Genomic DNA, 144,179 nt, shown 5'->3' on the forward strand with positions numbered 1-144,179 from the left:
GGATAGAGTTGAAGAGTTTGGCTAGGAAGGGGGAGAGGGAGTCGCAATTTGACTTGTAGAAGGCTGGCGTGTAGCCGTCTTCTCCTGGTGCGGAGCCCGCCTTAAGATTGGAAATAGCGCTCTTTACTTCTAGGTTGGTAATGGGGGCATTCAGCATGTCAAAATGCTCATTGCTAATGGGTGGCCATGGAAGTGCAGGCAGGTATTTCTCAATGTCTAAGGAGGTGCATTCAACCTCCGCTTAGTATAGTTCCGAGTAAAATCTCGAGAAGCGGTTTACAATATCTTGTGGGGAGGTAATGGGGGTGTCATGTTCATTATTAATTTTGCATACCGCTCTGTCTGCTCTTTGCTTGCGCAGTCGGTTTGCCAGCATTGTGTGAGCCTTATCCCCTCTCTTGAAAAATTTCTGCTTAAGGTACTTTAATTGCATTAAAGCTTTGCCATTCCATATATCTGTTAACTCCACCCTTAATCCCTTAATTTGACTCATTGTGTCTTCCTTGTGATCGGGGTGGTACCTAAGGTTGCATTCAAGGCAGGAGATGTCTGCCCTTAGCTCCCTTTCTCTAAGCTGCCTAAGCTTTTTTTGGCTGCTCCCTTTGCTATCAAGATACCTCTCATGTTGGCCTTTCCAGCTTCCCACATTGTGTTCAAGGGCATCCCTTCTACATCATTTGTCTCAAAGTAATTTGCGATGGCTTCGGAGAGCGTGTCCTTGAACACTGGTTCTCGGCACAAAAAGTAATTGCAAACCCATCTTCGATCTGTCTTATGTAAGGGCCCCCAGTCTGGTTCCAATGTAAAAAGGCCGTTATCTGTCAAGGCCACAACTTCTATCTCAGAGCCGCACACCTCACATTCGCTTTCAGCCAGCAGTAGGAGGTAGTCTATCCGTGAGAAGGTTTGGTGGGGAAGAGATAAGAAAGTGAAGGCTTTCCCTTCCTGGTCTGTTGTGCGCTAAGTACCTATTAAGTGATGTTCTCTTAATTGGCTTAGGAATCTGTTCCCTTGCAGAGTGTTTGGTGGGTGGGTATCCCGCCTTACCAGATGCCAGTCCAGGTCTCGGTCAGCCACTACGTTAAAATCACCCCACAAATTAGCGTGCCCTCCTTCCAGTCCTCTAAGAGGTCGAACAATGGCTCGAAGAAAGTGGACTGGCCTTGGTTGGGAGCGTACGTGGAGCATAGTGTGATGGTACGTGTTCTGAACCGTCCTGTTAGCATTACATATCTACCTTGGGCATCCCTGTGTATTTGAGTGATCTGGATCTTCAGGGACTTTCTGAGCAGTAGTCCAACACTCCTTTTTTTGGGAACCAGAGGCCCACACTGTGTCGCCTATGACTCTCCCAATAATCTTGTGTTCCCCTCCCTGGTTGTATTTTGTCTCTTGTACGAACAATATGTCTAGCTTGGATTGTGTGAACTGCCGTGCTAACATAGATCTCTTTTGTGGAGAGTTGAGGCCCTTTACATTGAGGGACCCGAGGACTATACTATCGGACCTGGCCATATTTGCAGTAGCTTTCCATTAATGAGTCCCTTTCTCCCTTTAAGGCTCGCCCAGGGTTCTCTCTCTCCATGTCTAGTATCCCTTTAATGTGTTGAATTAAGGCTGCGCATACATGTGGCTTAGAGCAGTGAGTAGATTCTGTCGGATTGTGAGGCTGAGTGTCCCTTCCCTCCCCCCATTCTCCCCTTCCCCCTCCCCTGAGATGCATTTGGGCGCAATCTCCTCCGGGTGAAGTGAGGCGCCCTAGACATAGAAGGGCCACACTAGTGGAGCCCCTCTCCGGGCATTAATAAAATCTGTTAGTGCTTATGCAAGGAAAGAGTTACCTGCACTAGATGTGGTAAGTTGCTACTGCTTATAACTCGGTGTGGTATCAAATTTATCTTAATTTGCTCCCATTGCTGTGTGCACTCCTCGAACAAAAATCGGGAGCTTGAGAGTGTTCTGCTTGGTCGTTTCGGAGTAGGAAACTTTGAAACTATTGCCTCATAGTGTGTTCAGGTGCTTATACTTCCATTTCAATTACGCCCTTCCTCTTCTTGGGGGCTTTGGATCCTGGTGGCGATTTGGTCCTAAGGGTTCCCTGCGTGCGTCTGAGACTGAGCCCGCAGCGGGGCCTTGGAGGTGTCAAAGGGCTCGCTCCGCTTCTTCCACCGAGGTGATTCGAAACTCATTGCCTCTGTGCTCGAATGATAGGGAAAAAGGATGACCCCCAACGATACCGGATACCCTTTTCCTGCAGCCAGGTTGTCAAGGGGTGACATCCCCTCCTTTTAGCAAGGGTCATCACGGACAAGTCCTGGTACAATTTCATTCTTAATCCTCTGAATTCTATGGTGTCCTTTTGTCTCGCCTTTTGTAGGACATCCTGCCTCTGTGCGTATTAGTGAAATTTTATTAGAAGTGACCGAGGCCCCCTTGGTGGACCGCCTGCTCTATGCACCCTGTCGAACTCCAGCTTGGGGAGGTCGGATTTGTCATAGGGGGATAGAATCAGGTCCTTGACCTTACTTTCGAGACCCACTGCAGTTTCCCCTTGCTCTTCCTCCAAGCCAATGATTCAAATGTTGGATCGTCGCTCACGGTTTTCTAAGTCGTCAAGCTTAGCCTCAATGTCTTGCTCTTTTTGTTCCAAGTCCGTGTGTCGGGCCTCGTATCTCATCGTTGTGATATTGCTCGACTGTTGATTACTTTCAACTGCTTCGAGGTGGTCTTCGACTTTGGCCATCTTCATTTGCAGGTCTGAGACAGTTTCTGTGAGACTGGATTTGATTTATCTGATTTCGCCGAGTGGGAGCCTAATGTCCGATTTCGTGATGCTGTCAAGATCATTTCCTGGTATGTCGGAAGAGCTGTGGACTTTATCCGGATCCATGGTGACCCCTGTCTGTGAGAACTTGCGCAGTGTTGCAAGTGTGCGTGGATCCAGGCTTCCTCTTCTGTTGGGCTGGGCGTGCGTTGTCACTGCGAAGACAGACAAGGGTGCCTGGCTCGGGGGGCCCTCCAAATGTATGGCCGGTGGGCCTTCCCTTCGAGGAGAATGTTTGAGGACTCATCTGGCTTTCACAGGTATGTTCTCGTTGGGGCAAGGCTTCGTCTTATTTCCTGGTGCGGCCTTCCACTTCATCGCTTTATTAGTGTGAGGGTGACACTTGGAGTCTTCATCTCCTCTTCAACTCACTGCCCCTGGGGGGGCCCCCGGTGGGTCTCATCGGGCCGTGTTTGCTCTCTGGGGAGGGCACCCTGAGTGCCAATGTAGTGAGGCTTAATCAGGCCCTCCCTGCCTGCGTGCTGGAATTCCCAGAGGCTTCAAGAAAGGTGCCGAGGTAGCAGCTAGGACGTGGCGAGATACGGGCCCTTTCCAGAATGTGTTGACTCTGTGAGGTGCTTTGTGCCTGCTTCTGACGCTGAAAGGAAGGAGGAGCAGTCGGGGTCCCTGTGTGCAATACCCTCTGTTCTTAGGCTATTACTCCCTTGGTTGATGCCGGTGCTGTGGGTAGGGCTGCACATGTGAAGGGGCCCGCACAGATGTCAGGCTCCTGACTTTACGATAAAGCTGCAAGCTGGGTTGAATGTCCCCCTCTTTTCAGCGCCTCCTGCGCACCACGGCTTTATTTCCCACCCAGGCTGTCTTTATTTTGCTTAATTGCTTGCTCATGCGTGGGTTCCGTTGACCCGCCGCAGTGTTCTACAGCAGGATGACTCCCTGAGGTCTCTCCCTGCACCTCGGGAGCCTGAGGGGGTCAACGGAGCCAAGCTACGGCTGCGGCGACACCGACAATGCTGGTCTCCCACAGTCAGAGTTGCTGGGTTGGATGAGGCGCCCCCTCCACCGGGGCCTTAGAGGGTCCGGGGCCCAATCCGACACAGGCTCCGCTGGGCTCCCCGGGGAGCTGGGGAATTACGAAATACTCCCCGCCCGCTTACCTCTGCTTTAGGATGGTGGCCACGGTCCTCGTTTCTTGCTGGAGGGGGATGGCGGCGTGCGGGGGGGGCACCAGGTTGCCTTTTACAGTGGGTCGCGGCCAGTGCTTTCCTCTGCATTTTACCCCCACGATATGGTGAGGGGCTGCTCCGCTCGTCGGTCCTGCTGGGCCTCTGCTGGTGATCTGATTCCGGTGAAGCCCGCCAACCTCACTTGCTCTGGGCTTCACTCGCAGCTGCCATTTCCTTTGTCCCAGTGGCCCGGCCGGGGGGGAGCGTCGTTGTGACGAGGATTTTGTTGACCCCGCTCTGCAGTTGTGGGCGAAAACTACGTCCTCAGGAGCGGCAAAGGTTCCCACTGCTCCGTAGTAGCTTAATCTTGAGAAAGGTGCAGTTTTCCCGCATAATATTGGGCCTGTTTCGTGCCCTGAAAGGGAGACAATGGTCTAAACTGCCATCTCATCTGCGCCCCCTAGTGGTCTCCCTTTGTTGTCAGTTTTAGCGCTTTTTACTTCAGGGCCTTTGTCCCAAGCACATTGGAAATAAATTAAACAAAGAGCTCTGGTTCTCTCTAGGCTGGACTGTGGCAACAGCCTCTTCCTCAATCCTCCTAACTCCTCCCTTCACCCGATTCAACTAATCCAGAATATGGCTGCAAGACTTATCCAGGGGCAGTCAAAAGACAAAACAATGTGATAAATAATAGGTTGTCCAAGTTATACACAGAGTGGTCTTAAGGGGCCAGGCACCTTCTTGCTGATACTTTTGAGCATTCTAAGTATAATGCATATGAGAACTGGGCTAAGCACACAAGTTCTTGATGGGCCCGTTCAATGAATATTACCTCATCACCCCCACTGACTGCATCACAACTATACACATGGTATGATGTTGGAATACTGCAAGGCGCTCAAATGTATTAAGTCTGTCCATTCACATGTTAAAGGAAATTGCCAAAAGAACATGAATGCCACTGACTGAAGCCAGTGATTATGTGAATGAGCACCAGTGGTAGACATAATTGGCCCGTCTTAATGATCAACACAGATCTAGTTAAAGGAAATATCTTTTTGGGTGCACACCGCTCACTGCTGAAAAAATGAAGCACCAAAGAATTAAATACTGCCTGGTAATAGTGCAATATTAGTGTTGCTGTGCCCAATGCATTTTGGGAATTCTGGTTAAGAAGTATAGTCATCATTATAACTTTATTCGGCCATCAGGCCATCAAAGTGCATCCTATGACAATCCTACAAAACCAAGATACAATACAACAACAAAAAAAGTCACACAGGGGGTAAGGTAGAACTGGAATCAAAGACCCTGCCCCGTTCAGGGTTTCCCCCCACCCCAAAGGCCGAGCCGCATTGGCCCCCACTATCCCATGTCCTAGGGGTGTGAAGTTCACATCTGTAAAGGGTTAGGGGGTGTTCCTTGGCAATATCCTGGATATGCCATCAAGACCAGGGTAGGGATGTGCACTGATCACAATCCGGCTCCCGGACCTCATGCCAAACCCCATGCATTTTCCCAGGAACCCTTTGGCCACTCTCCAGTTCCAGAATGCCAGTTCAACAGTATTTTGAGGATTTGTTCCCTTGTTTGGAACTCTACGACATCCCACCATAGCTTTCCTGGAGACAAAGGGGTAGCACCCAGTGATCCACAGCCAAAGAAGGCTTTTGTTTAGGAGGGCATCCCCTGGTTCTAATTTGTCTGTTAGTTTGGGTCTCGGGAGGATAGCTCAGGGGCAACATGCTCACCTTCGAAGCAAGACGACACAGAGTCCCCGGGACCGTGCTTAGAACCCTCTGGGTATTAAGCATGTTATAAATAACCAATCATATCACACCCCATGGAGATAAACGGTGGCACTGCTGGGCCCTCCTTGGTCTTGGGGCTTGAAGCCACTCCTTTTGCACCATGTGCCTTGTGGTCTAGATTCCACTGGGCCAGAATAATTAGTGCCCACTGGGCTTGGAGCGTGATCCACCAGGGGAATGGGCTTGGAACCGGGTTTGTGCACCCCTTTAGTCTCTCTAGTCATAGCGTTGTTTCCACAGGGGGTGTTGAGAATGGCAGAGCATGGGATCCCAGAAGCCTGGATTACGGACCGCATTCACTTCAATGTTAGTTAGGCCCACGGGAACATGGACAATAGAGTATTCCAGGGGTGGGTTGTTGGACCCCTTACAGGCGATTGAAACAGTGCAGGGCTTGCCCCTCCCATGCAATCTCTCTCCTCCATTCCCCTGTTATGTCTCACTACCAGCGCTGGTCTTTCTGGCACCATAGTAGGTCCTGCTATGCTGTATTCCTTGCCAGTCCTAAGATGGCCCCCAAAGGAGTCCATTCTAGTGATACTGAACTGTCAAGCTTTGCCGGCTCTGTACTTCCGCATTCATGCAGTCACATGACAGTATTTACAAGCCAGAACTGTGCATTTGACACAGCCCTCTCCATGCTCCACTCTCCTATATCTGATACTCTTGATATCCTTGCCCCTGTTATGAGAATCCACATGAAGCCCAAAGCCAAGTGTAACTCCTGGTATGACTCAGATCGCGTCACCCTAAAACACAAGTGCAGGGGGGCCGAGAGGAAATGGTGTGCTTCATGTTCATCCTCTGACAAACTGGCCTGCTGCCTGCTGCAAAGGCAATACCTGCTCTCCGTCCTCACCAAGAAGACAGCTCATATCTAAGCCCGAATCTCTGCGGCATCTAACAACTCGGCTGAACTCTTTAAAATCTGCAAGGAACTGCCCAATCCTGCCACAGTCTCTACCTCTCCTCTCCCTTCCCAGGTCCTCTGCACGGCACTGGCCTCTCACTTAATTTCTAAAACTCAGGACATCCTGTCCTCACTCTCCTCCTATCCACTCCCTCCCCCATTCCCTGCTCCTCCTCTGGTCCTTCTGCAGCCACCCCCCTCCCCCTTCTCTGCCTTTCCCCTTTTCTCTGCAGACGAGGTCTCTAGACAAGTCCGATCTATGAAAGTCTCATAGAAACAGGTTCACCCCTGTTCTTCCAAAACTATCAAGGACCTCATCAGCTCCCTGGCTCCTGCCCTGGCTGATTTCTGCAATCACTCTTTCGCCACTGGAGTCTTCCCATCCCCCATGACGCACTCCCTTGTGCACCCTATTCTTAAGAAACCCTCTGCTGACCCCTTCTGCCCAGCTAACTATCACCCAATCTCCATCACTCCCTTCCTGGGCAAGCTCCTGGAGAAACTGGCCATCTCCCAGCTTATTCTCCACACCGAATCTGGTGGTTGTCACCATCAGTCTGGCTTCAGAGCTGCCAGAAGCACGGAAACTGCTCTCCTGAACATCTGTTAAGGCCTGCTCTCCAACCTCGACTCCAACATCCTGTGTGTCCTCATCTTGCTTGAGCTCTCTTCTGCCTTTGACACTGTCAACCATGCCATCCTGCTCAACCGTCTCAGTGATAACCTGGGTATCACTGGTCAGGCTCTGGCGTGGCTGACCTCTTTCCTATCCGACTGCCCTCCCAGGTCCAACTTGGGTCCTTCCTCTCCGATATCTTTTTCTCTACCTGTGGTGTCCCCCAGGGATATAACCTCTCTCCCTGGCTGTTCAACCAATACTTGGCACTCCTTGCCCACCGCATCGCCGCTCTTTGCCCCAACTTTCAGTGCTATACGGATGATACCCAGCTCATTTTCAGGCTACCCTCGGCCTCCTCTTCTCCTTCCTTCATCTCTGACTGTCTGCCTGCTATCCAGGAGTGGTGTGCCGCTAATGACCTCTGCCTCAATGCCAGTAAAACTGAGATTTTACTCATTGGCACACCCTCTCCCTCCTTCCCTGCAGCTCTCTGGCCGGCCTCTCGTGGCCCTCTTCCTGCTCCCACCTGCAAGCCTAAAAACCTCAGGGTCATCTTCGACTCCACGCTCTCCTTCTCTCCTCACATCTCTGATGTCTCTAAGAAGTCACACTATCAGCTGCATCTCCTCAGAGGTATTCTTCCTTTCCTCTCCTTCCCCCAGAAGCTCACGATCTCCAGAGCCCTGGTTCTCTCTAAGCTGGACTATTGCAACAACCTCTATCTAAATCTGCCTGCCTCTACTCTCCGCCCTCTGTAACTTATCCAGAGCAGGACTGCAAGACTTGTCCTTGGCCTCGGCCCAGGGATCGTATCTCTCCAGGACTGAAATCTCTGCACTGGCTCCCAGTGGCTGCAAGAATTCATTTCAAAACCCTCTGCATTGTCCACAAGGCCTTCTGGGGCCTGAGGACGCAATATCTTCAACTCTCTCTTCCCAAATATCTTCCTTCTCGAGCTCTTCGCTCATCCGCCTCCAACTCCCTCAGTGTCAGTCGCTTCCCCAAGCAACGAGTTGGTGGTAAATCTCTCTCCTCGGCAGTGGCCTCTCTCTGGAACAGCCTTCCTGCCTCCCTGAAACTTGAGGAGAACCATCTCCGGTTCCGGAAGCCCCTCAAAACCTTTCTCTTTGCTTCTGCGTTCTCTCCCCCTCTCCCCTGCTGAATTCCTGGCTGAATCTGCACTGGCTACCTGGCCACTCTTTCTGACCTCAGGCCCAAGCCCCGCCACTTGCACACCTGCACTGCCTCACTGGCAACCCGCGCACCTGGGGACTGTATTCTGCATCCCTACAGTCCCCCTAGCAGCACTTATGTCTGCTCTTACTTTGCACTTGCCACCATCCGGCCGTTGTATTTATCTTCTTATTCTACTATCCCATGTACTGCACTTTCCCCTCTCCCTTCCCCCACGCACTTTTCCCTTTCCCCCTTCCAATGCACTTGCACGATCTGAATGACACCTGGCCTAGTAAGATCATAGTCTGTCCTCCCTCTGTTCCCCCTCCCTTGCCTCGTCGCGCCTCAAAACACTTGTGTATAGGCACGTTATAAATGCCATATCATATCATATCTTATACTTTTCTCGCTACAGAGCGCTGCAAGAAATCCAAGAACACTCACCTGAGCCAATAGCTCTTCCTGCTTTAAGTGAGATATGCTTCTTGCTCCAGTGTATAGATAAGATTCTGTTTTCTGTCCACTTACCACTCTGCTTGTTTTTCTCTCAGTTCTTCCATGAAGGAATCTCCATTTCCAAGCTTACATTTCAAGACCAGCACTACAGGATCCAAAGGGATAAGAGTCATAAAGGAGCATCGCACCCCATTCCTGAACCAGGGCTTTCTTCCCCAGAGGGTTTCCCTGGGAGTTGTGCCTTTCTCCGTCCTGGGATTCTTCAGGCAGAGGGCTGCAGGACTTTCAGGGGGAGTTTCATTGCCACTAAGCTCCTGCCATCTGCCCAGGTTAGTGGTTTACTGTTTCATTTTATTCCGTGGCATGACAGATAGCACCACCCGGACAGCAGAAACCATGGAACAACAGATGCAGCAGTTTATGACAACCATGCAGTCCTTATCCCATGAGGTTCAGAACCTCAAAAAAGAAAATGCTCATTTTAGGCAACAAGTCGCCTGAAGTAACCCAGAACTTCCACACATGTCCTTGCCTACTGGCAAGTACGATGGTAGTCCCCATAAACTCAAGGAATTCTTAGATAGCTGCACAGTACAATTCACCTTCAAACCACACTATTTCCCTTCCGATAAGGACAAAGTTGGGTTTTTGGTTTCTCATCTAGCGGGGGCTGCTCTGGCTTGGGCAACACTGTTAGTAACTACTGGAAACCCCATCTTTTCTTACCCTGCATTTGTGAACAGCTTAAAGTCAATGTTTAGTTGACAGGACATTTCTATCGCATCTCAGAAAAGGCTTCTTGACCTTAGATTAGGAACACAAGACTGGCCCGATGACGCATTGCTGACATTGTTTTGACGTGGCCTGACTGAAGAAATACGAGGTATCCAGAGTCCCTCAACCTGATAATTTGGTGGACATGATTACTATTACTATGCAGATGGATTACTGTCTGCAAGAGCGTCTCTTTGAACGCAAAAAGGGTCGGGCCAACTGGCTCAGAACCGAAGGACACTATCCTCCCCCTCGTTCTATTCCAAGAGAAGAACTGATGCATCTGGGAACTGCAAGGGGTCCATTGACGGTCGAAGAGAGAGATCGTAGGCGTACACACGGGCTGTGCATGTATTGCGGTTCGTCCAGTCATCTGCTTCGGGATTGCCCAGTAGCTCCATCCATACGTACCAAACCCAGGAAGTCGGGAAACACCAAAACCCAGCCGTAAGGGGAACCGCGGTTGGTGTGTCAAGATGGTTCCCCCAAAATTCCAGACAAGGTACAGACCGCTAATCTCAAGGAAAATCCAATGGTAGTTATTTCACTCAGTCTAATCATCCAGGATCGAGAAATCCATAGCATTCCCGCATTGGTAGACTGTGGAGCTGCGGGGAATTTTATTGATGACCATTGGGCAGGAGAAAAAGGTATCCAACGCATCCCAAAGACAGTCATCATTCCCATTCAAGGAGTGGATAGTAGCCCCCTAAGCTCCGGACCCATACATGAACAAACCTCTCCCATTTCCTGTCGCATCTTGACTCATGAGGAGATTATATGTTTTGATCTTATTAAGGCCGCTCATTTTCCCATAATTCTTGGACTCCCGTGGCTATGTCTCCACAACCCTTACATAAATTTGGCAGCAGCAGGTACTCTGTTTCTCAGTTCGGAGCATTGTGTCTCTCATTGCCACTCTCATAATTCCGTAGGAATTCATGTATCCCCTTCTAACCATCTCACCAAAACTACCTCCATTGTCAATCATGTAGGTCTCCTGGAATGTTATTTTCGCTTTTCTTCTGTGTTATCCTCTCCCCAATTTTCCAAACTCCCTCCTCATCGACGGGATGATTGCCATATTGAGCTCCTTCCCGATCAGCCCATTCCCTTTGGACGAATGTATACCCCCTCCCAAAAATAAAAATCTGTATTGAAGGAATACTTACAGACTAATATACAGAATGGACTCATCTCTGAGTCGACCTCTCCTGCTGGAGCCTCATTATTCTTTATCCCGAAAAAAGACACAGGTGAGTTACGTCCGTGCATTAATTATCCGGGACTCAACAAGATCACAGTGGCAGACAAATACCCAATGCCATTAATTCCTGATATCCTCGAGGCAGCATGAGGGGCAAACATGTTATTACAAACTCGATCTCAAAGGAGCTTACCATCTTATTCGAATTGCCAAGGGAGATGAATGGAAGACAGCCTTTCGAACACCCTTTGGGCACTATGAATACCACATGATGCCATTTGGTCTTTCCAACGCACCCGCAATTTTTCAGCATTTCATGGACCATTTGCTTGCAGATGTATTGTTACACTTCGTGGTCATTTATCTAGATGACATCCTTGTCTTCTCCACAAATGAATCCAACCACATCCATCACGTCTCTCTGGTTTTGGATCGTCTACAGTCTAATCAATTATATTGTAAGGCCGAGAAGTGTGAGTTGCATCAATCTGGCGTTACTTGCTTAGGATTTATCTTGTCAGCCAAAGGAGTGTCCATGGACCCTCGGAAAATATCTGCGGTAGTAGAATGCCCACCTCCCTTCAACGTAAAAGAGATCCAACGGTTTGTGGGATTCGCAAATTTTTATCGGAAATTCATTCCCTGTTTTTCCAAGATTATCCTTCCCTTGACACGACTTCTTAAGAAGGGAGTACTGTTTGCCTGGGATTCCTTGGCCCAATCCTCCTTTGAAAGATTAAAAGAGCTATTCACTTCCGCTCCTATTCTAGTCACACCTGACCAAAATAGGCGCTTCATCCTCGAAACTGACACCTCTCATTATGCTCTTGGCTCTGTCTTACTTCAGGAGAATTCCGAGGGTATTGAATCACCTGTAGCTTATCTGTCCAATACCTTTAATCCATCAGAGGTGAATTACTCCATTCTGGAGAAGGAACTTCTACAATCAAGAGAAGTTTCGAGGAATGGAGACACCTTTTATTGGGATCCTCTCACACAATCGAGGTCAGAACAGATCACCAAAATCTAAAAGTGCTCCATTATGCCCAAACAACTAATAGCCAGCAGGCCAGGTGTGGCCATTTCTTTTCACCATATAAGATCATGTTCACCTTTCTACCAGGATGACAGAATCTTAGAGCTGAAGCTCGGTCTTGCAAAGATCACCCTACTGTCAAATTTCGGAAGGAAAAAATATTTCCCAATGTGACTTTCATCTCTGTCATAACATATTTTGTGCCACATATCTGACAGTCCACAAAGGATTGCTTGAACTACAGTTTAGGATTATCTCAATCCCATAATCTCCTTCAGGACAAGGAGCTGTTCTTTCACGATCAACAAGTCTTTGTTCTCTCTGAGAGATTGCAGAAGGAGGTTCTCCAGATGTGCCGTGATTCCCTTGCGGCTGGCGGTACACCCCGTTTTTTGGCACCGTCAGTTCGGCGCAGGCCGATTTGCTGCGGCCAGTTCGGCGACGGGATGTTTTGGTGCTGGGCTGTTTTGGTGCGCCGTGGGATTCTCTGTTTTTTTCCATTCGGATGGTGTGCTACGTGTGTTCTTGGTGGTGTGCAAACTTGGTTGCAAACTGGAGCTTATGCCAGGAAGTGGGTGTTCGGCTCACACTGGCTCCCGGAGTCTATAAACGGGGTGTACCATATGCAGAAATGCACACCCTCCACCATTTTCAGACTGATGTGCCCCCCCCCACTTCCCCGTTTGGCGATGTTTATTTAAAACACTTCGCTCTTTTCTCTGGAACAGAGAAGAGTTAGTGCTGCCGGAGTCTGGCACGGCTCCCGGGAGACTGGAAAGCGATGCCGCGTTTAAGCCCTTGACTGGAGAAGAGGTCCCGGGAGCTGGGGCTGCAGAGCCTTAATGCATCCCCCACGGACCCCGACATTCCAGCACATTGCTGGGCAGCTGTGCCCTGGCAATGAACAGAGCAGCAGCACCCGGCCAGCAGCTGCTTCTGCATGCGAGCCCCGGCCCTCCATTTCGGAGCAGGACATTTCTGTGCGCCCAGTTCAGCAGGACATTTCTGTGCGGCCAGTTCGCCGCGGGCAGCTGCGCCGAACCAGCTCCTGCGCCAAACCGGCCGCGCCAAAATGCCCTCTGTGGCGGCCGGACACGTGGGATACTCACCACTCTCGAGTTGCTCAAGAGACATTTTTGGTGGCCTTCCTTGCAAACAGATGTCAGAGACTAATGTCTGAAATCTAAAACTCTTCGCCAGTTTCCTCTGGGGTTACTGACTCAGATGCCTATTCCGGATAAACCATGGCAGGTTATATCCACAGATTTTATAGTCGACCTGCCTCCTTCAGCTCATCAGACCGCCATAATGGTTACTATTGATTATTTCTCAAAAATGGCGCACTTTACCCCGCTACCTAGAATCCCGTCAGCTGATCAAATGTCACGCATTTTCATTTACAAGATTTTTGCTCGTCATGGTCGGCCAGACAAAATCGTATCTGACAGGGGCTCGCAATACACCTCTATTTTCTGAAAAAAACTGTGTTCACTCCTTAACATCCGGCGTGCTTTAAGCTCCGGGTTTCTCCCCCAAACCAATGGCCAGACTGAGTGCCTGAATCAGACTCTAGAGGGTTACCTACGTTGCTTTGTTTCTGCAGCCCAAGATGATAAGGTGGAACTGTTACCTCTCACTGAATTTGCCTATAACAATGATCCTCATGCTGCTCTGAAAACCAGCCCTTTCTTCTGTACCTACGGATTTCACCCCTCCTTTCTGTCTTCTGCAGTCCCCTCTTCGACAAGGTATCCTGTGGTGATCAGTTTGATCTCTGATATCCACAAGGGACATCAGTCGGCCCATCTGGCCTCGCAAGAGGCCCAAGATCGTGCCAAGCATTATGCAGAAATGAGGCAAAGACCAGTTCTGGCTATTGCGGTGGCGAATTCGGTCTGGTTGGCTTCATGCTTTCTTCCTCACCATCACATGCCTTCCAAGCTGTCTCTGCATTTCGTTGGGCCTTTTCGGGGGGTTCAATTGATAGGTGAAGCGGCTGTTCATCTTCAAATCCCTCCTTCATGGTCCAGGATTCATCCCGTTTTCCACGTGTCTCAGATAAGTTGGGTGTTCCCGATCATTTCCAATGGAACCCTTCCGTCCATCCTCCTCCTGTCGCCACTCCTTTGGGGGCACCGAATACGAACTGGCTGGCATTCGTATACCCTTTCCAGTCCACCAAGAACTGCAAATGAAGTTCTTGGTGGACTGGAAAGGGTATACGCCAGCTGACAGGTCCTGGGAGCCGGCTTCTGGCGTACACGCACCCAGGTTGGTTAGTCGCTTTTATCGGCTTCACCCAGGTAAACCGGGGTGCCTGCCTCTGAGAGGGGGGCATACTGTTATGTCTCACTACCAGCGCTGGTCTTTGTGGCACAGTAGTAGGTCCTGCTATCCTGTAATCCTTGCCAGTCCTAAAATGGCAGCCAAAGTAGTCCATTCTAGTGATGCTGAACTGTCAAGCTTTACTGGCTCTGTACTTCCGCGTTCATGCGGTCACGTGACAGTATTTAGAAGCCAGAACTGTGCATCTCCTCGCATCGCTGCTCCTTAGAAAGACGCTACGCAAGTTTGCTCCAAGGATCTTACTTTCCCTTCTCCATGTCTTTTCTAAAACTAACTTTCTGTGTCTTGTTAGGACTTTTTCTCTCGCGAAGCCCCCCGCACTGCCGTCTCCGGATCGGAGCCAGCACAGTACCGCTAGACACCTCCCTCTGCCTTCTGGGAAACTTCAGAGCATAGCCGTTCGCTCGATCTTCACTCTCTCTACTCCTTTCAGATCATCCAGCGTCGTATGATTGGTATCCAATCCCTCTGCTCATTTCAGGTAGGAAATTTCAACCGCGGACGCCGTTTCAACCTCATACGCACCTGAGCATTACTAATCAACCCTGATCCCGGATCTCTTTCCTCCCGAACCCTGCTCATTTCAAATCCTCCAGCATTTGGTTCCGATACACTGCTCGTTGTATTCTCTGGACTTCGCGTTTCAGCTAAATGTGGGTTCTTTAGGAAACGTACTGTTTCTGCTTCTTAGCGACTCCACTTTCATTCTGACTTCTCATATTTTATCCTTTTCTCACTACAGAGCACTGCAAGAAATCCAAGAACACTCACCTGAACCTGCTTTAAGTGAAATATGCTTCTTGCTCCAGTGTATAGATAAGACCCTGTTTTCGGTCCACTTACCACTCTGTTTGTTTTTCTCTCAGTTCTTCCGTGAAGGAATCTCCATTTCCAAGCTTACATTTCATTTTCAAGACCAACACTACAGGATCCAAAGGGATATCGCACCCCATTCCTGAACCAGGGTTTTCTTCCCCAGAGGGTTTCTCTGGGAGTTGTGCCTTCCTCCGTCCTAGGATTCTTCAGGCAGAGGGCTGCAGGACTTTCAGGGGGATTTTCATTGCCACTAAGATCCTGCCATCTGCCCAGGTTAGTGGTTTACTGTTTCATTTTTTTCCGTGGCATGACATCCCCTGGGATTCCATCAGGGCTGAAATAATTTTCCTAATTACAGCCAACTCTGCAAGCACTTGATTGGACTTGCACCCCCCCCCCATGTGTGCAATCATCCCCAGTTGGTGGATCCATGACCATCCCAGCAGCAAGGTTAGCTAGGTATCGTGGGAGCTTGGGGGTCCAGAGCGGAGTTAGACGGAGAAAGGTGCTGGGACTTGTGCACAGGGTGATGGAGACTCCACAGGTGAGTATTGCCTTAGCAGAGTATAGTCCAGACAGTCCAGGTGGCCCAAACATCTCTCTACCTCCTCCTCCCACAATAGGTTCCCAGTTTAGGGCTCAAGGCCTGACTTACTTCACTTCCTTCTTTGCAGCTTCCCACTTGCAGGAGATCCCCTCAGGAGCTTGGCCCAGGTTAGACCTATGCCTCCACCTACAGGTGGCAAACACCACGCGCTTGCCCTACCGCGGGCTTCACCGCTGCAGGGACTGGTGCTGGTGGATATGTCCAAGGGGGCATGACCAGGAGAGCAGAATGCAACAGGAACGACCCCCGGGCTGCTAAACAATGCACCCTTGGCCCGCTGCGGCGACTGGTGCCAGTGGATATGTCCAAGGGAGGCATGGCCTGTAGAGCAGGAAGCAGCAGGAAGGACTCCCGGCCCGCCAAACACTGTGCCCTTGCCCCGCCGATGTACAGTAACAAACTAGCTAGTTGAAACAAGGGACCCATCTGAACAAGTTGGCTCACTCTGCTCCTAGGTCCAAAGTCTCCCTTCTTCCATGCTTGTGGCCAGTGTCCCAGACAAGATGGGAGTACAATTATTTTTGAGAGAGTAAAAAAAAAAAGTAAGTCCCATTCACGATGGGAGTATTTTATGAGCAGGTAAGCATTTTTTAACTGTAAAACAGAAATGTTTTCGTAATAAATATTTCTTTGCACCTAGTTATTCACACACTAAATCATACACTAAACCATACATTTGTAACTCTTCGGGTCAGGCAGTAAGAACAGTAGCTTCTTCCTGTGGCACTGTGGCACTATGTTTACTACCTGTCTGAACATATCAATCTGAATTAAAGCAGGGGGACAAGCTAATGTGCGTCAATTTCCTATTTTTTGTTGGGAATATTTGAATATTTGTACTCCCTAGTGTTCATTTTTCTGAGGATTAGCTTATTTTTAGGAGCAAAAGTGGCTGGTACAACTCTTACTTGTAGGGCTCCTTGGGGGAGCGCCCGCTCGCGGCAGCAGCACCGGAGCAATTTGATGTATATCAAAAAGGCCCTTCATTTGGTTGGGCACGAATATGCGTGCATACATGGACACGTTCCTCCAAGCACAGCACCCAGCGCAAGCACAGCACCCAGCCTCACCATGGAAGTCCTTTTTCCTTGTTCAGGCCGTTCCTAACTTAAAGGAGTAGCAGCCAAGATGGGAGGGCATATGGAAGAAGGGAAACTATATGGACTAGAGGAAGAGGAGTCACTACTGGGAGTAATGTTTTCCTAACTCCTACGACCTGTCCCCCTTCTTCCATACGTGTGGGAGAATAACCTGCACACACACACTGAAAGGGCGGAGGACCTGACACCCACTTACCCAATAGGTTCTGCAGGACAGCTTTACCAGAGAGAGCACCCGTTCTGTAGCTGGGATCAACGAAGTAATGCCAGCAGAAGGCTGAAGGCAAGCTCAAGTAGCAGCACTATCTATGAAGACAAGCCTCTAAAGGCCACAGCAATTCAGATTGTCGCAACAGGCTCATGGTCTGTCATATGTCGATACCTTCAGGACGCTCAGAACGCCACAGCTGAACCACTGTCAAATTAACACCTGCTAAGGGAACCTCTGGACCCCAGTGACTGGATTAGCCTTTTTTGAAGTCACTTCAGGAAATGTCTGTATTTTTAGCCCCACAAGTGGGACCTCAGCGCTGCCAGTGATTATTTTAGCCCTCCCTCAGGGAGCCCTGGCACAAGCTCTGGTGCCATTAGCCTACAATGGGTATTCTCAGCATTGCCGTTTTACAAATTAGCCCTTAAGGGGCAAGCTTAGACCCCAAGTGGGGAACTCAGGGACAAGTGCTGATGACACCGGAACAGCCCCTCCTAAGTCTAGGCATCTCGAAAATGGTATGCTCTGAAAGAAATGTCCCATACCGGTAACTGTCATTTTTCCATGATGAACATTTCAGAGGTGATTCAAAGCCAGGTGGTGAAAAACCTTTTCCCACTGCTAAAGTCAACAATCTAGAGCACGAACTAAAAGCACAATGCAATTTTTTAATGTTTTTATTTTATTACACGGTATCATTACTTTTCATTTAGAACGTTTTATACCTTCCCTATGCACCACTTCAACACAATTTCATGAAAACAACTCCATTCCATGTTAAATAAGTTGAATTGAATAAAACGCACTACAAAGGCAGAGCAAAAGCCTTCTCAGTCCATCATTCCCCCAAGGTCACTGTCTCATAGGCTTACTCCCACCTTTTGTCCCGCGTTGTCTATTCCTTTAAAAGCCCCATCCAGGAAGATAGTCAATGCGATGGTTAATGTGGTTCACGCTCCTGAGAGGAGAGTGGACCACCATTTATCTGCAGTGTACGACTTCCGTTCTTAAAAAAAAAACAATACTCAGATTCTTCTATTTTAATTATTTTATTGTTTAGTATAATAATAATAATAATACATACGCTATCAAATTACAGACTTTGAGACACATTTATGACAATAAAAGAAGAATGAACAGTAATTAAGAAAAACCACAAACTTGCAAACGATCAATGCTAAAAACAATCGATAAACTAATTGGATTATAATACCTTTTTCAACGAGCATAATAGATGAAAGCAGTATAAATTGGACATGAATTATTGTAGTAAGTCTGCAGGATATTGCATTAAAGGATAGTTCCGGGACTTTTTTTTTATTGTCCCTACGGTTCGGCCATGTGTTTTTAAGCATAAATCGGTAGATCGTAGAAAACTTTCCTATGGACCTTACCCGACTTTTCGTCCATTAACGCACTCGAAATCAGCCGCCATTTTCTGATAATCCTATCATTTCCCCCCATCGCCCTGGCTCACCTGCTTTTGCGGCACTAAATCAAATCCCCCGCCCCTGAAACAGACTTTATCAAAACATTCATATTCCCCGCCTCTATCCGTGACGTGACTGTGCTGCGTAGGCAAACGCGCCCAGGCGTCTTCTACGCGACTCCACACAGAACCCGGAAACCAACACAGATTAGCTCACAACACAGCACGCCACAATTCGGAATATGAAACTGTACTTTTAAATCAAACCGCAAGATTGTAAATTTGGTAAAGTACATTTATTTTACATCAAATGTTTAGAGAATATTCAGCGATTTGCATTTTTATTTGCTCACGTTCCAAAAAAATTGTTTTGAGGCACGCGATGTTCCTTTGCTGTACACAGGGTCTTAGATCATCTCACAATGCAGCGCCACAATTCGGAATATGAAACTGTGGTTTAAAAGCAAACGGCAAGATTGTACATTTGGCAAAGTACATTTATTGGACATCAAATGTTTCGAGAATATTCAGCGATTTGCATTTTTCTTTGCTCTCGATCCAAAATAGTTCGTCTTGAGGCAAGCGATGTTCGTGTGCAGTACACAGGGTGTTGGTTTACGATAAAATAAGCTCTTCAGTCGCACTGATAATCGCATGGCTGTTCCAACAACAAGGCACTAGGCCACTACAACGGTCTGTATGTTGCATCTAGCCGTTAGTACCGCGTAAGGGCATACTTGTACTTGGCGATCGTCCCATAAAATGGTCAGGGTGGTAACGTTGTTCACGCGGAGAAGCAACTGGCGGTTATAAAAGCCATCCGCCGGTGTCTGGTACTCGTGACACATACAATAATGAAGGATGTACCTGTTTTAAAAACATAAAAAATGAAATTAGTCTCACCATCAGATCTTTATTAAAATTATTCATTTTATATATTAGGTCGGGAAATTATTTCATAGCTAGGACAGTGCAACTGGGTATTATACGTCAATGGGGGGGCTGTAGGATACTGAGACAGTCCCCCAGTGCAGGGGTTGACAGGGAGGCAGTGCAGGTGGAGAGTGGAAGGGCCCAGGACCGAGGTCGCAGACAGTGGACCAGTTGTAGCAGGGGAGAGGGAGAGAGAAAGCAGAAGCAAAGAGGAAGGTTTTGAGGTGCTTCCGTAAAAGGAGATGGTTCTCCTCAAGATAGTGCGCGGTACAAAACAATATGCCACATAGAACGAACAAGTACAACTTAACCCGTCTTTAAAGCTACTGTATAGTAATTAAATTGCGGTATAAACTCATCTAAAGAGTTACTTACATTATATTTGCATTTTCCATTGTGTCTGTGCGTAGGGCAGCCCCGAAATACCACTCCTTCTATGCCGACATTATTTCTTCTAATGAACGAACATTAAATGGCTTTCGTTTCTGAAATTATATTCATTATCGTTTCTTACGTTATTGCCCCACACCCCCAAAAAGAAGTCTTTCGGGATGGTCCCGGCCTGTCAAGGTCAAATAACAATAGAACCTTATACTGAGTCGTGGGCCATTCCGGCACCCGAGAAAAAAATCAAAGCAGCTGACCTTCACTTTGAACGAGCACACATTCCTAGTTAGCTACATTCAGTGTAAGGCCATCTCACAGGACTCACAGAGCAATCACTTTTATTTACACAATACATAGCTACACATATTCAATGGGCCTGCGACATGAGGAGACTCGAGAGAACAGACAATCAAATTACAATCATTTAAACCGTGATGTGTATTTCTCAATGAGCTCTTCTTTAGGTGGACATGGAACAGAGGCAACGTTGGGTGGCAATGCAGTTGTCCCCTGCACAGGTTCGTTCACAACTCCATGTATGTGCCTATCTAGGACATCAACAATAAGTCTCTCAATAAAGTCATATTGCATGTCCTCAAACACTGGTTTGATAACCCATTGTTTACTTCTTTTAGTGAAGGCCTTATTGTAGCGAAGCGTCCCTAAAGTTCCGGTCGTCCTACTTTGTTGACGGCCAACATTATGGTTATGTGCCAAGACCGCTAGAAGAGTCCGATTTATCATGCCCTCCATGCCAAAATGCAATCGGTTTGGCCTGTACTTTAGGCACATATTGTGGAACACCTCCAAATCTCCTGTGTGGCAGAATTCCGTGAGTCCCCTCAAATCTCTTGTTATAGTTTTATCAAATACAATCTTTTCAATGGCTTTGTGAGTGGGTGATGAAGGAATCAACCACTTCTTCTTCCGTGCCTCCTCTGTGGACAAATGGCCATGTTCACAATTGTGGAAATGTTGGTTTGTGGTCCAGCGGTGAACGTTGCTACAGTGTAGCATTACTGACCGCCATTTTTCCAGTAGAATTTCCAACGACCCTCCACATGTTTTTGAGCTCCACCAAAGATGGTTGCTGATTGACTTGGACCACTGTGAAATACCTTGCATATCTTTTTTTTTACCTGCAGCCGACATTTTTTTATTGATTGTTTTTGCAAGATGCCAAACGTCAAATTGGTGATTTATATTTTTGTACTCTTCTCTCATTGTCTTGGCAATTGAAACGTGTCTGTCCGTGGCTATCAGGTCGATCACCATTCCCCGCGATTGTAGTTCTTGCAATGATGCTACAAAGCCAACTTTCTCCATGGCCACTGAGGATGTGCTTTGTGACACCTGCACGACCACCGAACTCACAATTTTCTTACTTTCCATGTCCTGAAAGTGGTAGGTGTAGTACTTGGCTGAAAATCCTGGGCTGTCGCACTGTCCATCACCGGCTAGCCTGAACCGTTTGCCCGCGAATGTACTATCAATAGACATTTTTTCCATTCTCCAAGCTTCGCTAATGGCTGGAAATAGATAATCGGTTTGGTATTTGTAGAACTGAGTTTTCGCAATGAAATGGATTCCCACAAACTGAAAGAAAGACTCTAACTTTTTAAAACTTGAACCACTAAAAAGTGCAGCCGCTGCACAAAGTAGATTGCCTGCTGCCAGTTGCCCCAGCATGGGTTGTGCAGACCATGAGAAAGGATGATATTTTGTACAGGTGGCATGTATTTTAAGGTTAGTGCCTGGAATTGCACGAGTCACATTAATCAATGGCTCCCCACATACTTCCCCACCAACCGAATGCCCACATTTCATCCGAATAATAATATCAATCAAACAACTATCGAATACAATGAATTTGGCCTCTTTCCTTATACTGTCACTCTGCATCCCAGCTGGTTCGGCCTGTAACGTTGAGGACATGTCACTCACATGAAAGGTAGAATCTCTGATATCGTCTTCCGCTATGTTCAGTGATATTGATGGTGTTTCATTGTCGTCCACTTCATTCTCTTCCATTGCAACATCTGTTCCTTCTCCGGCGATGGGTGAATAAAACAATTTCTTCAACTTTCTCGCGGTCTTAGTTTTTGCGGGTGTGGATTCTGTGAATTGATCTCCGACTGCATCCGAACTACCAGGAGGACATTCACTATCAATGGCTGGATGTGGTATAGCTCCGTTGTCAATCACTTCATATTCTTCCCATTGGCACGATGCATCTCCAGTCTCAAGTCCCTGCCAAAAGGTTTGACAAGCAACATCTCTTGTTCGCTTCACTGTCTGTGTAGATCTAGTTCGTACACCCACTCGCAACTAGAGGACAGATTGGAAAAGGGATGTTCAGTTTAAACACAACTTACAGTATTGAACTATTAACAGTGAAAAACAACATAATATAGTGACCAGGACACTAACCTTCTTTTGCTTTCTTTTCTTTGAAACTTTCTTGCCTCGAACTTCAACATCGGGACGCTGTTGCTCCGACTCGTGTGTGCATGTCTCCACTTCCTCTTGCGCTGCAACGACTATATTTTCATGATAAGCACATCCATCACGCACTGACGCTCCATCGACTCCCTGAAACATAGAACTTTCATTAGTATGTATAATTATATTGAAAACACAAAATGTACTTGGGGACCAATACCCACGTACATCTCAATAGCAAAACACGAATGAACGCTTTGTGTAGAACATTCAAACGACAATTATTCACGCATTGTTGATCTAGTTAGATGGAACTGTCAAGATCCATACCTCCGGCTCCTCATAGACTTCCATTGATGATATTATTGAAGATGATGCTTCAGTAACTCCCTGAAACACAGTAATTGCATTAGTATGGTTTTCTATTTTGTTAAAAAGAACATACACTTTGTGCAGGCGTCAACGGCTCATCTAAATAGACCTGCACAAATGATCAGTTAAATAATGGATATCTAAATATGATTCGATTTGCTCGATCGTTGGAAGTGTCACCACCCAGAGATCTGCATCAACTACTAGGGGTGATGTTCTTGTAGAAGAAGCTCCGTCATCTCCCTGAAACATAGTACTTGCGTTAATAAAGAAGGAAGTATAGCGGATGTAATCACGTCATATGATTTCGCTTGATCGAACTGTCAGTATCCATACCTCGAAATGCATAAGAACATCAAGGGACGATGTAACTGCGGTGCACACTTCTGCAAGCTGTTGCGCCGACCCGTAACTGCATGCTCCCCCTTCTTCTTGGACTAATGCTCCATCGACTCCCTGAAACATAGGACTTTCATTAGTAATGAACACAATATTGAAAAAAGAAGACACATAGGAGGGCGACGACAGAAGGACATATCAATGGCTAAAAACAAAAGAAACATTGTGTGTAACAATCACGCTACAAGAATGCAAGATCTGATGATCTCCATCGATGGAACTGTCCGGAAACGTACCTCGAGCATCTGAGTGACATCAACGGTTGTTGTCAATGCGTTGGACTCCTCAGCATCTCCCTGAAAGACAGTACTTGCATTATTTTGGATAACAATAATTATAACTGAAAACAAAGACTAGAGGACGAGTACAAGGGTGTACCATTAGGTAAAATAATCACACGATAAATTAAAACTATTGATTTACATGCCTAAAACAAGTCAGTGGCAGAATAGCTAAGTAAGATTACCCGATAGGCGCTTGAAGTGGCTGATGACTGCAATAACGACACGGATGGAGAATCTTCCGCCTTCATATTGAGTGGATACATAAATGGGGAAATTATTGTTAGCTAATGCTACACACTACCGCAAGGCCGAGAGCTAAATCCGTAAACTTGACTCACCAGTGGAGGGATGTGGACGAATAGAGTGGGAATAGCGGTTGAGAGCAATTTTCGCTTCGCTCGCGGTGTGTTCTTCTTTATTAGCAATGATGTGGAGTACATGTCAGAGGTAAAGTGCCTGCTGCAGATGCGGTATCGATCACCCCTCTTGTCCGCAAAGACTTCTAGGACTCTACTTTCAAGCTCAGACGGTGGATATCCGCAATATCGGACCCATTCTCTTATCTGATCTATTGTCTTAGGGAAAACATGCATTATAGTACCTTCAGATTTACTATGAGTCTTCGAAGAGCAACCACCAATGGAACAGGCAGGCATTGTGGAAAGTTCTGAAAAGTAAAGATCAACAATTCTCTATGAATACCAATGTGTTAAAAAATTAAATGACACATAAAAGGTTCAATGCAAGGTTCTTTTTGGTTCTTGGAACTATACACGTTATTCACATGCGGATAAGTATTTGAATAACTTTAAAAAAATAGAAAAATAATTTCACTAAACTCAGAACATGTGACTAGTTCCTTGCATGTACTGTCTTGAACGAAAAGAAATTGGACGCAAAATGATTATGGTACATGGCCTTACCTTGACGAACAAACAGTTAGATGCAGGGATCAGAGTAGTTTCTTGTCGTAGAACAGGGAGCAGTTCACAGGTTGCAAACTGACGAGTTTACTCGAAGTGGTCACGGAAGTTCACAGAGACGAAGAGCAGATAACCAGCACCTTCACGGGTTGACTAGCAAAGCGCAAAGAAGTTCTCATTAGAAATATGAAGTGGGTTATAAAGAATTCGAAACAGGGGTGTGTTTGTGAATGAATGACGTGTATATGTCGTGGCATTATGCGGTTTGCAGGGGGCCGTCCAGCGTGAGGGGGGATGCTTGGCAGGAGACACGGGGTCTGGAGGTAGACATGGGAACAACAACCCATGCTATATAGACCACTTTGAAGTGTACATGGTCTTTGGCACCTCTTGGCCTTTATCGCTCCCTGACAGCTACACTTGCCAGCGCAAGTACCCCGGTGCGAACTGCCTTTGATAGGGCGGGGGGGTGGATTGGGGCGGTGGTCGTGCAGACTAGACTCGTTTGCCGCAGGGCCTCACCAAGGAGAGGCCATCTAACTGCATGTAAGAGGCAGGCTGCAGGATCTAGTACATGGAAGGCAGGGGGGTGAGTTTATAAATACCTCACCCTCCCAGGAGAATATATGGGTGCAGTTCACCCTGGAGACCCTGGATGCCTAGGCAGTTAGTCAGCAGCAGGCTGGCCTGTGGTGGCAAGGCGGAACGGGCCAGAGGGGGTCATCTCTGTACCCGGTGCCCAAAAGGATGATTTATTATCATCAACCATATTGATTATTTACCTATAACCATGTTTTGTATCAATAAAATCCAACGGCCTTTTATTGCCAACGCTTGAACAAAGTGGTGTGGTAAGTATTTTTGGGGGAGGAGGCAAGGCCGGGAGGCTTGATGCCAACCCGCAAAATAACATATGTATGTCTGCTGCATATGGGTTCAACGGTTATGTGGATTGAAGGTGGGCGGCCAGCGTGAGGGAGGATGCTGGCCGGAGACATGTGGTGTAACAAGACAAGGCACAGGAAGACTATTCAATGGAGACACACTAGATTCATTTAAAAAATCCAAACAACCATTGTTAAAATATATGTTGGGTTTTATTTTAGATCTTAATTTCAATTGAACATAAATAATAAACATTACACATTGTAAAGTTCCGGTTGCAGCACATCCAGGGAAAATCCGCGGTATTGTCCACTGTCGCTGGGGAAATGTTGTCTAATGGCAAGTACCGCACAGGCAGGTATTACTCTCCGAACGCGGTGTCCGAGCCTCCCGTGAAGCCACCAAGTGAAGCAACGATAGGCCACCAGCCTGTACCACCTGTGAAAATGAAAGATGCAAACTGTATTAAAATGACAAAAATTTCTAATCACTGTCGATTCAGGTAAAAAATGTCATTCTGCTTTGAAAAAAATTCTATCTAGAAAATGCACAATATGGAACCAATTTACATGCGTTCGAATGATATGTAGATGTAATTTTATATGTGGGAGACGACCATGAAATAGTAGTGGCATCACTGACATCACAACTAGAGTATACTTACTCGTTACTCGGATTACGCGGACGAACAGTGCCGCGAAGTTCGTGCATAAGCACCATCATCATCCTCAACACGGTCCGTGAGAGGCAGGCTTCCCTGAACTCTGGCAGCTCGTGATGCATTGCGGACTTGGCTCGCCTTCCGAAATGTAGGCCAAGCATCCGGAATTTTCACGGCAGCAGCAGTTCTCCTCCTCAGTTGGCATTAGCTCGCACCGATTGCACGTGCACCAGGTGGAGACGCCGTCCATGCGACATGGTCCAGGCTCTTCATCCGTTGACTGGTCCTCCCAACTGCCGTCCGAATCCCCATCGTTTTCGCGTGCTTGCCTTTCCAGTAGTTCTTCCTCAGTGTACTCGGGCTCGTACATATACGGCATTATTGTAGCCATTGTGTGGTAAAGAAAGTAAAATAATTTACAGAAATGGTACAGGTGTTCACAAGGCCTAGAAGCGGCGAAGGTAGCTGACCAGAGCACAGAAACGAGTCAAAGAATACTCAAAGTAACACAGATAGAGTAATGGAATTGAAAATCTGCTGCTGTGTGTTGTGAAACGGTGTGTTTATACTTATTGAGGAAAGAGGCGTCCTGCCATTTCCATGGCGACACTTTATTAGCTGAGGCGCAGCGATTGTTGACACGAAACGTGCTTTGGCGTTGGGAAATGGGCGGTACGTGTCTGCTGATGTCAGGCTCAGGGGCGGGGGATTTGATTTAGTGCCGCAAAAGCAGGTGAGCCAGGGCGATGGGGGGAAATGATAGGATTATCAGAAAATGGCGGCTGATTTCGAGTGCGTTAATGGACGAAAAGGCGGGTAAGGTCCATAGGAAAGTTTTCTACGATCTACCGATTTATGCTTAAAAACACATGGCCGAACCGTAGGGACAATAAAAAAAAAGTCTCGGAACTATCCTTTAAGGGGGATAGAATGGGAGATTTGGGGAGACAAACTGGTAGACTAACAGAGGACGAACAAGAGACCGATGGGAAGTGGGTAAGGGGGAAGGATGGGTATATGTAAATGGATAAATCAGTTATAGCCACCACAATCATAATATAAGACAGGCATTTGAATGAAGATATAATCGTCTTGCAAATAAATACAAAATGTGTAAAGACTTATGAGCCATGAGCAGTAGCATTGAAGCAGTTAAGATAGCGCATAAAGAAATACCATTTAGCATTGTATTTAGCAATTGTATTATGAGTATTAGCCATGCACAGTTCCATTTTGTGAATATTACAAATAGAGTTCAACCATCCTCTGGTAGAGATCGGAAGTCTTTCCAGTTAGCTGTGATACATTTCAGGGTTATACAAATGAATAGATCGTATAATCTAGTTGAGTCAGGAGAGATGTATGTTGTTATGGCCAGACTTCCTAAAAAAACATTCATAGAGGTAAAAGGAATGTCAATGGGGAAAATAAGCTTCATAAACTTCCAAACGTCATGCCAAAATTTAAATACATGCGAACATTCAAAAAACATGGAAATATGTGGCGGGAGACTTACCACATGACCAACATTTAGCATCATGCGTAGGGTTGGCTTTTGCTAGTTTAGCTGGAGTAATAAATGCTCTGTGAATGAAGAAATAATAATTTTGCGTAATATTTGCGGAAACTGATAAGTGTTTAATCCTGGAAAACAAGCAAAGCCATATAAGGTCTTCAAATGTACATCCTAAATCATATTCCCAATTCAGACGAATAGAACACATGTCAAATGATAAAGTAAGCAAGTTATAGACTTTAGAGGCGCTTAAAACAGAAGGCAAGGTACATTGTAATAATCTAAAGGCGTCTGGAAAAAGAATCTCGTTGGAGAAGTGATTAAGTGAATCGAAAACGGAGTTTATTAAATTGTTATAGTACTGAAGATCAGTTTTGGGAATGGTGAATTTGGATGAGACTTGCGGGAATGAGATAATAGAAGGATCATCTATAATGTGTTGAATGAATCTAATACCTTTTTTAATCCAAGATTTACGATTAAGGACCTTGCTATTAATAACTATATTCTTATTGTACCATAGTAACAGGGAAAGGTGCTTATGGGGAGTTTTGGTATGGGGGAAGAGAAAGCTTTGTGGGGCTGCGACAGAAGCTTTAATAGAGTCCAGGGTGTTCTTAAATGTGTGTTTAAATATATATATATATATATATAATCAGTGATGCAAAAAGGATAAACTATGTGTTTTTCTAATGTGCACCATGTAGGAGTGTCAGAAATATGGGGATCGGTGAACCAGTGATGAGATTGCTTAATAAGAAATGCAGAGTGATCAAGTTTAAGGTCTGGGAATCTTACACCACCTCATAAGGTGCTTTGAGTTTGGTTAGCTCAATTCTTTTACTCTTTTTCATTCCCCAAAGAAAGTTTAGTAGTATTGAGTATATCGATTTGAAAAAGGAGAGGGGCAGTGGAACTGAGAGAAGCTGAAGGTAGTATATCACAATAGGGGACAACATCATTTTAATTGTGTCTAAACGCCCCACCAAGAGAGGTAAAGGGGGGACCATTTGGAAGTTAGGTCTCTTAGAGTGTCAAGTAATGTCTTAGCATTTTTTCGTCTCCCTCTGCGGGCAGTGTAAACCACATGCGTTTTCGCAATCAGATTGCAATGAGTATGCAACGTTACATTTAGATGAAGATTGAGATTAATTCCCTCCGCGTTTCTACACAGCTCCCAATTGCTGAACAATTGGACCCGCGCTAAGGCGGAATTTTCTTTGGATTTACATATCCACGCCCGACGCTGAAACGAATTTCTCTCTCGGATTGAGCGTCTCTTCCAGTCTAAACACTCTTGGTAGGTGTACTTTCTACCTTGTTCTACTTAAATTTAACTCAAATCTACCGCAGTGATGACGTATAGCCCTAAATGCAGTATGCTTATGTCTGCGAGCCTGTAACATTATTGAAAATGGACTAAAACGATCCATACTAAATAAATGAAATACAATTCACAATCTATTCCTCCCACAGAATCCTAGCTTCTATGTTGTAAACACAGCATCTGCATGCCCATCCCTCTCCGCCTTAGGCTCGCCTGGTGCCTTCTGGCAGCTTAGATGTGAGGCCACCGAGCTGGCGCAGATCAGCACTACAGTTTTCAGTCACACATTTTTGGAAACTGTTCGACCCAACCCCTCTGGGTGAGGAATAGATACGTTTATTTGTTCCTTCCTATGGGGTTTTTGTTACATTTATGTGTTCTTGGCAGAACCTTCCATGCTCTAAATTGTACCGCAAGCTTGTTTTATAATAGTATTTGTGTGTTCAAGCCTGCACCATTACCACAGCTACCTTACATTTCCAGTTTTATACTTAATTCCCTTTTTTTCTTGTGTTCTCTCTCCCAATAGGGTATCATGAAACTGCCCCGATGAAGGTGGCAACACACAACCACCGAAACGCAATAAAAGGATAAGAGGGCCTGGCTTCCATATTTTACTTCTTTGAAAATTTGGCCATTTGTCCACTCGTTTGGGACACAGGAGTGAACCTGGAAGCTGATTAAATCCAATGCCTTTGTCTCCCCCTACATGCGTAGGCAAACCCAGTGGGGGTTCCCCATAAGAAGTCCTGCAAAAAAGATTTCCAGAATAACTAAAAAACTTCAGGACTCTTTCTAAAAGCAATGTATACAAATATACAGCAGTAGATATCAAAGACGTGAGGGGGTTGATAAACCCTCCTTCTTTTTGTAATTTCCAGACTTTTCCACAATTTGAATACATGGAACTGTCACCATGAAAGTGTTTCATGTATCACTCTTCTTCAACTCGAGGATATTTCCCTCTGTTCTTCCCCCTTCTTTAAGCCCTTCTTTAAGCACTGGTTTGTGGTTCACTCACGCCCTACTCTTTATTACTTTTTCTAGTTACTGTCCTTTTACTTTGCTCATGTGAAAATATATGATTGAAAAATGTGAAGAAAAAACATTTTTTTGTATTTTTGTCTATATCTGTTGACGATTTAATTTATTCTTTGAAGTTATAATTCGATACTGAATATATTGTATCCTTTGTTGATATTTTTGTTTTACCATTCAGAGCACTAAAATATTACAATTTACACACTGAAAATGTTGTGGTATATGTGGTTATTTTCTATATGAACCATGCATGAATATGGTTTTAACTAGGGGTTGGATTTGATACAAGGAAACCCCAGCTAATTTAAGCACTCCACTAATTGAGCATATTAGGCTAGGTGCTCAGTGCTCTCTTTTTTGCAGCAATGTTTCTTTATGTCAGTTAGTATTGAACTTAACGGTGTCTTGGATAGTCAGGGAAAAACGGAGACCTAAGTAATTAATGGAGCTGTCACACCATTTAAGACCGAAAGTGTCAATATCGTGTTTGAAGCAGTAGAGATTTAAGGGCATGATTTCTGATTTTTGTCTGTTTAATTTATATCCTGAAACTTGACCAAACTGAGATAAGGCATTAAGGTACTGATCACCTACGTGTAGCTCGGGAGCAACATGTTGCTCGCGGCACTGTAAATTGTTGCTCGCCAGTTGCTCTGGGCCATGGTGTTGTTGGGTATTTTTGTGGAGATTTGGGGCCTGACGGTATTTTCTTACCGTCGAAAAATAATTTAGCAACAATCACTCCTTGTATTCAGATTGGGCCATGTACAACAATAATACAGTGGACATGCATTATTTCAGCACACAGACATGCGTGGTTGGTATGCGTGGTTGGTATGCTTGATTGGTGGTATTTTGGTGAGCATAATTCCTTTGTTTTATTTGTGGCCCCAATATCCAGAACCCCTTATTTTTGTTTAGATTTTTCGTGTAATCACTAGAGAGACCTCAGGCTTGCATTTCAGGAACACCACATTTTCATTTTTAGTGTGCCACCATGGGCAATTTCTCTCTGTCTTATCTACGGCAGCGAGCTATCATGTGGTATTTTTCACTATCTTATATACGGTAGTGAACTATGTCCCGGGCCTCCCTTTCTGCCGACTCATAGACCTCCGGCAGACTACAACACACACAGTTAGTTATAATTGCTCATACTGAATTACATTGTGCACACAGCTGCAGCCAAATCTTATGTTTAGCTACCTTGAAAATGACAATTGCACTGTCTAAACATCTCCCCACATCATCAGCACTGTATTGGTAAATATAAAACACACCACCCGTCTGCTTTCAGATATTTTTGTGTATTATAAAAGTTGCATTTAAACACGATCTCACTCTTTACAGAAATAAATGAAATAGCACAGTAACAGCATTATCTGTGATACACTGAAAAGAGAGTGGCGGAGACAAGAACTCAATTTGCAACATTAAACTTGTGAGTAAAGCACAGGAATCTCCTTTCCTACACTGACTGAATATTCTCGTACACACTCAGCCCCCACACCTCAGCGAGATAATTACCAGGCTTATTCAGCATGTAACTTCTTTGGCTGTTCGCCTTCTGGAGGGGTTCACCCAGCAAGGACAAGCATCTGCTGTCACTTGAACTGGGACTTGTTGACTGGAAAAGCCAGTCTCTGCAACCAAGTTGAATCTGCTTTAGGAATCAGGCATCCCCAGCTGTCAACCCCATCCTTCTTCCAGCTGTGTCAAGATGTCTCTGCCTTTCTTCCCCCAGATTCTGCAGCAAAACACTAGTCACAGCCTCTAACATGATGCTTGATGTGACATGCTCCAATCAGAATCAATCATGTTCTATCCTCCTACTTTTAACAATGGCTCTTCTTGTACAGTTGCAACTGTAACAATCTGATTTCCTGCTTATTCGAAGTCTTTGCTTCCTGCAGTTACTGTGGACAGAGCACAGAAAGGCAAAGAAAAAAAAAAACTTGAATGTGTGTTTAAAACTGATTTTCAGAGTCTGCCTCTTTTTGCAGTGAAGACACATTCTTTTATTAATGAGTTATAATTATTAGTCTTGTTAGTGAGATTAGTTTGTTAATTACCAAATGTGTCTCTTGCAACATAGGCATTTCAGGTGAGAAATGGTGTGCATTTTGAAGGTACAGATGTGTGCTTTTAACTGTGAAAAATGTATTTGCATTTTATATGTAAAAATCGTTTTTGACTGAATAACCTGCCCTTACTTATATGTCCACGTTACACTGGCAACACATAGCTTGAAACAACTGCATCATAGCAATGCACCAAACCCATGCAGTGGCGCCGCATAACAATGCTCAATAACACATGTCTTGCTGTACCACATTATATCAATGCACCAAAGCCATGCAGTGGCGCTGCACTTAAAAAAAAAAACATGCTATACATTGATCCTGTGCAGTGGTGCTGTACTCTGTGCTCCCAAAACACGCTAAACACTCCTACATATACCCTCCTTTTTTTTTTAATTTGGCTAATCCGAGCCACAATTAGAAAAAATCCAACTTGTTCCTTTCCTTCTTTCAAAAATGTAACAATCCAATACAATTAACATCCTTGTCATGAAGATGAAAATTGAAAGTCGCTGTTCAATCAATATAATATTAAAATTCAACTGAATTTATCAATTCTTATAAAATGTTCTACATTTGCCTTCCCAATGGAAGTGTCCAGTCCAGTATTTCAATTGTATACTTGAAGTCAATTGAAAATAATAAAATAAAACAACTAACTAAAACAAATAATTAACATAACAGATTAAAACAATTAATTAAAATAATAAATACGTGGAACTCCATATGCCAGGACTCTTGTCTGCCTTTTTTAGAAAGAGATTAAGTATATAGCACAATACTAACCACCCTTTTGTCAAAAATAAAACATGCTTGGTAAAAACATTTCACTTTTTTTTTTCCTGCTGAAATTAAACACAAGTTAAAAAAAAAACAAGCATACATAAAACAACATTTAACATTCAATCCATTTCCATTCTGCATACTAATCCCATAAACCCCGTTTTTTATTTATTTATTTTTTAATATAATATGTGTTTGCATTATCTATATTTTATATATATACATATATTACAGTGTTTATGTGCCATTATAACAATCAACTTTTTGGGGCCGATTCATGGAACAAACGTGCGCTGCAAATCCATGCGCAAGCAGGCGCAAGGGAGCGCAAGCGTGAGAAACGCAGCGCACGCGCACGCGTGCGATTCAAGGAAGACGCTGCGCGTGTTTCCCGCTGTCCGTGCGCCCAATCCAGCCATGGCGCACGCAGGCATACACGGCGTGCGCTACGCGCACAGCAAAAGCGCACATAGCGCGGCGCACACAACCAAAGTGGGCGGAACAGTGGGCGTAACACGCGGAATGGGGAACAACGCGTGAAAAAGAAGGCGTAACTGGGGAAGTACTGCAGGGAACTACACTGAACGCCCACACGCACGCGAACAACCCGTATTCATGGATCCGAATACGGGAAACCCGCGCACGGCAAAAGACGCGCACAGCCGTCAACGCGTCTGCCACACGAAGGCAGGCGGAACCGTCCCCGCGCACATCATAAAAGTGCGCGCAAACAACGCGTATATACAGCTACGATGAATGCCCCATTTGTCGCAGCACTGATCGTGGGACACCGCAGGAGGAGGAGAATAGCCAGGGCACGCATTTTCGCACCACGGACAAGCCTTTTTGGGATGCCTGACGACCAGGTCTATGGCAGGTATAGGTTTCCACCCCATATCATCCTAGACCTGGTCAGGGAGTGGGAAGATGACCTTACATCCCCCACCCTTTGCTCCCAAGCATTGAGCCCCTTGGAGAAGCTGCTCAATGTCCTGCATTTTTTGGCCACTGGGTCATTTCAGCGGACCACTGCCATAGTGGGGGGGGGGTCTCACAGGCCACGCAGTCACGCTGCCTACACCAGGTACTGGCAATCATGACAGCGCGCACCTCAGTCCGCAGGCACATATACATGCCCAGAACACCCGCAGAAAGGCAGGCCGTTGTCCTGGATTTTTCAGGGTGGCACACTTCCCCAAAGTGCTCGGTGCCATAGATTGCACCCATGTGGCCCTATGTCCACCTAGGGCCACTGAGCACATCTACCGAAACCGCAAGCACTGGCATTCCATCAATGTACAGGTGGTATGCGATGCAAAGGGAATCATCACCTCTGTCTATGCAAACTACCCTGGCTCCACCCATGACAGTTTCATATACAGAATGTCCGCCCTGAGCTGGGCCCTGGAAGCTCGGCAGCATGGCGACACATGGCTCCTAGGTCAGTACAAATGCCCTTGCACATGCATGCAAGTCACACACAGACAAATATCCAAACCCTAATAATCTCAACTATTATCACCTCCCCAGGGGACAGTGCCTACCCTCTGAGCAACCACATGATGACGCCAATCCGGAACCCCACCACACCACCCCAGGTAAGATACAACGCCGCCCATATTGCAGCCAGGGGCATAGTGTAGCGCACATTCGGAGTGCTCAAGTCACGTTTCCGCTCCCTTGACCGCTCTGGTGGGCAACTACTCTATGCGCCACCAGTAGTATGCAGGATCATTGTGGCAGCATGTGTCCTGCACAATGTTGCAACACGGCAGGGCGTCCCGGTGGACATGGTGGTGCCCCCACATCCCCAACCACAGGCACAGGCGCTGCCCATGGGAGGGGACAGGGCACGTGGCGAGGAAGCCCGGACCCAGCTTGTGGCCACATTTCTCACCTAAACTCCCACCCCTGCGGAGTGCACACAGGCCTGGCACATACCAGGTGACAATCGATGATGACAAAGAAACAGTCAACTGTCACAACCCTACCACCCTGAGATAGTTGCCATGGAAGTGCCACATCGTCTGCATCCCTAGCTACTTAAACACAAGCTATCCCGTGTGACCAAAAGGCACACATATGACATATGACATGACATGGCCTATACACAAGTATTTCAAGGTGCAATGAGGCAGAGAGGGTGGAGCAAGGGAAGACAGACAACGGTACTACTAGGCCAGGTGTCATTGAGATTGTGCAAGTGCAGGGGTAGGGGGAAGGGAAAAGTGCAAGGGGAAGGGGGGGGTGCAGTACAGGGGAAGTAGACCAAAAAAAAAACATAGGTCGGCTGGTGGCAACTGCAAAGGTAAGTGCAGACAAGTGCTGGGAAGGGTGGGCTGTAGGGTTAGAGAGACAGTACCGCAGTGCAGGGGTTGCCAGGGAGGCAGTGCAAGTGGAGAGTGGCTGGGCCAGGGACCGAGGTCGGTGAGAGTGGCCCAGTTGCAGCTCCAGTGCAGTTCCAGTGAAGAATTCTGCAAGGGAGAGGCAGAGAGAAAGCAGAAGCAAAGAGGAAGGTCTTGAGGTGCTTCCAGAACTGGAGATGGTTCCCCTCAAGTTCAAGTGAGGCAGGAAGGCTGTCCCAGAGGGAGGGGCCTGCCGCGGAGAGAGATCTACCCCCAGCTAGTTGCTCTGAGAAGCGGATGACCCTGACTTGCAAGGTGTGCATCACACACACCTGCAAAACAGGCCATGGCCATCACTGTCATGTCACTCAAACCCTCCCAAACCACAACATGACATGGCAAGCAATACCCATACACCAACACAGTAACAATAAGGTACACATTGCCATGTCCTAAATGTACAGTGGCATCAGACAATGATGCCTGACCCGGAATCAGATGAAATGACAGACCAACAAAATCTCCCACCCAAAATAAGTCATTTCCAAATGCATTACAAGAGTCGTAGACGTAACATAACAATGAATGCTTGTCTACATGCACATTCTGCATTGCAAAATCAACACTGCAGCTCATGTGTGCTGTGTCCTACTCCTGCAACACACTGCTCAGCGCACAGCACAGTGAACAGCCATTGTGTGTGATGCACACCCTGAGCATCACATCTAAGTGACAAACCACATCAAACAGCAAATCAGGCATGTACAGGATCCATAATCGGTCACAGAACATGTGCTGCAGGGACACAGTGGGCACCAGAAGGCAAACAGTGTACACGTGGATATGCAAGGGTGGGAGTACATGTAGTGCATCAGAGTGCAAGTGTGTGGTTCTGCAAGGACATGCACTCCACATATGCATGTGCACTCAAGTGACCATTAGTGTTCTCTTCACATCACATGTGAACATTCACCATGTGTACACCCCAGCATGTCAAACCACAACTACCCCCTCGCACCTGAAAGGAAAACACAACACATGAACAGGCATTGATCAGCAGAACACAACATGTACATAGGATACCACCATTATAATGTCAGAGTTCCCATCACACTGCAGGGCAAGGCAACTATCAACAACAACCCCCCCCTCCCTCACAAATGACCATGACCCACTGAACAACTGCACCTGGGTCATGGAGCCTTCAAACCTCAATTCCACCTGGCCACAGGATCACCTTTACCCTTCGTCACCATCTCCCACCTTGTGTGTAAAAAGGTGCCTGCACCCTCATAATCCACACTCATGTCCAAAATCACAAACTCCAAGCCAGAAAAACGGACCAGAACACCCTCCAGTAGATGACTTGACGTAGCAGTACCTCACAAAGGCCAAGTACTACCACAATGATGCAACAACCAAGGTAGCACAGTAAAACAATGTCACGACAGGATGTGAAACATGTGTGGTACATGACATAGGATGATGCACCATGAACGGATGTGTACTGTCACAGGTCCCCTGTGCAGGCGCGGGAGTGTCACGAAACAACCACCCCCACCATGTCACGGGTGCCTGCAAGGTCAAACTCACACAGGCCCCTGAGACCCTGGTGGGGAAGGAGGTTCAGGGATATGCAGTCGGGACAGGTGTTGACACACTGGATGACTGGAATGAGTGGCAGTCGAGGGGAGAAGGAATGACACATGAAACTAGGGAATGCACGAAAATGTACTATCTGCATGAACACATACACAATCCAAACAAACTTGGACATCATTGTCATGGCCTTCTGTAGTCCAGGCTCAGGAGTGGTACGAACCAACCACCCCTCTAGGGTTTTGGCGCCTGCAAGTTCGGGGCTTACACAGGCATCCGCAACCCCAGCGGGGAAAGAGGGTCAGGGAACGTTGCTTGGATAGGTACGGGAAGCAGGAACACCGGGTAGAGGGTACAGGGTTCAAAATTGCATAGGAGTACGGGTGATTATGGAGAAAAAACATACCAAATTGAACCACACATACATCCATGCATTAGTACACTCCCCAGCAAGCCTATGCAGAGCAGTTCGAAAGAAAAACAACAAGATACTTAGCTCTGGTTTTGAGTGCTGGCCTCCTGCCTGCGCACTCTCAGGTCTGGTTACAGGAGCACTGCAATGCTGCAAAGAGAGCCACAGTCAACAACCTGTATGTGCCAATTACACAAAAACACAACACCAAACATGCCCCATAGCAACAAACTACTCTACAAACAGACAATCTGGTGTAGATGCTTCGTACCCATATATAACATCACACCTGTGACGGGTCATACACAGTCAATGCAGTAAGTCAGCCACCGGTGGGTGCGTGGCAAATGGAACACCAATGTGTCACAATTCACACAACATGCAATGTTCCCTGGGTAAGCAGACAGACCCATATAGCAAGCCTTGACTTCTGAGCAACTTGCATACCACCATGGCCGAAACAAAGTTGGCAGTGCATTTATCATAAAGTACATGGAAAAGACATGCACTGCACCCGAGTATGTCCCTTGCTGTATGTCCCTGTGAGCTGCCCCTTTCCATGTCTCGGAAGGCTACATGTTTGATACAAGTGCCTCAATGGACCTTGGTGTACCGGAGGGTATGTGCCACTGCCCCTGTATGTGTCCCAGACAACCCTACTATCAACAGCCATCAGCCCACCAACACATCTGAGCTGCATTGTGTGCTTCAACACCAATATTCGTCTAAGCTCACCCTCAGTGCTGTGACTAAGCCTGCTTGTGCAACTCGCCTGGTGCAAGCTTTGCTGTGTCGTGGCCCCCCTGTGCTGCTCACCTTGCCTGGAGTTCCTTTGAACATGTCAGCAGTTCTAGGATGTGGGTCTGCAATCCCTGTGCCTATGCTTGTGCACACATGTGCATGTGGGCACCAACAAACGTGTCCAGAATTCCGTCGTCCAATGGGCCATGTCTGCTGGCAAAGGTGCTCTGGAGGCTCATCCCCCTGCAGAAAGGGCATGAAACACATGATTAATGCTTCAAAGTCATCTGTGTGTGTCTCATCAGGCATCTCATTACTTGACCATGTCAGAGAGTCACATCACAAATCACACCATCAGTCCGTCTTTCACATCCAAAGTGTGGAACACTATCTACAGCATGAATTGCAACAAGCACGTGTACAGTAAAGATATGAAACATACTACACAATGCATAGCAATTCATGTACACATTAATCATGACACACCCCATCTAGCAAAAGCTGAACAGTGGACAATAACACCAAAATCATCCCCACTAGGGGTGTCAACACAAGTCACACAGCACCAGACATGCCACAGATATGACAGTCCAAAGCCCTTGTGTAAAATTCTGTAACACCGAACCATCCTTGCGAGCCCATGGATAAGGGAGGCAGGAGTGGCATATGTGAGTCAAGGACCCCAAGCAGCAAACACATACACAAGACAAGCCTGAAGGGCCCAGCTGGAACAGACAGTGGATGCCTTCAAAAGCCACAAAGCACTGCACCGTCACATGAAAGCACAATAGACTAGCAATTCTAAACTAAATCAACTATTAACTAATTACACTAACAATGGAAAACCTACATTACCTAATTAAACTAACTATCAAACAGAAACTTAACTAACTAAACTAAAAGAAAAATCAAAAATGGCCACATACGACCCGGGGGGGAGGGGAGGCACCCAGGAGGGGGAGGTACAGGGTGCTGCTCAACATCCACATGCGATGATGCTGAGCCAAAAAAAAACCTCCATGGGCTCAACTCCTGCACAGCCCGACCTATGTGGGAGATAGATGGTCGTCCGAGTCTGGCTCATCCTGTAAAGGAGGACGTGGCACAGTAGCCTGGCCACGCCTAGCCGCAGCTTGCCCCTCGTCAGCAGCAAGTCTGCCGGACGGGTGAGCCTGGTTCTGTGTGGCGATGTGACGTAGGTCTGCATGCAGAACCTCACGTGATACACGTGCTTCCTCTTGCAAGGTAGCACGTGTAACACGGAGTTCCTCCTGCAAGGCCTGGCTGGACAACCGCTGCAGCTCCCGGCAAGCATGTAGCTCAGCCAAGATGGTACGCTCAAGCTGTGCAAACCTCTCCTCTGCCTGCTGCCTCTGGGACATCATAAGGACACCCAGAGTGGATCTGAGGGAAGCATACTCCTCCCTCAGGGCATCCATGTGCGCCTCTGCGTGAGCATCAATTGCTTGACGCAAAGACGACATTTCAGCCTGGCGTGCCCTGTCTGAGGCCGCCATGCCCAGCCTGAGCGAGCCGGCCATGGACCGTGCCGCCTGCTGCTGGAGAAGCACCTGTCTAGCAGGGGGGAGCACAGATCGGGCCACACGCTCCATGCTCTCAGCGATGTTCTCCATTGCTGCCCCCTGCGTTCGGAATTGGCAGTCATGTCTTGCTCCCACTCAGTATACAGCGGTTGCGCGCGGCGACCGCGTTGCCGGGCTTGACCCCTGTGGGACCCAAGGACCAGGGGTCCTCGCTGTGTTGGCACCGCCCGCAGCTGCACGACTACATGCCCCCGTCGATGTTATGTCCCAGGCACATCAGTGACTGGTGTGGAGGGTGACCCTGCATCCCGATCCACTACGGGCGGAGGAACCAAGACTGTCTGATCCCTCAGTGCAGGGGTCGCAGACAGAGGAGTGTCCACATCAGAATCACTCATCCCTGACACATGGACTTGATGCTCATCCAACTCAACATGGACGTCAGGGTCGTCATCAAGGCTGGACTCATAGGCAGCCAGAGACAAGATGGACTGCAGCACTTGGGGGTTTTCATGGCCTACCACCCCACGACCCCCACTAGTGCCGGGTTGATGTGGTGTTACCAACCCTGTGTCTGGCATGACAACACCATCCTCCGCCTCCATTGCGTCATCACCTGAAAAATAGAGAGAAAAAAGGTCACTACACATGTCAGAAGCACACAACACACACACACCGACAGCAAACGCATCCGGCAGACATGTGACACACAACATATAACCTGGCATGCATGCTGGGTCAACTTTGAATAGCTTCTGTGATCAGACCTGTTGAAAGGTGGCAGTTTCCATGGAAGTGGGTCTATGCAGTCCAGAAAATGTGTACGCCACTCACTACCTACATGTACAAGGACTCCATGGTGTGTGCCAGGAAATGTGAAGGCAGTGCAATGTCAAATTCAGACATCACGTGCATTGTGCATTCAATGTGTACCATATCCAGAAGCCAAGCACCCCTCCACCCCAGTACCAAAGCAGGGATGCCTAGCATGGTATCAAAAGGCTGACCATACACCTGTGTATTGACAGGCAGTGTTGACTGGCATCAACAGCTTAATTTGATTCAAATGACAACACTGCAAATGATGCTGGGACAGTAGGCAGGACACATGATGAAAACTCTGGAGGCCGCCCACGTGTGAAGAAGACACAACAAGAGTTGGACAGAGTCATTGGCCATTGAACAGGCTGAGCCCTGTGAGCCACACAGATTGTCAGAGCCTAAATATGTGTGCAACGCAGGACTGAGCCACAGTTGACATGGGAAGGCTGATGAGATGGCAGGCAATGTATGTAACCAAGGACTTGTATTACAGTGATCATCCAGTCAAGGACACATAGGGGCATGCGTGCAATGCACATGGAGCATGAATGGGCACTCATGTCCCTGCGGGACATCTGACCCATGCACAGTACAAGTGAGATACCCTGCATCGAGTACTAAGGCTGTACCACACGGCATATGTCTGGCAGATTCTACGCTGGAAGTTAGCATCTACACAGGACACATGAACAAGAAAGTACACATTGGCAAGATTGAAGCAGACCAGTGCAAAGGTGGAACTGGGGTGCAGAGTGGCGGAGGAGGGGCAAGGGAGCATGCCTACATAGAGTCCCGCATGCAGGCAGAGGAGACGTGCATGACGGAAGCATTGCATTACTTACACATCAGAACCATGTACACGTCACATGTAGCAGCAATCATGCACAACACATCCCACAAGTGAAACACACACGTCCTCAACAAACACGCATCAACACTCACTGGACTGCGCATCAAAGTCCAGCATCTCTCCCACTCCTTCGACCAATTCAGGTGGTATGAACTCCACAACGAGAGCCTCATGCGGAGTGAGCTCTTCCTCCTCTGGTGCAGGCCCACCGCCAGTCACCAGTCAAGTTGTAATTAGAGGCACGCTTAGCCTTAGTGCTGCGCTTGATGTCATTCCAACGCTTTTTGCACTCTTGCACCGTGCGCACCTCATGGCCGAATGAACTGACATGTTCCGCAACATGCTTCCAGTGGGTGTCACGTTGGGCAGCCGTAGTCTGACTATTGGCACCCACTAGCATGTCACGACTATGGCCCCGCACGTAGTCCACGAGGAAGTCCAGTTCCTGCTTACAGAAAGGCTTCTTCCTCGACGTGCAGGAGGTCGTGGCTGTGTGTGGGGTCCCAGCCTGTTCTGCAGGTGCAACCTTCCTCCTCTTGGACTGTGGCGCAGACCCTGGCTGGCTAATGCCGCCCTGACCAGTATGGCCAGTGGGTTCGGTGGATTGAGCCAAGGGAGTGGCAGGTGGAGGGATGACCAAAGGCCTGACTTGTGTCAGTGGCAGCTGGGTGCCCACTAATGGACCCTGCGCAGCAACATCAGCTGTGGCAGGGTCATTGACCGCAACGGTCCTGGTTGGCAGACTCACAACCGGGGTGCTGTTGGGTGCATCTGCCCCTGTACTTGCCAACACTCGGCTGTTCGGGGCAGCAGATGACATGACTGCCCCAGGGACACGTGTCTTGGTCTGAGCAGCCCGGCGTGCCCCTATGGTTTCCCCCCTGGCCTGTTGGAGATCTACCAAGGGCTCTTCAAGTGCCAACGCAGCCTGCGCTGGCAGACCCTGAGCCTGGGTGGCGGTGTCCACAGCTGCACCTGCAGCTACCACTACCCTTGGGCCTGTGGCAGTCGATGGAACGGACTGCCGGGTCGAACGGGTGCCAGTGCCAGATGCAGGAGCTGCATCCCCCGGAACCACAGGGGGTGGTGGCATGACTGCACCGACACATGGCACAACATTGTGCTCAAGTGGCTCACCCCTCCCTCTTCCCCCTGTGTGGCCGCCCTGGACACCCTGGAGTCCCCCTACTCCCTGGTCACCACGGCCACGTCCCCTACCACGCCCGCCACGAGGAGGACGCCCAGCTGAGGCCCCCCTCACCTTTGGTGGCCTCCCAACCATGGCACTGATGTAGTAGTGCTGGAACAGATGGAGTGGTGCCAATGGGAGGTGTACACCACAATTGACCTGGGCAATTGGGGTGAAGGGGGTGGGAAGCAAGATGTTAACAGCCCCCCTGCACCTGCAAGGCTGTATGTGACCCCGGTGATGTGGTGACGGGTCACGCAACGCTCAGGCACCCCAAAACTGCAGTAAAACCGTGCACGCAACCCTGCAGCCTACGTGCATGGATTCAACCTCCCGCAGTACGCGGTGGCACCCAGTAACACGAATAACGCGTACGCGTGGGACACGCAGGCTACTATGACATCGAAAATGGGTGCGATACACAGGGGCACCCGCAGTGGGAAAAAGAGCATGTGCGACTCACCGTCTGACTAGCGCGATGCAGAAAAACACGCGTAGCCAATACCCCCGCCAAAAGAAGAGATACGTCCTTGATAGCTGTGAAGTTGTGATGGCGCGCGAAACAACAGGAAGCAGCAACACACGTCGGTCTCCACGAAAGGCACATACAGCAAACTGCTGGGCCCGCTTACCTTTAACCCGTGCTGAGGGAAACGCACGCGCGCGTCACGTCACTTACGCGCATGGGCCCTTTCCTCGTATTACACGCGGACGTGCAATTTTTCACGCGCGCTGAAATGCCCATGCATGCCTGTACGCGTCACGTCACAGGGGCGCTTGCGCTTGAGGGACCTTTTGTCCGTTGAAATTGCATATGCGTGCAGACGCGCTTACGCGCTAAGGGCCTTTCCTCGAATTACACGCTGACGTGCTGGATTTTCATGTGCCAAATCACTCCGTATCAAGCTGGCCACACGTAAGCACACGGAAGACCACACTCCTGCCCAGAAGGCCGAACTACTGCCCCCCAGAGCCCCGAGCATGCTCCCACCTGCCACCTGCTGCTGCCTGACTGCCTGCTGCCCACGTGCCCTGCCATTTGCTGCCTGCACATCAGCCATGGGTGCTGTTGCTGTGACCACCCCTGCTGGAACCGAAGACTCCCGACTGGGATTCCATCGCTCCACAGCCCAGCCCCAGGACCCAGTTGCCCACTCACTCCTGCCTCTGGGGTTGTCATGTCGGGGCAAACACCATCTGAGACCACTGACAACCCCCAGCCAGAGAGGCAGAGGGGCACCAGCTTCAGTGCCACCGAAGTTGGTGTCCTGGTGGAGCAAGTCCTGGGGCAGTATGATGCCCTCTTCGGAAGTTCCCGCGCCGACAAGGAAGGACGGACTCGGATCTGGACTGACATCGTGACTGCCATCAACGCGGAGGGGGTGGCAGTCCGCGACTTCCAACATGTCAAGAAGCGCTGGGAGGACTTCAGGTCCAGGACCCTGAACAAGGCCCAGCGCCTCTTGAAGGCAGCAGATGCCAAGGGGTGCCGGGGCCACTTGTCGGAAGAACAGATGAGGGTCCTGGAATGCATATCCCCAGCGCTCCACGTCCAGGTCCTTGAAAGGCAGACCCGTCTGGAGTCGAGCGGTAAGTGTACATGCATCCTGATTGTGAGCTGTGCGTGTGGTGATTTTTCAGTAGTGTGCAGGTTGCACATCTGTTTGTATGGGGTCGAGTATGGGTGCGGGTGTACAGGGCCGTGGGGCTAACACATGCAAGGGCTGGAATGTGTGAGAATGTGTGAAACATGGATGGTGCTTGTGTGTGTAGGCTTGCATGCCAAATGCAGTTGTGTGGGCACACATGTTTGGATGACTGTGTATGTAAGTAGACATGTCCGTGATGTCACACATGTATGTTGTTTTCAGCTGCATGTATCAGAACTGTGTACATGTGCATCTGTGTGTATTTGACAAGGGTGCAACAGTGATGCAACATGGATGCATGTGACAGCGGTATGTGGAAGCCTGATCGGCAGATGTGACATGGATGCCCATCTGAACACTGCGACACTTGGCAGAGGTGTACACATGCATGCAAGTGTGGTGGTGTGTGTATATGTGTGGTGCACTTCCTGTGTTGCATGTGATGTCTGGCTCACCTTTGCCTGCTCATGCTGTTGTATGTGTATGGATGGTGCTGGCAGTTGCGATATGGCTGTGGTATGGCTCATGTGTGCGAGTTGAAATGACATGTGTGTTGGGGATTGTAATGACATGTCTGAGGTTTGCCAATGCCAAGAGAACTATGGGGTGGGAATGCACAGCTCATGTAAATCTGGATAATTGATGTGGAGTAGAAGCACACCAAAGGTGTTAGTTCACACTATTAAATAAAGAAATAATGTCAATGAATTTTATGGTGAAATTTCAGGTGCAGGTGGGCTAACGTCACAAGACCACTTGGGACAAAATATCTAAACAACCTAAACTACCTATTGCTAGGCAGTAAGCCCAAATGCACTCCTACCGAATCTTCGTTCGGGAGTTAAATGTTGACTCTTAGTTGATAAATTGATACTCTCATGTGGAAAGAGTGTTAATTGAGTCTTGACTTTAACAAATTACAAAATAGAAAATAAATAACATCAATAAAGGATAAATCGGGCATGTAAGATCACTTATGTAACCAATTATACAGATCTGGTACTGACCAATACTTTTTGATACTTTTTAATAGACCTCTCAAGGTCTGTTTTTTCAAACAAATAAACAATGTACAAAAGAATTATTCAGACAATGGTGAAGCATCTAGGAATTCTCATTCCAATTAACAAACAGAGTATAACCTGGTTTGTAAAGGTATATAAATGTAACAAAAGCAGAAAGCAAGTAGCTCAAAGCTTAGCCTTATTATTCACATCCTGTAAATGTTCAAAGGGACATGTATACATTTCATTAACCAATTGTAAACCAGCGATATAAATTTAACAAACAGCAATAAGTTCACTCTTAGGGTTTTTGTATTGTGAAGTAACACCATTCAGGGAAGCCCCTTTTAATAGGTGACATAGGTAACCAACGCGTTTCGGATCGAATGATCCATCTTCAGGGTGGGGACTTCACTGTTCCTGTATGTAGTAGAGTAGTGATTGTTAAATGCGTTCTAAAAGCCTTTCCTGCGGGGAATTCAAAAGAATAAACATTACCATTTAAGCTAATCAGTGAGGTTAACTGATATAATTTTAAACCGAAATAAGTAGAGAGGTAATGGGTACTAACCTCAATCTGAGGCTGATAAAGTTCCAATTCAGACCCAATCAACAGCTGAAATGCGCCGGAGGCCGGGAAGTGACAGAATGCGGCCAGGACACCCTATAAGGAATAGTGACAGAGCAATGATCAGACCAAACAGTCGTGAGTCATCTGGATGGTCATAATCGAGCTATGTCTAAACTATCCACCGAGGGGATAGAAACAGATATTAAATGTATGTTGGAGCGCCAGCCTGGTATCTCGCTACGAGATACATGAAGTTCAAAGCATCACGCCAAGTGTAAAAAGGCGGGTGCAAAAAAGAGCAGACGCAGGTGTGCCGTCCAAACGGAGTCTAAAGACTTACCTAGGTTGCAGATAAACACCGAGTGAGCCGACCGCTGTAAGCGTAGCGGCTCCACTACGGTAGGCATTAGTTGGTGTCCCGGTAACCCCGCGCATGCGCATTGGGCCAGCCGGGAAATCCGCCATATTGGTGTGGGCCACTTATCGCAGAGAGAGGAGCTCCATAGAGTAATAGGTAAGAGCACCTTGGAATCAATATAACCCATGTAGCGGGGTCTCTATATTAAATATGTAGAGGAAAGCACTCAAACAGAAATTGATTACTCTGGGATGCGAGTGGGGGCACCACCGCGAAACCAATAGGATTCGCGGGGTGCCCCCATCTCGCATCAATATAAATGACAATTCCATGGGGGGGTATCTCAGGTGGCCGCATCTCTGTACTAAAAAGAGGTATTGAACTGGCGAGTCAAGCCAATATAGCTATGTGCATTCCTAATCTACTAATCACCAAGTGACAAAGTCATAGAGTAAATGTATCGACAAGTCCATGGTGACGAATCGAGTGGACAAAGAGGGGAATCTGTGATATCACACAATCTAGTTGTTAAGGACACAGGCTCTAGGTATTTGAAAACGAAAACCTAATAAGGAATAAAGAGAGTGGAAATATAAGCTCAGAGTCACAATGGCGTGGGGACAACCCTATTTACCGCTTGGGGTGAGGCATTGTAGTCCATGAAACAATCATATGTCAGTTACCCTTGCAGCTGGGCGGACATTGTGGCGATTCAGGCTAATTTATACAAAGCACATTAAATCAAATTCAACATTCATCCCCCGAGGGTGCAGTGAGTCTAGAAGATCAATCCATAGTATTTCACGTTGTGCTAATTTCCGTTGTATATCTCCCCCCCTGGTACCTGATGTCACTTGTTCTAAAATAACACATTTTAACTGCGCCACCGTGTGGCGTGCCTCTGTAAAGTGCAATGATACAGGTGATTTGGGACTCTTGTTCCGAATATTGGACTTATGCTCAGTCCATCTTATTTTTGCTTTCCGAGTAGTCATTCCTACATAATAGAGTCCACATGGACATTTCAGTGCATATATCACATTTTGAGCATCACAGGTACAGGAGTGTTTTAATTGTAAAGGTTTGCCAGAATGGGGGTGTGTAATGTGATTGCCCTTTAAGATGTTGCCACAGTGTTGACAATTGTGGCATGGAATAGTGCCTTTGTGTTGGGTGGACGGACCCCCAACTGGGATCTCAGCTTTCACTAGAGTCTTTCGTATAGATCTGCTATTTCTATAGGCAAACGTTGGAGGATCAGGGAAAAGATGTTGTAATTGTGGGTCCAATTGTAGCATGGGCCAGTTTTTTTTTATGGCTTTCTTAATTCTTGTGCTCTGGACCGAGTAGGTGGTAACATATGTCAGTGCTTCTCGAGATTTTGTTGGCTTCGGTACTAGTAGTGAGTCCCTGTTTATCTCACGGACCTTTCCTGATACATCTGAGATCAATGTAGAGTCGTATCCTCTTGCTGTGAATTTATTTCCCAGTGTAATCACCTGACGTTCATATTCAGTGGGTTCTGAGATGTTCCTCCTATAACGTAGAAATTGACTCAGTGGCACACTGTCAATGGTTCGTTTAGGATGGAAACTTGTGGCGAGTAATAGACTATTCCTGTCAGTTGGTTTGGTGTAAATCCTGGTCTCCAATTTAGCTCCAGCCACGTAAATTTACACATCCAGGAAATGTATGGTTGTTGTACTTGTCTCTGTAGTAAACCTAATGCGTGGATTCATCCGATTCATCATGTCAAAGAAATTGACCAATTCGTCTTGAGGGCCAGTCCATACCCCAAAGACGTCATCAATGTATCTCACGTACAGGGATAGGTGTCTCATCCATCTTGGTGATGTGAGAACATGTTCGTATTCCAGATAGTACATAAATGCATTGGCATAGCACGGTGCCATAGCTGCACCCATGCTTGTGCCTGAAATTTGGATAAAGTATCTATCCTGAAACTTAAAAAAGTTATTGTTAAGTACCAATTTCAAGAGGGAGAGAATGAACAGCCGGTCTCCTTGACATTTGTCCGATCTCAAAATAAGCCATTCTATAGCTTCTAGGCCAGCTTCATGGGCAATATTTGTGTATAAGGACGTAACGTCCATAGTAAATAATATATCTCTCCCTTCCACAAACTGCGTGTTCTTCAACAGTTGCAGGAAGTGCATGGTGTCCTTCACATAAGTCGGCGTCTCTTGGACCAAGGGTTGAAGTATTTTGTCCAAATATTGTGCCAAAGGTTCAAGGATGCTGTTAGTAGCTGCTATAATGGGGCGGCCTGGAGGTTTTAACAGTCTCTTATGGATTTTAGGTAAGATATACATCACCGGCATGATGGGATGTTTATTGTCGAGAAACCGGCGTGTTTTCTCAGAGATTACGTCATTCTCTTCAGCCTCATCCAGGACTTTTTCAATCAGAGCTCGCACTGTTTCTGTTGGGTTCATAGGGACCTCAAGGTAAGTTTCCTCGTCTCTTAATTGGCCTTCAATTTCATCGAGGTAATCCTGTTTGTCCATCAGGACTAGGGCTCCTCCCTTATCTGCTGGTTTGAAGATGATAGTTTGATTGTCTAATAGATTTTTCAATGTCTGGCGTTCGATTTTAGTGAAGTTTCCTTGAGCCTTAGTATTGAATCGTATCTTCTTGAAGTCTTCAAGTATGGTCTTCTCAAAAGTGGATAGTATATGGTTATGTATTGGGGGATTAAAAGTACTTTTAGGAGTAAGCTCTAGGAATTCATGTGGTTCCTTTTCGATGTTGTCTTCTTCCAGAGAGTTGAAAAATACTTTAAGCTTCAATTTGCGCATAAGTTTAAAGAAATCAATCTTTTCCCTCAATAAGGTACTGCTATTCATTGGAACAAAGGATAAACCTTTCCTCAGAACTTGTGTCTCCATCTTCGAGAGATGGTATGACGAAATATTGACTATCAGGGTTTCTTCGTCCCCTTCTTTCTCTGTGGATTTTTTCTTTTGTCCTCTTCGAGTCGGCTTTTTTCTAAAAAAGGGGAAGTCGTAGCTTCATGGTTCGTGGACTCGCTGGTTAAGGGACCTTGTGTTGTTTCCGCGGTCTGACCTGATGTGGCGTCTAGTTCTGTGCTGGAAGCGTCAGAAGAGGTGTTCCCAGTCGAGGGGTGTCCGGTCTTCCGTGGATTGCTACTATTCTGTTTATTCGGGTTATATCCGTAATAGGCTTGCCAGCTATAGACTATGTCCAACTTATAGTCTAGCGTGTCCCTTCTGAACTTCCTGATCTTTTTAGCTTCAAGTTCCTGTGAATAGTTTGCTAGTTTCTGATTAGTTTCTTCAAGAATTTGTTTAAGTTGATCTGCCGTGTAGGTTTTGCTTAATGAAGTTTTAAGACCTTCTATATCTTCATTCAAGGTAGTCAAAGAACGAGCCAGTTCTTCAATCGTTAAAATGATCAAATCCAGTGAGCATTTATTGAGGATTAAATGCCAACGTTTCACAAAGGCAGGATTTTCTTTGCATAAGGTGGGTTCGAGGTTTACCCTCAGGCCTCTTGGTATCCTCTTTGTGGTGAAATACTGAGCTAAAGTTGATGCATGTAACTTGAGATTGATTTCCCTTCGAATCTTCCACTCTAATTGTCGAATCAGGGCTTCTGGTTTGTCAGTGGTTGTCAGTTCAGTTCCTGCTATCTTAATCAGCCCCAGGATTCTCGTGGCTTCTTCTTCGCTGAAAGCTAAGGTTTCAGCTCTGTTATTTGTGGTCTGGTCTATTTTAGAGAAAGACATGTTATACTGTTCACTAGAGAACAGATATAGGTATTATATAATACCGAATATCTAGAAGGTGCGTGCAATTCCCTTTGTGTGGTCAGAGAAGGAAAACACAAGAGAACTATGGGGTGGGAATGCACAGCTCATGTAAATCTGGATAATTGATGTGGAGTAGAGGCACACCAAAGGTGTTAGTTCACACTATTAAATAAAGAAATAATGTCAATGAATTTTATGGTGAAATTTCAGGTGCAGGCGGGCTAACGTCACAAGACCACTTGGGACAAAATATCTAAACAACCTAAACTACCTATTGCTAGGCAGTAAGCCCAAATGCACTCCTACCGAATCTTCGTTCGGGAGTTAAATGTTGACTCTTAGTTGATCAATTGATACTCTCATGTGGAAAGAGTGTTAATTGAGTCTTGACTTTAACAAATTACAAAATAGAAAATAAATAACATCAATAAAGGATAAATCGGGCATGTAAGATCACTTATGTAACCAATTATACAGATCTGGTACTGACCAATACTTTTTGATACTTTTTAATAGACCTCTCAAGGTCTGTTTTTTCAAACAAATAAACAATGTACAAAAGAATTATTCAGACAATGGTGAAGTATCTAGGAATTCTCATTCCAATTAACAAACAGAGTATAACCTGGTTTGTAAAGGTATACAAATGTAACAAAAGCAGAAAGCAAGTAGCTCAAAGCTTAGCCTTATTATTCACATCCTGTAAATGTTCAAAGGGACATGTATACATTTCATTAACCAATTGTAAACCAGCGATATAAATTTAACAAACAGCAATAAGTTCACTCTTAGGGTTTTTGTATTGTGAAGTAACACCATTCAGGGAAGCCCCTTTTAATAGGTGACATAGGTAACCAACGCGTTTCGGATCGAATGATCCATCTTCAGGGTGGGGACTTCACTGTTCCTGTATGTAGTAGAGTAGTGATTGTTAAATGCGTTCTAAAAGCCTTTCCTGCGGGGAATTCAAAAGAATAAACATTACCATTTAAGCTAATCAGTGAGGTTAACTGATATAATTTTAAACCGAAATAAGTAGAGAGGTAATGGGTACTAACCTCAATCTGAGGCTGATAAAGTTCCAATTCAGACCCAGTCAACAGCTGAAATGCGCCGGAGGCCGGGAAGTGACAGAATGCGGCCAGGACACCCTATAAGGAATAGTGACAGAGCAATGATCAGACCAAACAGTCGTGAGTCATCTGGATGGTCATAATCGAGCTATGTCTAAACTATCCACCGAGGGGATAGAAACAGATATTAAATGTATGTTGGAGCGCCAGCCTGGTATCTCGCTACGAGATACATGAAGTTCAAAGCATCACGCCAAGTGTAAAAAGGCGGGTGCAAAAAAGTGCAGACGCAGGTGTGCCGTCCAAACGGAGTCTAAAGACTTACCTAGGTTGCAGATAAACACCGAGTGAGCCGACCGCTGTAAGCGTAGCGGCTCCACTACGGTAGGCATTAGTTGGTGTCCCGGTAACCCCGCGCATGCGCATTGGGCCAGCCGGGAAATCCGCCATATTGGTGTGGGCCACTTATCGCAGAGAGAGGAGCTCCATAGAGTAATAGGTAAGAGCACCTTGGAATCAATATAATCCATGTAGCGGGGTCTCTATATTAAATATGTAGAGGAAAGCACTCAAACAGAAATTGATTACTCTGGGATGCGAGTGGGGGCACCACCGCGAAACCAATAGGATTCGCGGGGTGCCCCCATCTCGCATCAATATAAATGACAATTCCATGGGGGGGTATCTCAGGTGGCCGCATCTCTGTACTAAAAAGAGGTATTGAACTGGCGAGTCAAGCCAATATAGCTATGTGCATTCCTAATCTACTAATCACCAAGTGACAAAGTCATAGAGTAAATGTATCGACAAGTCCATGGTGACGAATCGAGTGGACAAAGAGGGGAATCTGTGATATCACACAATCTAGTTGTTAAGGACACAGGCTCTAGGTATTTGAAAACGAAAACCTAATAAGGAATAAAGAGAGTGGAAATATAAGCTCAGAGTCACAATGGCGTGGGGACAACCCTATTTACCGCTTGGGGTGAGGCATTGTAGTCCATGAAACAATCATATGTCAGTTACCCTTGCAGCTGGGCGGACATTGTGGCGATTCAGGCTAATTTATACAAAGCACATTAAATCAAATTCAACATTCATCCCCCGAGGGTGCAGTGAGTCTAGAAGATCAATCCATAGTATTTCACGTTGTGCTAATTTCCGTTGTATATCTCCCCCCCTGGTACCTGATGTCACTTGTTCTAAAATAACACATTTTAACTGCGCCACCGTGTGGCGTGCCTCTGTAAAGTGCAATGATACAGGTGATTTGGGACTCTTGTTCCGAATATTGGACTTATGCTCAGTCCATCTTATTTTTGCTTTCCGAGTAGTCATTCCTACATAATAGAGTCCACATGGACATTTCAGTGCATATATCACATTTTGAGCATCACAGGTACAGGAGTGTTTTAATTGTAAAGGTTTGCCAGAATGGGGGTGTGTAATGTGATTGCCCTTTAAGATGTTGCCACAGTGTTGACAATTGTGGCATGGAATAGTGCCTTTGTGTTGGGTGGACGGACCCCCAACTGGGATCTCAGCTTTCACTAGAGTCTTTCGTATAGATCTGCTATTTCTATAGGCAAACGTTGGAGGATCAGGGAAAAGATGTTGTAATTGTGGGTCCAATTGTAGCATGGGCCAGTTTTTTTTTATGGCTTTCTTAATTCTTGTGCTCTGGACCGAGTAGGTGGTAACATATGTCAGTGCTTCTCGAGATTTTGTTGGCTTCGGTACTAGTAGTGAGTCCCTGTTTATCTCACGGACCTTTCCTGATACATCTGAGATCAATGTAGAGTCGTATCCTCTTGCTGTGAATTTATTTCCCAGTGTAATCACCTGACGTTCATATTCAGTGGGTTCTGAGATGTTCCTCCTATAACGTAGAAATTGACTCAGTGGCACACTGTCAATGGTTCGTTTAGGATGGAAACTTGTGGCGAGTAATAGACTATTCCTGTCAGTTGGTTTGGTGTAAATCCTGGTCTCCAATTTAGCTCCAGCCACGTAAATTTACACATCCAGGAAATGTATGGTTGTTGTACTTGTCTCTGTAGTAAACCTAATGCGTGGATTCATCCGATTCATCATGTCAAAGAAATTGACCAATTCGTCTTGAGGGCCAGTCCATACCCCAAAGACGTCATCAATGTATCTCACGTACAGGGATAGGTGTCTCATCCATCTTGGTGATGTGAGAACATGTTCGTATTCCAGATAGTACATAAATGCATTGGCATAGCACGGTGCCATAGCTGCACCCATGCTTGTGCCTGAAATTTGGATAAAGTATCTATCCTGAAACTTAAAAAAGTTATTGTTAAGTACCAATTTCAAGAGGGAGAGAATGAACAGCCGGTCTCCTTGACATTTGTCCGATCTCAAAATAAGCCATTCTATAGCTTCTAGGCCAGCTTCATGGGCAATATTTGTGTATAAGGACGTAACGTCCATAGTAAATAATATATCTCTCCCTTCCACAAACTGCGTGTTCTTCAACAGTTGCAGGAAGTGCATGGTGTCCTTCACATAAGTCGGCGTCTCTTGGACCAAGGGTTGAAGTATTTTGTCCAAATATTGTGCCAAAGGTTCAAGGATGCTGTTAGTAGCTGCTATAATGGGGCGGCCTGGAGGTTTTAACAGTCTCTTATGGATTTTAGGTAAGATATACATCACCGGCATGATGGGATGTTTATTGTCGAGAAACCGGCGTGTTTTCTCAGAGATTACGTCATTCTCTTCAGCCTCATCCAGGACTTTTTCAATCAGAGCTCGCACTGTTTCTGTTGGGTTCATAGGGACCTCAAGGTAAGTTTCCTCGTCTCTTAATTGGCCTTCAATTTCATCGAGGTAATCCTGTTTGTCCATCAGGACTAGGGCTCCTCCCTTATCTGCTGGTTTGAAGATGATAGTTTGATTGTCTAATAGATTTTTCAATGTCTGGCGTTCGATTTTAGTGAAGTTTCCTTGAGCCTTAGTATTGAATCGTATCTTCTTGAAGTCTTCAAGTATGGTCTTCTCAAAAGTGGATAGTATATGGTTATGTATTGGGGGATTAAAAGTACTTTTAGGAGTAAGCTCTAGGAATTCATGTGGTTCCTTTTCGATGTTGTCTTCTTCCAGAGAGTTGAAAAATACTTTAAGCTTCAATTTGCGCATAAGTTTAAAGAAATCAATCTTTTCCCTCAATAAGGTACTGCTATTCATTGGAACAAAGGATAAACCTTTCCTCAGAACTTGTGTCTCCATCTTCGAGAGATGGTATGACGAAATATTGACTATCAGGGTTTCTTCGTCCCCTTCTTTCTCTGTGGATTTTTTCTTTTGTCCTCTTCGAGTCGGCTTTTTTCTAAAAAAGGGGAAGTCGTAGCTTCATGGTTCGTGGACTCGCTGGTTAAGGGACCTTGTGTTGTTTCCGCGGTCTGACCTGATGTGGCGTCTAGTTCTGTGCTGGAAGCGTCAGAAGAGGTGTTCCCAGTCGAGGGGTGTCCGGTCTTCCGTGGATTGCTACTATTCTGTTTATTCGGGTTATATCCGTAATAGGCTTGCCAGCTATAGACTATGTCCAACTTATAGTCTAGCGTGTCCCTTCTGAACTTCCTGATCTTTTTAGCTTCAAGTTCCTGTGAATAGTTTGCTAGTTTCTGATTAGTTTCTTCAAGAATTTGTTTAAGTTGATCTGCCGTGTAGGTTTTGCTTAATGAAGTTTTAAGACCTTCTATATCTTCATTCAAGGTAGTCAAAGAACGAGCCAGTTCTTCAATCGTTAAAATGATCAAATCCAGTGAGCATTTATTGAGGATTAAATGCCAACGTTTCACAAAGGCAGGATTTTCTTTGCATAAGGTGGGTTCGAGGTTTACCCTCAGGCCTCTTGGTATCCTCTTTGTGGTGAAATACTGAGCTAAAGTTGATGCATGTAACTTGAGATTGATTTCCCTTCGAATCTTCCACTCTAATTGTCGAATCAGGGCTTCTGGTTTGTCAGTGGTTGTCAGTTCAGTTCCTGCTATCTTAATCAGCCCCAGGATTCTCGTGGCTTCTTCTTCGCTGAAAGCTAAGGTTTCAGCTCTGTTATTTGTGGTCTGGTCTATTTTAGAGAAAGACATGTTATACTGTTCACTAGAGAACAGATATAGGTATTATATAATACCGAATATCTAGAAGGTGCGTGCAATTCCCTTTGTGTGGTCAGAGAAGGAAAACACAAGAGAACTATGGGGTGGGAATGCACAGCTCATGTAAATCTGGATAATTGATGTGGAGTAGAGGCACACCAAAGGTGTTAGTTCACACTATTAAATAAAGAAATAATGTCAATGAATTTTATGGTGAAATTTCAGGTGCAGGCGGGCTAACGTCACAAGACCACTTGGGACAAAATATCTAAACAACCTAAACTACCTATTGCTAGGCAGTAAGCCCAAATGCACTCCTACCGAATCTTCGTTCGGGAGTTAAATGTTGACTCTTAGTTGATCAATTGATACTCTCATGTGGAAAGAGTGTTAATTGAGTCTTGACTTTAACAAATTACAAAATAGAAAATAAATAACATCAATAAAGGATAAATCGGGCATGTAAGATCACTTATGTAACCAATTATACAGATCTGGTACTGACCAATACTTTTTGATACTTTTTAATAGACCTCTCAAGGTCTGTTTTTTCAAACAAATAAACAATGTACAAAAGAATTATTCAGACAATGGTGAAGTATCTAGGAATTCTCATTCCAATTAACAAACAGAGTATAACCTGGTTTGTAAAGGTATACAAATGTAACAAAAGCAGAAAGCAAGTAGCTCAAAGCTTAGCCTTATTATTCACATCCTGTAAATGTTCAAAGGGACATGTATACATTTCATTAACCAATTGTAAACCAGCGATATAAATTTAACAAACAGCAATAAGTTCACTCTTAGGGTTTTTGTATTGTGAAGTAACACCATTCAGGGAAGCCCCTTTTAATAGGTGACATAGGTAACCAACGCGTTTCGGATCGAATGATCCATCTTCAGGGTGGGGACTTCACTGTTCCTGTATGTAGTAGAGTAGTGATTGTTAAATGCGTTCTAAAAGCCTTTCCTGCGGGGAATTCAAAAGAATAAACATTACCATTTAAGCTAATCAGTGAGGTTAACTGATATAATTTTAAACCGAAATAAGTAGAGAGGTAATGGGTACTAACCTCAATCTGAGGCTGATAAAGTTCCAATTCAGACCCAGTCAACAGCTGAAATGCGCCAGAGGCCGGGAAGTGACAGAATGCGGCCAGGACACCCTATAAGGAATAGTGACAGAGCAATGATCAGACCAAACAGTCGTGAGTCATCTGGATGGTCATAATCGAGCTATGTCTAAACTATCCACCGAGGGGATAGAAACAGATATTAAATGTATGTTGGAGCGCCAGCCTGGTATCTCGCTACGAGATACATGAAGTTCAAAGCATCACGCCAAGTGTAAAAAGGCGGGTGCAAAAAAGTGCAGACGCAGGTGCGCCGTCCAAACGGAGTCTAAAGACTTACCTAGGTTGCAGATAAACACCGAGTGAGCCGACCGCTGTAAGCGTAGCGGCTCCACTACGGTAGGCATTAGTTGGTGTCCCGGTAACCCCGCGCATGCGCGTTGGGCCAGCCGGGAAATCCGCCATATTGGTGTGGGCCACTTATCGCAGAGAGAGGAGCTCCATAGAGTAATAGGTAAGAGCACCTTGGAATCAATATAACCCATCTCATGTACAACTGTCATGTGTGTATGTGTCCATTGTACAGTGCCCTGATGCCTGTGTTTTATTTCTCCCTGTCTGCAGCGTCAACTGATGAAGAGGGCGGAGAAGGTGCTGTGGAGCACAGCGGCGGGGATCCCACCGCCAGCCGGAGACGCAAGGCCCGGCTCCCCTCCCATGTTGTCATCTCGCCGGGGAGTGAGGAGTCCAGTGCCGCGTCCCAGGCCGCAGCTGCCGGGTGGAGGTCCAAGAGGCGGAGGTTGGAGTTGGACTCCTCGGCAGCAGAAGGGGCAGCTGGGACCCCACAGGGCCCAACGGGGGAAGATGGCACGGAGTCATCCAGGTTGGTGGGGGGGTTTGGTGGAGGAGGAGGCCGTGCAAGCAACAGAGACGGGGTCTGGAGGTGGGGATCCCACTGGTGCTAGTGGTGCAGTGCAGGACCAGGGACAGGAGGCAGCACAGGCCGCCGCGGAGGTGCCTGTGTGCAATCCTGTCCCTGATCCTGTCCCTGCATCATCTTGCACCAGCAGGGATGCCTATGTCCAGACCCATTTTCAGGCAGGGGATGAGCTCGCGACAACTGGCCTTCCTCTGCCTGCGGACGTGGCTATCCGGATCTGGGTTGAGCCTGTTCTGAGTGGTGTGGCGTTGCGTCAACGGGCCATGCGAGGTTACCTGCAGTCTTTTCATGAGGAGACTGCACGTCATCTCGAATGGCTCGTTGACCACGTCAGCCTGCTGGGACAGGTCACCCAGGCCGGATTCCTCTGTATGATGGGGCTTGCTACGACCCCCTCCTCAACTGAACCCCCTACGCGCCAGTCGTCCTCCGTGCCATCTTCCCACCCATCAGTCACCTGGGTGCCCTGTGGAGCTGCCTCTGACGGTGTGGCCAGGCTGGTGGAGGAGGCATCCCTTCCACAGTCGGGAGTCGGACGTCCAGCAGGGGTGGCCACATCAACGACTGCACCCCAGCCGGCGGAGGATGTGCAGGCAGCAGGAGGCAGTGCACGGGCAGAGGCACAGCAGCAGCAGCAACGTGGTGGGAGCCATGAAGGCTCGGGGCCTTCAACATCGGAGGGGCAGGCATCGGCCGGAGGGCAGGAGGACCCAGGACAGAGAGTGTCTTCCGTGTGGCAGCGGTTGGGCCACGCCATAGATGCGGAGCGGCAGCGGGCGGAAGAGGCACGGCTCACAATGGTCAGGGCGGAGAACTCCATGAGGAGGGCCCTGAGGCGGGCCGAGTGCCTTGAGGCAATCCGCAGGGGTTTGGAGGTGGACACGTCGATGGCCCTGCAGACCCTCGGGGTCATGGAGGAGGACCGCCACCGGGACATTGAGCATGAGTTCGATGATGCCCTGGCCCGGGACATCCAAAAGTGAGCCGTCAAACTAGCCCGCTGCCCTTGTACATAGTTATGTAGGTAGTGTTAGGTTTCCTTTTTTTTTGGATTTATTTTGGACCTTTAGGACATTGGCCACATTTTTGTATATAGTTTATTTTATTAGTTAGTGTAGTTAGATAGGTTTCATTTCTTTTGTTGGGATAATTGGCACTGGCTTGTTCGTATGTACATAGTTCACTGTTGGATTGTATTTTTCTTTCACATTTTAACCATGGAGCAATGGCTTTGACAATTTTATTTCCCATTGGATTTTGTTTTGTGGACAGTGACTTTGGACACCATTACTTTGGATAATGATTTTTAGTTTTGCTTTTTTTCACAGACATGTTTCTTTTCATTTTTGTACATTCCCATTTCTGTTTCTTTATTTTTGATTCTATTTATGTTTCCTTTAATACATATTTTTTTAGTGAACTTCAATGTGTAGTATCTCATTGGTTTCATGCATATCATGATATGGGTTTTGAGATTCACTGACACCCATTGGGTGTATGTGAGGGAAATGTGTTTGTTTCGGAACTTGCAATTGGTGTCCTGTCATGTAATTGCCAATTATGAGTGGGTGGATGCAATACTCGGGTGGGTGTTTTGCATTTGGAGGCTGACCATAGGGACCAGGGATCTAGATTGTGATGACAAGTTGGCTGGGGAACATGAGTTGGACATGGGTGGGGGCCTGCTGGTAGGTGCCCCATAAACTGGGGGTTTATAGACATGGGTGGGGGCCTGCTGGCAGGTGCCCCATAGTGCGAGGGAGACATGGGTGGGGGCCTGGTGGAGGGTGACCCTGCACTGCTGGGGAGTGGGGGTGGTGGGGAACATGAGTTGGACATGGGTGGGGGCCTGGTGGAGGGTGAACCTGCACTGCTGTGGGGTGGGGGTGGTGGGAGACATGGGTGGGGGCCTGGTGGAGGGTGACCCTGAACTACTGGGGGGTGGGGGTGGTGGGAGACATGGGTGGGGGCCTGCTGGCAGGTGCCCCACAGTGCTGGGGGGTGGGGGGGTGGAAGACATGGGTGGGGGCCTGCTGGCAGGTGCCCCACAGTGCTGGGGGGTGGGTGGGGTGGGAGACATGGGTGGGGGCCTGCTGGCAGGTGCCCCACAGTGCTGGGGGGTGGGGGTGGTGGGAGACATGGGTGGGGGCCTGCTGGCAGGTGCCCCTGCACTGCTGGGGGGTGGGGGGGTGGGAGACATGGGTGTGGGCCTGCTGGCAGGTGCCCCACAGTGCTGGGGGGTGGGGGGCTGGGTAGACATGGGTGGGGGCCTGCTGGCAGGTGCCCCACAGTGCTGGGGGGTGGGGGGGTGGGAGACGGGTGGGGGCCTGCTGGCAGGTGCCCCACAGTGCTGGGGGGTGGGGGTGGTGGGAGACATGGGTGGGGGCCTGGTGGAGGGTGACCCTGCACTGCTGGGGGGTGGGGGTGGTGGGAGACATGGGTGGGGGCCTGCTGGCAGGTGCCCCACAGTGCTGGTGGGTGGGGGGGTGGGAGACATGGGTGGGGGCCTGGTGGAGGGTGACCCTGCACTGCTGGGGGGTGGGGGTGGTGGGAGACATGGGTGGGGGCCTGGTGGAGGGTGACCCTGCACTGCTGGGGGGTGGGGGTGGTGGGAGACATGGGTGGGGGCCTGGTGGAGGGTGCCCCTGGTGGCTGGGGGTGCAGGGGGACATGCGTTGGTGGGCAGTAGTGCAAGTTGACATGTGGGTTGGCTGGGGGGCGTGGCCATGGTGGATGGGGTGCCTGCAGGACATGTGCAGGGTAGGCCCCTGTGGTGTGAGCCACCTGCAGGGGCCGTGGAGGGTGTAGAGGGAACACCTGGGAGGACCCACACGTGCAATTCACATGTGGTGCTCCCCGCGCACCCCTGTAATACACGTACCCTGATGGAATCGCGTGTGGAACTTCCCACGCACCCCTGGAATACACGTACCCTGCTGATGTTGCGTGTGATACTTCCCCCGCACCCCGAAATACACGTACCCTGATGAGATCGCGTGTGGAACTTCCCGCGCACCCCTGTAATACACGTACCCTGATGGAATCGCGTGTGGAACTTCCCGCGCACCCCTGGAATACTGGAATACACGTACCCTGCTGATGTCGCGTGTGACACTTCCCCCGCACCCTGAAATACATGTACCCTGATGAAATTGCGTGTGGTACTTCCCGCGCATCCCTGTAATACACGTACCCTGTTGGAATCGCGTGTGGAACTTCCCGCTCACCCCTGGAATACACGTACCCTGCTGATGTCGCGTGTGACACTTCCCCCGCACCCCGAAATACACATACCCTGATGAAATGGCATGTGGTACTTCCTGCGCACCCCTGTAATACACGTACCCTGATGGAATTGCGTGTGGAACTTCCCGCGCACCCCTGAAATACACGTACCCTGCTGAAATCGCGTGTGGAACTTCCCGCGCACCCCTGAAATACACGTACCCTGCGGAAATCGCGTGTGGAACTTCCCGCGCACCCCTGAAATACACGTACCCTGCGGAAATCGCGTATGGAATTTCCCGCGCACCCCTGAAATACGCGTACCCTGCTCGCACAGGGCCAATCGCGTGTGGAACTTCCTGCGCACCCTTGAAATACACGTACCCTGCTGAAATCGCATGTGGAACTTCCCGCGCACCCCTGAAATACACATACCCTGCAGAAATCGTGTGTGGAACTTCCTGCGTACCCCTGAAATACGCGTACCCTGCTCGCACGGGGCCAATCGTGTGAGGAACTTCCCACGCACCCCAGTGATACACGTAGCCCGCTTACCGTGCTGGTACAGGGTTAGCGCAGCCCTTTGCGCTGGATTGGGGATTTTGATGTCTTTTCCCTGCGCGAGAGGTGTTCTTGGGGGCGTAACTGGCGCTGCTGCAGGGTCGCTGCGCCACTGTGCGCCACGGCTGGTTTTGGTGGCTGGAATCCATGAATACGCTGTGCGCGGAAATGGATTTTAGCGCACGCGGCTGGCGCAGGGATTCGCACGCGCACACTGTGCGCCAGCCGCATGCGCCACTTGTGCGCTTTATTCTATGAATTACCCCCTTTAACTTCTCTGTCACTGCCTCCTGACTGTACCCATTTATTTTATCTTTTTGTGTTTAAGGGACTTTATCTGTTTCTACATGCTCAAGCTGCCTGATCTCATGTCTGCGATGGCATGGCTTGATCTGATTTATGTGGACAAACTGCTCTATCGCCGTTTCACCTTCATTTTTCAAAATTTTATAAACCACAGGAGAGACCTTATCTATAATTCGAAATGGCCCCTGCCAGGCTGCTAGAAATTTAGAAGTTTTCTGTTTACTTTTTCCAAAATGAAACTTGTACACCTGATCCCCAACACTGTATTCTCTCACTGATGTTCTTTTATCATAGTGGGCCTCATTACGACCCAGGCGGACTTCGCGGTGCTAAATGCACCGCGAAGCATGGCGGAAAGCCGCCGATAGCGCCATGGGGGTTGGCGGATTTACCGCCCCATTCCGACCTCGGCGGAGCGGTAAATCCCCAATCCCCATTCTGCCCTTCCCCATTCCCATTTTCGCCCCATAGGGTATAATGGGAGTGGGGAAGGAGTTAATTACGCCACCGTAAAATACGGTGGCGTAATTAACAACGAGGTCCCGTAGCGCCATGGTTTTCTCCGGCTGGTAAAACCAGGCGGAGAAAACCTCCATGGCGCTACGGGAACTCGTAGTATGGCGGAGAGGTACGCCATGCACTACGCTGGCGTAATACCCTCTCCGCCAGGGTCCTAATGAGGCCCAGTATGTTTTAGCACTGTCAGCAGCCCTTTCCAGATTTCTCTGCACAAAAGCAAATGCATGTTGCAAATGCTTCCTCAGTTCATCAATGTACTCATGAACTGTGGATGCACTCACAAGTGTCTGCTCATGTGTTCTGTATAGTAGGTGTTGTGGTAACACCATTTTCCTACCCGTCAAGACCTCATGGGGGCTAACACCTGTTGCTTTGGCAGGAGTTGATCTGATTGCCATCAAAACCGACGGTAAACGTAAATCCCAGCTGGAACCTGCTTCTGCCATGAATTTCTTTCAAATATCCAAAACAGACCTATTGCTCCGTTCAACTCCACCTGAAGAGGCTGCCCGATATGCGATATGTAGTTTCCTTTTCACACCCAGTATTTGCCATACCTTACTCATTAGGGTACTTGTGAAATGACTTCCTCTGTCTGACTCAATTCTTTGTGGAAACCCAAACCTTGAGAACACATGGTTCACCAGCAATGTGGCTGCTGTTTGCGCACTACAATCTGGTGCAGGAATACATTCAATCCACTTCGACATCAAACATATCACACTTAAAATGTAACAGTGGCCCTCATTACGACCCTTGCGGAAATCGGAAAACGATGGCGGAAATGCAATACCGCCATCGAATAGCGCTCGGTGCGACTATGACCCGTCACCGCAAAGTACGAAGCCATTAGCGACACCGTAGTGAACGCCAACGATAACTGCACCAAGCACGCGCGCGCGCGCCATGCGAAACCGCAAACACCACCATGGCGCAAGGGTACGCCAATTCCGACCCTAGCGGACATGTACCTAACGCCATCAGGCATGGCGTAATGTACCATTCCGCCATGGTGAGAAGTACGGCATCGCGAATCAACCGTAAACGGCCCCACTGAGTGCCTGTACACCGCTCCCTGCCCACAAAGTACAACTCCCCGTAGGTGCAATGAAGTCACAATGCAACCAGTGAAATGTACAAGTCACCCATGCATGGCAACGAACAAAAGAAACACAAGAGGGGCCAATGGGAGCTGCAGGGCACAGATGGCACGAATACAGAAGCCATCCCAATGGACATGACCACAGTCCCCCACCAAGAAACGCACGCAAACACAGGCACCTGTGACCAGCAATATTCCGAGAATCACATCATTCCACCAGTCCACCTGGCTGACCGGCATCTGTTACACAAAACCCAATCCCCCGCCCCTGAGCATGACAACATTCAAACTGTCATATTGGCAGCCCCCATCCCTGACCTCACGGGCTTAGTAGGCAAACGCGCCCAGTACAGTACCACGCAACTAAACTCCGAAGCTGGAACCCAATGCAGATCTCCTCACAATACATCGCCCCCCAAATAGGCATATGCCACATCACTTGCAAAGAAAAACGCTACACGGGCCAAATCAGAATAGAAATTTAATGCACATCAAAGTCACCAAGCCCATACAGCCATCAGGCCATGAACTCCAAAACACTAAGCACCATTGTGGGCTGCATCCGCAAGAAATGACCAGCCACTACTTGTGTGTCGCCCTGTTCCCTCATGGTACACAGAGCCACATTCACGTACGAAAAGGCAACATGGAAGCGCACAGAACCGCAGGGCCGTCCCAATGGGGAGGCACTAGTCCAGCTGAAAGGCCGAAATGTTGCTCCGAGCCACCAGTACTGCGTAAGGGCATGTGGGCCATTGGCGATCGTCCCATAAGATCGTAATGCTGCTCCACTGATTAACACGAAGCAGCAGGTGTCGGGAGTAAAAGCCATCTGCAGGAGTGGCATACAGATGGCAGTGGCAAAAGGGGAGGAGATACCTGTCAACCAAAAGAAAAGAAAAAGAACAGAATGGCCATCAGAACCACATTCCAACAACTCACTTCAATGATCACACGAAATCCACAGCCATATGCATGCTAGCCCACTCCAAAGGATCATCACCACCCCAAAACCACTTGCGACTCATAACCATCTATATCGAGGTGCAAACACCATCACAAACGAGTGTACCTGTGCATGCGTCTGTCAAAACAGAATCCATCAGATGGGAATGTTAACGTGCATGGACACAAGTGTCTGAGGGCGCGTCGAGACAGGGAGGGCTCAACAAGGCCAGATAGACGATGGTCCCACTATGGCAGCCCTGCATCACATAGCGTAGGGGAGGCGGATAGATCCCAAGAAGCCCTGTACATGGCAAACTCTGTATCAAATCACCTGCCCATGCATCCATTCATCATTCCCTCATCCCGGGATCAAAACGCCTGAATAATTACTCACATAACATTAGAAACATCCATTGAGTCTGTGCGTTATGCAGCCTGCAAAATCCACAGTGCCCCAGCCCGTAATTCCAGTGTAGTGAAGTAACATGTATTTGGGAACGTCCGGCCTCATCGCCCACGTAGCAATTGCGCATCCCAAACTATTCATATCAATCATTGCTTCCTCGCCATGGGCCCTGTCTCAAGGACATTGAACAATAGAACGTTATATTTGCAGTCAGACCTGTGGGCATCTCCTCGCCGCTAGCTGGAAACCGAAAGCGCCGCCCTTCGAATTCCTCATTTGCAACATCACGCCGAAAAGGCATCTGTGGCCGTTTGAAATCACTAATTATTCCATCGAGTGCGGCTGTGTGTGAAAATGGCAACTGCCTTCACCCACAAATGGGACGCCCCGCCCGTCGTTGCAACTCGGTACAGTGATGCATGAGGGCCCACCGTTACTCGAGTACTACGTTCCACTGACCCTTCACAAGTCTGTTCGCGACTGCACAGATAGTATGTGCAACAATGGGACCACAGCAGAATGAACATGTCAACCAATGTTACACGGCCATCGGGTACAAATACATGATTGCAATAGCAAGATGCCATTCCCCGATTTGCAGCGTTGTGCGCGGGACGTGCTCGGCCAAAGGGGAGAGCAGTTTGCACAGGTGGAATGAATCACCACAGGTGGAGGCCATACAGCCTGAAAACACATAAATTGCACAGCCAGTCTCCTCCCACAACCACACCGAAATGCTACCGGCAGGACTCGCGATGTTGGCCCTGGGGGACCTGATAGCACTGCAACTACTCCAACTCCAAGAAGAAGACGAACACCAACTACAACCGGCCGCACGGAGGAGACGCAGGAGGAGGAGGAGGCCAAGGCAGGGCCAGCAAGGGCCGCCAGCACAGCCACTACCACCACGCAGGCAGCCCGCAATCCCACGCCTCCGAGCACATCCGTTCGACCTCACTGCTGAGCAGATCCACACCCTCTACCGTTTGGACCGGGACACCATAGCCGCCATTGTGGACATGACACAGGCTGACCTTGTCAGCATGATAGATAGCCCAACCGCCATCCCACCCCTACTGAAGGTGGTGTCTGTACTCCACTTCCTGGCCACAGGCACCTACCAGCACACAGTCGGACAGTTGCATGGCATTTCTCAGCCACTGTTCTCACAGACACTATTTCAAGTGCTCGATGCCCTCCTGCAGCACGCAGACGACTACATCTCTCTACCACGCTCGGAGCAGGAAATTACCAACACAAAAGTCGGATTCCATGCACTTGCCGGCATACCGGGTTGCATTGGTGCCATCGACTGCACCCATGTGGAATTGGTCGTCCCACATGCCATGGAGGCCCAGTACCGCAACCGAAAACAATTTCATTCCCTGAATGTACAGATGGTGTGTGACTCCAACAGGATCATTACACATTGTTGTGCCTGATTCCCTGGATCAACCCATGATTCTATGGTCTTGAGGAACTCTACAATACCACGCTACATGGAGCGACACGCAGGGAACAGATCCTGGCTACTCGGTGAGTCTCATTACATGCATGATTATGTGGGGTATGTGATTTGGCAATGACCTGGCAGGAAGGGGCGGGGGGGTGCGTACGTAGCAATGGCATTCCACATCATACGTTTCTCGTCCACATACAGGTGATGCTGGATATCCACTGAAGAGATGGCTCCTCACACCAGTCCGGAACCCACGGGACCAGCATGAGGAGGACTACAACCATGCCCACTCACGTACCCGTGTAGTCATTGAACAGGCATTCGGCCTACTGAAGACTCGTTTCCGCTGCCTCAGCAGGTCTGGCGGGGCACTCCTGTACCGCCATGAGAAGGTTGCAAAGATGGTGATGGCATGTGTCATGCTCCACAACATGTGCGTACGTAGAAATGTGCCCATGCCCCCTGACGCAGAACTGCAAGCACCTGATGATGGTCATGATGAGGGTGGGGATGTGGCAGCACCTCATGGAGTCTGCGAGGCACCGGAGGCCCGTGACATTCGTCAGCATCTCATTGATGTATGCTTCTAGCACTCACGCCTGGTGGCTGATACATGGACACGGGACTCGTGGCACTGTGTGTGTCTGGGACATGCACAATATGGACTGTACGCCTATGATGGCCTAGTACACAAAGATCAATGTCCACACATCTCATTGGTTGATCGTGCACTTTTTATGGCATATGTGATGTCATGTTGAACACCCTATCGACCCGCCACCCAAGTGAGCCCAACACACCCCCTCCACCCTCCTACCTCCCCCCCGAACACCAGTGTCCAAAGATGCTCATTGTCAGTGGGCTGTCGCTATTGCAAGCCCCCTCTGCGGGTATCAGGGGCACCCCTGCCTGTGGAGCGCAGGTTCCTTCCAGATCTACGTTGGGGGCTGCCCTGGACGGAACTTGCAACGGATGATGTGTCTGCCTGCTCACGTCCATGCATGTCCCTAAGGGTTTGCGAGAGCTCAGTGAGCACACGGCGCACTGCGGCAAGTTCGGCACATACGTCTTTGGACGTCGCATGCAGTTCCCCCCTCAGGCTCTCGGTGCTTCTCTCCATTTGGACTCTCAGGCTCTCGGTGCTACTCTCCATTTGGACTCTCAGGCTCTCGGTGCTACTCTCCATTTGGACTCTCAGGCTCTCGGTGCTACTCTCCATTTGTGCCCTTAGCGTCTCTGTACCTCTCTCCATTTCTGCCCTAAGTGTCTCAGTTGATGTTTCTATGTCTGCCTTAGTGCCCCCACATTCATCGGCATGGTCCTTGAGGAGTGTGGCCAGTTGCTGATGTTGTACGATTACCTGGTCGAGGGACTGTTGCCTCTGCTGGGCCATGGCCATTTGCGGGGGTGTCACAGAGGGGCTGTTGTCCTCATGTTGCCTTGCCACAGGGCTTGTGGGGGATGGCCAGTCGTCGTCTTGTGGGTGCCCCTGCGTGGTATCCTCATGTTGTACGGGATGGGACAGACAGGGGGATTGGGACAGGTCATGGATGGATCTGACTTCGACATCCCCGTTTTCTGTGTCCGAGCATGCTGCCATCAATGGGGTGTCACCTATGGTGCTGCTGCCACCAGAGGCAGTGCCTTCTGTGGCATCCATTGGGGGGACCTGTGGTGGTGGTGTTGTGGGCATGCTGGCTGCTGGGGTGCCTGTTGATGTTCCCTCCTCTGTGCTGCAACCTGATTTGTGCTGCTGCCGTGTCTTGATGCGTGCAGCTGAGGTGGAGGGTCTCTGGCCGTTGGTCTTGGCCCTCTTTGCAGGTGTGCTGGTAGGGGTGTCCTGTAGCTCGTCGTTTGGATCGGACCCTGTGGTGGAGTAAAGGAGGGCGAGGGTTATTGATGGGTCTGTGGGAATTGGAATGGCATTGTATCACATGCATTGGGGTGGTACCTGAGGGTGATTTGGGTCGGGTCCTTGGAGGTGCTTTGATTTGTGTGTGGAGTGAGGGTGCACTAGTTTGGCAGCCTGCAGTTTGCGTGTGCCTGCTGCACGTGTAGTGCGTGTATTAGGGGTTTTTAATTATTTATGTATTTATTGTGGGTTTTAACGTGCGCTATCAGGCCGATGTGTGTGGACGTTCTCCTGGACATGTGTTTCTGTTGCACTATGTGGACGCATGGTACTTCACATGGATGGACTGTGTGGATTTGGCATTGTTTTATCTGGCCCACCTACCTGAATCTTCGGATGTCTGCACTCCTTTCTCCATCCCTCCGACTCCCTCTATGCTCTCCATTCCGATGGTGGAGGCACAGATTTCTTCCCAGGGGGTCAACTTGATGGGTGATTCAGGACCTCCCCCGGTGGCTGTGGCAATGTTGCGGTTGGCAGAGAGTATGCTGCGGACGCGTATCCGCAGGTCGTCCCATCGCTTGCGGCATTGCTGTGGGGTGCGGGGTGCGGTCCCCACCGCACTTACCCGCTGTGCCACCAGAGCCCATATGGTCTTCTTGTTTGCGAGTGCCGTTCTGGTCATTTGCGTGGAGAAGACGACGGCAGCATTCTCCTGGAGGGTCTCTGTTAGCACGGTGAGTTCCTCACGGGAGAAGTGGACCTGCCGCTTGCGGTCGCACGCTTTCTTCGCTACTTTTCCCATTTGTCTTGGTTTCGCTAGGGTGGGTGACGGGTTGGGGTGTGTTTCAGGGTAGTGATTTTAGTGGTTGTGTGGTTTTAGTGGTTTTATAGGTGTACGCCGGGATGTTTCCCGTTCCGGGCCCATGTTTTAACTTCCGTTTCCGTATATTTCCGGTCACCGTACTTTCCGGTAGGCGCACACTGCGGTGACCGCTAAGAGGGGTGGCGGTATTGCACCTAGGGCGCCGTACGGCGGCGGTGTGGGCCGTTTTGGGGTCATTTCCGCCATCGCGGACTTTGCACTTCCGCCGTGGCGTGGTGCTCGTGCCCGATGGGTCGGAATGGGCCGCACTTTGCTCCTTCGTGCAATGGCGGAAACGCTATTTACGCTGTGGCGCTCCGGTCAGTCACTTTCCGCAAGGGTCGTAATGAGGGCCAGTGTCCTCTGCTCGACCTTTTTAAAGGGCCTACATAGTCTATTTGCAAATCTGACCATGGGAGAGTTAGGCCTCTTTTCATCAATGGGGCTCTATGCATTGGTGAAGCAGGTTTAAATTGGGCGCATAATAGACACCCTCTAGTATATAATTCAACATCATGGGACATATGTGGCCAGTAAGCATAATCTTTCAGTACTTCCAATGTTTTTTGTGAACCTCTGTGGCCTGCAGTTATTGCATCATGTGCATGTTGTAGCATTAGCCCTCTGAATGAAAGGGGTACCACCCACTGTATCTGTCCTGTTATGGGCTCTCTAATCATGAGTCCATCTTGTAATCTAATTCGTTTTTTATTCTTTAATAGTACCCTCAACTCTTCCCATACAATCATTTTCTGTTAAAGGGTTTTGTTCAGGATCTATCAAATGATTATAATAGATTCCCAAAATTCGATCATTCTTTTGTACCTCAATCAAATCTTGGTCTGGCGTGTCATGGCCCCATTGCACCACTGGTTGATCTACCTCCTTTGGTGCTTTAGAACGTGTTACTGCATCAATCTGTATTTCACCCAGTAAATCATCAATAGGTAGCAATTCTCCCATCACAGCCACAATTTTAGCCAGGTGGTCTGCCTTATCATTTCCCTCCTTATCCTCTCCTGGTGTTTTAAAATGCCCACACATTTTTCTACAGTATATTGTTAGATCATTCTCTGACACCAATTTGTCTATGGCTTGTATCATTTTTCCATGTTTAAGTGGCTTTTTGTTGTATGTAATCCTTCCTCTTGCTTTCCAGCCAGGTAAATATTCCACAAAACTATTCCGTGCATAGTCAGAATCAGTCACCAGGACAATTTCACTGAACTTTCTATCAACTGCAGTAGTAATTGCTTTATAAATGGCTGCCAATTCCGCCACTTGACTGCTCCTAGCTCCAATCCTCATCCCTATACTGGGGACTCCTTCACATTTCAACCAGACATTTCCTATTCCTGACACTAATTGTTTATTACTGTCATTTTCAATGTGAAAAGCACAACCATCCACATATACAGTTGGCAAATCCTTGCATGTTTTTTCATCAAAAGCTTTGTGTGGTGATTGTTCAAATTCCTGCCAATTAGGTTCCACTTCCATTTCATTTGATATTTGTTCAGCTGCGCAGTCATGTAAGTCAGCTAACCCTTGAGCAATTGGGCTCTTTTTATTTTGTCCATATCTCATTTCTACAGGAAAAGCTTGTAATGCCAGCGTCCATGAAGTGATTCTGGACTGCGCTAGATTACCTGACCTAATTCTTTTACTCTCTAAAAACTGCAAAGGTTGATGATTTGTTTCAATAATCACCTTTTCTCCCTGAACAATGGGGCGGAAATGTTGTATCGCCCACACAGTGGTTAACAGGGCCTTTTCACATTCATTAAATTTCATTTCAACTTGGGGAAATGCCTTACTTGCATAGGCAATTGTTTTGTGATTCAAATCATCTTTTTGTGATAACCCTGCTGACATAGAATGTTCAGAAAAACCTATTTCTATAAAGAAATCCCTACCTTTTATGGGATATGCTAAACATGGTGCCTTTACCAGACATTCCTTCAGTTTAGCCACTGCCTCAGACTGCTCTTTTTCCCATTTCCAGGGAGTATTCAGTTTAAGCAGTTTAGTCAATGGTTGAGTGATTTCTACATAATTTTAAATGAATTTTCTGTTATACCCTGTCATTCCTAACAAACTTTTTACTCCTTTCACATTCTTAGGATCTTTTAATCTTTGTATGGCCTCTATCTTCTTCTTTTGTGGATTTAGCCCATGTTCAGTCACTTCATGGCCTAGAAAGTTCACTTTTTTCTTCCACCATTGTGCTTTTTGCAAAGATACTTTGGCGCCTGCTTTCTGCAATTGGCCAAGCACATGTCTTATTTAATCAAAATGGCTTTTTAGGCCTTCATTTTTTATCAAGACATCATCCACGTAAACTATGGTTCCTCTTTCCTCTGCATCAGGCATGGCCTTTCTCAAAAATATGCCAAATTCACTCCCACTATTGATGTACCCGAACGGCGTTCTAAGCCAGGCCTATTGAGTCCTGTCAAATGTAAAGGAAAATAAATTCTGTATCTCCTCTGCCAATGGCACGCACCAATATCCGGAGGTGAGATCTAACGTGGTAAACACTTTTGAACCATGTACCTGAGCTAAGCCCTGATCAATGAATGGCAATAGCCATCTGGACTCTGGTACTCTTTTATTTAACTCTCTCAAGTCTGCACATAGCCGCCATTGACCATTTGGCTTTAACACACCTAAAATAGGTGTATTGCATGTGCTATGAATGGGCCTGATGATTCCCCGCGATTCCAAATGTTTAATAATCTCTGCCAATGATTCTAAACATGCCAGCGGTAGTCTATACTGGCATACAAACACTGGACTTCTGCTACACCCTTCTGGTAGTGTGGCCACATGTAAATCAGTTAAACCACAATCATAAGCATCTTTTGCAAATACATCCTTAAACTCCATAAATATCTCCCTCAGATTGTTTCTATCCTCATTGCTGTCACACGCATCTGCTAAGAAGATCTGCTCTTCTACCATTTTGGAAAATTCTGGAAAATCTTCTGGTAAGGGAATCTCGGCGCTTTCCTCTAACTGTGTGGCTGTGTCTTTTTGTAAAGCTGCCACTTTTAAATATTTTGGCATATCAGCTTCCACTTCAATGGGCTGATTTTCTGTTTCATTTTCATTTAAATTAAATATTATGCAATCCTCTTGATGGCAGCACACTGTCTCATTTGAATCATAAGGATACACAGCATGAATTTTAAATATTCCTTTGGGCTGAGAGTCCAGTTGTTCTGGCAACTCACCCTTGGCATCTAGACACTTTTCAGGGATATTTCCAATCACCAGGTTATTTAAATCTGCCGTATAATGTGATTTTTGTATGGCCATTCCTAATGTGGAGTTTTCCTCTAAATGAATATCCTGACAACCTTTATTATTTACCATAATTTTTACAGATCCTTCACCAATAGCTACCAATGGAGTGTATTCATAATCCAGGCCTTGCTGTTTTACGGATTCATTCAGGCATAAAAATGCATCAGAATCTTTCATCTGCTGTCCATTTTTGCATTTCAGTGTTATTGCAAACTGTTTTGTAAATGCAGGAATAATAGTATCTTTCCTCATTTTTAATTCGATTGCATAAGGAACCAGTTGTTCACAATGGTAAGCCCTTCTTTTGTCTTCAAATTCAGGTGCCGGGCCACCCAGGCGTGACCATATTTTTTGATTAAGGAAATCTAACACCATACACATTCTATGCATGATGTCGATGCCCATGTAAAAGTCATTTTGTGCTCCACTCACTATCCACACATTATGGTGAATTGTTTTTTGTCCAATGTTAATTTTCAGCATGCATCTGCCTGCAATTCGGTTTTCAAAGTCTGGACTGTCTAAACCAGAGACATATTGGTACTTAATTCTAAATTTCGGGATCTCCTCCCTCTCCATCATTTTTTGCAATAATTTCTCATTAATGAAGCTCCTCTCCTGTTCAAGCGCTAAAGTGGCTTTTATTGTTTTAAAACAGTCATTTATACCAACATGAACCCATGGTTGCTCATCTTCCATGTGTATTTCAGCAAGAGTGGTAATGTGTTTTTCTGAATCTGTTTTAGAAGCAATATTCTGTTTGATTGTTTTCTCTTTTAAATAAAAACGTAATGTGTGCTCATCTATGACAGTCTGCCAATTTTTCCTTGGGTCCAAGTAGATTTGTACAGGTAGTCCTTCATTGTCGCTCTGCATTTTGTCTTGACACATTATTATAACAGTGACACTAGGTATGCAACTATTCTGGAGATATACCTCCACAGCATCATTTGTTTTGGCAACGGTGTGACATTCATTTATGTTGCTGTTTTGTGATTTTAGTTTCTTAGGCCTCAATGGTTTTTTGGTTAAGGACCACAGCACTCCATTCACCCCATCTATGAGAGGAGACAATCTTTTCAGGCAATCTGTCCCCATCAAAAATGGAATTTCACAAATAGATGTGATCAATACCTTTTGTTTCATTCTGTGCTTTCCTATTTTTATGTCAACCTCAGTTACACCTATGATGGGCACCTCCTCCCCATTAAAGTTATGCACTGGACCTTGATTTTCCTTCACCGTGATCTGACTCTGTGGGGGTCTCCCTTCATTGATACTCCTTACCAGCTCCTTGGACATAATTGTGGCCTGTGTGCCAGTGTCAATCATAGCAAATGTGTGGCATTTTTCTTCTACAGTGATGGGTGCATAATATCTGTCCTCAACTTCCTCTAATACACATAAGAAGTGTGAATTCTTACTGATTTCAGGGCTCACTTTTCTCAGGCCTTTTTCATTTTTGGCTAAGCACATTGGTAAATGGAAAGACATTTTTCCCTCCTTTTTACCCATTTCTGCGCAAGAGACTTTATTCATTTCTCCATGATCAGAGGTTTTTTGGAGTGTGGCCACTGTTCGCCCATCCATCTGGGTAACATCAGAGACCACATTACACCCTTCCAACTGAACATGTGTAACAACATCATTCAGCAATTTGTCATTGTTTAATTCTGTGCATTTGTGATCATTTAGTGTGATACCAGCCCTTTCAGCCTCTTCAAAAATATGTGGCTCAAAGAATTCTTCAGGTGATTGACCCGTACCCTCCTTTTGAGTATTTCCTTTTTCTACCTGTGTTTGGTCATTGTTTTGCTTGCCCAGGCAAGGAGCTATAGTATCCCCACTTACTCCCTGTTCACTGGTATTCCTCATGCATGAGTCATTTTTCTTAAATCTGTCTCTTTGTTCTTTTGGAATTCCAGGTGTTTCTTTTTTATTTGCACAAATCTTCAATGTTTGATTTAGTTCTAGGTTAAACTGTACCTCTTTTTTAGAAGTATTTGCATTTTCTGTTACATGTTCATTTATTGGTGCTTTCACTTTTAAATCATTAGGCATCTCAGAGTCATTATGCAAAATTACATCAGGGCAATCTGTCTTTTTGGCACTGCAGGTGTCATAAGTACTTAGTCACTTCTCAGAAACCCCTCCGTCATTGCTAGGGCCATCAGCCCCCTCTTTAGATGGTTGTTTTTGTGCTGTATAGAGCTTTCCTATTTGCTCAGCTAACATTTTCACCTGGGCCTCAAGGCACTGGAACCTTTCCATCTCTCTAGAATCCTCTTTCTGTGGCCTAGGTCGATATTGGTTGTTTTCCTCCTGATTGGATCTATTCTGATACCTCTCAGGCGATTGATGTCTGTTGGGATGGTTTCTGAACTCTTGATTCATTTGTGGAGGGGACCGGGGTGCACCCATCCTTTGATTATAGTCCCCTGGTGGGGAATCATTGTACTGACGTGGATTGTAGTTCATGTTTTGCCTCATGTCCTGTCTCTCAGATTGTGGGTACTGGCCCCTATGTTGATTTCCATTATCAGTAAATCGATCCACATATCAGGGTCTATCCTGATTACCATATATCATGGTGTTGGGATCAAATCTGCTCTGTGTCCCCAATGACTGGTAGGGACCATCATTTCTTTGATCTTGATTTTGTCTCTGGTTATTGTTCATATCAGGCCGATATCCTACCCGGGGTCTGTCCCCTAAATACCTAGGGCTGATGTAGCTCTCCCTATTACTAGGATCATGTGATTGGAACATTGGTACAGGAAAGGGCGATCTTTGTTGATTACCCTTTGTTCAGGTGTCACATTATTTTTACCTTGGCTCTGAGCAGACTCAAGGGACATTTTGGCTGACCTGATTTCCATTACTGTGGCTGAGGGTTCTTTAGATTTAGGTCTAGTATCTTTCATTGTATCACTTTCTCTACCCTGACAATAGAGTACCTCATATAGTTTTGTGCTTTGATGTACAATCCATTCAAGGGACTTGTCACGGTCAAATTCACGGACCAATTGGGATATGATGTCTTTCTGTAGCCCATAGAAGTATGCAGTTTTAAACTCATTGGAATTTGGGTCAAAAGATACATCAAAGCGAGAAAATGCTCTTTTTAAGTCTTGTAAAAATTGGCGAGGGGATGTATTAGGCCCAGCAGTGATTGTGTAAGCGACTTTCTTTGCCTCCTGCAATGACTGAAAAGGAGAAAAATGACGCCTAATTTCTTTTTCAAACTCCACCTAGGTCATATTCTGCTGTTCATTTAATCCCCTTATGATGCTGGCTGTCGGGGCATCTAAAGTTAAATGAAAATAGTGTCTGTACTGTTCCTTAGGTATCTGGAGTGCTTTAAAAATGTCATGCACCGCTTCTAAGTGATCCTCAATGCAGCATTCACCTCCCTTTTTATATGGTTTGATCAGGGCTTTAATAGATTTCATTATTTCTATGGGGCTACTTGTTGCAATGCATGGAATTGCACTACTTTGTGATTCAATCCTGTTTTCAGGTGTATGAGATTGGTGGCTGCCCCCAATGGGAGCATCAAATCCCCCAAGGGCGCTGCAACCAAGTTCAGTCACCGGCCCAGTCACTGGAGCACTAGCTCTTTGGGCAGAACTAGAATTCACCTCCACTCCATTGAATGTGGTACCCTGCCGCCTCTCCTGGGACCTGGGAATGCACATTTGCTGTTCTAAGTCCTTACACTTTTTAAGGAGTCTGTTTGCTTCATTTTGCAAATAGTTGTTTTCATCACTCATCTTATTAATCACCTCCTGCATGTCGCACATTTGCATTTGGCATTCATTGAACTCTTTATTTCTCTTGTCTCTTTCTTGAGTCATTTTAATCATTTCTTGTTCTGCACTCTAGAGATCACATTCTTTTTCACAATTTTCTTTTTGTAAAATCTGCATTTCTGAAACAACCTCATCTTTATCCTGTCTAATGTGGTCCACTAAGGCTTTTAAGTGTACCAATTCTTGCTCACTATCCTCAAATTGTTTCTTGCTTTTGGATAACTGAGCATCAAAGTCTCTGCATTTTAATTGCATGTCTTTTTGGCATTCATCCAATTCTGCTCTTAACATTTCCTGATTTTTACTTGCCCCATCTAATTCATTCTTTAACCTGTTAATTAGCTGGTATCATTTTCCTGCATTCGCAGGGACCTATTCAAAATAAACCATATTTTGCTGCATAGCCGTATTAAACAGTCTTTCTCTGCACTTTTATCGGCTGCATTCAATAATCTTGTAAGGCAGACCTGAATTATGCTGTCTTCTGCAAAAATATTGTCTAGTTTTTCTTTCTGCACCTCACCCTGAATGTGGTCATGCCATTCTAAGGTACTGTTCGACGACCACGTCCCATGTGCAAACAACTTTGCCTCTAAATATTGCACTAGGTCTGAAAATGTGGTTTCCCTTTGTGACATTCTGAAATTCGTTTTTAGTGGCACACTGCTATTATAAAATGGGTTCCCTTTAATGTGCAAATGGCAATGTGAGACACGCTTGCTACGCCCAGTAGGTACTCTATGATCACTTTTTAAATATGTTGGGTATTTTTGTGGAGATTTGGGGCCTGACGGTATTTTCTTACCGTCGAAAAATAATTTAGCAACAATCACTCCTTATATTCAGATTGGGCCATGTACAACAATAATACAGTGGACATGCATTATTTCAGCACACAGACATGCGTGGTTGGTATGCGTGGTTGGTATGCGTGATTGGTGGTATTTTGGTGAGCATAATTCCTTTGTTTTATTTGTGGCCCCAATATCCAGAACCTCTTATTTTTGTTTAGATTTTTCGTGTAATCACTAGAGAGACCTCAGGCTTGCATTTCAGGAACACCACATTTTCATTTTTAGTGTGCCATCATGGGCAATTTCTCTCTGTCTTATCTACGGCAGTGAGCTATCATGTGGTATTTTTCACTATCTTATATACGGTAGTGAACTATGTCCCGGGCCTCCCTTTCTGGCGACTCATAGACCTCCGGCAGACTACAACACACAAAGTTAGTTATAATTGCTCATACTGAATTACATTGTGCACACAGCTGCAGCCAAATCTTATGTTTAGCTACCTTGAAAATGACAATTGCACTGTCTAAACATCTCCCCACATCATCAGCACTGTATTGGTAAATATAAAACACACCACCCGTCTGCTTTCAGATATTTTTGTGTATTATAAAAGTTGCATTTAAACACGATCTCACTCTTTACAGAAATAAATGAAATAGCACAGTAACAGCATTATCTGTGATACACTGAAAAGAGAGTGGCGGAGACAAGAACTCAATTTGCAACATTAAACACGTGAGTAAAGCACAGGAATCTCCTTTCCTACACTGACTGAATATTCTCGTACACACTCAGCCCCCACACCTCAGCGAGATAATTACCAGGCTTATTCAGCATGTAACTTCTTTGGCTGTTCGCCTTCTGGAGGGGTTCACCCAGCAAGGACAAGCATCTGCTGTCACTCGAACTGGGACTTGTTGACTGGAAAAGCCAGTCTCTGCAACCAAGTTGAATCTGCTTTAGGAATCAGGCATCCCCAGCTGTCAACCCCGTCCTTCTTCCAGCTGTGTCAAGATGTCTCTGCCTTTCTTCCCCCAGATTCTGCAGCAAAACACTAGTCACAGCCTCTAACATGATGCTTGATGTGACATGATCCAATCAGAATCAATCATGTTCTATCCTCCTACTTTTAACAATGGCTCTTCTTGTACAGTTGCAACTGTAACAATCTGATTTCCTGCTTATTCGAAGTCTTTGCTTCCTGCAGTTACTGTGGACAGAGCACAGAAAGGCAAAGAAAAAAAAAAAAAACGTGAATGTGTGTTTAAAACTGATTTTCAGAGTCTGCCTCTTTTTGCAGTGAAGACACATTCTTTTATTAATGAGTTATAATTATTAGTCTTGTTAGTGAGATTAGTTTGTTAATTACCAAATGTGTCTCTTGCAACATACGCATTTCAGGTGAGAAATGGTGTGCATTTTGAAGGTACAGATGTGTGCTTTTAACTGTGAAAAATGTATTTGCATTTTATATGTAAAAATCGTTTTTGACTGAATAACCTGCCCTTACTTATATGTCCATGTTACACTGGCAACACATAGCTTGAAACAACTGCATCATAGTAAACATGCTATACATTGATCCTGTGCAGTGGTGCTGTACTGTGTGCTCCCAAAACACGCTAAACACTCCTACAGTGTGGAGGCCCATAAGGAGGTGCTGAATGGATGAGACCGCAGTAGCAGTATACCAGGACAGAGTCCTGAATTGTTCGAGAATGTTGGCAAAGGAGCCTGCTGTGGTTCCAGTTTGCTTATTTATGTAGATGCAAGATTTGAGTTTGTTGCAACTATGCAAATTATTTTTCGGTAAATGTCCTTGCGTATTATAACAGTGTCATTGTTAAAACTCTGTCATCTTCACATAAGTTACCCAGCGGACAAATGTATTAATGAGCAAAATAATTGAACCATGTTCCCATGTTTGTGTCCTGGAGAAAATGGTCATATTCTGTTTCTTTGCACAGCTAGTAGGAGTATAATTGACAAATAAGTGGCTTGCATACCCAACATTCCTTTATTAAATAATTTGCATGCACTGCTTTTTGTACAAGGGAGGTTTGTGTTTGATGCCACCATGCATTTTATTTATCTGAAATATTACTTTTAGTATCACCTATATTTAGAATTGCATTGTGTCCTAGTGGAAACATTTTCATCGTTTGCTACTCTGCCCATCTGGCATGTGGATACCTGGCAGATAAGGAAAATGCATGCCACATTTTTCAAAATTAATTTGCCTTATATTCAAATCTAATTAGGTTACTGTTAATGCATTTTAATTAACAAGACAAGTAATCCAAATACCTAAGATCGCCACTCTCCTCTATGAAGTAGTCGTCAAATGCTCAAGGCTTTGACCAATGGTTTCCACCAGGTTTTGTGTAAAATCCATTTTGGGCAGAGAAAAGAGGCTCTGAATCCTTGAGAAAAATATTTTTATTTCTAACTGGTTTTTCACCAGTGTAACAGGCCATAGGTGCTTTAAAATGCACTATTTGCCATTACATGCCAAAATACTTTTTAGGAGTTAACCTTCAAAGTCCCAGTGATCTGTAAAGCCTACCAGTATTACTAAATCAATATTTATTTAATAATTATTCTCCATTAAGTTATCAACATTTAAAACATTTATCATATTTGAACACATTCACATAGAACAAGCCCAAAATTAAAAATCAGCTTTAACATATTCATACAAGCTATACATAAAAACCTGATCATTACAATTATATCAAAAACATAGCTTCCATGCATGTCCACGCTTACGCCAAATACTGAAACAACAAATTAACAGAAAATGACCCAAATCTTCATCGACTCCCATTTTGCCTGCACACCTTCTTCATTTATTGAGGGTTGGGCAAATTGAAACATATCATTAGCATTAGTCTCCTGCATTCTGGGGATCTTATTTCAAAGATTTCTCCTTGCGTCTTATATGTGTCTTCATATAAAGCTAAAGAGGGCAGTTTATGTATATTTTGGACAAGTACCGCTCTCCCCATCAGACACACTCTTGCTTTAGGAGCTATTTTGCATTGAATTAACGTAGCAAATGTAGTTATATCCCACCCCCTATCCAAATTAGCAGTGCCTTACAACCCCCGTACCACAAGTGTTTTTCTTTACCTGGGGAGGCTGCAATTGCACTTGCACTAAAATTCAATTTGATTTGCAGAAAATCCCAGATGTGCTTTTAAAAAATAAGTTAAAAATCTTAAGTGGGTTAACATCTTCAAAGTGAGCACCCCCAATTCATCTCATAAGGCTCTACCAGGTGTACCCGGAGGGAGACCTGCTATTTGGCACAGGAATTTATTTTGCAACCCCTGCAGGACATGTCCATTCAAACCTCCCCAGATTTCACTGCCATTAAAAATAATGGAACAAATCTTTGCGTTATATACCTCCAGGCACCTGTCCAATCTGAATGCCCCAGACTTGAAATAACATTAAAAAAAATGTTTAAACCTAATGATTCCCATTCAGCTGTCTTCTTAAAATGATTGACCCATGCATCATTCTTTGAGGAGTGAAGGCTCAAATACATTTGAGACTACCTCCTCATCTCTGCATTCATTTAAAAACCAGCTACAAGGTTTCACCCTTTTCCCGAATAACATAATTTTAGTTTTTATCACATTTCATTTCAAACTATAGCTCCCAAAATATTTGTGTATAGCAGGGCCTGTTGGAGACCTGCCCGCATAAAGTCCAAAATGGACGTGTCATCGGCATAAAAAGCATGCTATAAAATGTATCAGAGACGGTTGGTTAGCTTTCCCCAAAAAAGTTCTATTTGAAATCTGAGAGGAATACATTGGGGCAAACTGACATCCCTGCTTTTCACCTTTATTGGTGTTCAAAAACAATGGATACTTCCCTGATCTTGTATATCAGAAAGACTCTGAGAGCTCTGCGTATCACAGTTGGATAACATGTAATAAACAATTAGGGACCCATTAAAATGCAAATTACGCCACAAGAGGTTTGTATCAATCAAATCAAAGGCATTCTCCAAATCTGAAAAAAGCCACACATAATCTCCCACCTTTAACCTTACCATATTTCTCTATGATGGTGCTCAGAGTGAAGCAGTGGTCCACTATACTAAGCCCTCCCCTGAAACCTGGTTGGGGTGGCTTCAAGATATTGTTACTTTGAGCCCACTCCTCCAGTCTGAGCAACTTATTTAAAGTATATCTTACTTGCAATGTCAAGTAAGGAAATTGGCCTATAACCGTGGAGGGCCGGTGGTCCAAGGACTACTTGCTCAAAGAGATGGCATAATTCCTGTCCTGACAATTGCATTAAACATAAAACAATTTGGAGGCATACATAAAAGATCCCATTATTTTTCTAATTCTTTTTTTTGTCTTTTAGCCGTTTTGATCTCCCGTTTTGAGACTATAAATCTGACCAGTGGTTTACACACCACTCATTAAATCATGGTTTTTTAATTTTCTTTTTGGGATTCTACATCGAACCATGGGTCCTCCCTTTCTATAACCTGTATCTTCTGAACTGGGGAACACCTGTTTGCCAATAGCTCTGTCCCAGATAGTTTCAACCAAAAACTCAAACAAACTGACACTTTCCTTTGTTGCCTCGGAACTGTTTGACAGTTTTAAAAGAATATCTGAATTTTGTGTGAATTGGTAGTTTTTTACAATACATCCTTGTCAACCTTAGGCATCGCCAAACAGCCCCTCTGGCTGTCGGACATCTTTGTGCTGCCTAACCCTGGCCATTGGAAAATGAACTCAAGAGGATAGTGATCACACTCTGTTCAATCAGAAATTCCCAGAAATGCGAAATGTCATAACATTCCTGAATAAAAAACAGTGACTTGGTAACAGGATTACTGGTGTTGTATAATTAGAGTGCACCATTTGCCACTAAGGTTCCCGGAACATCCCCGGCAGAATCGTACGCACACCTGATAATGAGTGCTCTATTTGTGACCAAATTTACTGTCCAAACATTTGCACTAAATGTCTTTAAAATATTTTGTTCGGGAACCGGAAATCCCTGGTATGGTTTATTTAGTCTTACTATATTTTTGAACAACTTGACTGGTCCTATCTGTCTAAAAATGCCCTCCTGACCACTTAAATTCCATTTCCTATACACAACCACTGAATGTCAAATGAAGTTAAAGGCCTTGCAAAATTGCTGTGCTTGAATTGCACGTGGTCCAAATAACTTAAGTACTGCAAATTAAAATGATCTATTAACAGTCTTAAAATGTATAACATTTCTAATTTGTGTTCTGATGATTTTTCTGCCAGCTGAGTGCCGATATGTTCCGTTGAAGAATGGATGTTGCTCACCATTTCATTTGATATGCACATTTTGCTCACTGTGCATTAAAGGTTGGGGACCCCTGCATTAAGGAGACTAGGTAGGTGACGTTTGGGGTTTTTGATTAGAATAAGGATATCATCTGCATAAGCCGCTATCTTTGTAATAGAGGATCCAGCTTGAATCCCTGGGATATTTTTATCCAATCTAATTAATTCCAGTAAAGGTTCGAGCAAGAGAATATATAATAACGGTGAGAAGGGGCAGCCCTGCCGCGTTCCTCTGAGCAACGGAAAAAAGGGGGATGTTTGACCATTTAAGTAAATGGAGGATTTGGGGGATGAATAAAGAAGTTTGACTAATGATATCAATTTCTCACTACATCCGTGCCAGTGAAGGGTTTGGAATATAAAGTTCCAATCTACACGATCAAAGTCGTTTTCTGCGTCCAATGAAATTGCAGCATAGCCCTTGTCTTTAGCTGCTAGGTTAATGACATTGAGTAGTAGTTTTGCATTCAAGGATATGTTACAACCTTTCACATAACCTGTTTGATCCGCTTTAATCAGGATTGGGAATGAGGATTCAATTCTATTTGCTAAAATTTTTGCAAAGATTTTACTTTCAATGTTGATAAAGGAAATGGGTCGATAATTACTGGGTAGTGATGGGTCTTTGTCCAGTTTAGGGAATATGATAAGTAATGCTTCAGAGAATGAGCCAGAAGATGAGTTTTGGGATATAAAGTATGACAATAGAGTCATGAGTTTAGGGTTAAAACATTAGATGCATTGATGTAGACTTCTGTAGATAGTCCATCTGGGCCGGGTGCTTTTCCCTTTCCTAGGCCATGAATGGCTTTTGTAATCTCTGAGGAAATTATATCTTTATCAAGGTGGGATAGGTCTATTTGGGGATATGAAGTATGGTTGATACTATTAAGAAAGGACTGTATATCAACATTAGAAATAGAATATTCTGGGGTATAAAGATCAGTATAGAATTTCCTGAAGCAGTCAAGTATTTCATCAGAACGATGATGAGATACACCATGAGCATCTTTAATATGAGAGATATGAAACTTTTCCTTTTTGGATTTAAGATAGGAAGCAAGCATTTTACCTGCTTTATTTGATTTTTGATATATCTTAGTTTTATATTTGAGTATTGTTCCCTCTGCAAGTTCCGTAATTTCTTTATTAATTTAAAAGCGCAGTGTTATGACCTGCCTTGGGTTAATCGAGCAAGAGTCTGAATAGTAGATTTGCTCAGCTTGTGTAAGTTTAGAATAAAGGTCATCTAGATGTTTTTTCCTGAGTTTCTTGTTCTGACCCGAAAGGGCCATAATGTGTGACCTCTTAATGCTGTCTTGAACGCATCCCAATTATTAACAACAGAAGTATCACAGTCCTTCATATTTATGAAATATTGATGGATGAATAATTGAATGGATTTAGTAAACTGTGGATAATGTAGGAGGAAGTTATTGAGTTTCCATCTACTGGAAGTTTTGTTCACATCTGTGAGGCAGAAGGATGTAATAACCGGAGCATGATCTTATATAATAATGTTAGCTATTTTGGAGTCAACAATGGATCCATCCAGAAAGAGATTTGGTTGCGAAAATATAGTCCAGGCGTGATAGTGTGTTATGTGGAGGTGAGTGGAAGGTATAGTGTAATTGCGTAGGATGAGATAGTCTCCAGATGTCAATTAGTCCAGTCTCGGCTAGGCAATTGACAAAGGATTTATGTGTTTTGTTTGATTTGAACATGCAGCTGGATTTTCGGTCCAAGAAAGGGTCAAGGACCTGATTTACATCACCACATAAAATCAAATTTGTGAAGTTTTTTTGTAGTATCATATGTTTAATTGAAGTCCAAAAGGAGGGGTCTGGTAGTGTGGGACCATAGATATTAAGAATAGATACAGGTATAGAGTCAAATAAAAGCTTTACACAAACCCATCTACCATTGGTATCAGCATCTTGTTCAAGAATTTTGAATGATTGTTTTTTACTTATTAGTATGGCCACACCATTTTTCTTGGATATTGCAGGACTGGAAATAACTACCTTTACCCAAAGGGATTTAAGCTTCATAGTTTCTTTGTTGGATAAGTGTATTTCTTGTAGACAAGCAACTGACGGTTTGAATTTGTTAAGGTGAGAAATAATTTTACATCTTTTAATGGGATTTTTACAACCCTTGATGTTCCATGTAATACACTTAAAAGTCATTTAATCAAAAACGTAATGGTAGGCATGTATCATAAGGCAATAGTGCAATAATAACATCAAGTTAATGGTGAGGTGGATTAAAACGTATATACCCACGCAATGACACAAAAGGATAACACATTGAGGATCAGGGAGAGGGGAAGGGAGTTTGATCATCCACTGAGGAGTTTCAGGCAAAGAGATACAAGTGGTATAAGAGATCAAACAGGACATAGGAGAAGGAATATGGATAAAAGAAATATGAGGGATAGGTAACACCAACTGGGTTGCCAAAAGGAGAGAGGACGACCTACAGTGGAAGAGGGAAACCGCGAGAGCATCTGCCCCAGCCATTTAAAGTAATTGGATAATGATTGCATTAAGTAAATAGTAAGATTAAATTAAAACAACCTACTCATATAATTAGGTCAAAATCTCAAAGAACAGATGAAGTAGATGCATTTGCAGGAGGGGAGGTGTCCATGCCGTCACTTTTTATGGATTGGATAAAGGTTCTTAGATCTGCTGGGTCATCAAACACAGCTGTACGACCTTCGTGAGTTATCTTGAAGGAGCATGGGTGATTAAGTCTGTAACGGATATTTAGCTGTTTTAGAGCAGGACGGAAGGACAAGAAAACTTTTCGTCTATGAGCTGTGCTTCTGGCCACATCTTGTGAGATAAATAGCTTACAGCCATGCCAAATGAGAGATTTACGTTCCCTAGCTGTGGAAATAATCAATTGTAGTTGAGAGTATTCCAATAGATATAAAATGAGGGCTCTGGGAAGCTGACGAGAGGTTGTAGGAGCAGACGGTTGACCGACTCTGTGGGCCCGTTGTATATTAAATTTTGTATCCATGGGTAAATGTATAATGGCTAGCAACATTTTTTGTAGAAACATAATGGAATCAGAACCCTCAGCTCCTTGTAATCCTGAGATGCGTAGGTTATTGCACCTGCTGCGATTTTCCAAGTCCTCATTATGTCTTTGGAGGTCTTTGATGGATTTCTCCAGTTGAACAACCCTAGGGGATAAGTCTTCAAGAACACCCACTCGTTTTTCCACCTCTTCAACTCTATTGTTGACAACTAGCCACCTATCATCTAGTTGCTGTAGTTTGGTATTAGTGGTTTCAATGAAGGGCTTGAGAGCCCTTATTTCGGCAAGAATGGCTTCAATCGCAGGATCAGAGATTCCAAGTGGAGGAGGTGAATCGCTTTTTGGTCTTTTAAGGATCGTAGAAGAAGAGGTGATATCCTTAGCAGAGGGTTTTTTATTTGCTTTATTAGCTGCCATTGTTGTTAATACTTGGCTGAGATTAGTTATTGGAGCATTTGAATGAGGACAAGATTTGAAAGTAGGTGTCAGTTAGCGGAAAATTCAGCTTAAATACCATCAAGTGGACACCTTTTTGTAATACGTTGAAGTGAATTTTTACTATGAAAGGGTTTGGGAATATCACCTTTTTGTTTATTTTCTATTAGGACGCACAGTATGCAATTATTACATCCATATTATTTATGCTGTTTTACTCCTATTTTTAATATTTTTGGTCTCTCCTTATATCTCCTTTCATTCGCCCGTTAAATGTGTACCTGGTTATTAATCCTTAGTTTTTTTTTCCGTTTGTCAGCAAGTGGCGTAGTGGAGCCTGCTAATGAGGCCGAAGCACTATCACAGTAAACATAAGCAAAGTATCACTAGAATATGAAAACGTGGCTAACCTCTGAGTCAGAGCAGACCAATATACCAGGGTGTTGGCAGTACAGTGCGCTGTGTCAGTGTTTTCCGTTAATGATTTAACCTGCAACACAGTACAAGAATCAGTAAAAGGGGCCTAGATCAGAGAACAATATAACACAGACCGAATCACCCTTACCAGGTTGAAGTCCCTTAGTGGCAATAATGTGGAGTCCGGGAGTGAAGAATGACCGAAAAATCCGGAAGGAAGAAAGGTGCAAGAAATCCTTGAAGAGAGAGAGAATTCCTCCAAGTGGAAACAAAACAATCCTTGATGTGGAGCAGAAATTAATCCGTGAAAATAGTTCTACCCCGACGGCCTAATAAAGGTGCAGCAGTGTCTCTAGTCCATCCACAGCAATCCCCAGTGTTTCTTTGCAGTTGGTGCAGAGGATCCAAAATCCCAAACATTTTTTGTGAAAGGGTTAAAGAAAAGTAGGAGTTGTCTCGAAGAACGTAGGAGTCTCAGGTCGTAAGAGGCAAGGTTGTTGTTGTTGTGCGGGCAGAGACTAGTAGCAAACATTGGGAAGCAGGCAGTCCATGTAAACAAGCCAAGGTATTTGGCAGCAGTCAGCCATAACAGGACAAAGGGAAATCCAGAGGCAGTCCGTATGGCAAGCAAAGTCAGAATTTTGCAGAAGTGAGGTACAGACAAGGGCTTGAGCAAATACGTAGTCCAAAAGCAGAAATTGGTCATAGACAATGGAGCATGAAACAGGAACAAGAAATCACGGAACAAAACCAGTAACTTCATTCAGAAGTGCTGTTCCTCTGCTGTGGGCATTCTTTTATTTTCAAACCAAATCACATGGCTCTTCCCTTTGCATGATGGATCCGACTAACGCTTCCCTAGTTTCCATGGAAGCATGCGCTTCTCTAATTTTCATGGTAACATATAGCGAGAAAGGAACTGTGCTTTCTTATACCATGGGAAAAGATGTGAACCGAAAAAATGTGGTGCTATTCTTATTATTGGGAGTTTACCTGTGTCGGAGTGTGAAAGCACATCGTTGGTAGTGTGTATTTTGGGAACAGGTGATGTAGTATCAACGGGAACCAAGAGGAACTCCAATACACTTGGAACTCAATGGAGCACACTAACATATAACAAAAAGAAGTTCGCAAAAAAGGCTTAAGTTTTAATGTGGTTTCGGGAGCTATCAGTGCATATTCAACTAATAGCTAAAACAGAACAAATCATTCAGTTACACGTATGTATTTTTATCTCACCAAACAGATAAACCTCAATAGCCGTTCAAAAGGTATGTAACAAAATATAAGAATTTTGATTATTTCAAGTGAAACAACAGATATAGCCACTTGTTGGCTACGTACATGAAAAATATTTACACAAATAAGTGAACATATATGGACCAATCTGCAAATGAAAACAAAATACTTTCAAATATGTAGAAGAGGGGGACAAGGTAATAAAAGGGGGGAAGAAGCAAGAGGAAAAGGAGAAAGCAACAAAAAATGGTGCAACAAAAATAATAAGTTAAGCAAAAAACATTTGTTCTATTAAAGGTCTTTATCCATCCAAATTGCACAGAGAACAGTAAAATTAGTCAATCCATGCAATTGTTTATATGAAGTCAAAAAGAAGAAAGGTAAGCTGTGTCTAACTGGCCCTTACTAACTTGAAGGACACTTAATTACAACCAAGATAACAAATCAAAAATAGTCTTTTTTGACAAAGAAGTTAAATAAGAAGTTATGCAACAAGCAAAAAATATTATTGTGCATGAAGCCTTATTTAGGCAGAGAAACAAAAAGGTTTAAGCAACAGAACACAGATCAATTTGTGCAGCTGATTGAAAATAGTGTACACAATTGCTTTTAATATGACTACGCCTTCCGCTGGTAAGCGTGGGGAGTCACGTCTACTGGTCACAGGTGCATGAGCACCTACAGCTAGGGTGTGGCAAAAATGGCGTTTCAGTGGTATGAAGACAGATGAAAACCACCTTCCTCAGGTAATATGGTGTTAAAGTTCAGCCCCTACAAAAGCAATCAAATAAAATTACATCATATAAGGTAATCTCAAGAGTATTTTGAGATTCAGAGTGAGGTTTTGGCATGAAAGTTGGATAACAAGTACCAACAAATGTTTAAAAACACCAGGCAACCACCCCTTTCAGCTGGCAGGCCAGGAACCCCCTCCCCCTACTTCTCCCACTCATACCTATAACCCATAGGTTTATATTGAAAGCAACAGCCACCGTGAATAAGTGATACTAAATGCCTCAAGAGGAGGATTGAGATAGAGAATGGCCGAGTGCGGGAAGGACTAAATATAACTGCCATCACCTATATTCAGGAAAGTGAGCACCAGTGATCCTATACAGGTGAAGTAGATTTATACCTAGGATAATGGTAGGGGAGCCTCCTAGACAGGCCTGTGGCAGTCAAAATCCTGCGACTGGATAACCACAAATAATGAATTTCGCTGCCTCCAAGGTGCATGGGCACATCTGAAGTAAAGCACAAAATATGCAGCGTTCAAAAAAACATGCTCACAAGTAGTTATAAGAGCATGGAGCTCGTAGTACATTAATGTAAACAAACCTATGATCGGTAGTGCGATCGTATGCGGTGAAACGCTGTGAAACTCCGGCACGATTTGAGGGGGAGACAGGACTGTTTCCAACGATTATAAAGCCATCCACAAGCATGGGCAGTGCAGTAGCTGTGGACAAAATAAGGGACCCGTAAAGCCGGTGCACGGCAAAGAGGACCGTGACAAAACAATCGAATGGACAGTGCTTACCTACAGAGCGCCTCCAAATGAAGAGAGCCCAGTGTGCTGAATGCTCTCAGCTCTAGCCTCCAAGGCAAATATGGCGTTTGCTCTTCCGGGGGTCTGGCTTAGATTTAAAGCACATAGAAAGAGGACTATAATAGTTACTATTTCACGCATTGATTGAAACTACTGAGTCCAATGAGACATCTTTAAAACTAACAAAATAACCTAGGTCAAGGCCGACCAGGGGGAACAAAAAAAGGAACAATAAAAATGAGAAACTAATCACCAGGGACATATATATATATATATATATATATATACATACATGCACCCATTACATGGACGCAGTAGCGTCCATGTAGTTATGGTTAAGTTGGTGTTTCCATAGGAAGAGCACTTTTTGGGTGGCTTATAACTTCGCTCCCTCTGGACGAATCCTCACCAAACTTTGCAAAAAAAGTATATGGCCCAGTCTGAATTTGCAAAGTTTGGAGAGGTTTGGTCCAGGGGGGGCAAAGTTATAGGGGGGGTCCCAAAACTTTTGTTTTTTCCTATAGACATAATGGGAAAAAACTTTGCGCACGGCTACATCCCGAACCGCTGGACGGATTTACACCAAATTTGCGGCAGGAGCGGCGGCTTGGTCCCGAAAGCGTGCTTTTGCAAATTTGGTGTAAATCCGTCCAGTAGTTTTTTTTTAAATGACCAAAATGTAAGGCAAAAAAATTTGTGATATCTGTGTTCGCTTCGCGGACGGACTTCCCTGTTCGCTCCGCGGACAGCACCCTGATTGGCCCATGGGCTTGCGTCATGTCCGCGCACATGTGACGTGTTCGCTGACTGGACGGCGTGGGGCGTGGGGCGTGGAGCGCGTCAGATTTTCTGTGGCGTCCGCCATCTTGTATTCGCCGTCGACCGCGGACAGCGCAGTGAAACTTGGATTAAAAATTGTATTTAGTGGAGTGTGTTGGTGTGTAAGAATGTTTGGGGAGGGTGTGGGAGTATGAGATAGGTTCAATGTTTTGTTTTTTTATGTGCTATACGCTTTTGTTGTGTTCGATTTGTCCGCGGAGAACACGGCTGTTCTGACATTTTGTAAATAAACTAAATGGTGGGGTGTTCAGAGGACGGAGTATGTGTCCTTTTTGTTCGCAAGCAAGGTAAAATTGAGCTAAAACACTCACGGTGTATTTAAATGTTCGTAAATACACAAACTGGGGGTGTCCTGAGGACGCTGTCCATATTGTAATCTGTCAAGTTGAATGTGTTCTAAGAACACTCGCAGTGTCCCGAAATGGTTGCAATTACACAAAATGGGGGTGTTGTGAGAACACTGTTTGTATTGTTCGTTGTCAGGTTGAAAGTGTTCTGCGAACCCTCCTTTTGTCCGCTGATAGTACAACTTCCTATGGTCCTCACCCGACTTTTTGTCCACTAAAGAAACGATAAATCAGGCTGGTGTGCGCCGACATTATGTGATAATCCTATGACTGGCGCTATTGACCTGGCTGACTTGCTTTTGCGACACTAAATCATATCTCCCGCCCCTAAGCCTGACATTATGAAAGCATTCATATTCCCCGCCTCTCTCCGTGACGTTACAAGGTGCGTCATCAAACGCGCCCAGTCGTCTCCAGTCCTACGCGACTTTACACAGAACCCGGAAGACAACACACATTATGTCACAACACAGCGCGCCACAATTCGGAATATGAAACTGTGATTTAAAAGCAAACAGCAAGATTGTAAATTTTGGAAAGTACATTTATTTGACATCAAATGTTTAGAGAATATTCAGCGATTTGAATTTGTCTTTGTTGTCGATCCGCAAAAGTTCATGTTGAGCCACGCGATGTTCCTTTGCAGCACAGAGGGTGTTATATCAGCTTAGAACACAGTGCGCCACAATTAGGAATATTAAACTGTGGTTTAAAAGTAAACAGCAGGATTGTACAGTTGGTAAAGTACATTTATTTCACATGAAATGTTTAGTGAATATTCAGCGATTTGCAATTGTCTCTGCTGTCGATCAGCAAAAGTTTATTTTTAGCCACGCGCTGTTCCTTTGCGGTAGATAGGCTGTTGGTTTATGATAAAAGCAGTAAATGGTCGCACTGATCATCGGAAGGTTGCTCCAACAACGAGGCATTAGACCACCATAATGGTTGGTATGTTGCTTCTAGCCGCTAGTACTGCGTAAGGGCATATTGGTCCTTGGCGATTGTCCCATAAAATGGTGAGGGTCATGAAGTTGCTTACATGGAGCTGCACCTGGCAGTTCAACAATCCATCTGCTGGAGTCTGAAAATCGTGACATTGGCAAAATGGGGCAACATACCTGTTTTAAAAAACATAAATTAGTCTCACCATATTCATTTTATTTATTAGGGCGTGAAACTATTTGCTAGCGAAGATAGTGCAACGGAGTATGTTAATAATAAAATAATAATATTTTCGCATTTATATAGCGCTAAGAACCGTCAGGTATCTCAGCGCTGCTTATTATTACCCACGGTGTGTGGTGCTCATTTATCGACCACGGAAGGATGAAAGGCTGAGTTTGGCCGTGCCGGGATTCGAACCTGCGTTAGCAAGCTGTGCACAGATGTCAAAGCGAGCGCTCTACTCGCTGTGCCACTTGACTGGCTACAGTGAAGTGGCACAGCGAGTAGAGCGCTTGACCGGCTACAGACCGGTTAAATAATTTCTATTAACCCATCCTGTGTCGTCTGCCTTTTTCAGAGCCCTCTAAACGACAGGGGATCAATTCGGCGGTGATAGTGCGCGCTAGAAAACAATATCCCACGTTGAACGAACAAGTACAACTTGACCGGGCTTTAATGCCACGCTATTGTTATTATATTCCGTTATAAAATAATCTAAAGGGTTACTTACATTATAATTGCATTTTCCATTGTCCAAGTGTAGTGCAGTCCCAAAATACGACTCTGCGTGTGCCAACAATCTTTCTCAAAGTGATATAATATACAAAAGTGGTTTCGTTTCAGAAATTTCATCTTTATCGTGTCTTACGTTTTTGCTACACTTCTTCAAAAGAAGTCTTTCAGCACAATCTCTGTCTGTCAAGGTAAAAAAAAAATAGAACCTTATACTGGGAGTTGTGGGCCTCTCCGGGCCGCGAGAAAAAAATGGAAGCAGCTGGCCTTCACTGTGAACGAGCATAAATGCTTACTTTGCAACATTCTGTGTAAAGCCACCTGTGAGAACTTGCTGTTTACACTACATCTTTGTATATTGTTTGCGTGCTAATAAAAAAAGTTTGTTTAAGGGACGTTCTGGTTCCAAGTAAACCCGAAAAACCCCTGAAATTCGCCAGTTATGGTAAGCTAAGCAACCATAACTCGCGCCACCACCGTGCACTGCTAAGACTAACACCCAGGACATCAAAGATGACATCGCAAATGTCATTGATGACATCACTGATGACATCACATGTGCATTTACTTTTCATGAAATTTGTGTACTAGGAATTTTTATTATAATGTTACGAAAAAAGTGTCAAGGATCATTGCAATAAATATCATACCGTAATTAGTGCTTTGAACGATGCATTGATATAAATAGCATTGTATTATGGGGTTCTATCTAGTATACTGAGCTACTAATGGAGAAACATAGCATTGTGTGCAGCGTACAAGATGAAAGTATAATATTTGTAATGTTAATATGTTGAATAATGAAATGATAATTGTCCTGAAATGTTCGAAAATAAACAAAATGGGGGTGTTCTGAGGACATTCTTCATATTGTGTGACTGCTTAGCTGTATGCAATCAGGGAATTGCACGGAGAGTAAAGTGGAAATGGTAGAAGGGATGTCGAAGAGTTACGTGGTCCGCAGACACTGCGGCTTACTTACATTATAATTGCATTTTCCATTGTCCAAGTGAAGTGCAGTCCCAAAATACGACTCCGCGTGTGCCAATGATCTTTCTCAAAGTGATATAATATACAAAAGTGGTTTCGTTTCAGAAATTTCATCTTTATCGTGTCTTATGTTTTTGCTACACTTCTTCAAAAGAAGTCTTTCAGCACAATCTCTGTCTGTCAAGGTAAAAAAAAATAGAACCTTATACTGAGAGTCGTGGGCCTCTCCGGCCTCGAGAAAAAAATGGAAGCAGCTGACCTTCACTGTGAACGAGCATAAATGCTTACTTTGCAACATTCTGTGTAAAGCCATCTGTGAGAACTTGCTGTTTACACTACATCTTTGTATATTGTTTGCATGCTAATAAAAAAAGTTTGTTTAAGGGACGTTATGGTTCCAAGTAAAGCCGAAAAACCCCTGAAATACGCCAGTTATGGTAAGCTAAGCAACCATAACTCGCGCCACCACCGTGCACTGCTAAGACTAACACCCAGGACATCAAAGATGACATCGCAAATGTCATTGACGACATCACTGATGACATCACATGTGCATTTACTTTTCATGAAATTTGTGTACTAGGGATTTTTATTATAATGTTACGAAAAAAGTGTCAAGGATCATTGCAATAAATATCATACCGTAATTAGTGCTTTGAACGATGCATTGATATACATAGCATTGTATTATGGGGTTCTATCTAGTATACTGAGCTACTAATGGAGAAACATAGCATTGTGTGCAGCGTACAAGATGAAAGTATAATATTTGTAATGTTAATATGTTGAATAATTAAATGATAATTGTCCTGAAATGTTCGAAAATAAACAAAATGGGGGTGTTCTGAGGACGTTCTTCGTATTGTGTGACTGCTTAGCTGTATGCAATGAGGGAATGGCACAGAGAGTAAAGTGGAAATGGTAGAAGGGGTGTCGAAGAGTTATGCGGTCCGCAGACCCCGCGGCTGTCCGTGGACAGGGCATGCTACATCCGGGGTTTTCCAGCAAATCCAACATGGAAAGAAGACTGTACGGATTAGCCAATCAGATGTCTAGGTTGTGGATTTGTGTTGAAAGAGACTGTGTGTGGTGAAGATGGCAGAAGTAGAGAAAGTCAGGGTGTTGGTGCTTGGAGATATGTTTGTGCATGGTTTACAACAGTACGCTCGATGCAGGCATGTTGAAAAGAACTTTGATGTGAAAGGAGTGGAGGTGGTGTGGAGCACTGTGCCTGATTGCAATGTACAGGGAATTGTACAAGTTTGTGAGGATATGGCCACGATGAACAGTCTGCATGTGGTAGTTTTGCACTATGGTGCTTTCCATTTGGGCAACGTCAGTGCCCCTACTTTGTTGGCTGATTTGGAACGCATGGTTCAAGCCGTAATGAAGATCCTTCCAAATGCGAAAGTCATTTTTTCTGGATTACTACCTAGGGCAATATGGGACAGTAGTTCAGTTTTTTGTCCTCAGCAAAACATTGCTAGGTGTGTCATGAACCGAGGCATGTGTGCCTTCACGCTTAGAGCTGGTATGTTCTTCTGTAATAATGAGAATATTGATGCCAGTAATACTGTTAATTTTAAAGAAGAGGGCATCTCTATGGGCCTCATTACACGGTAGGCGGTGAACCATGGCGCAATTAGCGCCATGGTTCATGCCGGTAAAATACCGGCACCGCCTTGGTGGAAAGGGGAATTACCACCCCATTCCAAGGTTGGAGGGGCGGTAATTCCCCCTTCCACCATTGCCCTTCCCCATTCCCATTTTTGCCCCATAGGGCATAATGGGAATAGGGAAGGCACTAATTACGGCACCACAAATTGCGGTACCGTAATTAGCTCCCTGGGTCCCTTTGCGGGTTGCCTTTTAACGCCTGCAAAAAGCAGGTGTTAAAATCCCCAACCCGCAAAGGGACCTCGTAGTAAGGCGGTAAGGATTTACCGGTACCGGTAAAATACCGGTACCGGTAAACCCTTACCGCCTACCGTGTAATGAGGCCCTTTATCTTTTACGGGAAATGCCTTTCTATGTTGGAATGTAAGGGTTGCTTTGGAGAAGGTTATGTGAAGATTTTAGGAGTAAAGTAAGAAAAAAAAAACAAGAAAAAAAATACAAAATAACAGGTGTCTTTCAAGCATCTGTAAAAAAAAACCCAAAAAACGGCTCTTTTCAGAGCCAACTTCAAAGGGGAAATGGGGCACACTATTTAAATTTACATTCACCACGCTCAGATTCTCGATATGTCCCCGGACATGGCGGTAGTCTGCGCACATCAAAATCACTACGTCGGGGTTCAGTATGTTCCTTGTTACATATATATGAAGTCAGGGATATTATGGTTAAGTTGTGCTACTAAAAACCTATTACATTCAGTGAAAAAACTTTGTTAAAGGGACGTTATGGTTAAGTTGCGCTACTAAAAACCTATGAAATTCAGTGAAAAAACTAACCTAACTGATTGTCTTTATGCAGAGAAACTATTGCTCTGTTTCAAAGCTGCTACTTACCATATGTATGTGTATCACATGATGTGACTGCACCCAAAGGAAAGGAGAGTGAGTATAATGTATACAAATATGAGCATATACAGGGAAGGTAGAGTAATAAAAATAAAACTATGAGAAAGTGCTGATAACCATAATGATTACCTTCATGCACAGAAAGGATTGCTCTCTTTCAAGCCTGTGTATTCCCGGTATGTATATGTTTCATATGATTTCACTTGACCCTGTGTCTACAAATATAGTACCTTTTCAATTTTTACTTCCTGACTGTTACTGAAGAAAACTATGTGGCTTAGATATGCCAGTAAAGGAAAAAAAAGGGAGAGCCAGCAGTGTGATGTCATCAGTGATGTCATCAATGACATTTGTGATGTCATCTTTGATGTCCTGGGTGTTAGTGTTAGAAGTGCATGGTGGCGCGAGTTATGATTGCTTATCTTACCACAACTGCCGAATTTCAGGGGTTTTTCGGTTTTACTTTGAACCATAACGTCCCTTCAACAAAGTTTTTTTCATTGAATTTCATAAGTTTTTAGTAGTGCAACTTAACCATAACGTCCCTTTAACAAAGTTTTTTCACTGAATTGCATAGGTTTTTAGTAGCACAACTTAACCATAACGTCCCTTTAACAAAGTTTTTTCACTGAATTTCATAGGTTTTTCGCAGCGCAACTTAACCATAACGTCCCTTTAACAAAGTTTTTTCACTGAATATATATATACATACATATAGATACATAAGCATGTATCTAAATAAACCACTAGCAATGAGTAAGTATATAAAAATTAATATAAAATACAAACTAGTTACATGAAAATTTAAAAACTGAGAAAAGAGCAATGCTTTGTGGAGCATGTGGCCAAGGGTTGCTAGTAGCAGCAGTAAAAAACATGATAAACTGCAATGTATAGAAAAAAGCCCCAGAAGGAAGATAGAAAGTATGGGGCCATGAAATTGTTGGGGACACGGGATATCTGGACCCTGAGTTTACCACCAAGTTGGGGATACCTCATTGAGACCATTTTCAATTGTGTCAAGTTCCAAAATCCAGCGTGCCTCCTTATTGGCCAATACCTGGAGTGGATTAGAGGCGTTCTTGACGACATCGATGACCCACCAACGTAGGTCTTCAGTCGTAAGGCCATATTCCAGGTAATGGCTCACTAGGGGTGAATTAATGGCTTTGCACCGGATCCGGGAGCGATGCTCCGTAATTCGAGTGTGAACTGGCCTTGTGGTTTTGCCTATGTATTTCAACCCCCAAGGGCACTCAATGCAATAAATCACCCATGGAGTTTTGCAATTTGAGTGATGGCGTATTTCCCATTTCCCAGGTTTTGCCATGTAGAGGAAACAATTTAGTTTTTACCGCAAATTTGCAAATTGAGCAGGTACCACAGGGAAAGTGCCCCGTCAAAGGACGAAGATCCCAACTTGATGTAGTGGATCTGGAAGATTTATGTTGAGTAGACGCATGGAGCAATTGGTCCTTTAGGTGTTTCTGTCTTTTCATTGAAAATATTGGCAATGGTTCTGCCGGTAGGGAAAGCTGTGCCACAGACCAATATTTTTTAATGGATTTTTTAATCAGAAAAGTGTGTGGACTATAAGTAAGAGCACACACTAGTTTGTCATGTGTTGCCACATCCTTGGGCAGTAGCAGGGTATCGCGGGGAGTGAACCTTGCCTGTTTTTAAGAATTTGTAATCAACTTTTTCAGGTACCCACATTGGTGAAATTTTGTGGTCAAGATCCGTGCATGGTGATCGTAGTCCACTATGGATTTACAATTTCTCCTCAATCTCAGAAATTGAGAGTAAGGCAGGTTTTCTTTTTGTGTTCGTGGGTGGTAACTGTCAAAGTGCAATAAGGTATTGCGATCTGTAGGTTTGGTGAAAAGTGAGCAGACCAGATGATTTGCATGATGCTGAATTAGTAGGTCAAGAAAAGGAATTTGCGTATTACTCTTAGCAAGTGTGAATTTGATAGTCTGGTGGCAATCATTCAATCATAACAGGAAGGCATTAAGTTCATCAGTGGTGCCATGCCAGATGAAAATAATATCATCTATATATCGCCTCCAGTTCTCAATGTGTTGGCGAAAGGGGTTAAGGTCTGAGAAGATGAATTTGGTTTCAAAATCGGCCATGAAAATAATGGCCAGGCTCGGTGCAAAGGCTGCCCCCATAGCCGTTCCTTGGGTTTGCTCATAGAGCTGGTCCTGATATTTAAAATAATTCTTGGTGAGTGCCAAAGAAACCAGTTCCATGATGAATTCAACCGGAGCTTTATTGCACAATGAAGAGAGAGTAAGGTTAGCTCGTAAGGATTCCATAGTCTCATCATGCGGAATATTAGTATAAAGCGCTATGATGTCAAGCGCAACCAGAAGGCTAGTAGAGGGATCAAAGAACTTACCTTCTAACAATGAGATAACCGAGGTGCTGTCCCTAAGGTATGACGCCGTTTGTTGACTAATAGGCTGGAGGTATTTGTCAAAAAACTGGCAAATTGGTTCGAGGATAGTTCCGCAGCCTGCTAGTATGGGTCTGCCTGGTGGTTTAACCGCATCCTTATGGATTTTAGGACTTGCATAAAATTTAGGGATAGAGCAATCTGGTTTGTTGAGAAATTGTGCTTCTTTGGGAGTGATCCAGGTACATTGAAGGGCATACTCCATGGCCTCCAGAATGGAATTCTGGATGTCCTTAGTGGGATCTTTACGGAGGGGGCCGTAACTGCCCGGCACATTAAGGAGATCTAGGACCATAGTGTGGTATTGTGCCTGATTCAGTACTACAATGCCCCGCCCTTATCCGCAGGCTTAATAACAATATGAGGATTGTTACTAAGAGATTTTAAATCTGTCTTTCAGATTGTGTCAAATTGTAACGTATGGACCTATGTTGTTTTTGTACATTTTTAAGGCCTCTTAGAACGCATTTCTCAAATGTGTGGAGTTCATTTGGCATGGTATTATCTTCCGGTGTAAATGTGGAAGGAGGATGCAGACCTGTTTCACTCTCATCTGGTAAATTTTCTTTGTCCGAAAAAAAGATCTTGAGCCTCACTGACCTAAAAAATCTTCTGATCTCAGTCTGAACACTGAACCAGTCCATAGGGTGTGTGGGGATACATGTCAGCCCTTTGGCCAGGACTTGCATTTCAGTCTCAGACAACAGGATTTGGGATAAGTTAAATATAGGCAGGATTACTGACTCTGTGTTGGTCTGGTGTTCCTCCAGCGATATCGTGGTCGCCTCTGGATTCGACCCCATGGTTGAAATTGGGGAGGGAACCATCCTGGGCCAGGGCCTCGGGATGGCCCTCCGCCTAAAAAAGGCAGTGGGGGGCCTCGGAATGGGTTGTAGAAGGGGGGGTAGTAGAAATCACCGTCTGATCCTGATGAGTTACTGCTACTACCTGAGAATGTCACTTGACGTCATTGTCGTGCGGTGCCCGTTTGGCTCCTTTGGCTTGCAGTATTAGCTGAGAAATTTGGGTCAAGATAAGGAGAAATGACCTCGTCTTTGAAGTCTAACACGTCCTTGGCCAATTTCTTTGTTTTTTTCACTAAAGTCATGTCTTTAAATTCCTGAAAAGTTTTATTAATTTCAGCAATTTTGTCTTTAGCATTGGTAATGGAGTTATCATTGGCAAACACTTGTTCTGCTGTGTCTAGTTCCTGTTGCACGATATCACCTAGCCTTTGGGCTATAGAAATAGTAAGAACCATTAAATCGCAGCTACACTTTGTCACAATATAGCTAAAGTTGGTCTTGTATTCCTGGTCGTCTAAGAATACACATGGTTCATTCCGAACGATTAACCCAGCTGGGATAATGTTCTTTTTCAAATATTCCTTAAGGAAATGTCCATGAAGTGTAGTGCAAAAATTGTTCTTTTTAAGTTTAAGTAAATCGGTGACGGTATTAGAATTAGCTGCCGTCTGGCCTAAACCTGTTGGGTCAAAAAGTGATGGACCGCGAAGTATTGCTCTAATTTGATCATCATCATAGCTGAGGGTAAAGTTTTCGGCCATACTAGGCTACGTACTTGAAAAATATTTACACAAATAAGTGAACATATATGGACCAATCTGCAAATCAAAACAAAATACTTTCAATTATGTAGAAGAGGGGGAAAAGGTAATAAAAGGGGGGAAGAAGGAAGTGGAAAAGGAGAAAGCAACAAAAAATGGTGCAACAAAAATAATAAGTTAAGCAAAAAACATTTGTTCTATTAAAGGTCTTTATCCATCCAAAAAATACTCTTGAGATTACCCTATATGATGTAATTTCATTTGATTGCTTTTGTAGGGGCTGAACTTTAACATCAAATTACCTGAGGAAGGTGTTTTTCATCTGTCTTCATACCACCGAAACGCCATTTTTGCCACGCCCTGGCTGTAAGTGCTCATGCACCTGTGACCAGTAGACGCGGCTCCCCATGCTTACCAGCGGAAGGCGTAGTCATATTAAAAGCAATTGTGTACACTATTTTCAGTCAGCTGCACAAATTGATCTGTGTTCTGTTGCTTAAACCTTTTTGTTTCCCTGCCTAAATAAGGCTTCATGCACAATAATATTTTTTTGCTTGTTGCATAACTTCTTATTTAACTTCTTTGTCAAAAAAAGACTATTTTTGATTTGTTATCTTGGTTGTAATTAAGTGTCCTTCAAGTTAGTAAGCGCCAGTTAGACACAGCTTACCTTTCTTCTTTTTGACTTCATATAAACAATTGCATGGATTGACTAATTTTACTGTTCTCTGTGCAATTTGGATGGATAAAGACCTTTAATAGAACAAATGTTTTTTGCTTAACTTATTATTTTTGTTGCACCATTTTTTGTTGCTTTCTCCTTTTCCTCTTGCTTCTTCCCCCCTTTTATTACCTTGTCCCCCTCTTCTGCATAATTGAAAGTATTTTGTTATCATTTGCAGATTGGTCCATATATGTTCACTTATTTGTGTAAATATTTTTCATGTACGTAGCCAACAAGTGGCTATATCTATTGTTTCACTTGAAATAATAAAAATTCCTATATTTTGTTACATACCTTTTGAACGGCTATTGAGGTTTATCTGTTTGGTGAGATAAAAATACATATGTGTAATGTTTCAGCTATTAGTTGAATATGCACTGATAGCTCCCGAAACCACATTAAAACTTAAGCCTTTTCGGGAACTTCTTTTTGTTATAGGGTAGTATCAACGGGGACAGACCCACAAGAGGATGGAATACAATACTGACACCTACCCAATGGGATATTTAGAAACTCAACTCCACCAACCCCCTTTTCCTACACAAACACTTTTACACGGACAGCCTGCTCTGGGAAAAAACAGACTCACACCCGAGCTGTATACCTGACATGTTCCAATACTATGGTCAGGTGAGGTCAGGCAATTATCGACAATCCCTCACACCTGAATTCCATTACACTTCCCCACACAAATAAAAGGCGGGGTGAGAGAGCACACTCTGGGCCGGAAAAGCACACAAAGGTACAGCAGTTTCAAGTAGGCAGCTGAACGAGAGGAGAAAAACAGCAAGGCACGAGAGGTTCGTGAGAAGGGCAACCCCCTTGACCTTTTCAGCAGGAACCCATCTTTCAAGAGACCCTCAAGGCAGAAAGCGTAAGACCAGGAAACCATAGCGCCAGGTTGCCTCTTTTGGTGTTGGTTGCGCTGTACTCCGGTACGAAAACTGTTAACAAAACAGGCTGAAGAATCCTGCATTGTCTGTCAGAGATATCGAGGGCCCTCCCGGGGAAATTGACCAAGGCGGGGAAGAGATACAGACGCCTTGGTATCATGCTTGGCTCTAGGAACAAAGAAACAACAGAGACAACATAGCGGGTGAGTTGGGGAGACCATTGCCAGACTGGTCTGTGTTGAAGTCAAAGTTGCAAGCGGGAGCATTGTAAAACAAATTAACATTGTTAAACGTGTGTGATGAAAGACGCGAGTAATGCTAAATTGCTGGTGAATGTTTGAACTTAAGGAAAGATACGATATTATTGACAGTGCTCAATAGAAGGTCTCTGTACGGTACCCTGACAAGAGAAACGAAAGTAGAAGATTGATGTGAAGTGTAATTGAGTGAATCGAAGTGGTCCTAAGACGGTTTAAGCAAAACCCATCGCATATTCGAACATCTTCGATTCGGATATCGAGAGTCTGAGCCCAGAAGAGGGGGATCCGTGGTTTGAACCCGGATGAGGGAGACCAAATTGTGAACATTGTAGAAAAGGGGTCTGAGCCTGGACGAGGGGGAGACGTGGTCCGAGCCCGGAACCAGGAGACCAAATTGTGAATTGTGAACATTGTAGAAAAGGGGTCTGAGCCTGGAGGAGGGGGACCCGTAGTCCGAGCCCAAAGGTGGGAGACCAATCTTGAACTTATGAATGTGAGAACCCTGACAAAGGAAAGGAACCTTTGTGTTTTGTTTGTTACATCAGGCCTTCTGCAATAAGAGACTGTCATTGTGATAGAGACTTTTGCAGAAGGCCCTGATGCCTATGTGTTGAACTGTTACCTCGTGGCCAAGAAGTCAGAGTGTGTGCGAAGCCCGCACGTGCCCCATAACCCTGTGATGAAAACCTTGGGAAGAGAAGCCAACTGCTCAACTATCCTGATATATAATTTCTTGAACACTTTCCTTTTGCATACATTGTTATCCCACACCACTCTATATTTAGAAGTAAGGATTGGCAATAGGTGTATTAGTATAGGCCCTTTTATTTTGACAGACTCCACTAGGACTGCATTATTATTATTTGATCGTCGTAGCATGCTCCCATCCTTAGATTTAGGTTTAGATAGGCGTTCAACCAACCTATGTAAAGTTCAATAAACACCCTTGAACTGTGATCACTTGTGCCTGTCTTCACCATTTTATACCTTGCCTTCCTTACAGTATCAAGGGCATTAAGATGTTTCCAAATCTCTCCTATTTGCTTGCTTGATATATTATGCATCATCAGTTCGGAATCCTCCTGCAACAATTTGGCTTTCCTTCCCTTTATCCAGTTTTTGTACTGTTGCCTTCTAGATCTCATCAACATCAAGGTATCTGGGCTATTCACCCTTTTTAGTCTCTCCAAGTCTCACCTCAGCCTACTTTCTTCCACTATTATGTCATGATCAGAGCAATGTTTGTGTTTGTAGGATGATTTTGAGTCCGGAGGTCTTGTTTCAATGAAGGATGAAAGGAGTTTAGAGTACTCTCAGGTATTTTCCTACTAGTTCTTTTCGGCCGAGATTGTTAATCTGAAAAGCAAGTATCCAACTGGTGCTATGGCACTAAACACTCAAGAGGCTTTGTAGCGACCACGCAAAAACAACAAGAGAGAAAACTTTTAGGATGAGGGGAGAAAAGATTGAATAAAGGAAAAAAGGGCCGGTGCTAGAAGCACCCGATCCAGACCATTTGGAGAAAAGCACTGAATGGCGCGGCCTTCATTGACTAATAGGAAAGGAGGGTAAGATTTCTTTCCACAATAAGGATTGGTTTGATTCACATTTTTCTTCAAAATCCAAATGTGGACTAGACAGTTATGTCAACAGCATAATGTGGGTACGAGAGCAAAACAGGACAGGAGCGCACCATTGCACCTAGGGCACTTTCACCTATACCCAAGTGGACTTTATTCAATTACAAATGTGTTGCAGGGTTTGGCTGTGTATTAGTCCTAGTGGAGGATAATTTCAAGATGGGTTGAAGCTTACGCCTGTCTACAATCACCACTGGGCTGCAGCACCTTGCCCTGAGCTCCGGTTAAGAACTTGGAGCTGCCCTGCAAAGTGCCGGCATGGCCTCCTCCATTATGGCCACCTACATTACTGAATCCAGCTGATGCAGTCTTCCATCTCTGCGAGGTGCAAATGATTGGTGGGGTGAGGCTTTTATCTATATCCGGCTCGCGAGCCGGCAGGTGACGCCAGCCCCATCGAAAGAGCTTCCTATAAGGGCCAGTGTCTTCCCTGTCTGGCCCTGTCCGAGGCTGGGCGGAACCCTCTGCTTCAAACTCGGAATCCTGAGCTTCCACTTGCCATTGGATGCTGGCTATAGGTAAGCCCCCTGATCCCCAGGTCGTCTGGGTTGCCTGCATGTTTGCAGAGCCCCTGCAGCTCCTCCTGATTCCCTGTGCATATCGCTCCCCCATCCTTTTTGAATTCGCTCTCTGCCTTCTTTGAACCCCCAGCATCGCCACAAGCTATCTTGCTCACCCTTCGTCACTGCTGCGCAATGATCATGTTCCCTCATCCATGAGCCTAAACTGCACCCGATTGAACTACCCTGTCTCTGCAGCCTTACCTCGCTCCCCCCACCTCCCATGATACGCGCCTACTATATCTGAACCAACTTGCTCAGAACCTTTATCTTCTGACAAATCACTTTGCATCCTGTCCTCTCTTGCCTAATGTACTTTTTTGATCTTATGATGATCTGCCCACACTCGGTGTGCCTAACGGCCTGGTCTGAACTTTTTATTTTTCCTCCACACTACGCTACCTGACTCTACTTACCTTAAGTGTTCCTATGGCTATCCTACCTCACTCTGCATTAGCTGCCTAACCTCAGCTTGTACCTCGTCACTGAGGCTAGCAATATCTAGCTGTGTGTTGCTCGACTACTGTCTGCTGTGTTCAAATTGTTGTTTTTTTCCCTCTACTTTTTCGCGCCTTGAAGCACTTGTGTATAGGCGCGTTATAAATGCCATATCATATCATATCATGTCACATCTGGGCGTCCCAAAACTTTTAGATATGTTCAAAGCTAGCACTTTACCTTTACTTTCAGCCTATTTAAGAAGTCAAATCTATGCTTTTTATTCACCTGTATGAAAAGTCGAATCTGCCCATTTATTAATTGCTGGTTGCTTAAAAACGTATGCTCTCTACTCGCCTGTAGGAAAGTTGAATCTGCCCATCTGCTAATTGCGGATGTGTTTTAAAAAGTATGCTTTCCACTTCGCTGTAGCAAAGTCGAATCTGCCTAGTTGCTAACTCTGGCTGCATCTTAAAAAGTATACTTTTCCCTTGCCTGTAGGAAAGTTGAATCTGCATATCTGCTAATTCTGCCTGTGTTTTAAAAAGTATGCTTTTCACTCGCCTGTAGGAAGGTCGAATATGCCTATTTGCTAACTCTGGATGTGTTTTAAAAAGTATGCTTTTCATTCACCTGTAGGAAAGTTGAATCTGCCTATCTATCGATTGCTGTTTGTGTTTTTTTTAAAAAAGTATGCTCTTGCCTCTTCAATGTGATTGTCATAGTTGTCTCTTGGCCTGATCGTTGCATTGCCTTGCGGCTATTGGGTCGTGCCCTGCAGTTCCTCCCTCTTGCCCTGCAGTTCCTCCCTCTCTCCCCCACCTCCTCTTTCCCCAGTCTCCACAATGGTGCTCTGAATCTCCCCCATCTTCTGTAACTGCTTCTCTATCACCCATCCTACCCCTCTGTCTAAGACTGGAATGAAAATGAAGGATCTCCTGGTCTCCAACCGTGGCCCGCCATTGTGGACAACTATGTCAATGCTTCTTCCAGGCAGACCCTCACAGATATGCTCTTCATCATTCCCTCTCCAACCCCTTGGGTTACTCACATGGTCTCTGTACGCTCCCCTTTCTCTTCCTCTCTGATTAATGGTGGCACCGGTTGGGAGGTACTCTTGGCATCCTTCCTTTCCTCCGAGGTCCTCATTAATGTCTATCAGAATGGCACTGTGATGGCCCAGGGCTCTCAGCCGAACCTCCTGCTTCTAGATAGGCATCTCCTATTTCTCACCAACTTCCTCCACCACTCTCTTCTCTCTGTCATCGCTATGGCTCATCTGCCATCTCCGACGGGTGTACCACACTCCTGTACCCCTCCTGGGAAGACCTTCAAAAGTGGCAACCTGCTTCACTTAGCTACCCTCAACTCTCGCTCTGCCGTCAAACATTCCTCTGACATCTGCCACCTGCTTGAGGACCTTGACCTAGATTTCCTCGCTCTCACCGAGACATGGTTCATGGACAGCTCTGTCACTAGTTTTGATACTCTACTCCCTGAGGGTTATAAAATCCTCTCTAAACCCAGTCTTAACAGGACTGGGGGTGGAGGGGCCCTCATTTTCCTGAGGTGGGTGCCTGCTACTATCATACCTACTCAGACCTATTCATCTTTCGGAACCGTTGTCTGCAGGCTCGATGTATCCCCTGCCCTCCCTCTGACTTTGGCTACAGGCACCCTGGCCAGGTCTCCCACTTCTTCTCTGAATGGGCTGACCTCACCTCTTCTTTCGTGACCTTCTCCTCCAAGCTTCTCTCCCTTGGAGACTTCAATGTTCACCTCGACTCCCACGATGTGGCCTCTGGGTCTTTCCGCAACCTCTGTGACTCTTTTTCCCTCTCCATTCTTCCCTCTGGTCTGACGCACTCTGTCAGACACACCTTGGATAGTCTCGTCTCTTCAGATTTCGCCATATCCAATCCTCTCGTTACTCCTCTCTACTGGTCTGATCATGCCCTCCTTTCCTCTCACCTGGACCTCCTTGGCCCTCCGGCTAAGCCTTTGCTCGCACTGCCAGCCTCCTCCTACATTCGGCCAATGAAGCGAGTGAAGGTGCCGCATTTGCCGCCACCTTCACTCCCCCTTGCACTCCCTCCACTGACTCTCACTCTGATTCAGTGCTCTTTAACCTTCAACTCTCCATCTCCAACACTCTGGATATCCTTGCCTCTGCCATGAGGATCCACCTGAAGCCTGCATCCAAGTGCAAATCCTGGAATTACTCTGATCTGGCTGCTCTGAAACGCAAGTGCAGAGTTGTTGAGCGTAAGTGGCAGGCTTCGAGCATATGCTCTGACAAACTGGCCTGCTGCCTGCTCCAAAGGCAATACAGACTTGCCATCTGCTCAAAGAAGAGGGCCTATATCCAAGCCTGCATCTCAATGGCCACTAACAACACGGCTGAACTCTTCAAAATCTGCAAGGAACTTGCCAACCCTGCTGCAGTCTCCACTTCTCCTCTGCCCTCCCTGGCACTCTGCACTTCTCTGGCGTCTCACTTCATCTCAAAAACTCAGGACATCCTCTCCTCACTCACTTTTAATCCACACCCTTCTCCCTGCCCTTCTATCAGGCCTCCCTTGACCCCCCTCTCAACTTCCCCTCTATTCCCTTCCTTTTCTCCAATAACACCTGATGAGGTTTCTAGACAAGTCCACTCTATGAGAGTCTCTTCCAAACAGGTACTCCCATGCTCCTCCAGAACTATCAAGGACAATATTGTCTCCCTTGCTCCAGCCTTGGCTGATTTCTGCAATCACTCCTTTATTTGTTTATTTATTTATTTATTTGTACCACGCCGGAGCCCGCGGGCCTCAGGGTGTACACACACACAGGACAATGAGAAGTGACTGGACAAGAGGCAGGGAAAAGGAGCAGGTCAGTTAGGTGTAGGCGAAGAGGAAGGTTTTCAAAGCTTTCTTAAATGTACTAATGTTGGTCTCAGATTGCAGGGATGCAGGGAGGTCATTCCAGATTCTGGAGGAGCAGTTTGCAAAGGAATGGGATTGGTGTTGGTGGAACTTAATAAAGGTACGGACTCATACCTTTGGCTGTAGGACTTTAGGTAGCTGGGAGATTTCCCATAAAGACACTTGTGAAGTAAGGTTGCCGCTTTGAATTGACATCTGGCCTCAACCGGTAGCCAGTGTAATTCCTGTCGATGAATTGAGATATGGCATCTTTTTGGGACTTTTTTGAGGATTTGGACCAAGAGCGCAATAATCTATTCTTGACAGAATAGTTGCCCGTGCAATGGTAGCTGAGTTGTCCTCGTTAAGATAGGGCAGATGTTTCTGAGTAGCTTTAGGTTATACAAACAGTTTTAGGCAACAAGGTTCACATGAAATTCTGCACTCAGCGTACAGTCAGTTTGTACACTGAGTGTTTTGATTCTTTTCTTAACTGGAATGCAACAGTCTTTGATGGGGAAGGACTGGTAACAGTTAGAGAGTTTGGCCCTAGCTTGGCAGGAGCCGAAGATGAGGAATTCGATTTTGCCCTTATTGAGGCACATACAGTTGACTGCTATCCAGGTGTCTACTTGGTTGTAGATATGTTGGAGGAGTAGGCTGTCGGTAGCATAATCCCCCGAGATCTCCAGAACCAGTTGTGTGTCATCTGCATAGTTGGTCCAAAATACTCCAGATTCCTCTAGGAGACTGCAAAGGGATAGAATGTATAGATTAAACAATATAGGGGACATACATGCTCCCTCTGGCACCACACAGGTGGAGAGAGTGGGATCTGTGGTAGCATCCCCCAGGATACTTTGGATTGCCTTCTAGTCACGAAGGAGAGTATCAATTTGCAAGCTAGGACAGAGCCGTGGCAAGTGTCCCTTAGAATGTGTAGGAGTCATTTGTGATCTAGTAAATCGAACATGGCCGATAGATCTAGTAGCACCAAAAGGACGGACTTGCCCAGATCCATGATGCTCAGAATATAGCACTGGAGATGAACGAGGGCTCTTTAAGTGCAATAAGCAGGATGAAAACCTGACTGCCTCTGTGTAGAATATTCATGTTCTCAATATAGGTCTGAATCTGACGGGTAGCTTCTTTATCTAGGATTTTCAAGAAAAAGTTGCAGTTAGTGATGGGTCTTAAGTTGGCTGCATCATTGCGGTCCAATCCTGTTTTTTTTCTGAAGGGGAGTGACTGACATTTTTAATGGCGTCAGGAACTACATTGCTCCGAAAGGAGGCATTAATAAGTTGTGTCAGGAAAGGGACAAAGCAATCCTTATTGTCCAGGATCTTTTTGGGAGGAATTACATTGTCTGGTCCAGATGTCAAGCGCATGGTACCTAAGCTGGACAGCAGGTCCGAGCTAGACACTTGCATGAAGCTAAAGGGGTTGCAGTCCCATAGGAGTGCCGACAATTGGGGGGAATGAGCCAATGGTCTCTCAGGGGGTGTGCTCGATGGATTTCGTCATACAGTAATGTGATTTTGGATTTTGTCCCTGGCTTTAAGTATTTTTTCTTGAAAGGCATTCTGTATTCTAGTGCAATCTGTGTTGGTGGGTGTAAATGGTGCCAGTTGGGCTTTGTGCTTTTGGAGGAGTTTTAGTATTTTGAACAATTTCTGTGGCTTGCTATTGGCTTCTGAGATTTGCTGGTTGTAAAAATTATTTTTTGACTCTATGATCATATCCCTATAGGCTTTCTGAAGAGTCTTCCATACGTTTTTGCTGTCAGATGAGGGGAATATAAGCCAGCACCTCTCTGCCTTTCTCTTTTGAATTTTTTAGGATCCAAGTTCAGGTGAGATCCAGATTTGATGGTTGGGATTATCTCGGATGGATTTTGACTTAACAGGGGCACGTTATCCAAGAGAAAGGGGAATTTAGTGTTAAAGGTCTCAATTAGTACGTCAGGGGAGTCTGCCGCCAAAGTCTATGACATGATGTTTGTGATGCATTCGTTAAGGTCAAGAGTTGAGACTTTCTTCAGGTTTCGATTCATGATTGTTTTGGGAGTGTTGGACAGTTTAGGGGAAGGTATTTGTCGACAGATGTCGAAATTGATCAGAAAGTGATCTGACCAGATACGAGGGTGGTATTATTTATCTGGGTTTTAAGATTTCATGTAACAATCCAATCCAGAGTGTTACCTTTGGCGTTGGTGGGATCATAGTTCAAGACAAGATGGTCAATGTTCTTTAGGCGGGACTCGAGCAGAATGTCCTCTTTGTCAGATGGGTCCCCTTGCCAACGATGAGCTCTCCCAGGAATACAGTTGCACTATTCGTCCCTTTAAGGTCTGCTAAAGTGTGTAATATTTCATCATTAAAGGAGTCCATGATGGTTGGAGGGCGACCGATTAGGATACATTTCATAAAGCTGCAGGGAGTTGTGGTGAATTTAAGGTGCAGGATCTTGCACCCATTACACTGGCTGATTGAGTTAAATAGGGAGAGTTGGCTTCTAGTAATAATTGCCACTCCTCCCCCCTTGCCTCTCTTCTCGGTTTTTGGAGTAGATGGTGTTGCCATCAGGGACTGCAAGGGTTATCATGGACATGCTATTTTCAGAAATCCAAGTTTCGGTTAGAAACAATAGATATAATTTGTTGTCAATAATATAGCTATAGATACCCCAAGCATGTTTGTTTAGAGACAGTGCAGTATTTCAGTCTATTGGCATAAGCCTTTAATCTAGCTGATGCTTCGTCCTTAGGGGCAACTTGGCGATTAGTAGTTGAGATTGACAAAGTATGTAATCATGAGAGTTTGTCATTACCCCGAGGTAATAAGTTCCAGGGCATGGGGTTATTTGATTGAGGGCCCTTAGCAGACAATGGGTTTAGGCTGTCTACAGTTTGGGGATCATCAGTAATCTTCAGGGCAGCTGGCGTTGTACAGTTTGGGGATCATCAGTAATCTTCAAGGCAGCTGGCCTTGTACAGATTGACTCAGAAGTTTGGGGTTTGTTTGCTAAAAAACCTGCCCTGGGTGGCTCCAAGTGATTATCTTGGAGCAAGTTAATGGAGGGGTTTGCGCTTGTTGTGGGTGGAGTAGCTGCCTCTACTGTTAAGGGCTAGTTCAGCATATCAGATCTTTGGTCCAGGAAGCAGGATACTATTTCCTGTCGTTCGGCCTTCTGACAAGCAAAAAGAAGGTTGAGAATTGAGGTATAGCCCATTTTCGTAGTGACATACTGCTGTGGGCGAGAGGGTGGGAGCACACTGAAAGCACCGGTCAGTGGAGAAGCTGACTCCTAAACAGTTACATGTTTCAGGGCTCCTGCAGCGAGTTCAGCGATGACCAGCGAAGACCGGCTTGGCGCTGAAGCACCTGGAGTTCCAATTAGTGCAGTAGGGGTGTCTGTCAGATGTAGTTCCCAAACACTCGCACAAACTACAAAAATACAATTTGTCATAAATAATTAGAATCAAAATGAGAGTGCTTTATCTCTCAGCAGCAGTACAAACGTTCCAATGGTTCCTATGTATGCAATACAGTAGCCCACAGCACAAATGAGGGTGGAATAGGACGGATGTCCCAACAATTTCAGTTCAATCAGACATTGTGCAAATTTACAGCAGACTACGCTGTAAGAGTCAAGAATAGCAAAGACCAAAAGCAATTCCCTACGCAGCTTATTGGCCGCGTCATGGTGAAATTAGATCTAAACAGTCACCAGACTGTGTTGAGCTATTAAATAAGAACGGCAGGACCGGGGAAGATCCTTTGGCACTGGATCCTATCACTCACTCTACAAGCACTCCCGTGTGGACCATCTCCTCAAAAAACCTTCTGCTGATCCTTCCTGTCTAGCAAATTATTGCCCCATCTCTACTACTCCCTTCATGGGCAAACTCTTGGAGAAACTTGCCATCTCCCAGCTTGGGCACCATACTGAATCTGTTGGTTGCCTCCACGACCACCAGTCTGGCTTTAGAGCTGCCATAGGCATGGAAACAGCTCTCCTGAACACCCTTCAAAACTTGCTCACTAATATCGAATCCAGCTCTTCTTCTGTTCTGATCATTATTGACCTCTCCTCTGTCTTTGACATGGTCAATCAATACACCCTGATAAAACGGCTCTGTGAAATCCCTTGGTATCACAGACCTGGCTCTGGGCCGGTTGACTCCTTCCTCTCTGACCAACACTCCCACGATCAACTGGGCCCTTTTCTCTCCCCCATCTCACTCTCCACCTGTTGTGTCCCTCGGATCGCCCTGGCTCTTCAATATCCACCTGGCCCCTCTAGCCCATCTGATCTCCACCTTCTCTCCTAATTTTCAGTGTTACGCTGATGACACGCAGCTCTCTTTAAAGTTACCCTCTTCTACCTCCTCTTCTTCCGCTCTCATTCCTGACTGTCAGTCTGCTATCCAGGTATGGTGAAATATTAAGGATCTCTGCGTTAATGCCAGTAAGACAGAGATCCTTCTCATTAGGACCCCTGCTCCCTCTTTCCCACTCACACTCGGGCCACCCTCATGTGAAGCAAAAAACCTTTGCATCATCTTCAACTCCTCCCTCTCCTTCTCTCCTCACATCATGGACCTGGCCAAGAAGGCCCACTTTCAACTGCATCTCCTCAGAGACACTCTCCCTTTCCGCATCTTACCTCAGAAACTCAATGTCACCAGAGCTCTGGTTCTTTCTAGGCTGGACTATTGCAACATCCTCTTCCTCAGTCATCCTAACTCCTCCCTTCACCACCTGCAACTAATCCAGAAAAGGACTGCAAGACTTATCCTTGGCATCAAGCCCAGGGACCGCATCTCTCCAGCCCTTAAATCTTTCCACTGGCTCCCATTTGCCTCGAGGATCGAATACAAGACCCTCTGCATCATCCACAAGGCTTTCTAGGGCCTCGGACCACGCTATATCCAACTCCTTCTCCCTACTAGCGCCCTTTGCTCCTCTAGCTCTCTGCAAATCAGACGTTTTTCCAAGCAGAGATTGGGGGGTATATCTATCTCCTCGTAGATGCCTCCCAATGGAATGGCCTCCCTGCCCCTCTCAGACTTGAGCCGGATCTTCTTAAGTTTCGGAAGCTCCTCAAGACCCTCCTATTCTCTTGTTCCTTCTCCTGCCCCCTCCCTTGCTAATGGCCCCTCTGCCTGAGACTGGTTGCCTGGTTCCTTCAGTGTCATACAGGGCGCCAGGACCTCTCCTGCTCAGCCTACCTCTGCACTTGTTCTCCCCTGACCCCGCCCCCATCCTGCACTTACCCTCTCGGGCCCCCTGCAAACACTTGGCTGGTTGGCTTGCTCCCCTTGGAGCCATTCCATCTCCTTAACTTGCACTTAGTTGTGAACCCCCCCCTTCACTCTCTGCTTCCACCTGTCCCTACCACCTGGCCCTACCACCTGGCCCTACCACCTGGCCTCCCTGGCACTCTTATTTCCCCTGGGCCCTCACACCCACATCCCTCCCCCATGCACTTCTCGTTACTACACTTGCATGATCAGAATGTCGTACGGCTCATTAGGATCACTAATTTTCTCCTACTTGTTCCCCCCTGCCTTTCAGCGTTTCGAAACACTTGTGTATAGGCGCATTACAAATGAACAATTAATAAAGCAGATACAGGTTACGCACATTATCGGTTAGGTGGTAAAGAAACGTTGTACTGCCTTCAAATCAAACTGCAATCCCCTCAATCGCAGGGGCAGTCAAAAGACAGAACAATGTGATACAGAATAGGTTGGCCAAGTTATACACAGAGCGGTCTTAAAGGGCCAGGCACTTTCCTGCTGAAACTCTTGAGCATTCAAAGTACAATGAATATGAGAACTGGGCTAAGCACACAAGTTCTTGATGGGCCCGTCCAGTGAATATGACCTCATCACCCCCAGTGACCGCACCACGACGATACATAGGAAATGATGTTGGAATACTGCAAGGCGCTCACATTTATTAAGTCTGTTCATTCACATGTTAAAGAAAATTGCCAAAAGAACATGCATGCCACTTACTGAAGCTGGTGTATATGTGAATGAGCACTAGTGGAAGACATAATTGGCCCCTCTTAATGATCAACACGGATCTAGGAAATATCTATTTGGGTGCACACCACTCACTGCTGAAAAACTGAAGCACCAAAAAATGAAACACTGCCTGGTAATAGTGCAATATTAGGGTGGCTGTGACCAAAGCATTTTGGGAATTCTGGTTAAGATGTATAGTAACAAACTAGCTAATTGAAACAAGGGACCCATCTGTACAGGTTGGCTCAAATTGCCAATTTAAGTAAGTAAAGTTTACTCGCTGAGTAACTACTGTGCTCCTAGGTCCATAATCTCCCTTCCTCCATACTTGTGGGCAATGCCCCAGATAAGAAGAAAAGAAAAATAAGTCCCATTCACAATGAGAGTATTTTATAAGCAAGTAAACATGTTTTAACTGTAAAACAGAAATGCTTTTGTAATAAATATGTCTTTGCACCTAGTTATTCACACACTAAAACATACATTTGTAACTCTTCGGGTGAGGCAGTAAGAACAGTAGCTTCTTCCTGTGGCACTATGTTTACTACCTGTCTGAACATATCAATGGAGCTGTGTGTGAATAAAAGCAGGGGGACAAGCTCCTGTGCGTCAGTTTCCTATTTTTTGTTGATAATATTTGTTCTCCCTATTTTTCCTTTTTCTGAGGTTTTGCCTATTTTTAGGAGCAAAAGGGGCTGATACAACCCTTAATTGTAGGGCTGATTGGGGGGAGTGCACGCTCATGGCAATGGGACCGGAGCAATTTGATGTATAACAAAAAGGCCCTTCATTTTGTTCGGCATGTGCACATACATGGCCACGTTCCTCCAAGCACAACACCCAGCCTCACCATGGAAGTCCTTTTTGTTCTTTCAGGCCTTTCCTAACTTAAAGGATTTGCAGATTCGATGGGAGGGCATATGATATGATATGGCATTTATGAAGCACCGATACACAAGTGTTTCAAAGCGCGATGAGTCAAGGGAAGGGGAACAGAGGGAAGACAGAGACAGCGATCTTAATAGGCCAGGTGACATTGAGATAGCGCAAGTGCAGGGGACGGGGGAAAGAGAAAGTGGGGGGAGGGGCAAGTGCAATACATAGGATCAACAGTAAAAAATAAATAGAATAAATAAAAACAGTAGGTAAAAGTGCGGCCAGCTAGTGGCAAGTGCAGGTGTAAGGGCAGACATCAACTGTATATAGAGGATGGGGGACTATATCGACTAGGAGAAGACGAGTCACTACTGGGAGTAATCTTTTCTTACCTCCTACGTCCAGTCGCCCTTCTTCCACACTTGTGGAAGAATAACCAGCACACAAAAACTAAAGGGGGGAGGGCCTGGCACCCACCTACCCAAATATGTTCTGCAGGACAGCTTTACCAAACAGAGCACCCAGTCTGGAGCTGGAATCGAAGAAGTAATGCCAGCAGAAGGCTGAAGGCAAGGTCAAGTGGCAGAACTATCTATAAACACAAGCCTCTAAAGGCTATCAAAGCAGACCTTCCACAAACTGCATGAGCGTGGAGTAAGTAATACTTTATTCTGCTTTCGCCATTTACATTTTGTACAAAACACAATATACAGGAAAAAATATTTAACCAGGCATTTGAACATGCAAAATATAATACAAAATCGTTGGTACATACAACATTAAGTAAAACATTTAAAATGAACAGCAATTAACATTTCTGAATGACAAAGCTTCAATTACAAGGGACTTGAAAATAAGTTAACATTTTCTACCCAAGCGCTTAAAAGAGGCATTGATATATTTACTAAGATTGGAGACGAAGCTACTCCCTTGCTTGACAAAATATAATACATAGCCTGCAAGGTTGTTCTAATGTTCTTACAAATAAAGTGGCTGCACAGATACCTCCTCCTTAAATCTAACAACAGTTTACATATTAACAATAAGTGGGGAAGGTCTTCGACAGCCCCTGAGTCACAAGAACAGTACTTCTCTTTAAACATCCGGGACGTATGAGCTTTCAGTGGAGAGTCTTTGTTACTTACCTGTAACTGTATTTCTCCAGCCTTGGTATCTTTTATAGATTCACATGCTTGAATATTCCCCGTTGTCAGACTGGGAATCTTCAGTAATTTAAAATGAAACCTTTATACAACATTTTCTCTAGAAAAATGCCATGCCAGTAGCCACATAGGCCAGTGAAGCTATTCACTTGTGTATTCCCTGCACCTCATTTTGATCCCTTTTGACCACAGCCAATGAGTTACCAGGACTTAAGCTCCACCCCAGGCAGCCATCTTTAGTTTTTGAGCCGTAGCTGAGAGACAATGACTGACTGATTACAGAGCAGCACCCCCTGGCCCCCCCACAGGGGCGGTGGGCGGGCACATGTGAATTTATGAAAGATACCAATGCTGGAGAATGACAAAGTTACTCACTGAAGTGACTACCTTACTCCTAGTCCAAGGTCCCCTTTCCTACATACTTGTGGGACATTCCATCCTTTGGAACGGAACCGGAGCACTTTAAAGCATCAAAGAATGTACTTTTTTGTCCTTCTTTTATTTTTATGTGGGGCCACTGCACTTGACCATAACGTTGCCTTCTTGAGCTCTGCCCTGCGCATCGCCCTTAAGTTCTCTTCCATCACCAGGTCCAGAAACATTTAAGAATAATAGTGGATACTTATTAGAGGGGACAGGAGGCGTATGGAGGAAAGGGGACTATGGACTAGGAGTAAGGTAGTCACTATTGTGAGTAACTTTGTCACACTCCTACGGCCCATCCTCTTTCCGCCATACTTGTGGGAGATTCCCAAGCACTGACCATGGGTATAACGGGTGGATGGAAATGTCCCTTATTGGAACAAATTCTTAAGAACTGCTTGGCCAAATTGAGCATCAGCCCGGGAGCTCAGGTCAAGACAGTAATGTCTGCAAAAGGCTGATGGGGAGGGCCACAAAACCGCCTTGGCAATGAACTCCAAAGGTATGTATTTTTGGCAGGCAACAGCAGCCAGTTTGCCACGGACCAGATGTGCATGACTGTCCTTTGGTGGTTGAAGGCCTTGAATCTTGTATGCCTCGGAAATACATGAAGCTATCCAACGGGAGATGGTTGCTTTCGAGGCTGGTTTCCCTTTTGGGTCACCAAACATAACAAAGAGTTGTGAAGAGCTTCTGAGTTTGCTTGTTCTGTTGAGGTAAAACTTTAGAGCTCGTCTGATGTCTAGGTTGTGTAGAACCTTCTCGGCATCAGAGACTGGGTTTGGGAAGAAGACTGGTAGAGATATTGACTGGTTTGAATGGAATTCAGAAACCGCTTTAGGAAGGAAGGAAGGGTGAGTGCGAAACATAACCTTATCCTTGTGGAAAGTTAGGAACGGATGCTCCACAGAGAGAGCTTGAAGCTCTCTTACTCGCCTTGCAGATGTTACCGCAATCAAAAGGATCACCTTCCAAGAAAGGTACTTGAGTTCGGTAGGGTCCATAGGTTCAAAGGCTTATGACATAAAGCAGTGAGGACCACATTCAGATCCCATTTGGGATGAGCGGCCCAAACCGGTGGAAAAAGATGGAGAAGACCTGGAAAGTGTCTTTTGATGACTGGATTAGCCAGTGAATAAGAGCAACTGTCTGTAGACAGGTGAGCCGCAATGGCAGACAAATATGTCCTGCATGATAACACACGGATGCCAGTGGCTGCAAGGTCAGATACAAAAGAAAAGACATTTTCAATAGAAGCATGCCTTGGATCAAGCTCTTTGGCTAGACACCAATGGCAAAAACCGAGCCACTTGCTCCTGTATTGAGCTCTCATAGAGGGCTTTCATGATGCTTGAATTATACGCATGTTGTTCTCAGAGTGGTTTGAACTGCATTAATGATTGGAATTCAGGCACCAGGCTGCCAAGCTTAATGATTGTGGGGAGGGGGTGCCAAAACTGGTGATTGCTCTGGTGAAGAAGGTCGGGAATCTGCAGCAACCTGATCGGAGAGGACACCGACAGGTGCTGCAGTTCCGAAAACCAGAACCTGGCTGGCCACTAAGGAGCTATTAAGAGGAGAGTGCAGTTCTATGCATTCCTGAGTTTCCAGAGTGACCAATGAATTAGTGGCCAAGGAGGGAAAGCATAAGCTTTCATGTTTTCCCACAGGATCTCGACAGCGTCCCCCAAGGATGACACTCCAAGCCCATCCCTGGAAGCATAAAGAGGACGTTTTGTGTTCGATGAAGTCACAATGAGGTCCACCGCTGGAATACCCCATTGCTGGAAGATCATGGTGAGAACATCAGTGTTGATCTCCCGCTCGTAACTCGCCGCAGATTGGCGGCTAAGGGAGTCTGCAGACACATTGATGTGACCCCAAATGCAGAGCTTGAAGTCAGACATTGTGTTGGATAGCCCAATTACAAATTTGGATAGCAAAGTGCACCAGGAGGGTAGACTTGGTGGCCCCCTGTTTGTTGATGTAGAACATCGCTACGGAATTGTCAGTGCAAATTTGAACCACACTGTTGGTGATAGAGGGTTGAAAAGCCTTGAGCAACAGAAAAACTGCCAGAAGCTCCAGGTAATTGATATGGAACCGCCTGTCCTGAGGCATCCACAAACCGTACACCTCGAGGTGGCGCAGTGTCACTCCCCACTCCAGAAGGGAGGAGTCTGTTGTAACCGTTGCTTGTGGGCAGGGCTCCTGGAAAGAGGTCCCCACTGAAAGGTTGCTGGTGGATGACCACCATTGAAGATCTGCCCTCATGCAGGATGGGACTGGAATCATCTTGGAATCTGGTTCCGTAGCCTGGGACCAGCAGCTCCGAAGAGCAAGCCGAGTGCGCCTCATTTTAAGGCATGCAAGAGGAAGAGCTAACACGCAAGAGGCCATGAGGCACAGGAGTCTCTGAAACCACTATACCGACATGTGGGAGGATGGCAGGAAGGGCTGGCACAGGGTCGAAAGGTTCGCAATCCTGTCCTCCGTCAGGAACACTCTTGTACTGACGGTATACCAACGGAAACCCAGAAAGAGCAGGTCTTAAGCAACCGTCATCGACGATTTACGCCAGTTCACCGACAGCCCAAGATGGAACAGGAGCTGAAAGAGTGACTGAAGATTGGCTGTAGCGGCCTGTGGGCAAGGACTGCGCAGGAACCAATCGTCCAAGTATGGATATACATGAACCCCCTGCAGTCTGAAGAATGCTGCAAGGACCAATATCATCTTCGTAAAGACACGCAGTGCCGAGCTAAGAGCAAACGGAAGCACATTTTACTGGAAGTGTTCCGTTCCCACGGAGAACAGCAGATTATTTTGATGCAGGCTCCTGAATCAGAATATGCATGTATGCATCCTGAAGCTCTACCACACTGAACCAATCACCCTTCCAGAGAGAGAACTTTATCTGGCAGGGTGTAATCATCTTGAATTTCTCTTTGGGTAGAAAGAGATTGAACTTGTATAGGTGAAGGATAGTGCGCAGGCCCGCCTGGTTGGGTTTGGGCTCTGTAAACGGACGTGAGTAATAGCCCTGCCCTTGCTACTGCAAGGGAACAGGTTCTACTGCTCTGACATCTAGAAGTTTCTGTACCTTGGCTCTGAGGGAGGGCGACCCAGTCTGCTGGAGCGGAGGGGGAGAGGGTGGGGTAAGGGCAAGAAGAAGCCCGCCCGTGCGACGGACAAAACCCATCGGTCTTCTGTGATGGACTACCACGCCTCCAGATGAGAAAAATGTCAGCCTCCCACTGGAGTCTCGTGCGATCGATGGACAATATCATTTAGATGTTTTATCGGCGGGGAGACCACCTGTTACTGAAGAGGAGGCTGTTGGCCAAGAGAAAACCCAGCCACCTTGCCGTTGCTGTTTACAGCGGGGGCCACCAGCTTGAGGCTCAGCACAGCCCGTACAGCGGTGTCACGATTCGCTCCCTTAGCTCCCGTTCCCACCACTTGGGGGCATGATTTGGGGTTTATTCCCTACTGGACTTTCCTTCCGAACCTTATGCTACCATGCTGTGATGAAGTGGGAGCGCTAAATCCTTATTTTCCAAGCTACTTCTCTTCCGGATCCATTCCAGGTTTTTGGCAGCCAGCATGCTGCTTTCATCAAATGACTATGCTTCCCAGAATGCCTGGCCCACTGCTTCCTCTCCACCCTTGCAGGACAAGGCTGTGTGGAGAATAGGCAACAGCTGTGGCTGCAGGTGCAGCAAGCAGCACACCTGAGGCGTGTGCTTGTTAAGCAGCTTTAAAAGCCTCAGTTTGCTTCAGTGCTGCGCTGGTCATTGATGCAGTGTGACTGGTCCTTTGTTCTTAGCTGTGTGCCTAGTTCCTAGTTTCTTTTTCTTGTTTCTTATCCCTGGATTTATTTAATGGGCTCCCTCTGTTTGCAGGCAGCATTTGTCAGTGCTTTCCTTTTTGATGCAGCCCAGTTTGCCTATGTTCTATATTTCTTTGACTTTGCCCTTTGCTGCTGTAAACCTTGATGCTTTAGTCTTTCCTCTTTATAGATTTAGCTTCCTGCCTTTTTCCTTGGATGGGTGGCGGAGGTTTGCCCTCTGCTCCTGTTCCTTTACTTTCTCTTGGAATCCATTACAGGGTTTTCCTTGCACTTCTCCATTTATTTTCCAATTGATTATTAGGTGTTGGCGTGCTGTTGTAGCTAGCTCCTGTGTGAATGCCTATGTTTTCCTCACTATTCTGTAATCACTATTCCTAATTCCCCCTTGTCTTGAGTCTTATGTATTTAGTTATCCTCCCATTACTGTTATAGCCTTTCTGGGTCCCTGTTTGATCAACAGGGTTCGTGGGCTTGCTGACATTCAAGTGGTATTTCTCGTCCTCGTGAGTACTGTTTTTAAGTTACCTTATTCAATACCATCAAGAGTGTTAGCTCGCAGATCCTGTCGTTGCTTGCCCTGTATGTGGGCCTAGCGCTGTCAGTACCTGTAACATCAATTGTGGGTAAGGAGCTCGCTGACTTTCCTTGTAACCATAAGGAGCTTCTAAGTGCTTACCCCACATCTCTTTTTATATATTTGTATTGTTGTCACCCTCTATTTGCACTCCTGGGTTTTAGTATACATTGGTCTTGGTTCCTGTGTGCATGTTGTTTGACTCAAAGCTATTCACTGTGTGACCTTGTGCACATTTCCTTTGCCATATTCACTGCCTTTGTACTCACGTGACAGAATGACCAGCCCACTATTCCCATTGAATATGGCAAATTTAAGAAAGAAAGGCAGCAAAGCCTGTAACAAGTTTGTACAGAAAGTTTTCCCTACATTTACCTGTGACAATCAAATCACTAGTCCTGACATAAATTAACTCCTTGTCACTAATGGGCATTTACGTGCAGAGTATTTTTCCCACAGGATGGCCCATCTTACATTGCCCGATCCTAGTTCTGTCTTTTATTCTGACCCAGATTCTATGTCGACACAAGCCTTAGCAGCAGAACACAACACACTGTTAGGCTTATTACACAAGAGTACCTCTGTTGTTGAACCCCATGATTCCAGTTGTGCTTCACCTTAGATTGAACAGTTTCATGATACAAACATAAAGAATGGAGGTGTTCCTTGCATAACTTCTGTTTTCTACCCTCAGTCTATAGCATACTCCTCTGCACAAGTAGATACTGTAGTCCCTAATGCCAAGAGGTCTGATGTCAATAGTTTGCTTAAGGGAAACACAGACCAAGTTGGTAAGAGAAAGAATAAATCACAGAACTTGCAAGCAGTAAATGACAATGTACAATCAGTGCACATCCAGATTGCTAGTGCAGGATCCAGCCCTGATGCCACCATGCCTCCCACTGTGCCTACTGATAGTGATGTACAGTTAATGCAGGGCATGCTAAAAGCTAAGCTTGAGGAGTTAAGACAAGAATTAATTTCTTTAAAAGAGGAGAATAAAACCTTGCAGCCTTTACTGAATACACCTCAGACTTTATTCCGTTGATTTGATGAAGTGAACACTTTTCAGTCCCTGAGTGCAGAGACTTTAGTAAACCATGATATTCGTCAACATGTAAGATCTATTGGGAGTGAAAGTCTTTCTTCTAGCACAGCGCTTAATCTGGGCACAGTTTCTGACAATTGTCCTGCTGTTTGTCAGGGATTGCAGTTATCTGAAGATTTACTCCCTCCATAGCACAAATCTTCCCCTTGATGGCTTCACATCTTCAAGGGGAAGATTTGTGCTATGGAGGGAGTTGTTTCCAGTCACCTGCCAGCAAAATCAAGTGTGAAAAATACAAGTACCAGAATTCTCAGAGCTAATTAATTTGTTACACCTGAAACAGAAATGCAGACCCGCCTGAAAAAAACCAGAAACTCAGCCTCCCTGAAGATTGATGAAGTGATGAAAACGTGCGTTAGGAGGAGAAGCTAAAGACTGGTAACAGAGCGCCTGCCTTCACATCTTTAAACATTAGCCCCAAAGACCTTGACATGTTTGTATTCAGCTACTGAGATTTCTCCAGTTTGCATGCCTTCAGCTCAAAGTTTCCTCTGGCCTGCCTGTCTTCAGCTACAGTGACTCATCCAGCAGATCATCCTTCAGCCATAGAGCCTCTGGTAGTCCATCATAAGTGCATGACTTCAGTCTTGGAGTCTACTGTTTGTTTGCCTTCAGTTCATGAGACACCTTTATCCTGCTTAGCCTCGCTGCCAATATCAGAGGTATACCTGTCTACACCGTCAGATCCTGCTGCATTTTCTTCTGCTCCAGAGATTCCTCCTGAATCCCAACCATTTACTGCTGATGAACGTCCAGCCTGCCCTTCTTATGCTTCAGGGGGATCACCAGAAGGCCTGTGTTTTACACAAGATGATTCTCCCAACTGCTTGACTTTAGCATCAGAGCCTCCCGAATTTGCAGCATCAGAGTTTGAGACTTTTGCCAGCTCCTGCTTCAGAGTTATCAAGCTGGACCACGGCACGGGAGAGCCTTACAGGCGAGGCTGCTGGACTTCCCTGGAGTATTATGAGAGGGAGACGGACACTATCCGCCATGGCCCAGTCACCGAACAAGTAGCCGACCGGGATAGCGGTCTGGGCAGTTCGCATCCGGGGCCCGGTTTGGATCAGCCGGTTGACAGCTCCTTTGGTGCCAGACCACACATGAGCCAGGCGGAGAGGATGGGCACGGCCCCCCAGCAGCAGCACTTCCTCATTGGTCAGCAGACCACGGGCGGGCGTTGTACAGTGGTTCCATGCAGCCACAAGTGCCTGGACACAATGGAATGGGGGCATTTCCCCAGGCGGGCATGTTTGTACCACAGTCCAATGTCCCCATGAGCCAAGTTCAGCACTTTGTGTACTCTCAACCCCAGGGGCAACACCAGCCCTTAATGCAGTCGGATTACGTGCAACAGAATTCTGCCAAGCAGCACCAGTTGGGTACTGGTAGCCAAGGGATGGGAATGACTGCTGCAGTTCAAAATGTGCCTGTTATTACTCCTGCTGCAAGTGTGCCTGATGTACAAAGCACTGCGTCTACCACTCCTATTAGTATGCGAAACGTCCCTTCTGTGGTATGCCACGCACAACAAAGTGGCCACACGACTGTCACCAGGAGTGTCCGCCCCGTACAACCCATTGGACTTCCAGGCCTCCAAGGCGCAGAACATGTGCAGTCAAACCTTAGTCATTTCCAACCCCAAGCCTTTTCCCAGTTGGGTGACAGAAGAAAATCCGAACCTATGCCTCAGCCGCCACCTTCTTTAATTGCTGAACATAAACATTTCCTGAAGCCCGCAATTTCCTCACCTCCTGCATGTCCGCTCTCGGCAGAAAGACTAACAGAGCTTCTACCATTGTCTAATGCATGTTGCACTAGCCTGCCTTCCTCCTCAAAGACTTATAAGTGTCCGCTCCCAGTGACTGAGTTTCCTGGGCCTTCCAACTCTGCTTCAGATCCTGCAAGTCCTTCATGCCTTTCTTCGACCCATGAGTATCTTCCTCACCAGAAGCCCTATGACTCTTCTAGACTACAGCCTGATTCTATGCATTCCAGTCCATCTGCCTTTGCCCGCAGGCCACCATTTCCATCAGCGCTACCTCCAAAGAAAAAACACTCTGATCATGGAAAGAGGATGCCTTGTGCGGGTGGCAGGCACCAGAAGACAGCTGTTGGAGGGGGTATACTGTCACGATTCGCTCCCTTAGCTCCCGTTCCCACCACTTGGGGGCATGATTTGGGGTTTATTCCCTACTGGACTTTCCTTCCGAACCTTATGCTACCGTGCTGTGATGAAGTGGGAGCGCTAAATCCTTATTTTCCAAGCTACTTCTCTTCCGGATCCATTCCAGGTTTTTGGCAGCCAGCATGCTGCTTTCATCAAATGACTATGCTTCCCAGAATGCCTTGCCCACTGCTTCATCTCCACCCTTGCAGGACAAGGCTGTGTGGAGAATAGGCAACAGCTGTGGCTGCAGGTGCAGCAAGCAGCACACCTGAGGCGTGTGCTTGTTAAGCAGCTTTAAAAGACTCAGTTTGCTTCAGTCCAGCGCTGGTCATTGATGCAGCGTTCCTGTTTGTGACTGGTCCCTTGTTCCTGACAGTTTTCTCTGGCACAATCATGCAAGTCAGCCAGACCTAGCGCGAGGGGACTCTTCTTGTTTTGGCCATATATGACCTCCACAGGAAAGCCTTGCATTGACAGAATACAGGAAGTAATTCGGTAATTACTCACATTTCCGGGCCGGATTCTGTCACTTTGGAGATATTGCAGAGGCTGGTGTGGAGTCTCCACTATGATGTGTTCCCCCTGGATAAACGGGCAGTAATTCTTCAATGCCCACACCGTTGCCAGGAGTGCCTTTCACAATCGTTGAATTTTTCCTCCACAGAGGATAAAGTTTTGCTCACATAGGAGATTACTTTATTGACCTTGTCATGCTTTTGATATAATACTGCAGTCAAGCATGTATTAGAGAACCCTGTCTCCAAGAAAAACTCCTTGTTTCTGACAGGGTAAGCTAGGCAGGGCACTTGTGAGAGGCTTCTTTTGAGCTGTCTTACTGCTTCAGATTGTTCTGGACCCCATTCCCACTTGACCCCCCTTTCAAGAGATGAATCAGGGGTCTGGTGATCTCTGCGTAGCCCTCAATGAACTTTCTGCTGTAATTAGTCAATCCAAGGAGGCTCCTTAGTTTCCGCAGAGTTATGGGGTCATTCCGTTTCTGAAGTGCTTCCACTTTCTTTTCCTGGGGACAGAGATCCTGAGGAGTAATCTCATGCCCCAAGAAATTAACACGGGTTCTACACCACTGTGCTTTCTGAAAGGAAAGTTTTGCTCCGGCGGCCCCCAACTGTGTCAGAACAGAACGGATCTCTGCTATGTGTTCCTCCACAGATGAACTTTTGATGAGGACATCATCTACATAAGCTGGATTACCCCTCGCACCCAGGTCGGGCATGGCCTTGTGTAGGAAAATGTTGAATTAATTGCCGGAGTTGAGATATCCGAAGGGAGTCCGGGTCCAGGTGTACTGCTGGCCCCCAAAGGTAAAAGCCAGTTTGTATTGGTCCTCCCTACTGACAGGCACGGTCCGGTTTCCATTGGTCAGGTCTATTGCAGTGAAACCTGTGACCCCTGGATCTGGGCCAGCCCTTGGTCAATGTAGGGAAGAGGCCATCGGGAAGTATGGACCTGTTTGTTGAGCTCCCTAAGGTTGGCGCAGAGTCTCCACTAGCCGTTTGGCTTCAATATTCCCAGCACCGGATTATTGAAGGTGCTGTGGACTGGACGGATTATTCCCCGGGATTCAAGGTTCTTCATTATTTCAGTAAGGGACTCCATGGATGCGAGAGGCAAGCGATATTGCTTCACAAACACTGGAGTCATGCCAGGGTCCGTGGGAATTGTTGTTGTGTGTCAAACAGGCATCAGCTAGGTTGACTCTCTCTTCCACCATCTGCCTGAAGCCTGGAAAGACTTCTGGTTTTGCAATCTCAGCGGCCTCCTCGAGCTGGGTGGAGAAGTCCCTGGTCAGAGTGCTGATTTGGACTGGAGGCTTCAGGTGGGAAAGGCAACCCTCATGGACCTGGAAAATCACCTCATCCCTTCTGAAGTCACAAGTCACATCTTCCTTACCATAAGGGCAGGAAGTGTACACCAGGAAGTTCCCCCCATGCCGGGTAAAGATCCTGTCTGGTGTTGTATTGTCATTACTGTCACTGTCAAAACAGTCCTTGGGGATTGTTCCTAACAGTTAATTTCCTAAATCAATGGAGAAGTGTCGGTCATCAACCGCCATTCCAATAATGGTGCCTGCGGCTAGAGTAATACTCTTTAAGTCGCTGTTATCCACCTCTATTGGAATGGTGTCATGTTCTATATTGACTAATGGTGTTGGGTTTAGCCCCAACCCTTGCTGTTGGAAAGAAGCATTTAGATGAATATAAGCATCAGGGTTTTTCAATTTTTGTCCTCTTTTAACTTTCGCTTCCAGGTAGAATTGTCAGGTCCTTTCTGGGATGGTGACTTCCTCTTTAATCTGAATTTCAACTGCATAAGGTAGCAATTGAGCTGACCTAAACGCTTTTTCTGGATCATCAAAGCCCATGGGATTATCCGCTAATCGGGACCAAGCTTTGAAGTTTATTAGGTCCAAACTAATGGCAAAGCGATTGAGAATGTCACTGCCTAAGTAAAAGGCGGCAGTGACGTCTCGCACAACCCAACAATTATGGACTATGCTCTTGTTGCCAATAGATATTTTGAGCATACACCTGCTTGGCAGGAGATGTTTGGAATTGGGTGTTTCCAGATCCATTTCCCATTCGTCTATCAGTTTGAATGTGGGAATGGCTGGATCTTTTGGGAGTTGATGAAGCTCTTACCGTTGTTCACACACACTCGGGCGAGAACAGAGTCCTTCCCATCATTTAACTGAACAGGGATGAACAACTGTTCTCCAATTTGCTGAATATCAGCCAGGCTCTGAGCTGATTTCACATCTTTCTGGACTATTGGAGTGGGAATGTCGGATTGTGGATTAGTAAAGAATTTCAGATTGTTTCCTTCCAGTGGGGAATACCACCTTAAACTGGAAGGAAGGTTGATTTTCAGAAATAGAGAGGACCCCCCATCACCAGTCTGTTGTCCTACTGCTATTATTGTCACGTCTGGAATTTGGTTGTTCTGGAAGTGAAATTCTACTTGGTCAGATTTTTGCTCAACCATGTGGCAGGTGCCGTTTAAACTAACATGGTTGACGCTCTGTTTTAATTTCATTGGTCGGCTAGTCTGGGTCCACAGGACCTTGTTTACGCAATCTATTAGGGGTGACAACCTTCACAGGAGGTCATTCCCTAGTAAACAAGGGGTGCCCTCTGGAGTCACTACTATGACTGGGTGTTTCACCTTGTGTCGCCCAATTTTGATGTCCAAATCTGCAGTCCCCTTGACGGGAGTTTCCTTCCTGTCAAAGTTCTGAAGTTGTCCAGGAAGAGAGGTGAGAGGAATTCGGTAATTGTCCCCCCATCCTGCATTTAGTTAATCAAAGGCCCTTTTGGGCAGAAGGGTAGCTTGGGATCCAGTGTCCACCAGTGCCAAAATTGTACCGTGCCCCTGTACTTGTACCGGGGCATAGTATCTTCCCTCCTTCTCCTCAAGGGGGCACAGATAATGCACATTTCTGGACAACTGGTGGGCTAATTTCTGGTTTTGGACATTGAGAGAGAAGAGATTTGGGCAGAGTTCGGCAGGGAGTTTTGGGAATCTGAAAGAAAAAGTTGGCAATTGGATATTGATGTGGTTTTGGGTTCCCCTGGTTCCGGTTCTGGGCCGCCCCCCCTTTTTGGAGGCAGTCACCAGGATGGGTTTGAACCAGGAGTTTTCGGTATTGTTTGTTCTGGGATAGAATGATGGGCGGCGACAGCTCAATCCCCACATCTACCCAGTCTATGGATGCGGCTTTGGATTCCCCTGGTTCCGGTTCTAGGCCGCCCCCCCTTTTTGGAGGCAGTCACCAGGATGGGTTTGAACCATGGGTTTTTGGTATTGTTGGTTCTGGGATAGAATGATGGCCGGCGACAGCTCAATCCCCACCTCTACCCAGTCTGGATTGGAATCCCTTGGGACCCATTTTTCCTTGGGAGGAGTTCCCCCATCTCTGAAGGAGAAGATCCTTTTCCCAGGATCCTCTGAGGATCCCTCTCCCTCAAATTGGAAGACCTGTACCTCCTCCACAAAATGGGTCTGTTTGGGTCCTTTGTTTCTCCTACCTCCTCTCTGCTCCTTGGTTGGCAAACTTTCAGGGGTAGGACATTTTGTTTCTGGTTCCTGGGTTTCCAGGGGCTGTTTACAAGTGGGGAAGGAAGCTTCCTCCAAGGCTTTACACCCCTCTTCCCCTTGTGCCTCCTCCCTGGGAACCGGTGGGTTATCGGGGTGGTGCCCCCGTCATTGTTCTGGATTACCAGGTCCAGAGTTTGGGGCATTCTGTGCTGGCATGCTCATCTGAGGGTTCTGTTGAGCCCTCAGCATGTGACCCAGATCCCGTGCCATATTTTGGACCTGGCGCTCTAACTGTGAAACCCGCTCAGGCTGATATGGGGTTCGGTTTTCTCCCCTGGGCTGATCCCGGGAAGGGTAGCTATCCCTTCTCTGGTAGTACCCCGGGTTGGGAAGATTTGGGTACCCCTCCACCCTTGGCCTCCCCTCTCCCAGATTAGGCTGTCTGGGCTCAGTGAATTGGGGAAAGAAGGATGGATGATTTAGGGGCTGGAAGTTGGGTGGATACCTGGGGAAAAAGTTCTGCCCAGGGTTTGGTGAATTTCTGCCCTCCTGTGGGAAGTTAGGAGGGAAGCTCCCTGGGTTGGGTGCCTGGTTGGATCCCCCCTTGGGCTGGAGGAGTCCACACATACCCCAGGATGGGCCGGTTTCCCTTGTAGCGGGGACTTACATAGTCAGGGGAGCGAGGGACCCCATTGGTGGGGCTACCTCCTTGACTCCCTGTCTGTGACTGGCCCGAGGGCCTTCTGGGCTGAGAATTTTTCGGTGCAGGCAGGTTTTTAGGCCCCCCCCCATCTCCAAATCTAAAATGGGGGCAACCTTTACCTCTGCCACCTTGGCAGCAGCAGGGGTGCTGGTCGATTTGGGGCTTTTCTGGGCGTTATTTTTATTTTCTATGGGCTTCTGCACCTCATAGATCCGGGTAGCCTGTTCAATGACCCAGTCTAGTGACCTTTTCCCGTGAAAATCTCTCACTAGCTGGGTCATTATGTATTTGGGTAAGGCATGGAAAAACGTATTTACAAACTGTTTACTGTCCGTGCGCACCCTTTTGGTAGTCTGTGCAAAGGCATGCTTCAATTCCTGCACAAATTCTTGTGGGGCCTGATCCTCCCCACATTGCAAATTGCAGGCTGCCTTGCAAGCCTCTTGGGGATTTCGGTGAACAGAAAAATGTTTCAAGATGGCTGCCCTATATGTGCACCATCTTTAATGGTTTTGGTCCTCCAGCCCCGCAAAGAAACTGGAGTATTCTGGGGAGAATGTCCATTTTGCATACTGAATGCAGCTACTGCTGTCCTTCAAATGGAAAGTCTCCATCATTTGCTCGTAAAGCTCCAAGTGTTCCCAAACAGAATACTTGGCGTTCTTGTGATAAGGGGTGATGACACTCCTTATTGCCTTAATCTGTTTTAAGGGGTCCCTAACCAAGGCCCTTTTTGCCTTATTGGCCTTTTTGGTTCGGGTAACCCTGGTCCATTCATCCTCTGACTCAGAAGCACTGCTCCCAGAGGTGCCCATCTGATCTTCCAGGTTTTCCCGGATTCTGCGAGCCCAGGAAAGGCTGGCAGAATGTGGGGACCTGGTCTCCTGTGTCCTGTGATGCTCAGAGGAGTCTTCAGATTCCTTCTTGGGGCCTGGATTTGATGAGTACCCCCCCACTGACCTAACTGGGCAGAGGTTTTCAGGATTCCCTTTAGTGGGCCTACTCTCCTGGGGTTCCCCACTAAATTGCACTGTACTGAAGTGCCCATACCCGGATGCCCGCCCATCCATTCCTGGGTGGTACTGGCCTATGAGCCCCATACTTTTGGCAGGATGGTAATCTGCCATCCCTGTGGCCCTGTGCTCATGTGCATCAGGGAACATGGGGGTGGCAGAGTCCAGGGACTGGGAGAGGTGAAGGCCTCTGGTACTAGGGCTCTTGAGGTTATGCTCAGGTGTTTCCCTTTCCCAGCGAACCTCACCTCTATCAGCCCCCGCTCCCTGTTGTCATGCAAGAGCCTGTGCTTTCAGTTCCTCAGTTAAGGCCTTACTAGACTATCAGTCTCTCCTGCATGGCTACCTATTGCTGGAGCCTATCATTGTGCTGACAGAGAGCCTCATTTTCTCTCTGTGCCTCCTGGTTGGTCCTGGAGTACTGGGCAAGTCTTTGCTGCAGGAGGGTTACCTCCTGGGTCCCATCCCTACTGGCCTGCTCCTTTCTTGCCAGAGCATCTTCCACCCTCCTGGTGTGCTCCAACAAGTTTTGATGCTCTTTTTGGAGGTCACCCAGTGCCTGGAGGGCCAGGTGATTTTCTTCCATTTTTCTTTTTAAGTGGCAGACTTCCTGGCCTAAGGTGTCCCTTTCCTGACTAAGAGCCTGCATCTGTGCCGCCAGGTCGTCCCTCTGCCTTTGAAAGGCACCAGCTTTCTGGCGCTCCTCCTCAAATTCTGTCTGGGTATCCAGGTCTTTCAGAATCAGTTTGTTGCTCTCTGCCTTCTCCCTATCTAGGTGGCTTTGCAGGGTGACTACCTGCTCTGCGCATGCCCTATTGAAGTCCAGTTGTTGCTCCAGCTTTTTCTGGCTCTGTAGTAGGGTGTCCAAACCTTTTGGTACTCCTTCTGCAAGGCCAGAAATCTGGTATCCTGGTCAGACTTTTCCTGTTGCAGGATACCCACATCCTATTTTATTTTAATGATATACTGCCTACTATCATTTTCTTTCTCCTGGCTCCTCTGCAGCCTCTGCTCGGAAGAGACCAGGTCGGATTGGGCCTTCTCTAATGTCATCAGTTGCCTATTTGCCAGATCTTGGCCTTCAGCACATTTGTCCTGTATGGCTCCCATATATAAATATATATATGCCGCTACCCTGGCAATCTTGTTGTGCTCATCCTTGGCCTTAGGGGCCATATATAGTTCACTCAGGGCCACATGTAAGGGACCCTGATCTCTCCATATATCTGACCCAGTTACAGTGACCTGTTGCGCGATTGCCTGCAACCACACTTTCTGGTCATGTTCCGTCCATTCGTCTCTCACAAATAGCTTAAGCAAGAGGTGCTCTCTGGCTATTTTGATATCTATCAAGGTCGCCGTCATTCTGGAAATTAATTTCCTTCCTGACTTACAGAAGTTAGTATTTTATTTTGCAAAACAGACCGTCTCCTTAGAGCGTCCTTCTTTTGAGGGGTGCTTTTATAATGTAACACGGCGTGGCGATCCAACAGGATTTATGTATCCTGTCAGTTAGCACACTGTAGTAAGCTGCACAAATGGTAGATCTAATCCAGAAGTCCCGGCTTGAGCCCCCCCTCTATTAAGCGACTTTAATTCAGCAATCCAACTAAGTCAATGCCGAGTCTGGGATGCCCAAGGGAAGCCCTTAATTATATATTTTTATGACAAGTTCATAGATCTGGATAATAAACCCTTGTATAATGCCCCTCTCTTTGAATCCCCCTGACCTCACTGAGCCAAGAAGTAGGTTTGTTTTGCAAATTAAAAGATTTATTTGAAAATTAAACAATATATATATATATCACACTTTTATAATAAATTCATATTTGATCGCACACTTATGAATATGACAGTGATCAACAATGGATAATATTACACTAGCACACTTTTGTAATCACTTAGGAGCTGGTATAGAAAGGATAACGTAGCTGAGAATGCTTTTATGGTTTCAAGGAAAAACAATGATGGAAAGAATGCAGCAAGAGAGACTATAATCACTTTTCCCCTTGTGGCAATTCATTCCCCCCCTATGCAGTATAAAGAGATGGAAGGAGAGCACACAACTTTCAGGAATACCATCAAATGCAATACCAATTCAGTTCCCCCTAGCAAGCTTAGAGCACAGGGATGATTTTAAAACACAGGCAAAAATACTTTCAATGTGATTTGCTGTTACGCTCACCTGGCTCCCACAGGGGCGTCGGTCGGACCCGGACAGCTGCGGTCTCCACCCACGTGATGCGTAGGGCAGCAATGACTGACTGGATCTGCCCTCCTAATCTTGTCTGCTTAACCCATAGAAATATTCTCCTTATATTCTTGAAAGATGAGCTCTCCATCCTGCGTGGATTTGCAGGGGCGCGTCGATTCCATTTACTTCACTGGTTTGAAGGCTCGGGAGAGTTCCGGAGAGTATTGACTCTGAGGTTCCTGGTGAGGACCAGTAAGTATTAAGTTCATAGAGTTTAATGTTTCCGATGTTCACTCTTGTTCCCCCCTCCTTTTTTTTGTCTTGCAGCTGGCTCGTGAAAAAATGCTCTTGTGGCAGCTGGTGGCGCTCAGGTAAGAGTCTGTATTACCCGGCGCTGTCCGGTAAATGTTGCACGTGGAAAACGTGTTGTTTTGTCTCTCTTTACAGATGCGGCACGTGAAAATATGGAGAGTCACAAAAGGATGCCTCTGGTGATAAATCAGGTAAGTCTATGGTGGTAAGAATTATATTTGTTGGTTCCCTTGGCTCACCTTGTGGTTTCCTTTTGTCTCCTAGGTGCCGATGTTCAGCGAAGAAATGATGGAGGCAGAGCCGACCCGAAGGATGCTGTGAAGACTGGTGAGTATGGCGCGGCGCTGGAGCTGGAGGTGCGGCGCGTGCAGAAATGATGTTCTTTACAGGTCCGGAGACGAGATGGATCCAGAATCAGGTGTGGAATAGAAATAAGTTTGTTTTCTAACCTTGTCCCTTTCTTTCTCTTTGTTTTAGGAGCTCCGCATTCGAGGTGGGCGTGGCAGAAGACTGGATGCAGGCTGCAGGCACGGTGAGCGTTACGCTGCTGGATGCAGAATAACGCGAAGCATGTGTTGCTGGTCGGGGGTGGTTAAATAGCCTCAAAAGTAGTCCCCGGTAAGAAGTCCCTAGAACCACACCCGAGTAAAAAATAGTCCCTGTAGAAAAATAGTCCCTTTCAGGCTTCATGTTGGATTGGAGTCATTTGCAGCATGGTCTGCCTGAGGTAAGCAATGACTATGAGCCTGGCGCCTTAGGCGCCAGGACTGATTTCTACTATGAGCCTGGCGCCTAAGGTGCCAGGACTGAACACAGATAGCCCCTAGCCGGGGCTGCTGAGGTTTTACTAAATGTCTAGATGCCTGCTCCTGGGGCTGATGGGCTTGGTCCGGATGCCTGGGGGTAGGCATCATGATAGCTCTCCCCCCCAAGGCCCCTCCTAAAGTTGTTCTTCCCTTGGGCCCTGGTTTGTCTGGGATGTTCCGATGGAATCTCTTCACCAACCGAGGTGCATGCACATGGTCACTAGGTTCCCATGACCTTTCTTGTGGTCCGTAGCCCTTACAATCGATTAAATAAAAACGTTTTGATTTAACCATCTTGGAGTTCAGGATATTTTTTACCTCAAATTCAGGTTCTCCATCTATCAAGATGGGGTCGGGTGGTTTGGTTAATCTTGTTCCTGGTTGAACTGGTTTTAAAAGTGAAACATGAAAGACAGGATGAATGCGCATATTAGAGGGTAATTCCAATTTGACGGCTACCGGGTTGATAATGGCCTTAATAGTGTATGGTCCCAAATATCTAGGGTTAAAAGTCCGAGTTCCCTTCAGAGGTATGTGTTTTGTAGCCAGCCAAACTTGATCCCAATCTGGTATTGTGGAGTTTCACTTCTATGTTGATCAGCATTTTTCTTATATTTCTCTTTTGCTTGTTTCAAATGTTCTGTTGCCTCTTTAAAGGCTTGTGTAATAGTAGAATGCAAATGACTAACTGCAGGCATTTCTAAATGCTGAGGGGAATCTAGTTCAAAGGTTCAAGGGTGATGTCCATATATGGTATAAAAGGGGCTTTGTCTGCTTCCTGAATGTACAGAGTTATTGTATGCATACTCGGAAATCCATAAAATATCTTTCCAATTACTTTCAGTCTGGTGTAGCATGCAACGTAGGTACTGTTCAAGGGTCTGGTTGGTCCTCTCCGTCTGACCATCGGTCTGGGGATGGTGACTGGTTGATAACCTCACGTCGATTTGCACCAGTTGACAACATTTCTTACAAAAATGTGAAATGAATTGACTACCTCGGTCAGAGACCAATACGGAAGGAAATCTGTGTATTCGAACAATGTTTTCGAGGAACTCCTTGGCCAGAATTGAAGCAGAAGGTAATCCCTTTAGAGGAATAAAGTGGGCCATCTTGGAAAAAAGATCCACAATAACTAGAATGGTGTTAAATCCATTACATGGAGGTAGATCTGTAAGAAAGTCTAACGATAAGGTGTGCCATGGTGTAGGTGGAATATCCAAAGGTTGTAAGAGGCCAGCTGGTTTTTTCTTGTGAATTTTGTTTTGGGCGCAAATGTCACAAGACATTACAAATGACTTTACGCCTTTTCGCCAGGTGGGCCACCAGAATTGTCTCTTAATTTTAGCTTCAGTTTTTGCGATACCTGGGTGTCCTTCCATCAGGGTGTCATGATAATTGGAGATGACTACTTCTTGTAGTTCCTTATGTGGTAGAAATAGTCGCCCTTGATAATAAGGTAGGTCATTGATGGCTGAGTAGTCCGAGCCTTTCTTCACCCAGTCCTGCAGGGCTGTTGAATCGAAGAGTTGTTGGATCTTTACTTGAATATCCTCTAGTGTCTGTAGAGTGGTTATGCCAATAATTCTTTGTTCTGAAATTATAGGCACCGGTTCCGGGTTCGCATATGCTTCTCCCATCCCTATTCGGGATAAGTTATCTGCCTTGCCATTTCTACAACCTGGTCGATAAGTGATCACGAAATCGAACTCGGCAAAGAACAATGCCCATCGAAGTTGACGCGACGATTGGGCCTTGGCTGTTTTTAAATACTGCAAGTTCCGGTGATCGGTGATTACCGTAATGGTATGCCTGGCACCGAGAGGATAATGCCGCCAAGCCTTGAAGGCGGATTTGATGGCTAATAATTCTTTATCGGTAACTGCATAGTTTAACTCGGGTGCCGAGAACTTTCTGGACCAAAATGCTACTGAGTGAAGTTGACCGGTTTTAGGATCCTTCTGGGACAGGACAGCTCCCATGGCTAAACTGGATGCATCAGTTTCAACTATGTATGGAAGTTCGGGGCGTGGATGCTTTAAGACAGGTGCAGACGTGAATTTTCTTTCAGCTCTTGGAAGGCCTTTTCAGCTTCTTCGGTCCACAAGAAGCATTCGTTTTTTCGCAAAAGTGCTGTGATAGGGTGTACAACATGTGAGAAATCCGGAATGAATCTGCGGTAGAAATTAGCAAATCCGAGCATACTTTGTACCCCTTTAACTGAACTGGGTGATGGCCACTTGAGGATTGCATCTACCTTTCGAGAGTCCATTCGGACTCCTTTTGGAGTCACGATAAATCCAAGGAATTCAACTTCCTACAGGAGGCTATTTAAAACACACCCGATGGATGAATCTTGCTTTGCGTTATTCTGCATCCTCTGCAGCAGAACGCTCATCGTGTCTTCTGCATCTGATCCTGAGCCTAAGGAAAAAGGCTTACCATCCTGAATCCAGTCTTCAGCAACACCTATAAAGACAAGAAAGAACAGGTTAGCATTACGGTCTTCAGTGACAGCGCTTCACTTACCTGGTCCATCGGCTGTCACCAACGCCTCGCGCTGCATTCCGGCATCTGAAAGACAAAGGCTTACCTACTCTTCGTGCGCTCCGGAGGTCTTCGCACTGCATTCCGGCATCTGAAAGACAAAAGCTTACCAACTCTTCGCACTCTCCGGAGGCCTTCGGCGCTGCATCCCGCATCTGAAAGACAAAACAAGGTGCGTTTAAAGACATTGGGGAACTTTAATACTCACGTGCCATTACTCCTTTCCACATCTAACCCAGTGGGTATTCCGGCACCCTGCAGCCGCTCCGAACTTGTACCTGCAAAATAAAAAGACAGTTAGAGCGCTACGTGAAGCAGGCAACAAGCGCTTACTTACGTGCTTCCAGACGCTTCTATTCATCACACGGGCTCCATCTTCAACTCACTTCAGCCCGTCATCCGCCATCACCGGAACCCTACAAAACAAGAGACATCATTGCTAAAGACTTTTAAAGACATTAGAATTACTCAAAACTTACCGTTCGTGCAGTAAACGACGGACAGCAGTCCTCTGAAGTCAAGAGGCCTGCTCCCCTTATCCAGTGAAGAAACTGGTTACAGCACCCTTCCCCAAGGCAGATGGAGAGCACGGCGTTCACTTACCTAAGGTGAGAGCGTTAACCTTTGGGGTTCTACAGGAGAAGAGAAAGGGAAGAAGAGAGAGACATTCAATAACCCAGTTCATTAATCCCATATTTTCTATCTGCAGACATCTTACCCTTCGAGTCAGACATACAGTGCACAGAGGTCCAGCCCAAAGAGCCAGCCGTGTGTTACACATCACCTTTGAAGATACGGTATACGCCCAGTCAAGACCGGCGCCTCTACGGGAATCAGGTGAGCGTTACAGAACGCAAAGCCTACCGCAAAACTCCCGTCCAGGCGCTATGGAAACCTCGGATACCGACCAGCTAGCCCAGTTACTTGGGGAACTAAGGGCAGAAGTGCATGCAGCCCGTCAGGAAACGAACACTCTAAGAAGGGAACTGATTATTTCCAAGGAGCGAACAGATGATCTCGCTAGACAATTGCTACAGTCACAAGCCGGACAGACCCCGTTAGCCGCATCTGGGAGAAATCTTCCTTCTACATCCTCTATGAATCCAGTGCAGATCAACCTACCTGGGAATGTACCTCTGGCTCCGCCCGAACGATTTTCTGGTGACCCAAAGAGGTTTGCAGTATTTATCAATCAGTGCCGGTTGCATTTCTTATGCCGGCCAGCAGCCTTTCCAACTGATCAAGCTAAAGTAGCTTTCGTGCTTTCGTACCTTAGTGGCAATGCGGCAGACTGGTCGATCCCTCTAGTAAATCAAGATGATCCAGTCCTCCATGATTTTCAAGCTTTTCAGCTCAGTATGGAAAAACTGTTCGCAAGACATTCACAGGGGCAGGCCTTGGACAATGAGCTTCTTTCGTTGCGACAAGGTAATCAAGACCTTTTGGCTTATATTGCGTCTTTCAACAGACTGATAGTGGAAACTCAATGGCCTGAGGACAAAAGGATTACGCTGTTTTATAGTGGTCTACGTGGAGAGCTCAAAGATGTGTTAGCCCAAGTAGTGAATCCCCCACAAGATTGTTCGGACTATATAGACTTAGTCGTTCAAATAGATCACAGACTGCAGAACAGGAAGGCCGATCGTTCCAAGTTTAATGCTCGAGTATTTTCCAAACCGCCAACTTCTTCCAAAGGAGTAGACTCCGGGGAACCCATGCAAATAGGGGGCCTGAAAGGTCCTCTAACACAAAAGGAGCGGGAAAGGAGAAAACAGTTGCAATTATGCCTCTATTGCGGAAACTCAGGGCACTTTCTTCGAGACTGTCCGGTGAAACCTGCCAAGAAGGCAGTAGGAGCTGCAGTTACCAAAGTTACAAACTCTGAGCAGGGAAACGACCTCGCCCGACAAGAATAGAGGTCCTCTTGCCGAGCGTGAAAACCAGTTCTGTGACCTCGCATTTCGTGATACCTATGGTCCTCATTAGCCCTGATAATCCGGATCGATTACATGCAATTGAAGCTTACGTCGACAGCTGTGCCATCAGCAATTATGTGGATCATGAAATGGTTTTGAGGATGAATCTAACTCTTTGTCCCAAGGCTGTAAAGGACGTCATTACTGCGGTGGATGGAACGGAGATAGCCTCCGGACCAGTAACGCATACCACTCAAGAAGTGACGCTAGTAAGTCAAGATGGACACCATGAGAAGATCGTGTTCGATGTGATCAAGGCTCCTCAGTTTCAGATTATTCTAGGAATACCTTGGTTAGAGAAACACAATCCTCTGATCGATTGGCGAGCAAGAACGGTCCAGTTTCCAGAATGTGTCTCTACTTGTCACCCTCCAACTGGTGTTGCACTGGCAGCAATTTCTTCAGAGACTCCCCAGTTACCTCCCAAATACCTAGAATACCAAGATGTTTTCCGGAAGGATCAGGCTAACTCTCTACCTCCTCATAGGTCTTATGACTGCCAGATAGACCTGATACCTGGATCTACTCCTCCTTGTAGTAGAATTTATGCCCTCACCGAGCCTGAGAACCTTCACCTTCGACAATACCTGGATCAATACCTGGCAAATGGGTTTATTCGTCCTTCCAAGTCCCCTGCTTCTTCAGCTTTGTTCTTCGTTCCAAAAAAGGAAGGAGACCTTAGAACTTGTATAGATTATCGCTCCCTGAACCAGATCACCGTCAAGAATAGATATCCGTTACCTTTGATCCCTGAACTCCTGGACCAAGTCAGAAAAGCATGCATATATACAAAGCTGGATCTTAGAGGAGCCTGCCACTTCGTACGAGTAAAAGAGGGCGATGAATGGAAGACGGCCTTCCGCACCAAATATGGGCTATTTGAAAATCAGGTCATGCCCTTCGGACTTTGCAATGCCCCGGCCGCCTTTCAATATTTTATGAACGATGTCCTCAGAGAGCTCATAGACGTGTGTGTTGTTGTTTACATTGACGACATACTCGTTTATGCTTCATCGGAATCTGAACATCGGAAACATGTGAAAATGGTCCTCGAAAGATTGCGTCAACACAAACTTTTCGCTAAGTTGGAAAAATGTGTTTTCAACGTGACTGAAGTTGAATTCTTGGGATTCATATTATCACCTAGCGGAGTGCGTATGGATTCAAAGAAGGTCGATGCAGTTCTCAAATGGCCATCACCATCCTCCGTAAAAGGTGTGCAAAGCATGTTAGGCTTCGCTAACTTTTACCCCAGGTTTATCCCCGAATTTTCTCGAATAGTCCAGCCCATCACTGCCTTGTTAAAGAAAAACAAACGTTTTGAATGGTCTACCGAGGCGGAACAAGCTTTCCAGGATTTGAAGACTAAATTTATCTCTGCACCAATCTTAAAACACCCTCGCCCCGAACTCCCCTACATCGTGGAAACTGATGCTTCAAGCCTTGCCATGGGGGCAGTTCTATCACAAAAGGACCCGGTAACCAATCAGTTGCATCCCGTGGCATTTTGGTCCCGCAAATTCTCGCCTTCTGAAATCAATTACACGATTACTGACAAGGAACTTCTGGCTATCAAGTCTGCCTTTAAGGCTTGGCGGCATTATCTGCTGGGGGCCCGACACACCGTTACTGTGATTACGGATCACCGAAACCTGCAATATTTGAAAACCGCAAAAGCCCAATCCTCTAGACAACTCCGTTGGGCATTATTCTTTGCCGAGTTTGACTTCATAATTACCTATCGACCTGGTACAAAAAACGGTAAAGCTGATGCCCTTTCTCGGATGGGAGTGGAAGAACACTTGATCAACCCTAAACCTGTACCAATCATTCCCGAACAAAGAATTCTGGGTGTAATCGCCACACAATCCATAGAGGAAGTTAAGGATAAAGCCAGGCAACTTGTAACTCCAGCAGACATACAGAATTGGCATCTGCAGGGAAAGGACTTTGCAGTAAAGGACAACTTATTGTATTTCCAAGAACGATTATACCTGCCCAGCACAGATTTACAGAAAAAAGTAATCTCTTGTTATCACGATTCTTTAATGGAAGGACATCCCGGTATGGCCAAGACCTCAGAAAAGATCAAGCGCTACTTCTGGTGGCCGTCTTGGAAAAAAGATATCAGAGACTTTATAATGTCCTGTGGAGTATGCGCCCAAAACAAGAGTCAAAAGGAAAGACCAGCAGGCCTCTTACGCCCTATTGACATCCCAGCTCGCCCTTGGCATACACTTTCTATGGACTTCATCACCGATCTACCTCCATGCTCCGGATACAATACGATTCTAGTAATCGTGGACTTATTCTCCAAGATGGCGCATTTCATTCCGCTCAAAGGCTTGCCAACAGCAGCAACTCTGGCCCGAGAATTTCTCGAAAACATCGTCCGACTGCACGGTTTTCCTTCGGTTCTAATTTCGGATCGAGGTAGTCAATTTATTTCTCATTTTTGGCGAAGTTGCTGTCGGTCGGCTCAAATTGATGTGAGACTATCGACCAGTCACCACCCTCAGACCGACGGACAAACTGAGAGGACCAATCAAACTCTGGAACAGTATTTACGCTGCATGCTGCAACAAACTGAAAAAACTTGGAAAGACATCCTTTGGATAGCCGAATATGCCTACAATAACTCTGTCCATTCGGGAACTGGGAAAACCCCGTTTTTTCTTTTATACGGCAGTCACCCTCGAACCTCGGAGTTGGATCCCCTCCAAGATCTTGAAACACCAGCAGTAGACTACCTGCATTCTACAATCACCCAAGCCTTTAAGGAAGCTGTTTCTCACCTTCAAAGGGCTAAAGAACAATACAAGAAAGGAGCAGATCAACATCGGAAGGAAGCCCCTCAATATCAAGTAGGGGATCAAGTCTGGTTATCCACCAAATATCTACCTCTAAAAGGGCCACGCACATTCAACCCAAGATACCTTGGTCCCTATTCCATCACTACCATAGTAAACCCAGTAGCGGTCAAGTTGGACTTGCCCCCGCACATGAAGATGCATCCGGTCTTCCACGTCTCTCTATTAAAACCCGTGCAACCTCAAACCCGACTAACTAAATCTCCAAAACCCATCCTAGTTGATGGAGAACTCGAGTTTGAAGTCAAAAGCATTCTGGACTCCAAGATCTCCAAATCTAAACTATTTTACCTAATTGACTGGAAAGGCTACGGCCCCCAAGAGAGATCCTGGGAACCTGCTGAATATGTCCACGCTCCTCGCCTAATCAAAAGATTTCACCGAACATTTCCTGACAAGCCAAAACCCCCGGAGAAGCCCGGTTTGGGAGGGGCCTTGAGGGGGGGTACTGTCATGATCTCTGCTTCCAAAAGGTCAGGGTTTTCCCAACTCCCTTGGAAGCAGATCCATAACCCATGTTCCGAGTGCCAACCAGTCCCAATTGGGACCTTTTGGACCGAGTCCTGGCGCCAGTGGCACCAGGCTCATAAATATGCCCAGTCCCAGCGCTGGAAGCGCCGGGCTCATAATGCTTGGGTGGACTTACCTGCAGCAAACCATGCTGCTTACTTGCCTGCCAGTTGAGCCTCTGATCCTCTTCTGTTTGGAACTACTTTTCCTGTTGGGTGGGGCAGGAGCCACTCCCTAGGTTCAGAACACTGGAACTCTTCTGGAAAGCAGGAACTCTTTTCTTACCTAGGCGTGGCTGTGGAAGGAGACACCTAAGCACTACAGGAGGCTATTTAAACCACACCCGATGGATGAATCTTGCTTTGCGTTATTCTGCATCCTCTGCAGCAAAACGCTCATCGTGTCTTCTGCATCTGATCCTGGGCCTAAGGAAAAAGGCTTACCATCCTGAATCCAGTCTTCAGCAACACCTATAAAGACAAGAAAGAACAGGTTAGCATTACGGTCTTCAGTGACAGCGCTTCACTTACCTGGTCCATCGGCTGTCACCAACGCCTCGCGCTGCATTCCGGCATCTGAAAGAAAAAGGCTTACCTACTCTTCGTGCGCTCCGGAGGTCTTCGCACTGCATTCCGGCATCTGAAAGACAAAAGCTTACCAACTCTTCGCACTCTCCGGAGGCCTTCGGCGCTGCATCCCGCATCTGAAAGACAAAACAAGGTGCGTTTAAAGACATTGGGGAACTTTAATACTCACGTGCCATTACTCCTTTCCACATCTAACCCAGTGGGTATTCCGGCACCCTGCAGCCGCTCCGAACTTGTACCTGCAAAATAAAAAGACAGTTAGAGCGCATCGTGAAGCAGGCAACAAGCGCTTACTTACGTGCTTCCAGGCGCTTCTATTCATCACACGGGCTCCATCTTCAACTCACTTCAGCCCGTCATCCGCCATCACCGGAACCCTGCAAAACAAGAGACATCATTGCTAAAGACTTTTAAAGACATTAGAATTACTCGAAACTTACCGTTCGTGCAGTAAACGACGGACAGCAGTCCTCTGAAGTCAAGAGGCCTGCTCCCCTTATCCAGTGAAGAAACTGGTTACAGCACCCTGCCCCGAGGCAGATGGAGAGCACGGCGTTCACTTACCTAAGGTGAGAGCGTTAACCTTTGGGGTTCTACAGGAGAAGAGAAAGGGAAGAAGAGAGAGACATTCAATAACCCAGTTCATTAATCCCATATTTTCTATCTGCAGACATCTTACCCTTCGAGTCAGACATACAGTGCACAGAGGTCCAGCCCAAAGAGCCAGCCGTGTGTTACACATCACCTTTGAAGATACGGTATACGCCCAGTCAAGACCGGCGCCTCTACGGGAATCAGGTGAGCGTTACAGAGCCCCAGGAGCAGCAGTAAGGCTGGAAACTAGCTCTCCCTGTGTCAGTCTGCAGATAGAACTAAGATTTCTAGAGTTCTGTTAGAAACTATTTTCAAACACCTCAGACATCCCAAATATCAGAAGTGCCATGGGGAGCTGGTGTCAAAAGTACCTGAAGAGATGCACCTTGATGTGTAGGAATGAACATTGTGCAACAGAAGAAAGGTGTAAACAGAAGAAAGGTATAAACAGCTCAAAACAGAAGTTAAATCTCTAGAGTTCGATTTGGCTTCAAATATTATTACGAATTTGTGCTCACCAAGGTATTTAGTAACAGCTCGTAGTTTGTCTTCTGAATACATGTCAATCTGCACAATTCGACTACTGACCTATAGGTGTATAATGACAATGGTAAGGTTAAATATCTTCTCCAGCAATGGATCGGTCATAGATTGACATGCCTGAATATTCCCCGTCGTCAGACTGGGAATCCTCTGTAATTTAAAATAAAACCATTAAATAAAATCTTCTGTCGGAAAATGCCTTTACCAATAGCCAGATAGGCCTGTGAAGCTATTCACTTGTATGTTCCCTCCACCTCATTTCGGCCACTTTTGACCCCAGCCTATGAGGTGGCAGGGCTTAAGCACCACCCCAGGCAGCAATCTTCAGATTTGTCACTGTAGTCTTCTGACAGGGGTATCCTCTCAAGCTCTTTGAGCTAACTTCACATTTCCTATTAATAGTTTGTTATTTGGAACTCCTGTGATAAGCTTTTTACTGCTGGGGTTTGCTTAAACACTTTAATGTTTTTCTGTGCTCAGGAAACCTTGTATTCAACTTGAAAACGTTGAGTTTTGCTGGACATCAAGGCACCTCATGGCAGATCAAGGCATGCATGCTTCAAAGGAGAAGACTTGCCTTTTCAGGGACTGCAGTAAGTGTGGAAAGAGGGTTCTTTTCATCAGGTACCCCCACAAGTACTGCATTTACTTCCTGTACCCACATGACATCCAGGATTGTAAGATTTGCAGGACATTTTCCAAGGAAACTCTGGAGGACAGGCACAGGCTCCAAATGTCCTTGCTCTGGCCCTGAGAAGTTGGAAGTGGCAACATTCACAGGCGGTGCTCTGTGATTACCTTCTCCACCCACATTTTCTAAACTGACAAGGCTTGAACTGACCTCCTGGGGTGGTGCCAGGCAGAGACCACAGATCTGGCCAGGCCAATCAGATTATTTGTCCCTTATAGGCTGTAATTATGCCTATACTCTTCAACCAATACAAATCTCGCTAAGAGCCCAGGGATGCCACTTTTGGTTGTGATTTCAGACCTGTTTAAAAACTTACTGCCAGCCTGTGATGTGTGAACTACTGCATTTGGAGCTCTAGAATCTGTGTGCATATCCCTGCTTTGATTAAGAAAGCAGCAATTTGTCACATTTCTGGACTCCTCTGTTTTTTGGGCATGAGGGGATTTCCCTCGAGCCAAACTCTGTAATTTTAATTACACTTCAGAATGGTTGTCTAGGGGGGCACCATCCACGAGAGCATGTTTGCCTTTGTCTATGAGCGGTCTAGCACCTCCCAAAGCATATGGGCCGTCGATTCCCAGTACGTCCATGAAGAAACATTTGTAGACAAAGACCTCTTTGTCGCGACGGTGTCCTCGTCGATGAAGCAGTCATCATCAAAACACTATGCGTCAACGAAGTCGTCATCGCCGGGGGAACACCGTCAACGGAGAACACGAAGAAGCATAAAGACATCCTGTCGACCAAAATGTCACTGTTCACGGTACCAGGGGGGACAATTTCTGCAGAGAATGTCGACAGACCACCTATTCAGCCCATACAAACTGAAAAGGAGCCAATTGAGTGGGAATCAGTGACTACAGCGGCACAGCTGTCTCCAATCACTGAGATGGCTCAACTTCTGGACCTCATCCTACAGGAGGAATACTCCGAGGTAGAGAAGGAGAACAGAACCCTCACTGGCAGCCTGTCATGGAGGATGTGTCAGACCCATTCGATCCGGCCTTGATGCAATCGATGCAGAGGATAAGCAATACATTTCAAAGGAGACGGCGTGCTAGATTGACACTCCCATTACTGAGACAGTAGGCACATATGCCTCGCAGGAGCAAGTCACCTACATCGCATCGACTCTCCCGCTGCAGGTCACCTTCAGTACACCCTCGACATATATCAATGTCAGTGGGTCACCAACGCAGACAGCGCTCACACCACAGCAGGTCACCTAGGCATGATTCAACACCAGCTTCACCACAGAAGCGGAGACATTCTCCATCTCCACCCCACCTAGGACTCGGGTCGTCAGAGCCCTGTATACGGTTACAGTCTCTGAGTGGCAGGAAGACCTGGTTGATCCTGACGACAGAGATGACCCTTTCAGGGATTTCTCTGACCATTACACTCAAGAGGATAAACCGAAGCAGGGGGAACTCCCTAGAGATGCACCCGATGAGGAACCAGATGAATGGGACACCCATATAATTGAGAAGCAAAAGAGACTTGACTCTCTGGGTGAGTCATCACCACCGGACAATCTAGTGTAATTCAATTTTTTCATAGCTAATTTAGCACAGATTTTTCAAATACAAGTAGCCATTGAAGAGAAAATGTCAGTTCTCTATGAACATGGAGACAAGCGACGATGCACAGTAACCACCATACCAATTCTGGACACAATTTGGGAGGCTGGTGAAAAGATAAGCAACACAGCTCTCCACACCTGCCCTTGTTGCAAGATCAGAAAAGAAATATAAAGCCGCCGACTCTGCACCTATGTGTCTACAAGTTCATCCAAAACTGGACTCTGTCATCACAGTGGCAGCTTAGAAGAAGCTGCAAAACACAGCATCACCTCTTACAGCCCGACCAGACAAGGAAGGGTGGAAGCTCGCGGCCATGGGAAGGAAGGTATCTGCAGCAGCGTTGCTGGCGGTCAGGGCCGGCAATGCAATGGCTTGTCATACACCTGTCGGCGAAGTATCAGGAAGAAGCAAGGTCCATAGTGTCTGACGGCAAAAGCTCTTCGGACCACATCATTGATGCCACAGTAGATGTGGCACAGTGCGGATTCTGGTAAATTGCTCACGGCACGGTCCAGCGATGCCAGGCGTGAATGAAGGCCACACATTTTAGGCCCGACATTCAGGCACAAATATTGGACATGCCATTTGATGGCCAAGAGCTCTTTGGAAAGAAAATCGATGACCATCTAAGGACATTAAGTCGGACACTGACATGGCGAGAGCCATCAGTTCCCTCAGCCCTAAGGACACAGATTGAAAGCCTTTTTTTTCCTTTTTGAAGCTCAGGAACCAAGTACAGATCTTATGGCAGAAGAGGATTGGGCCAAAACAGTGCCCAAACGAGGATGAATTGACTTCAGCACCATGCATATCCCACATCGCACCCCAGTGGGAGGGCGATAAGCCATCACCTACATCACTGGAATCTCATCACATCAGACAAGTGTGTGTTGCAAGTGGTGCAGAGAGGGCATACCATTCAGTTTCTCCATCAACCCCCATCTCGCCCTCCACAGCTGCAAAGGGTCCATCTACAACAACTAACTGCGGAGGTAGACAAACTTTGACTAAAACTTCTGCTAAAGGCAGCCATAGAGCAGGTTCCGCCCGGCAAGAAAGGAAGAGGATTCAGATATGTTGCATCAAATGCAAGATAACCTCACTTATGATTGTCCTTCTTTGACTAAACAAGGGTGAATTTCTAGCTACCTTAGACCTGGAGGATGCTCATTTTTATATACCGACCTACACAAGCTCTGGAAATGGTCCATGCAGCACAAAATCCAGCTCAAGGCAGAGTACCTTCCCGGAAGCGACAATATCCAGCCAGACCAGCTCAGCAGGGAGTATTCGGAGTGCCAGGAGTGGGAGATGGACAACCAAGAATTCGACTGGCTGTTCGCTAGGTGGTGGAAACCCAGAATAGATATGCGCGCCGCCCTC

The sequence above is a fragment of the Ambystoma mexicanum genome, chromosome 10 (genome assembly GCF_040938575.1).
Source record: "Ambystoma mexicanum isolate Mex_15411 chromosome 10, UKY_AmexF1_1, whole genome shotgun sequence".
Lineage (NCBI taxonomy): Eukaryota > Metazoa > Chordata > Amphibia > Caudata > Ambystomatidae > Ambystoma > Ambystoma mexicanum.